This window comes from Dromiciops gliroides, chromosome X, assembly GCF_019393635.1.
Source record: "Dromiciops gliroides isolate mDroGli1 chromosome X, mDroGli1.pri, whole genome shotgun sequence".
In the NCBI taxonomy this organism is placed as follows: Eukaryota; Metazoa; Chordata; class Mammalia; order Microbiotheria; family Microbiotheriidae; genus Dromiciops; species Dromiciops gliroides.
In genome coordinates, this window is record NC_057867.1 from 47,331,568 (window position 1) to 47,475,746 (window position 144,179).

The 144,179-nt window shown below is 42.4% G+C and overlaps 1 protein-coding gene and 1 long non-coding RNA gene across 2 annotated transcripts; both read right to left on the reverse strand.

Moving 5' to 3' along the window:
• Positions 1-12,209: 12,209 nt before the first annotated feature.
• On the reverse strand, positions 12,210-31,540 carry RAP2C (RAP2C, member of RAS oncogene family). Its single transcript, XM_043974307.1, has 4 exons — positions 31,492-31,540; positions 30,384-31,350; positions 27,522-27,834; positions 12,210-15,010 (listed from the first exon to the last, which is right to left on the reverse strand). Exons 2-3 carry the CDS (start codon positions 30,654-30,656, stop codon positions 27,556-27,558), a joined length of 552 nt encoding a protein of 183 aa, XP_043830242.1. The 5' UTR covers positions 30,657-31,350; positions 31,492-31,540; the 3' UTR covers positions 12,210-15,010; positions 27,522-27,555.
• Positions 31,540-86,767, reverse strand: LOC122733696. The gene is made up of 7 exons (XR_006353944.1): positions 86,021-86,767; positions 83,532-83,642; positions 71,398-71,521; positions 70,229-70,346; positions 62,064-62,227; positions 35,661-35,744; positions 31,540-32,260 (listed from the first exon to the last, which is right to left on the reverse strand). It is a non-coding gene; the product is annotated as an uncharacterized LOC122733696 (long non-coding RNA).
• Between the last annotated feature and the right edge of the window lie 57,412 nt (positions 86,768-144,179).

Sequence of the window (144,179 nt, forward strand, 5' to 3'; positions counted from 1 at the left end):
CAATTTGGAACCATGCCCAAAAGGCTATAGAACTACATACCCTTTGACCCAGTAGTACCACTACTAGATCTGTATCCCAAAGAGATCATAAAAAAGGGAAAAGGACCCACATGTACAAAAATATTTCTAGCAGCTCTCTTAGTGGTGGCAAAAATTGGAAATTGAGGGGATGCCCATCAACTGGGGAATGGCTGAACAAGTTGTGTTATATGAATGTGATGGAATACTATTGTGCTTTAAGAAATGATGAGCAGGCAGATTTCAGAAAAACTTGGAAAGACTTAAATGGACTGATGCTGAGTGAAGGGAGCAGAACCAGAAGAACATTGTAGACAGTAACAGCAACACTGTGTGGTGATCAACTGTGATAGACTTAGCTCTTCTCAGCAATACAATAAACCAAGACAATTCCAAAGGACTCATGATGGAAAATACTCTCCACATCCAGAAAAAGAACTATGGAGTCTGGGGGCAGCTAGGTGGTACAATGGATAAAGCACCAGCCCTGGATGCAGGAGGACCTGAGTTCAAATCAAGCCTCAGACACTTGACACTTACTAGCTGTGTGACCCTGGGCAAGTCACTTAACCCCAATTGCCTCACCAAAAAAAAAGTGAATGTTGAAAACTATCTTTACATGTAATTGGAAAGGAATTTTAAAAATAAAGGTAAAAAAAATTCTTTGGAAGGAGAGAGGTCACAAATAGCCTGTGGTGCCCAAGCCAGGTCTTGAAGCAAAACAGGAATTCTAAGGGAAGCAAGTAAAGAAGTACATTCCAGGGGCAGCTGGGTGGTACAGTGGATAGAGCACCGGCCCTGGAGTCAGGAGTACCTGAGTTCAAATCCGACCTCAGACACTTAACACTTACCAGCTGTGTGACCCTGGGCAGGTCACTTAACCCCAATTGCCTCACTAAAAAAAAAAAAGTAGTACATTCCAGGCACAAGAGACAGTAAATATAAAGGCAAGGAGGTTGGAGATGGCTTGTAATCTGTAAAGAATCTGTAAGAAGGCCAATTTGCCCCTGAAGGGTAGCAATATATAACATTCCTGGTGGGGAACCAGGTAGTAAAGAGCCATATATATATAAAACAGTGGTGTTTATATTTGATCTGGAAGTGATAGGGAGACTCTGGCATTTATTAAGTTGGAGGGGAAGAAACGTAGTCATATCTGTTCTTTTTTTTGTTGTTTTTGTTTTTGGTGCAGGGCAATGGGGGTTAAGTGACTTGCCCAGGGTCACACAGCTAGTAAGGGTCAAGTGTCTGAGGCTGGATTTGAACTCAGGTACTCCTGAATCCAGGGTCAGTGCTCCATCCACTGCGCCACCTAGCCGCCCCCAATATCTGTTCTTTAAGAAGATCATTTTGGGGTGGCTAGGTGGCACAGTGGATAGAGCACCGGCCCTGGATTCAGGGGGACCTGAGTTCAAATCCGACCTCAGACAGTTGACCCTTACTAGCTGTGTGACCCTGGGCAAATCACTTAACCCTCACTGCCCTGACCAAAAAAAATCATTTTGGCAGCTGCAGGGGGTTGGGGATAGATCTGAGTGGGGAAAGATTTGAGGGAAGGTTACTTTAACAGGAGGTGACAAGGGACCCTAGCTAGGGTAGTGGCCACAGGAGTAGAGAGAAGGGGACATGTGAGAGGGGCCTCAATGACAGCAAAGATGATGTTTTACATGAGACCTGGGTGTAGTATCTTCCAAAGCTACCGACTCCTGGTCAACTTTCTGGAGTGAGCCCAAGTTCCTAGCCCCAAACAGAAGTCCCCTCTGCTCCTCATTTGCTGTGGAAGCCAAGAAGACTTAGTGGAAGGCCAAGCCTTGTGTTGATATTGGCACCACTGGCCATGTAGATCATAGCAAGAGTCCAGTGATAGCAGCCATCATTCAAGATTATGACAGAGGGTAGTGGGGCTAAGTTTAAGGCATACATCAACCAGGCACCAGAGGACCAAGTAGCCAGTGTATAATATAGCACAGTCACTGCCTTGGGTACACCGACTACATCAAGAACATGACCCCTGGGGCAGCTAGGTGGCCCAGTAGATAGAGAACTGGCCCTGGATTCAGGAGCACCTGAGTTCAAATCCAGCCTCTGACACTTAACACTTACTAGCTGTGTGACCCTGGGCAAGTCACTTAACCCCAATTGCCGCACCAAAAAAAATCATGAACCCAGGCCAACGATGGTAATCTGGTCACCAACACTTTGTTGGGCTTTGGTCCTATGTGCAGCCCTTCTTCCAGGCAGGGTTTCTCCCAGAGATCTGGGCTGCTGTCTCATGGTGTCCAGTGAGAGATGATGTAAGAGGGCCTTAGGGCCTTCACCCCTCAGAGGCCACGCTGCTTCCCTCTGTAGAGGGCGTGATCATGACATCTAGTCACAAGAACTGAGGGAGTCAGAATGGAACCCCAAGAAATGAGAACAGGTTTGGGGAGTGACCTTTGGGACCTCAATCCATCAGGACTCAATGGTCACATGGCATCTGGACACAAACTTGGTAGGATTATTACTAAGCAGGACCTGGGCTAAGTTAAGAGTCTACTTTCCTCAGAGAGGAACCATTATGGGGAGGAGAGAAGGGGAGGGAGAGGATGTGTGTGTGTGTGTGTGTGTGTGTGTGTGTGTGTGTGTGTGTGTGCTCGTGCGCGCACAAGTGTTTTAGTTAAACCCAAACACACATACTATATAGAGGCTAAATGTATTCATTAAAGCTGATGATGATTCTGGACAGCTCCAGGTGGCTGCTCTCTGGCCACAGTCATTTTAAAAGCTGAGGTTTAAGCCATACTTGAAGCATTTTTTTTGGGGGGGGGGCAGGTAAGGGTAAACATCAAGCTGGAGGAACTCAAGGTTTATGGAGGTGTTTGAGACTAACAATTGCTCTTGTCACAGCTCTTCTGTAGAAGATCTGGACTATGGAGACAATCAGCATGAAGGCCAGAGACTCCGGAGACTCTAGCCCAGCGCCAAAGAGGCTGGCAACTGAGTGAGGCCAACAAAAACAAAGGCCTCACAGTGAAGTCAGGAAACCATTAAATTGGAATCACTTGTGAGTGGAGGCAAGACAGAGGTTTAGGGCATTGCAGAAGCTTCCAGGAATGAGGGCCATGATGGGGGGGGGTGTTTGGGGGGGGGGTGGAGTGAACTCGAATCCTGCTAAGAATTGTATTTTCTTTTGTCTTCAGCTTTGAAAAGGGGATATTTACTTCTGAAGCTTTAGGAAGGACAAAGGTGCAGACATCTCCCTAATGATTCAGGAACATATCCTGCCCCACCCCACCCCCAATACCATCTCTTCTCTGGGGAAGGCAGACTCATAGTTGGTGGCCTTTGATGAGGTCACGCTCTGGCCCTTAAGAAGCACACAAGGCCAGCTTTCCGTCTTTTCCCCTCCATTAGATTGAGTTTCTGGAAGGCAGAGCCTGTCTTTTGCTACATTTTGTATCCCCATCGCTTACCACACAGTAGGCACTTAAATGTAAAATCCATCTGGGCCTTTGCCCTGCTGGTAGCTATTGTCCTCTGAGCGTTTCCTGGGAGGATCACGGTGCAGAATCGAGGCTGGATTTGAGCTTGTTCCTCCAATGCTTTGGGAGGGACAGGGGCACACAAGGCAGCTCAGGATAGAGCCCCATTTGAAGGTGAGAAGGTGGAAGGGAGATTCTGAAGCCATTCCCTGCAGGTATACACCTGGGATAGGAAGAGTAACACATTTGCCATCTTTGGTCTTCAGGAGGCATGGCTTCTGGCTGACACAGAGAGGCCTCTGAGACCACACAGAGGAGCAATGATTGGGCCATATTTGGGGAATAAAGGCCTCGGGCTCTGCAGGTACGTAGCCCAAAGACCCCCCAAACCCAGACCTGGAGGGTGGGGGTGGAGGTGGGGGGACAGGTGCTATTTGGCCTCCTTCCCTTTAAGCCTAAGGCTGCCCTGCCTCTTTTGTGACTTTTTTAAAGTTGTTTTTTATTTATTTTTTTTAATCATAAAAGTATTTTATTATTTTTCCAGTTACATGTAAAGATAGTTTTCAACATTTCTTTTCATAAGATTTTGAGTTCTGAATTTTTCTCCCTCCCTCCCTTCCCTACCCCAGACAGAAGGCAATCTGATATAGGTTATTATTTATGTACAATCACATTAAACATATTTCTGCATTAGTCATGTTGTGAAAGAAGAATCAGAACAAAAGGGAAAAACCTCAAAAAAGAAAAAACAAAAACAAAAGTAGAAACAGTGTGGTTCAATCTGTATCCAGAATCCACAGCTCTTTTTTTCTGGATGCGGAGAGCATTTTCCATCCTGAGTTCTTTGGAATTGTCTTGGATCACTGTATTGCTGAGAAGAATGAAGTCTATCACAGTTATCACTGTGACTTGTTTTTGAAAAGCCTGCAACAACTCCCAGGAACACTCACAATGCTGTGCCCTTCTTGCCACCTGTGTCTCTTTACTCTATTCCTGATTGTGGCACAGTGGGAAAGGGGATCCTGGAGAGAGGAACTGTAGAATGGGTCCCACCAAGAATATATGCTTAGGGGCAGCTAGGTGGTATAGTGGATGGAACACCAGCCCTGGATTCAGGAGGACCTGAGTTCAAGTCTGACCTCAAACACTTAACACTTGCTGGCTGTGTGACCCTGGGCAAGTCACTTAACCCCAATTGCCTCACCAAAAAAAAAAAAAAAAAAGAATACGTGCTTAGTGGTCACAGGCCCTGAGATGATTCCCCGGAGCTTGGCTTGAACTGAGGCCCAAAGAAGGAGGACATTCAGTAGGGCACAGTGATGAGGGTATAACCAGCTGAGAGAAGCAGCAAAGAGGAAGGGGGCTACCACAAGTCACTGGTGGCGGGGGCAGCTAGGTGGCACAGTGATTAAAGCACTGGCCCTGGATTCAGGAGGACCTGAGTTCACATCCGGCCTCAGACACTTGACACTTACTAGCTGTGTGACCCTGGGCAAGTCACTTAACCCTCATTGCCCCACAATAAATAAATAAGTAAATAAATGAATAAATAAATGAATAAAAGTCACTTGTGGTACACTCTATTCCAGACCTGTTCTCTTTCAGATAGGAATGTTACCTCTTGGGTCATGCTGCCCCCAGAGAAGATGCCACAAGATAACTGATGTTCTTAGAGAAAGGTCAGCACTGTATCCTGAGGAATGGGGCCAGAGCCATTGGTCCTAGCCTGGTCACTAACATATTAGCTGGGACTGAAGATGACAACAACATTAAGTGAAGCTGAGCTCAGCTCTGCCCATCTTTCCCTCATTAGTATCTTACTGGCTTAAAAAAGAGAAAAGCTTAAGATGAAGAAATGAAAAGTAGCTCTCAAGCCCAGCCATCTCAGATAGGATGTGCTGGGCCTGCAAGTCCTATGGGACAACAGAGTGGATGTGAATGAGAGAGCAGAACTGGGAGCAACCTGCTGTTGTTCAGTCAGACTGGGTCCTGGCATGTGCACCTAGAGATGTGGGAGTCAGGGGAAGAGAGGGAGAGACAGACAGGAAGGGGGGAAGAGGGAAAGAGAGGAGGGAGAAGTGAGGGGAGCAGGGGGAGAGGAGGGAAGACAGAAGGGAGAGTGAAAGGAGGAAGGAGAGAAGGAAAGAGGGGAGATAGAGAAAGGGAAAGAGGAGAGGGAAAGGAAGGGGGAGACAGAGGGAGAGAAACAGTCTGAGGGAAAGTGACAGGGAGCAAGGAAGAGATAGCAAAATGGAAGACAGAAGGAGAGGAGGGAGAGGGAGGTGGAGGAAGGCATCTGGGAAAGAGAGAGGAAGAGATGGGAAGGGAGAGAGAGAAGGAGGAGAAGGGGCAAGAGACAGAGGGAGAAAGAGTGAGGGGGAGAGAGAGACCGCAGGGGGAACGTTTGAAGGGGAGGGAGAAAAGGAAAAAGAGAAGGGAGACAGGGAGGTGATGGGCAGGGAGAGAGGGGAGAGGAAGGAAAGGAGGAGAGAAGAGAGAAGTGAAGGGGAGAAGGGAGAGGGAGACAGTGAAAGAGACAGTGTGAGAGGGGGTAGGAGAGAAGTGGAGAAGCAGAGGAGAGTGAGCGAGAAAAAGAGGGGGTGAGAGAGAGAGAGGGAGAAGTGAAAGGGAGGAAGCAAGAAGGGAGTGGGTCGGAGAATGGGCTAGCAGATGAGTGCACTGCTCTTAGATCTGAGTGATCTGAGAGGACTCTCTTTGCAGAGAGGTGGGGGTGGGGATGGGGCAGGAGGATCATTAAGGTCCCCGGCAGCCTTCAAATTCCCAAGATGTGCATGTTGAAGGGAGAGTTCTCGAATCTCAAGCCCAGAATTGGCAAACAGGGCCCTGGCTTCCAAGAAAAGAAAAGGCCCGTGTCTAACATGGACAGCAGAGCCAGCCCAAGGTTGATCAGTGGTGGCAGGTGGAACTGTTTTTCTCCAAGGGCCTCTTTGTAACCACACTGCCCCCCCCCCCAGCAACCTGCCGACTTCTGCAGCTATTTGGAACAATGCCCTCACAGGCTTGCCCCCCAAGAAGGCGCCCAAGAGTTTGCCCATGACTAGTTTAGGGGCAAGGAGGATGTGAGAGGAAACTTGCATGACTAATTCAGATTCTAAATGCTAATTACCTTGGTGCTTTAAGTGGCGAACAATTTGACAAGTACAAGTGCAGAAAATTTTCCAAGAATCTGCTAAGAGACTCAACCCCATTAGGGAGGCTGAGCTGAACTGAATTCTCCCCAGCAATATACAAATCAAGTATGCACTGCAATACACAACATTATCAGCCAATCAAAACCCCCTCCAGCCATTTCCGGAGCCTTTATGGAGAAGGTGGTCAATTACCTGCAATTCTTGACAAACCACACCTTTCAAAAGGGGAAGAAAAGACAACTGGATGTTTTAAGATGTGGTTTTTTCTCAGCCTAGACAATCTGAACCCCCCCCCCCAGATCTGGAGGTAGGCTGAGTGGGGTGGGAGGACAACAATGATGTAAGTTTGGGGACCAGGGGGATCGATGAGATAGGGAGGGTGGGAGACCAAAATAAGCATATGAGGAAATAGTCTCCCCCCTCCCCCCCCCCAAGCCCTTGCTACTCTAGGGTCATTATATTCTAGCTAATTCTCCAAGCAGCCACTGGGGCTCCAACCATCCTCAAGCTTCCAAAGCCTTGAGGAGACAGCCATAACCTCAGAGACCACCCAGACCAATCCCTTCATTTTACAGAGGGGCTGAGTGACTTGCCCAAACGCCATCCAGGCAGGAAGTGGCTGAGCTGGGATTCTACCCCAAATTCTTTAACCAGCAAGTACAAAATGAGCAATTTCTGGCCTGTCTCAGCTCCAATCCTAGGAAAAATCCTTCAAAGATCCTTAAGAGTAGGCTAGGTGTCTTCTCTGGACTATGAAATGAGTAAACTCTTGGGAGTTCAATCAGTTGCCCATGGACTCCTGTGAGCATATATAGTAATCCTCCATTTTGGAAAATGATGTTGGTGATCTCCACCTGATTTTTTTTTAAGTGAGGCAATTGGGGTTAAGTGACTTGCCCAGGGTCACACAGCTAGTAAGTGTTAAGTGTCTGAGGCCGGATTTGAACCCAGGTCCGGTGCTCTATCCGCTACGCCACCTAGCTGCCCCTCTCCACCTGATTTTAAAGACCACTGGGAAGCCACCAGGCTATTTCTTCCTGGGTATATACAGGCACACAAGGGGGAGGTGGGAGGGAAGAGGGAGAATATGTGTGTGTATGTGACTGTTGCTGCTAGCTCTAAAAGGACAGCCCTCAAGAGCACTTTTGGGGGGACTAGACCAAGCTAAGGGACTTTCTCCCTATATGACCTCACCAACAAATAGCTGGGCAAGCCACAGGGCCTCTACCCTCTATCATGTGACCCAAGCCTCAAGGGAAAGTAGTTTCAGTATCACACACACACATACACACGTGTGTGTATATATGTATGTATATATATACATATTTACACACACACACACACATATGTATGTTGTGACTTCTGCATAACATTTTATCCCAAAAAAAGATCACTCTGATAAACATAAAATCAGAACGTGATTTTTAAAATCTAGGAGTCAAATATTTTCTTATGGGGACATATCTGCCATTTTCCAAAGTCAGCCAAAGGGAAAGTGAATCAATCACCTGAAATAAGCATCCAGAGCCAACTTTTCAGGAAATCCCAGTAATATTAGCCTGGAATCATGGGTGTGTCACTTCTGTCATCCAGGGTTCCAGAAACACTTTCTGGCCTTGTTGAGGCTCCACAAGATAAATATGTGAGAGAGACATGTGTCTTTCCTTCCTAGTTTGACTCCTGGAGCCCCTTTCTGGGTCAGTCTTTAGCATGAGTCCTGAAAATGGCTTTGTCCTCTTAGGGCAAGTGACATATCAGAGGGGGTGACCTAATCCTTGGTGACAGTCAGTTACTAAAACACAGATCACTCCCCAAAGTACTAAAAATCATAGGTTACACAAAAGGAGAGAGTCAAGGGACTGCCTCTGGTGTACGAGAGATGGTATAAATGGTATCATCCAGGAAATGTCTGAGCAGAAAAAGAAGTAGGTTGGCCATGTAGCAAGAGCCAGGGAGAAGAGCTGTCCAGTCTCATGCTCACATGGTGAAAGGTCTTGAGGAAGGTCAATCACACCTTGCCTATAGGGATTAATGGGAAGGAACAGATGAGGAGGTGTGAATGAGTCATGATTTTATGGATTGGTGGATGAGCTCAAAAATCCACCCAAGGGGCAGCTAGGTGGCGCAGTGGATAAAGCACTGGCCCTGGATTCAGGAGGATCTGAGTTCAAATCCAACCTCAGACACTTGTGTGACCCTGGGCAAGTCACTTAACCCTCATTGCCCTGCTCCCCCGCCAAAAAAATCTATCCAAGCCCCCAAGTACCAGAAGGGGGAAAAAATCATGGAATCTCAGGGCAGAAAAGAATTCTGAGGCCATTTTATCCCATCATCCTGAAGACAAGTATCTCTTAGGACACATGATGTGGCCTTTCCTGGGAGACCTACAGTGTGGCCTCCCTTCTGTCAACTTTGGGACAATTCTCACTATTAGAAAGCTTTTCTTGCCCTCAAGCCTAAATCAGCCTCTGCCACTTACTTCCACTCAATGCACCCAGTTCTGCCCTCCAGGGACAAAGGAACAAGCCTCATCCTTTTCATTTCTGTCTGTGGCACCACCCAGCAGTTCCCACATACAAAATCAGAGTCCTCTCATCTCTTCCTTTCGCCTCACACGTCCGAGCCAAGTAGTTCCAAAGTCCCACTGATTAGACTTCCCTAACATCTCTGGCCACCCTTCTTCCCACAGTCACTACCACCGTCCCAGGACAAGAACTTCTAAGATGGTCCCTGCCCTCAAGTTCACAATCAAGTTGAGGAAACAAGAATAACACCAATAAAACAGGATAATCATATAAATTACAAGCTCTCCATACAGCTAAGTGCCAAAGAAGAGTCTTGACAAGGGAGACGATTACCACCTTCATTCTGCACCTCTGCCATGTATTTTTCCCAACATCTCCTCCCACCCCCCACCCCCCAAGGCACCTAAGAATATACATTCTTTGCCCAAATTACCAAACACCTGTGTTCGTAAAACCTTCACAAAACCATTAGCATGAAGTTGAAAACATTTGTCAATCCCGTACACATAAATGGGAGTATGGGTCGGCATCATGCAATTATGGGCACAGACATCAAGACACAATAATAGAGCCCTACACATAATGGGCGCTAACTTACAAAGTAGGGAGTACAGGTATCGCCAGTGCTTCCGTGGGTGTGGGAACTCCCTCCACTGAGCAGATCCTAACTTGTCAGATCACAAGCCATCTATAACTTGGTGTCTGAAGAGAGCTGCCTGAGAAGCAGGGAAGTTAAGTAACAACAAAGTCCCAAAGGGTCAAAGCGGGGATTTGAACCCCAAACTTCCTAACTCAAAATCAGCACCATACCCACTACCCATTCAAGTACAACTAATTCTTTTTTAGATGAGGAAACCTGAGGACTCGAGAGGTGAAGGGACTTGCTTGTTGGTCACATGGCCAGTAAATAATGGAGTTGTAACTCTAGGGTTTTAGATTTACATACCCATGACAGAACAAATCTCCATAAGGGGACCTCAAATTTTGAGGGAGGAAACGGACTTTGATGATATTTGGGTGGAAGGGGAGAGAAGGGAGAGGCAACTAGTGAGCCTGATGAGGTGCCTGTATCTTTGACAATGGACAAATATCCACATGCCAGTGGTGATAACATACCAACAATGGAGGGATGTTAAATGAATTAAGCTAGGTGGATTATTCACTCCATTACTTCGAGGGTCTATCAGGGGGAACCTCAGGCCTATTCTTGGTCAACTGGGTCCTGCCTCCTTAGCACATTGAGGCCTTGGTGGACTTAATCCTGGGGTTGGGACCTGGTGATCTCCTATTCCCAACATTATCTAAGAAAGTATCATTTAATAGGAGTTGTTATTACCATAGAGGAAATCTTCCCAGGTAAGAAGTCTGCTACGTATCTCTTTTTGTTTTTTAATTTTGCAAGTGTGCCAGAAGCTGTCATTTATTTCACCATCACAATTCTAGATTGTCATGCGTTATCAGAAAATATAGAGAAAAAAGCACTATTAGCCACTTCTAGGCCTTAGAGCTTTTCTTGAAATAAGTTTCCACTTTTTGGGCTAAATTGCCTTATCATGTTTCTGATCAACTTTGATTAGTGAGTGGCTTCAAGGAAGGCCCTGAGTTGTGCCTTGGCCTTCTGGTCTAGATGAGTAAGTGCTGCTTTCAGTGTTGTTTTCTTTCAGGATTTCAATGTGGTTGCTTTCAAACTCCTGCTTTTTATTCCTTCTTAAAAAGTTCTTTGCTGGATTCTTTATACTGCATCATTATCTCAACAGTGAAACCAGCATCCTAAAAGTTCCCAAAATAAATCCTCCTAATACAACTTTCACAAGACCTCTTAACTTTAATTTTAAAGTGTCCAAGACCAGCCACAGCAGATGCCAATGAAGCAGAGTACCAAGTCTCAAGCCCTGAGCACATTTTGGCCATCTCAGAGCCCAAGAAGCTTAAAAGGGCAGGTTCCCCAGGCTTAGTATCAGTTGCCATCATGATGGGCCCAATGACTATTCTGGGTCACCAAGGAAAAAGGATAGAAGGGAACACAGTATGGCAGAAAGAAAACCTGGGTTCAAATCTCCCCTCTGATACTAAGACCTTGGGCAAGTCACTTCCTCTCCTTTGGGCCCCAGTTTCCTTATCTGTAAAATGAGAGGGGTTGGATTGGAGTTGCCTTACAGCTTCATATCAATGACACTACGATGAATAACAATGAAAGATGTGAGGGTGAGTGGACCAAAATACCTCTCACTCCATTCTTCACCAGCGTTGATCTGGCTGGAATCCCCTTCTCTCTTTGCTCCACATGCATCCTTCTCCAAGATGGGTAGGATGACCTTCCCTGATCGAGTACCTTCTTCAGCAGAAGAGAGTACCTCACAACCAGGAGCAACCAAACTCTGAAGCCTGAGGTTGGAAAGTGGAAAAGAACAAAACATTCAATCCCTCAGGACTCTACTTCATATGGGAAGATGGGCTAGGCAATGAAAAGCTAATGGATGACATTCAAACCCAAAGCAAAATGTTATTCATATGTTAAGGCCCATGTACAGAAAAAAAAAAACCCAACAACCCAGGTTATCTGAAAATTGGCCAGTCCCTACACAGAAATATTTTTTTTCAAGGTCAGAATGAAAGGGAGCAAATGAATAAAAACTTACTGGCTTCAAACAAAGCAAGGCTATTAATTTAATTGTTTTAACTCACTGTTCTTCGACTCTTTAACTGCCTTGAATCCCATTTTCCACTGAATACTGCACAGGTCCCACCTGCCAAATTTGCTGCATATGGGCCATATCACAGACATTACTATTCTTCACTTGCCTATAATTTCTAAGTATAGCCATCCAACTGAAATGCCAAGGCCCACTTTTAGCTCATCTCTCATTTCCACACGTGCCCATGTACAGTCAAAAACTGAGGATTATAATGAAGGCCACTTAAACAAAGGCACAAAGAATTGTTCACCAGAGAGAAACATTTCAACAGGTTAATTACTCAAATGGGACTTGAGTTATCTAGTACAACAAATAATTCCCCAAATAAGACAAGGAACCGACCTCAAGTAATACAGATGTCTATTTTATTAAAAAAAAAAGTTACAAACAGGTGGACTGTAAGGTTGTTTTTTTGTTTGTTTTTGTTTTTGGTTTTTTTTTTTACAAAATGACGAGAATGAAGTCTATTGGAAAAACTTTATTTTACAAATCTTTATAGATCATTGTTCAAATTTTGCACTTGGTATTCCAGATTTCACTGTTCACTGATAAAGCTACAGTACATGAGATACACAATGCTAGGTTCTGTTGGTTTCAGAGCCCCCCCTGCAATGATCTGAACATCTGGCAAAGACAATACCTATATTGCATTTAATAGCAGTTTCTTAACCTAATAAGCAACTTTACATGCAATCTATTGAGGAAGCCTAAAATCACTTTTGGTCCCTTTGATTTTTTAAAACTGTGCTGGAGAAACCATTTTTTACTTCCTATTTCCCCTATTCCTGTCATCCTAAGGTAATTCAAGTCAAATTTGCTGCTGAGGTCAATGATGATGAATACTGTGTTATGTATGTGTGTGTGCGTGTGTACAAACACACACATACATACACACACACACACACACACACACACATACACACACACACCCCTGTATAAAATGCTGCTTTTTTTTGAGAAAGAGAGTAAGGAGGAAGAGAGGGATAAAGAACAACTGGAAAGACAGGAGAAATTGGGTGAGAGAGGAAGGGGAAGGAAGAAGGATCGAGGATGGAGGAGAGGGAGAAAGAAAGGAAAAGTAAGGAGAGAGGGAAGGGGAAGGGGAAGAGGAGGGAGAAGTAGGGAAAGGGAAGGGGAGAGAAAAGAGAGGGAAGGAAAGGGGGAGGAAAGAGAGAAAAGTATCCAAAGGAAAGAACCCACAATTTTCAGAAAACTAAAATCTTCATGAATTATTTGAATCTCCTATTATTTAGTATAGCTAATAAAGATTAACCACCAGCACCTAACCTACTTTGAATACAGGGTTTGGTTTTAAGTGTGGTATTAAAGTGCAAACCGAAATGATCAGGTTTCAAGCAGTTTATAAATAGGGAAAAGTATTCCAATCATCCCTAGCCCTCCATTCTCACCATAAAATTACATATCTAAGAGCAGGAGGTTTAACTTTAGAGAATTTCATGGGGAACCAAAGTTCGCCACCATGGAGAATCAAACAGTTCAGTCAGAATTTTTGTTCCAGAAAAACTGGTCACAAAGACCACTGATGGCATCGTAGTAGGCCCTGATGATAACTTGCTGATGTACTTGAATATCGCACACAATGAAATACTCAATTGCCCCACCTCCCATAACCATCATTGCATATACTAGAGCTTTCTTGGCCACCGGTCTTTAGCTATTACAAGTCAAAAGAGTCCTTTTGGTTTTCTTTTCATTAGAAGCATGTTCAAATGACTAAAGCTGGGCCCCTAAGATCTACAACTTTGGTGCAGTAGGTGAGCTGCAGTTCATCACTTCTGCAAAACATACGCACACACACACCCCCAAACACACACAGGCACACACAAAACTAAAACTGAAGACAAAGCAAAATATTGGAAAACTTACAAAACTTTAAACCACTGCTAGAAAAAGCTCGCTTGTACACATGTTAAAACGGAAGAAAAAGCATCATTTATTCTTTATACATTTTTTTTTCTGTTTTAATACCTGTGTTACTGTTAAAATGTTCAAGTATTCAGACAAAATGTGTTGATCAGGTAAACAACAGGGAAGTCAATGGCTGTTCAGAGCGCATTTGCAATTCAGAGCACTAGAAAAAAAATGGGTGCTTTCCCCCCCTTACCTTACACTGATTTTTGTCTCTGTTGCTAACCTGTTTACTGGGAAATAACAAAAAAAAGCAATTGTGACAGTGCAAGAAAATGTTAACAAATATTGCTTTAAAACACTGTTCAGAAAGACAAATATTAACTATAAAATGTAAAATCATTTTATTTGCATTCACTTTACATGTGCAGAAACTGACTAGATGTAAATGACTAACCTGCCAGGCAAAGCTGAAATATCTGAGTGCAGGTATACGAAATTAATTTACCTAGAATACAATATCCCTTTTCAAAGGCATTGTTAAAAGTAGGTCATAACTAAATTTAGAACTTCACAGAAAGGAAAATGCTTCAGCTGCAACTGAATGTTGCAAATGACATAAAAAAAATCACAAAAAACCCCCTTCAAACTAAATATTAAAGTCAATTTCAAATCGCAATTTCCACTTTCTGAACATGTCAATTACAGGACCCCATCACGGAGTACATCAGATGAGAAAAGGGATATTACATCCATACAAGTAATATGGGATCTTTAGTTTCTTACAACACTGTCACACGTAAACATAAAGTCTCAAAATATCGACCAACCATTTCAGGAAACATATTTTCGCAAATAGATTGAAGCACTGGAGCGAGGTAATATACAGAAGTAACCACTTGTTTAAGGCTCAATTTATTCTCCATTAAAACTTTTAAAAGGCATTGAGTAGGTAATACTGAGTTTAAGTATTTAATAAATACAAGTTCAGAAATTGATTAAAGAAATCAATTAAAATATTAAAAATGAACCCTTGCATATTAACCATTAATAAGAACTTAGAAAGCTACAAAAGGACTGATTGATAAAGAATCTATTTTAACTTATGGTAAACGTGCTAAGCATTCTTGGTTAAGGTCTATGGATCTTGAAGGCTGTGGACCTTATGCACTTAATTAGGTGTATGGCAACATGCTGTTATCGAGACAGGTTTACCAAGGCTCAGTTCTGCAACCCAGGCTGTCAAGTTGTCCAAAGCAGCATCTGTGCAAATTCCCTCTGAGTTTTATCTGCAATAAAGACAAAAAGATTAATGCAAATAGAGGAAATGTGCAAACATACATGTTTTCAACATTGAGCCTCTTTCATTGGACATTATTTTTTCTCTTTCCAAGATATTGCATGTAGCAGTGAGGGCTATGTGGATATAAGAGGGACAGAAGGAGGATCTTAAGCTAGCACACCTCATTATGTTCACTACTCACAAAGAAGAAAAAGTCATTTTAAAAAGAAGTGTAAACAAGATAATGGCACTGGAAAACAATTCTGCCCTCAGTATTATACTAAAACATGATAACAGGATGTATTTCACATTGTATATCTTGAAAAGTCCTAAGTTTAAACATCCCTGCTAACAGCAGATCCCAATGGATCCCAATGTATTTTATTGGGTGCCTTCATGTTTTAGGATGAAAATTATTAGCACTAGATGCATTCTTATCGGGGTTTTTTGTTTTGTTTTGAAGGCATGATGCTTTTGAAATTGAGTGTTCTGGAGAATTTGCAAGCTAAGAAATTACATTTTCAGTTCTAGAACACATAATCCCATTCAACAAGAAAACATTGTGCATCCATTTTGTAACCAGAGCCCATCTAAGGCCAATTGCAAAATAAAGGCTTCACTCACTGCCTTACCAGGATCTTATCATTTAAATAGCACGAAAAGGGGAGGGCCAGACAGCAAGACTAATAGATAATCACACACTGGGAGAGCTGGAAGGAACTTGAGAGGACACAGAGTGAAACTCTTCTGAGGCCCAAAGGGGAAAAGTGACTAATCTGTGGTGCTATGGCTAGTGGGAGAATGATGTGTAGAACCAAAGGGCAGAAAATGAGAGAACTTGAAGTTCTAGGGTGAAAAGTACCTCCAGAGAATGAACTAAACAATACTCAACAGTAAAGAATCATGTACTATGCTAAAGTACTAAAGAGTGCCCTCTCCAAGACAGATGCTCTCGACTGCATTTTTCACAATGGTCCAAAGTATTCTAATATCTTTTTAATTTACCACTGGAAAAGAATTCAACATTTTTTAGCCCAAATCACTAAATGTGACCTTTTTATAAAGCTTTCATGAAAATAGCAAAAAGACAAAGTTTTCTAAATTGTACACAAGGGGAAAACAGGTTTAGCTTTTAGTGAAAACACTGTTACTGCTAATTGCAAGGTTTTAATAAAAGCAGTACAAAACCTGAAATCTTAGGTATAACAATGCAGGGGGGCAAAGTGTTATAATGAATTAGGCGGGTTTTTTGACGTCAATCAGCCTAAAAGTTGTACTTTGTGAACAGAGAATATCCACCCCACTATCATCAGCAGGTTCACGAAATATGACACTGGCTCTAATCCTCTCTGTACCATTAGGCATATGTGTGACCTTGGAAACAAGTCCCAACTCTGCGTTTCAATTTGCCCATCTGTAAAAGGTCAGTGTGTTAATTAGATTAGACGAGAGGTTCTTAGTCGTTTTCTAAAAGATATATGGATTACTGTATTTCAGTATAAGCGATTTCTTTTGTAACCATACATATTTTATGCATTTAAAGTTGTTATTCTGAAAAGGGGCAAAATATAGACTTCACCAGACTGTCAGAGGGGCAGAGAACACACAGAAAGGGTTAAGAACCCCCATATTAAATGATCTCTTAATTCCTTCCCAAACCTAAAATTCCATGATTTTATTTTAGCTTTATCTGCAATACAGATAAAGTTCACTAATAAAAAATGGGGGGGGGGGAGCTAGGTGGTGCAGTGGATAAAGCACAGGCCCTGGATTCAGGAGGAGCTGAGTTCAAATCCAACCTCAGACACTTGACACTTACTAGCTGTGTGACCCTGGGCAAGTCACTTAACCCTCATTGCCCTGCTCCCCCTCCCCCCCAAAAAGAGAGAGAAATGTGTTGCTTCACTTCTTTATTAAACCTAGCCCATCCTGTGGACACTCACAGAATCACAGAACTTGAGAAATAGAAGGGACCACTACACAACTGCTTAGTCAGCTACAGTTATCTATCAATGCCAAACAGTCCACAGAAAAATATGTACATTAATAAGGATAGAAAAAAAGGGGGAAGGAATATAAAGGTTAAGTAGAAAACTATCAGGACTATGGCAAGGATTACTATTTGAATGAGCACCATTTTCCATGATTCATTAATGCCAGCTCTGGGCAACACTATTCTAGAATGGCTAATAACAAACCTGTGAGCTGAAGTTTAATGCCCATCAAGGTCATATTTACTGCATACCAATATGTAATAACGTAATGCTAAGAAAGCCAAGACCACACTATGTTTGCAGGAAAGTTCACTCTTGAACAAAGGTAGAACTTTATTCAATGGGTATACTGCAACCGAGTTGCCTCTAACATGAATTTCAAAAGGGAAAATTTAATTTTTCAATCACCCCCATTATAAAACTTGGGAGATCTGTTCCCATAGGAAAAATTCCCAATGGAACGAGTTTCCAACTTTTGGTGATAAAGAGCCTAAGATGGCAGCTGGACTTTTGGTAAGTGGAGAATTATAGTTCCCACTTGGTAATTAATTCCCTTTCCCATATCTCAAGTACCCCAAGTCAGTCAACAAGCATTTATTACTTACTACATGCCAGGCACAATGCTAAGCCCATGGGATACAAAGAGGCAAAAACAAACAAAAAGCCAAACAAAGCCCCCAAACTGACTTGTTTTTCTAAGCTCTGGGATCCCCCAGACTCCAACCTCACAGCTGCTGGAGTTTCCTCCCCTCTGCCTCTGCCTGGGTATTTATAACATGGCTGGATATCACACTTTTCCAGCTGCTACCCCCACTGCACACACAAAGCACAAATGAAAACCACCTTCGTTTTAGGACTGGCCGTCTCGTAACGTTTCAAGGAGTCACAATCTCCGCCATGTAGGTGCTACTGCCTCCTCCACCGTTACCGTTAGAAAACCCTCTCCACATCTTGAGTCAACAGTTGAATGAGTGGCCAAGGCAAATCAAATAAAGAAATTACCTGGCAGATTTAGCTGCTCTGGTCCTCTATGGACAGACAGTCTGACGCCAGGCTGGTCACTTAAGCCTTTTCAGCTTGGTAGGACCTGCCAGGCCTTCCACACCACTAGCAAAGTTTTAGAGAACTCAGTGTCATACCATGCAATGGTGTCATACCACTGGAGGAGGACTTCCAGAAGGCAAAAGGAATGCTTTCAGGAAAATGTTCACTTTCCTACTTTCGAGGTCCAAACGTATGGAAGTCCACATGCTGATTTTGCTTATAACAAAGGATATCTGGTAGCAACTCTACAAGGACTGGACTACAGAAAGCATATTTTTTGAGGTATTTCAATAACCACTATACCCATTAGAGTCCCAAACAGTACAATTATATTCTCCCCCCTTCCCTGCCCCAATATGAATCTGCATTCTTATGCCAATCAATATAATTATAGATCAAGTCTAATGAGGGTCATTCCTTTGATAAAATAACATCTACCCACTGGTCAAGAGGATTATCATCATGTGACAGGAAGTGATAAAGTAGAGGAGATAGAGACCTTGGGGCCAGGGAGACCTGGGTTCACATTCTGAGACTCTATCTTTGTGACCCAGGGCAACTCACTTCATCTCTCTTGACCTCAGTTTCCTCATCTGGATGAGGGGGTGGAATTCAGTGGCGTCTAAGGTCTCCTCAAGCTCTAAAATCCATGATCTTGTAAGCTTGGTCAAGGTTCCCTTCTCCGTAAAATGAATAAAACTCAGCGGGCTCAAAGGTCCCTTTCAGCTCTAGATGTGTGACCTCAGGGTCTGGACTTCTTCATCTGTCCAATAAGAAGGTTGGGTATAATAAATACCCTCTCGTGTCCCTTCTAGCCCTAAATCTACCGAGCTCTGATTACTGATGGCCCTGCCACATCTCGACCAATAAGCACATGTAGGAGTCAGTCAAGTCATCTTATTCTCTTTTCCCCTAAAATGATACCCTATTACACTGGGACATTGGGCTCTGCAGGCCATGTTATTGAAGCCCAAACTCTGTCAAGTCCTACTGTATGGCACAAGGATGAAACATTCATGTTGTCAGAGGACTCATATGGCTAAATGTGGAGCATCTTCATCTACCTCCCGTCTACTCTGCATGTATCTGCCTAGTTATCTGTAGGTAGTCTCTCCCCTAAGAATATGAACACCTTGAGATCAGGGGTCATGTTTTTGCCTTTGGGCTTAGCAAAGCACCTTGGCACACAGGGGGTGCCTAATAAATGCTTATTGACTAACAGCTCCTCGCTATGAGCCTGGCTACCAAGTGGTAATCTTCTTTCTTTTTTTGATTACAGCAGCTCATAAAGAGTGACTAGGGCAGGGAGGGGTCAGGATCTGCACAGTTTAGGAAAGTACCCATTCTGATGAAACTGTAGATCCCTACACAAAGTCTTATATCCCACCTTCTTCTCATTTACTTTGTAAAATAAGCCACTACCTATACTTGAATATTACACAAGTAACCATTTAATGCTAAAAATACAGTATTTGTAAAACCATCAGCCTACGGAGCACTCATTCTATACTCAAGCAGCCAAAACCCTCGATCAATGAGTACTTGGGACATACAAGGGAAAGCCTTGAAGATCTGACTCAAAAGTCACCTGTCAGGAGACACCAGGAAAAAATTAAAGAAAAGAAAAAGTTCAGCAATCACTCTGAAAGACATTTTCCATGTTAATTATGGTCACTGGGAAGCAAGAGGATGGAGGGGGGTGAGAAGAGACAGGAACCTCTGGTTTGACCAAATTTGGATCTCTGCCTAAGCCTCAGGAGATGGTTTTCTAGAGCTGCTGGAACTGAAAAATGCATGCCCCCGAAGCTAACCTCATGATGAGACTCTCCAAATTTAGCAAGGCGGGTCCTCAGATGACAGACATGGAGTCTGCTGCTAGGCTGTCCACATAACCAACCACAAATATCTCTTTGGAATTTCCAAAATCATCATGTCTCCCCAAAGCTAAAAACTTCTTCTAATTCAAGCCTACTACGTGCAAGGCAATGTCACTGGGGATTACTTTACATTTTGTGTATTCTCTAGGCCCAAATCCCCCCCAAAAGTCCTATTCGTTCCCTCTAAGACAAACGGCTAGAATACAAGTCACTTAATTACCCACACCACTAAAGATAATAAATACACCAATGAGGCTGTTGGGTTTTTTTTAAGCTGACTTATTTACTACTCCATACACCCCAAATATTCTCATCAGACCATATGGTCCCAGCAAGAATCTGCAGGGTAGAAAATCTTCCAGTTAAATCTGGAAGCCGAGATCAATCTTCATGTCAGCCCTAAAACAGTACTGGCATTATGGCCTCTTCAACATACAGAAAGTATTCACACAGGCTACTTGGCAAGTCAGTAATGAATTTTAATTCTTGACAGTAATAAATCCTGGAGCAAAAGTTTACACAAAGCAAAAAAGACCAACAGAGTCTCTTGTGTCAAATTTGAATTTCACAGAATAAGAAAGGTAAATGTTATTGCTGCACACCATGACAGCAAAATTTCCATTACACTAACATTCTCATTCATTTTCAAAGTATCCCAGAAGTCCTGGCGGCATAGGTATAGAGCAAGTCTTAAAGAAACTCTCAGTTTCCATTCAGTCCACATCTGGAATCACGCTGCAAAGACACCACTTGCTGTGTCCAAGACATAACATAAGTCGTCCTTGTCCTCAACTCTCAAGTTTCCATCATGCCACCAAAGCACATCTTTATTTCACACACCTCCACCCCAAAGCTTAAATATTTAGCTTTGCTAACAAAAACCTTACTACAGAGGTAGTAACAGGATAGTGTGCAAAGCATATATTGGCCACCGCCAGAACCCCTGGGCTCTGGGCCCAGTTCTGTCCTAACTAGCTGTCTGCATCACAGTACAAGGGGCAAGAATGCCAACTCCAGAATCAAAGGTCCTGGGTTCAAATCCTTTCTGTTGCTTACTACCTGCATGACCTCGGGCAAGTTATTTCACTTTCCTGAGCCTGTTTCTTGATCTTTAAAATGGGGGCGGGGGCGCCAGTATTAGACTATATAGCCTCTGAGGTCTTCAGACCTTGAACAACTCATTTAACACCTCTGGGTGTCCTCACCTGTAGAATGAAGGGACTGAATGAACTGTCTGTAAGAGTGCCTTCTAAGTCTTAAAATTTGGGGATTCTGTGCAAACACGAATTTAGGTCGACTAAAAGACTAAATTTCGTTACACGGCTTCGATTTAGAGATCTCAAGTCACATCATCCATCAACAGACCCAATTACAACACAAAGATCGGTTCTTCTTAGTTGTGTAGCCAATCAGGGAGTCGGCCTCTACTCAGTCAGTCAGTTCTAAATGATCTGTTCTGTACTGTAGCGTTCTAAGCCTGGGAATGAACAAAGGATGTTGGAGTGGACTTTGGATTGTAGGAGGATGGATTTCCCCCAATAGTAGACAAGATCTTCCTAGATGTGGGAATCCTAGCGAGAAGTAATTCCATCAGGAGAACTTTTGCTGTAATAGAGTTCAAGAACACTGCAGGGGACAGTTTTTGTTTATTTTGCCCTAAGCTAGTAGGGAGGTAATAGAGTAAAACTGAAGAGTTCAAGTACATCGCATCCTATAACAAGGCCCAAAGGAAGCAATTCAGAGTCAGAAGACATGGGTTCAAATTCAAGTGCTACCACTTACTAATTGTGTGACCTTGGACAAGTTATTTCATCTCTTTAGGGCTCTCAGTTCCTACAGCTGTAAAATTAAGGGGGGGGGATTGGACCACACCAGGGCTTCTTGAACTTTTCCCACTCTTTTTTGGTTTGGTTTGGTTTTTTGGTGGGGAAATGAGGGTTAAGTGACTTGCCCAGGGTTACACAGCTAGTAAGTGTCAAACGTCGGAGGCTAGATTTGAATTCGGGTCCTCCTAAATCCAGGGCCAATGCTTTATCTACTGCGCCACCTGAACTTTTTCCACTTGTGACCACTTTTCACCTGAGAAATTTTTACAACCCCAGATATACAGGTATATAAGATAGGCATACATAAGTTTTTACTGCTGCCAAATTTTTCATGACCACCATACTGAGTTATGTGACCCCATATGGGTTTGGGACCCACAGTTTAAGAAGCTAGGGACTAGATGACCATGAAGGTCCCTTCTGTCTCTAAAGCTGTGATTATAAATCAGAAACAGATAGGGTAAGAGACAAGCTATCACAACGGATGTATATATCCAGGAGCCTCCCCACTAAATGAAAGCACTACATTCAATAAACACTAGTTAAGTTGTGGGGGGGGACTAGAGAAGGAGTCATGAAATATTTCTATTCTTTCCCCTCCAAGCCAGGTTCCTCTAGAGACCTTTAAAAGTATATAATTGTCACTTCAACTTCCTCCACTCTAGCCATGGGCCTCTTAACTTTTATTCACAGTGCACAATGAGATGGCAGGTATGTGTTTTTAATGAGCACCCTCCCCCCCTTTAAGTTTCCAGACTATCTGCAAATTAAGGGCTGGGGAGTGAGAACAAGATATTTAACCAAAAGAGATCTTCTGTCAACAGAATCCCAGCTTGGCTCAGTAACAGCTGATGTAACTAATAATAAACTTGGCTATTAAAATGTCAGCATTACCAGTGCAAAATGCAACTTACGTCTGACTAATCCCCCCCCCTCCGACCCCCACAACACCCATTTACAAATCTCCAGAATAACGTGTCTAATTAAAAGCTGGAAAAAAATAGAAACAATTCTGTTTCTAGGTTTTATTAGCTACTGAAAATAACTTTAGAATGCCAGTAAGTTCCATTATATTTAGAAAGAGTATGCTAGATTAGGATGAAAAAATAGAGAATTACTCTATCGACCACTGCACCAGGCAACAGGCTTTGGTATTATCATCACTGATGTCTGCTTGCCCTACATGGTCTTGGATGAGGGGTTTGCTTCCTCTCTTAGGAAAAAGCCACAGTGACAAGGAACAGACCTGAGAGGTAGCATAAAAAGTCTCCCATTCCATCAGCTTGATTTCTGGTGTTTGGGATTCCCACCAATTTATCCCAGCTGGAACAGGTCAATCCTGCCCCACCCCGGCCACTCTGTTAAAATTTCTTACACTGCTTTATTTAATGCTAAACTAGTCTACAAAAAGGAATCTTTTAAAATCTGGTACCTGTCCAATAATCCTAGGGGCCAAAAAAAAAATCAAGACAAGTAATTTAAAGAGCAATGAGACAGATCAATGTAGGTAGCAGGCTGCAGCATATTAGCAAAAATGACGTGTGTGTGAGAAATAGAGAAAGGTGTGGAGGACATGTGTGGTCTCACCTTGGAAAATGGAGTGAAGACAGAGATGTGGCAAGACAGAGAGACAACAGAGAGGTGCCTAGTGTAGTACTTGCCAGCAGATCTTGAAAGAATCAGAAGAAGAATCACATGAATTTGGGAGAAAGTGTGGATAGAATTGACCCAGGATCAGAAGAATTGTAACCCTTATTAATGGGTGGGGGGAAAATCATAATGCCCATATTGAACAAGTCAGGGATTCTCCAAACTAAGAAGAATGGAAGTTCTTCATTTAGAAGGTCAAATTGTGATTTTTCAAGGCTTTGTTGGCTATGTTGTCCCCCTTTGAGGAATGGCTACAGAATACCTGACTAGGATATTCTTCTGGCACAGAAGGGGGTGGAGGGACAAGGAATCCAACGCATGACTTCCACTATAGTCTTATCAACACATCTCTAGCTCACATAATTATAACCAAACATGTATCCTCCTCAACAAACAATAGTATGTCAGCACAGCCAACTGTCAATTATTCACACTGATGGAAGACATAATGTGGTTAAACAAAAGCTTAGACAATACAAATATATTAAAAAACAAAACCCAAGATCTGTCGGTAGTGAGAGGCTGTGACACTGACCCCTTGCTACAGGGTCAATGGCGGGGATTTCTGAAGCTGGAGTCCATGGATCCCCAAGGGGCTCCTCTGGTAAGTTTTCAGAGGGTTCCATGAAATTGGATGGGGGGTAAAAAAGAAAAAAATCACACCTTGATTTTCAATAACCTTAACTGAAATGTAGCATTTCCTTCGATTTGTGAATGTAGGCTACAAAGCATCATTCTTCGTGGGCCATAGGTTTCGCCAGACTGCTAAAGAGTGCCCAGGACACAAAAATGCTTCAGAACCCCTGCTCTATGGGATGCTCGGCTGCCTCAGACAGGATATGCAGGCATTGCTGAATTTGGCTCTAAGTCTACATATATGCTCAGAAAAGCAAACACTGGCCTGCCCAATAAGTCTGCCAGCCCAGGAAAGTGGTGGCAGAGTCAACAGTTCTAGGAGCCACGTATATAGTTCCCCAAAGCAGACAAAAAGCTGTTGAGTGTCTTAGAAAAACATTCTCTTGGGCAAAAGAGAGATGAAGCCAATTCAAAAGGCGGGAAGAAATAAAAAAGGGTGAGTTATCAGAAGCAGTCCTCAGAACATTAATGAAATTTTCATCTCAATTAGGAGGGGAACCTATCAATTACAAGGGGATGATACTATGCTTGGCAGATTTCTCCCAATCAGGGCTATCTAGCTAAACTCAATGAGCCCTTCCCTTAAACCTATTGAAGGTTTTCTATCACTTCCGTATAACAAAGTTTGACCTTTCTTCTTCTGCCATGGATTATTTGACACTTCCAAGTCCCCTAAATGATGCTGTATGTCTCAAAATACATCAGTTACACAGTAGATAAAAGTAGGAACAAACATAGCTATCATCTCATGCCCATAGATGGCTTGAGTTTCCTTGACCGTGTATATCAGTTGACTCTATCCCAGGCCCGAAAATGAATGAGGCACAAAGTGCTTTGGTTTGGAGGCCCCTGTGCTCATAGGCTCTGCCTTCAGTACTTCCAAAAGCTCACTTTACTCAGGAATTTATTTCAAGACCCACTTCTTCCTTTGGGCATTCACATGTGACAAAATCATGGACCAAATAGGCAATCATTACTAATAAAGTAAGCCATCTGGGGCAATGCTCACATTTACTGCTATCTACATATATTTCTATGTTTTATGCAGCCTTGCATATGGTCCATGCCCAACTTTTTCACCATCTAGAGAATAACAATGAAGAGACATACTTATTCCCAGAAAAGGCAATAAAGGGTTGTACCAAAAAGAATACTGGATCTGAAATGAGGGGACCCAGGTTCCAATCCCACCTGTGTGACCAGCCATGGGCAAAAGTGCCTCCCCTCCCCCAGGCTTCCATTTCTCCTTCTGTAAACCAAGAGAGTTGGATTAGATGCCCCCCTAGGTCCTTTCCAACTCTAAAGCTACAATCTGCCAACTCACATATTAGACAAAGCACAAGACAAAGTTCGTAAGACCTGAGTTCCAGGTCAAGATTTGTCACTGATGAGCTGAGTGGTCTTTGCTAAATAAGCCCCATGGGGCCTTAGGCTATCTGTGACCACAGTACGATGTGAAGAACTCTTAGATCACACGAATATTTATTGAAAGAAAAATAACCTCCGGAACAATTTTTAATATGAACCTTGGAAATGATTCACTTATTAAACTTACCCAAGCCTTTGAAAACTATGCTGGAGGTGTCAAATTTCCCACCTTTTCCTAAGGGACAGTGCACCTTTAATGGGGTAAGGCAGACTGGTGAAATGTTTGCACGTAGGAGTCGCCAAATCATTTTTTGTATTCCTTTACAAAGCTGATAAATCTTTATATGATGTGATGGGAAAAAACTTGATTTAGTGGAAGTGGCCCTGGTTCTAAATCTTTGTCTACCTGACTTTGTTGGACATGTCATTTCCTCTCTTTACAGGCCTCAGTTTTCTCCTCTGTTAAATAATGAGGTTGCATTAGATGGCTTCTAAGGTCCTTTTTTTTTTTCCAGCCCTAACTCTATCGTCTTATGATAAAAAGCAGCTAAAGAGAAACCCGGATACTTAAGTCATTTGCTACAGTTAGTTCAGGGTCAGATGGAGCCCATGATACGAAGGGAAAGGTGTGCTCGCTCAACTATGCCCCCAGAGCCTGTCTAAACTAAAGCTGGCAAGGACGTGGCAACCCCCTGCCTCTGCACGTGCCTGTTGTGCTGTCCTTTTGAGTTAGACACAGACCCGATGTTAACCAACGAGACACAGCTTTTGGTCCCAGATTTAAAAATGAATAGAAAATAAATGGGTTTTCATGACTGGTTATGTGGAAAAACCTGGACTTATGAGAGTACCTCATAAACGGCTACTTGGCTACAACAGTGATCTGTACAGAGGCCTGTGGCTTCAAGACTGACTTGTGGCCAGACGGTCCTAGGAGGGGGGGAGGGGAACGTGGGGGTGGGCCCACATGTGAAGCTTGTCCTCTGATTACAAGCACAGCCACTATCTGACACAGGCTGCAATCTGTAATATGGCTCTGGAGGCTTGGGGGTCACTGCTCCAAAGTGATCAATAACAGGGCTCTTCTCAGCTGCTTGCTAGCTTGTGGGGCTTAACACCCCTGTTCTCCATCATCTACACTTTAACGTCCAAGTGAGAACATGTGTCTAGCTGCCGCCAGCCTAGCCCCGGTGCCAATTCGGTGGCTGGGACCTGCAGGAGTCCAGAGAAAACATTCGGGGTGACTGAAACACAAAAGAGAGGGCTGGAAAAGCCTTGCTTGGATGTGCTATCTATTCAATTCACTTTTGAGAGCTCGCTTTCAAAAAGGACTCAGAGCTGTTTGCTTTGTAACTCCAAAGGATTTCTAAATTATTTACTTTGCTGTTTACTAAGTCCTGAACTGAGACATCTTCAGTGCCTGGGAAGGTTCCGGCTGCTGCCAAATAATTAATTGTCTGGCTGGACTACAACGGGATCCATATACTCATTTATACTGACGGGCATATTCCTATTTGAAGATGAGGTACTTGGTGGTACCCAATCATTATTATTATAAAAGATTAGATTGCTTATTCTTCAAGTAGGAGATACAAATGAATTTGATTACATAAGTACCCTATTAAATCATAAACACTTATGCTATAATTGAAATGTATTTAGTTATCATCTTTCTCCAGAGCGCAGGATATTAAAATCTGAAAAATATACACATCCCTTCTTCTGGAATTATATTAAAAAAAGGTTGGCTTGTGCAAGTTCAGCTAAGTCAAGGAAAAAATAGACTCTATTTCAACTCACATGGCATATTTTACCCATCATTTTTACCAATCACCCCATGTTATTGTGAAATGGTTCGTCTGAGGTACTACCTGAGGGGTACAGGGAGGACAGGACGGCCAAGTGGAAGCACGGATTTTTTAAAAATTGTGTTTCTTGAAAAATAAAAGATGTTCCGAGGTAGGGGCCATGGATGAGGTCAAGGACTTCATTAGCATAAGGAATTCCCAGCAGAGGAAACTCCTCTTCTCTGCAAACCTCTACTGGACTCTCTAGTTGGCTTGGCTAGATGTGGTCAAGGAATACCATACTTACGTGGGTCAAACGCGTGAGTGTTAACTAACCTGCTCTGTATGGCCATGAATGAGGTTAGCTTCTTCACTGGATGATGCAAGTTGTGCAACACTGATCTTGTTTTTCAGGCAGAGATGCATAGTTCATTTGCCTGACGATTTCTGCAAACAGTTCATCCACCATTGTTTTACTTTTAGCTGAAGTCTCCATGAACGGGCAGCCCCACTCCTGAGCCAAAGCTCTGCCTTCTGCAGTCAGAACCTCCCTTTCTGATTCCAGATCCACTTTATTCCCCACTAGGATGAGTGGGACTTTTTCATATCTCTTCACCCTGACAATCTGGTCCCTCATCGGCTTGATATCCTATTTAAATAATCAAAGTCGTTAGTCACCTTGCCACAGAAAGCAGCATTCACTACACCAAATCTTGCATGGTCGAACCCCATGTGATTGTGAAATGGCTGGTTTGAGGTACTACTGAGTGAATGTCAGTCACCAGGGAAGTTATGAAGTCAAGTACAAAACCAGGGCCATAAGAAAAAGCTTGAAAACATTTTGTTCTAAATAGGAACACTCGGGAGCAACGCCTCAATTTCAGAACCTTATAATCACTCTTTCCCAGACTGCACTGATTAAAAACAAGTTCTCCAGACATTTATGTGTACAGGGAGAAGCTGCCTATCTCCCCTCAATCTGTCTGCTGCCATCATTCCTTGCAACACCTGTTATCCCAGTTCAGGCTTGTAGGCCCCATACGCTCCACTCCTAAACATTTAGTCAGAGTGCCTGGGAGAAGAAAATGTTTAAAGTAGAAATGAGAACACTTTTACTTTGGCCTTCTACATACACCAGACCCAAATTAACACACCTAAATATGTTCCGTTTTTAAAAGCCTACTGCATGCATTCCTTTATCCCAGGAAAAGCAAACATCTGAAAATATCTTAGAAAAGTCCCCCAAAGCCATCCTTTTGGGGAGGGGAGGAGTGTGGTTAAGGCAAGCCTTAATCTGAACATTCCAAAGGTCTTGACTGTCCATAATTCAAAAAGTTGTAACTTAAAAAGAAAATTTCCCTTGACTGGGAATCAGGCTAAAAATGGAGTCAATATCAAAGAATATCAAGAATTTAAAAGTCTGAGCAGGAAAATGTGTAGATGATTTTTTATAACACTATCAACTGAATTACTTTTCTCTCCCGTGGCGAGCCTTTTTTACCCACGCCAAGGAGAATGCTAGCTATAGGAAGAATATAGATTTGTCCTTTACACAGTAGATGCAATAAATCTATTAAAATGATGGGGCGATTCTCTACCATTTTTTCATTCAAACATTTATTAAGCCCCTGCTAAGTACAAGGTATGGTCTCCTGCCTCTAGTAGGCTGAAATGCAAATGGATATGATGGAAATAATAGCAACAATAATAACAAAAACAATTCCCCACCTCAAGAAACTCAGCTAATGACTATATCTTGAAGGTTCCCCTCTCCAAAGTACATTTAAATGGAACCTTTGGTACCCTTTGAAAAGAATTCATCTGATACTAGAGTTTTGATTACAACAGGTCTGATTCAATTACTTACTGAATAAGCATTGGTCTTTCACCAATACTTAATTTCTCTAAGACAAAGTAAATTACGTTTATAAAGCTGCGACTATTGGAAAAGTTCAACCAGACATTACAGTACTAATAAAAAAAGAAATAAGCAAACTCCTCTGGGATAAAGCACTTAATGCCCCTTGAATAAACAGCATTAACTCAATACTTTAAATGCAGGGGGAAAAAAAAAAACAATTCCATCTCCTCTGTCCCTGCAGGTCAATACCACTATTCTGCATTCTCAAACAATAGTTACATCTCTGTAGATCTTCTAAAATAATAGTAAGCCCTGGTCAGTCCCACCAGTAGGGATGTGAGGGCTTGGCCTACACCCAGCCCAGTATCCCAACTACAGTCAAGGCAAGAAATCTGCATTTATGTCCACTATTTTCCAAATCTATTTAATTCCCACCACTTAAGTACATTTGTTATCAAAAGCAGTTTAGGTTTTAGCATCCTTTTGACTGGTTAGTAATTTTCTCTGCTAGGCTACTCCACTTTCATTCACACCCTCCCACCACCATGAGTTTTACTACACTACAGACTTGTGCAATTTCTGGGTAAGAATTCAAGCAAGAAAAAGGCCTGGAGCCTGGGTAGAGGCTACCACTAATCCAGGGGTTAGATCTCTTCTTGATCGGGGATTTGAGACTTAAGTGGTCTCAGAGAATGGAAAATTCAAAGGTCTGCTTGCACAATTAGTAATGGGTTCAAAAATTGTTACCAACCCCCCCCCAAATTACTTATTAAATCTCAGGTTTGCCAAGCCCCCAAATACCTACTTAATAAACACGTGTTAAAATTACAAGGATTTCATCAGGTACTGTTTCCCTCCAATCTTCCGTGCAATATCGTGCCCAAAGTAGCCTACTTCTTATTTCCAATTGCTTTTCCAGAAACTATGCAAAACTTGTCTGGGCAACTTTTTTACTTTTACAGTATATAAAAAGGCAATTTAGGGAGCAGCTCTCTAGGCAAGCAGGAATCTCAAGAGCTTCAAAAATAAAATGCAGGCAACAAAATAGTGTTATGATCAATACACTCCACTTAAATCCAACTCAAGAGCACCTTGGGCTAGTGGATAGAAGGCTAGCTTTGGAGTTAGGAGACATGGAGGAGATCCAACTCCAGACACTTACTGGCTGTGTGACCCTGGGCAAGTCATCTCACCTCTATGATCTTCCGTTTCCTTCTCTGTAAAATCAAGATAATCAACACCTGCTCTACCCACCTCACCAGGCAAGTCCTGGAGAAAGCCCTGAGAAAACCTCTGAGCCCTAAGGAAATGTGGGCCATTGTTGTCATCATTATTACCTGGAAAGACTGCTGGTTAACCAGGCTATAAACTAGGATGAAACCTTGGCCGTTTTTGATGTAGAGATCTCTCATGGAAGCAAACTGCTCAGTCCCTGCGGTGTCCAGGATTTCCAGTACAGAGGGAGAAGAGTCCACTTCGATCTCCTTGCGGTAAAAATCCTCAATGGTGGGGTCATATTTCTCAATGAAGGTGCCCGTGACAAACTGCACAGTCAGGGCAGACTTACCCACCCCTCCGCTCCCTAACACCACCACCTTGTATTCCCTCATCAGTCTTCCCTTCAGCAGCTCCCTCTCAGCAGCATAAAAAGGGGCTCCACCAGCTATGGAGGCCGTGGGGGCGGTGGGCGGAAATCTGCCAACTCAAGTTGGGGTTTGAGAGGCAGAGGGCCTAGCCTAGCAGGGGAAGATGAGGAAGTTCAAGACAGGCGGCGGCAGCCCAGCAGGGGGAAAGAGAGCGAGAGGCAGGGCAGGAGCAGGCAGACTGAGCAAGGAGGAGGAGGAGCAGGAGGGGTGGGGGTGGGTGCGGCTGGCTGCCTGCCGGGGGGGCTGGAAATGCCCTTCCTAGGAGCGGCGGTTAGACGGGACGGGACGGGACGGGACGGGACGCACGGGAGAGGGGGGGGAGGGGGAGGAGAAGGAGGAGGAGGAGGGGGAGGGAGGAGGAGCCCAGTGGTCCCCACTCCCGAAAGCGAGGGCTGCGGGGTGGGGGCGGGGAGCTGGAGAGGCAGCAGGGGGGCTCACTCAGCTGCTGCTGGGGGGGGGCATGGGCATGGTCACGGTCACTGCTGCCGCCTCCACACAAAGGGGCCCGAGCCCGGGTCGGCTTCCTGCCGCCGCCGCGGGATTGCCGCCGGCCGGGCGCCCGGCCTTCCTTTCCCGCCGCCCCCTCCGAGGCCGGCGAGGCTGGAGGGACGGGGCTGGCTGCTGGCTCGCTGGCTGGCTCCTCCCGTCCGGCCCCGGCCTGCGAGGGGGGAGAAGGACCCGGGTTAGGCCGCCTCCCCCTCCCCCTCTCCCCGGGGCCCTGCCCGCGCCCGCCCCCGCTCCCCCCAGGGCCTGCCGGGGGTGGGGGGGGGGGGAGTAGAAAAGGGCCGCAGCCACTTACCCTAGGGTCCGCGCTCCTCGTCCGCCCCGTCTACGTCGCCGCCGCCGCCGCCGCCGCCTAGGGTCCGGTCAGGTCTGGCAGAGGGGCAGGGTGAAAAAGAGTGAGAGAGGAAGGCAGGGAAGGAGGGAGAGGAGGGGCGGGCAGGGGGAGGGGGTGGGGAGGGGGCCGACCGGCGGCGGCAGAGACGGCCCCGGCCCCAGCCCCGGGCGGCGCGGTGCGGCGGCTCTAGCGCTCAGTCGCTCGGGCCGAGCCCACCTGCCTCAGCTCCGTCGTGGCTCCGCCGGCCCTGCCCTAGCCCGGCCAGTCCTCCCCCACGCCCGGAAGGGTTTCCCTGACACACAGACAGAGGGGTCCCAGTTCCCCTGATGCTCCGGGATCACTTCCGGGAGGGGAAGTTCCGCCTCCTTCGGCGGGGCGGGTCGACGGGAAGTCAGGGCGACGCCCTGTTGGGCGGGGTCTGTCTGACTTTGGGGTCACGGTCATGGCCCCGGCCAGGCGGTAGATGCCGGGGCCGGGGCTGCCGCGGCCTTGCCGTCCAGCGCCGGTTAAAGGGCTGTTGTCCCGGACCCGCTGAGCCACCCCCCTCCCCCAAGACAGCTAATGGAAAGAGAACCGTTAGCTGGAGCCTTCCCAAAGAGCTGCCCTCCTCACCTCTCACCTGGATGGCGGCCTCCTGACTGCTCTTCCCGGCCTCAGATCTCAGATCGGGCCTTACAGGTCCTAGGGCCTCTAGTTCGAAACTAAAGCCCAGTGGCCATAAGTCACTTGCCTAGGGTCACAAAGTTAGTAAGCAACAGAGGTGAATTTGAACCCAGGTCATCTGATCATAGATGAAGGGCAGTAAGGAGACTGTCTTTGGTATAAACTGCCCTCTGTCCTTGGATTGTCTTTCCTCCACCTTTTAAACTCACTGCCATCTGTTAAAGGACCTCTCCAGTACCACCTCCTCCATGAGGCCTTTCTTGCCCCCCCTTAGAGGCATATACTCTTTTCTCTATTATTCTGTGTGTATAATAATAAATAGTGAATAATGATGATGATTATAATAATAATGAGAAGCAGCATGTGTAGTGTAGGAGTTCCCAAACTTTTTCCATCTCCATACTCCTTGTCTTTCTGTGAACCTTCCATTAAGTATGACAAGAAATAAATCCTAGAGTTTATCACATGCACATAAGAAATGAGACTAAATTTCAGTACAATATGCTTATTTACCAAACATTTCTTGAACCCCTTTGACAAGCTTCCCTTAGCCCCTAGAAGTATATGTATTCCAAGTTAAGAACCCCTGACTACAAGTCAAGTATGTGTGACTTAATAGATTCAGGTCTCCCTGACTTGCAGTCGGGGTTCCTAGTTTGGAATGCGTATCTTACTGGTTTTATGAGCCTAATTGAGTCTCTTAACTTCTCAGAGTCCCACTATAAATTATAAAACAGTTGGCCTGCATTTGTAGAAGAAGCCCTTTGCCTTAGTAAAATGTGATCCTAGTAAATATCTATTGAACAAAAATGAAGCTGAGAAAAGGCATAGGACTGTGATGATATCCAAAAAGAAGCAAGCAAGCTCCAACCTTCAAACTACTTTCCCTTGTAGCCCACGGACTGGGACCTAGAAGGGACCAGAGGCCTACTAGTCCAACTTCCTCTCTTAAGAAAGGAGGACATGAGGCCCAGCGAAGGGGAGCCATTTGAACTCACCTCCTCTGCTTTCAAATCCAATGGTCTTTCCACTACACAAAGTGTCTGCTATATGGCTGCTCTCTGCAGCCTTTCTAAGGAGCTATACTGAGTCAATCAGAGCTTCATTATTGTTCTTCCTGCCATCATTCTCCATGTGCATGCAAGGAAGAGATAGTGAAAGGAAGCCTGGAGAGTGGGCTTTCGAGTCCCCTGCCTACCAGTGTGACCTCAGACAAACCACAACCTCTGTGAGCATCCGTTTTCTCCTCCTCTGTAAAATGAAGAAGATCACTCAGGCTGCTTCAGCCAATTTGGACTCCCCACTGATCCCCAAACAAGCACGGCCCTTTCCAGCCTCCCTGCCTTGGCTCAGGACCTTCTATTCTGTGGTCATGCACCCCCTTCATTTTTTCTTGTCCAATTTCTACCCACCGCCATGCTACCTCATCTATTTGCCCCACTATGCATGAAGCCCTGCCTCTGATTCCCTGCCACATTGTTTCTCATATTGAATTCTCACTTTCTGTCTTTTGTTTTAGTGCTTTGTCTGTGTTTCATCTCATTTATGAGACTTCAAGGGGAGGGACAGTGATGCTATCATATTTATCCATCTCAACCAATGCTTATGTAGTGAATGCTCAATAAATGTTTGGTGAATGAATGAATAAATACCTGTGTCTCTTGTTGTAAGGATCAAATGAGATAACATGTGAAATCACTTTGTAGACTTTAAAGGACGGTACACATGAAAGGGGTTAGTGTGTTTTTACTAAAAAAAAAAAAAAAATCTGGCGCACTAAAGAAAGTCAGGCCAGCAAATGTCATCATCAGATATCCCATCAGTATTGATAAATTACTATTATATGTAGATATATATCAACTCTATTGTTGACTTATTCCTCTTCTAATCAGAAGACACCAGGAAAGCAGTGACCCTCCCTTAATCTATCAGCCCACAAGTATTTATGGAGATCTCACCATGCTAACACTGTGCTAGACTCAGAAAATACTTCTCCTTGGCTAGACTCAGGAAATACTTCTCCTTGTTGTTGGTGGTCCTTCGTTCTCAAAGAGGGCCATGACATCGGAGTGATGTCATGACTTGCAGTGAATTGGATTTAAGTAAGGGAGGACTGTGCAAAGTCACCAGCCTCACTCTCTCCTCCAGAGCCATCTGGGTCCAATGGCAAGATATAGATCAGGACAACTGGAGATGGCCCCGGATATTTGAGGCAATTGGGGTTAAGTGGCTTGCCCAGGGTCACACAGCTAGTAAGTGTCTGAGGTGACATTTGAACTCAGATCCTCCCAACTTCAGGGCCAATGCTCTATCCACAGCGCCACCTAGCGGCCTGGCTCAGGGAATACAGACAAAGAATGAAATACCTCCTGGAATTTACATTCTGAACTCAAAGTTCTGAATGAACCGAAAGAACTGAAATCTAAACTTTCTCCTTATGCCTCTGCTTTAGGCACCATAGACATTAAAATTCCTCACAATTGAACTTCTTTTTACCTATCCCTTTTACTCCTGGGCTAGAAGACAAGGATTTTCAACCCTGCTCTGGTCCTCAACTTACTCCCTGACCTTGGCCTCCTTCTCCTTTACCCTACCTCAGCCACACAGAAAGCTCATCATAATCTTAATCTTGCCAACACCCACAAATGCGCCACCTCCATGTTCAAGAATTCCGAAATCCCCTTCTCTGACCATAATTGGCTTTCCATTTCTCACTCTGCATTCTCGTACCAAACTCTGCTCTTTTTTTTTTGGGGGGGGGGGGGGAATGAGGGTTAAGTGACTTGCACAGGGTCACACAGCCAAACCCTGTTCTTTACCCACACCCTGACCTCTAATCCCTTTACCCCTCAGTTCTCTTCCAGACCATCAATTCTCTCCTTCTTCCTCATCTTGACCCCTTTGGTGAACCAGTTAAACTCCTCTGTCTTCCCCTCTTCAGTCTTTAGTCCCTTTATCACATTACTGATTGATGCTGTCAGTTGTGAGGGCTTGTGGAAGATGATGGCAAAGTTTGGTTGCCCAGACCGTGGCATGCTTGCACTGGTTCTGGATAAAGCATGATGCTCTTGTGCTGGAGTGAAGCAGGGGTGTATGAGAAGCATGGTTTTTTTTTAGCATGATGTTTTCAGAGATATTGCTGGTTACCTTCAACGAGGGTAAAAAAGGCATCAAGGTCAGCTACCACACTGACAGTAAATTATTTAACTTGAAAAGGCTACAAGCCAAGACTAAAATGGAGGGAGAGTTGGTGTGTGACTTTTTCTTCCTAGATGACTGTGCACTCAATGCAGCCTCTGAGGCTGAAGGGTATGGATAGATTCTCTGCTGCTTGTGCTAATTTTGGCCTAACGATTAGCACCAAGAAAACACTGGTTTTCCACCAGCCAGCACTGCACTGCCCATATGTGGAACTAACGGTTACAGCAAATGGAGAAAATTTGAATGTTGTGGATAATTTCACTTACCTCGACAGTATACTTTCCAACGATGTATACATAGATGATATTGTTGATGCACTCATTATCAGAGCTAGCTCAGTGTTTGGGAGGCTTCAAGGGAAAATGTGGGAGAGAAGAGGTATTAGATTGCCTACCAAACTGAAGGTCTACAGAGCTATTGTGCTGACCTCATTGTTGTCTGCCCATAAAACCTGGACAGTCAACCCATGCCATGCCAGGAAACTGAATCGCTTCCATTTGAATTGTCTCAGGAAGATTCTGAAGATCACCTGGAAAGATAAGTTACCGGATACTGAGGTCCTTTCTTAATCTGAACTGCCAAGCATCCAAACTATACTACAGAAAGGGCAATTCGGATGGGCTGGTCATGTTGTTTGAATGCCAAACCTATGTTTGCCTAAAAAACTATTTTACAGAGAATTCACACAAGGCAAACGCTCACACAGAGGTTAGAAGAAGTGATATGAGGACGCTCAAAGGTCTCTCTGAAGAACTTGGGAACATTGAAAGACATGGGAGGCATTGGCATGGGGCTAGCCAGCATGATGTGCCTGCATCAAAGAAGGTGCTGTGCTCTATGAGTAAAATCAAATTATAGTAACTCGAAAGAAACCTGAGATGCACAAATTTAGAGCCATCTCCACCCCAAATGTTCATATGGACTATTTGTGCCTGACCTGTGGTAGGGTATTCTGAGCTTGTATTGGTCTGATCAGCCACAGTAGGACACAACGTACCTTGACCCCAACATAGTGATGTCATTTTTGTCCTCTCTGAGAACAAAGGACAACAACTACCACTGATTATGCCCTGCTAAGCCTCAACCTTGGATCACTCCCACCATCTGCCACGTTCAATCCTTCACACTTGCTGCTGAACAAAGGTGGAGAAAATCATACAACCGTCCTCAGTAGATCTATTACAAATTTATGTTACACAACCTCAAAGGGCCCTCATTGCTACCAGAAATTCCTACTATGCCTCCCTTATCAACTCACTATTGCACCTTTCACAGCGGCTCTTCCAAACCTTTTAATCCCTCCTCAAACCTCCCATGGTTCTCCTCCCCTTTCAGCTGAGAACCTTGTCTCATATTTTGCAAAAAAAAAATTGTGGCCACTCACTACCAACTCCCTTTTCTCCCCTCTTTCTCATTTCATCTCATCTGGATGATTTCTGCCACTGTTTGCTCCTTCACCCCATCTCATATGAAGAAGTGGCTTTCCTCCTTAGCAAGGGCAATCGTCTACCTACCCAAGCAATCCCATTCCATTCTTTTTTTTGTTTTGTTTTTGTTTTTTGGTGAGGCGATTGGGGTTAAGTGACTTGCCCAGGGTCACACAGCTAGTAAGTGTTAAGTGTCTGAGGCCGGATTTGAATTCAGGTCTTCCTGACTCCAGGGCCAGTGCTCTATCCACTGTGCCACCTAGCTGCCCCAATCCCATTCCATTCTGTCTCCTCCTCTATCATCCCCACTCAATCGATTATTTTTGATCACTCCCTGTTTACTGGCTCCTTTCCTGCTGCCTACAAACATGCCCAGGTCTTCCCCATCTTCAAGAAAACCTCCATTGGATCCTTCCAGCCCTGCTATCATCCTCTCTCTCTTCTGCCCTTTGTGGTTAAACTCCTCAAAAAGGCCAGAGTTGCTTCTGCTTTCTCCCCTCACTCTCTTATAGTTTGACATCCCCCCTCATCATTCCACTGAAATTGTTTTCTCCAAAGTAACTAATGTCCAATGAATGGCCTTTTCCCAAACCTCATCCTCCTTGACCTCTCTGCAGCCTTTAGCCCTGCTGGTCACCCTCTCTTTCCTTTAGACTTTCAGGATACCACTCTTGCCTGCTTCTCCTCTTCCCTCTCTGACTGCTCCCTCTCAGTCTCCTTTGCTGGATCCTCCTCCAGAACCCTTCCCCTAACCATGGGTGTTCCTCAGGGTCCTGTCCTGGGCCCCTCTTCTCCCTCTGTACTACTTCACTTGGTGATTTCATCAGCTTCCAGGGATTTAATGACCATCTCTATGCTGACAATTCTCAAATCTACTCCTGCCCTAACCTTTCTGTTGTGGTGGTGGTGGTGGCTCAGTTGTTTTTCGGTCATGTCCAACTCTTTTGTGATCCTGTTTGGGGTTTTCTTAGCAAAGATACTGGAGTGACTTGTTATTTTCTTCTCCAGCTCATTTTACAGATGAGGAAACTGAGGTAAACAGGGTTAAGTGACTTGCCCAGAGTGACAGTTTGAGGTCACATTTGAGCTCAGGATTCTTCCTGACTCCAGGCCCAGCACTTTACCCACTGCACCACCTAGTTGCCCCTAGCTCGCCTCTCTGCTGATATCCAATTTCAGACATTTCAAACTGGCTGTCCAGTAGATATCTTAAATGCAACATGTCCAAAACACAACTTGTCATCTTTCCTGCTAAACCCTCCCCATTTCCTACTTTCCCTTTTACTACAGAGGGCAACACTACTCTCCCAGTCCCTTACCCTCAAAATCTGGATGTCATCCTTAACTCCTCACTGTCTCTAACCCCTCCCCCCCCCAGCCAATCTATTGTCAAGGTCATCTGCACAACATCTCTTGAGTATGCCCCCTTCTCTCATCTGACACTGCCACCACCCTGGGGCAGACCCCCATCACCTCACACCTGGACCAGTGAAAAAGAATGCTGGTGGGTCTGCTTGCCTTAAGTCTCTCCCTACTCCAATCCATCCCTTCCATTCAGCAATCAAAGTGATTTTGCTAAAGCCTAGGTCTTACCATGTCATTCCCCTATTCAATAAACTCCAGTAGTTCCTTATTGCCCTTAGGATCACATACAACGTCCTCTGTTTGGCATTCAGTGCCCTTTATAACCTAGCCCCTTCCTACCTTTCTGTCTTATACCTTACTCTCTGCCCCGCTGCTGTTCCATGAACAAGATCCTTCATCTTTCTGCTCTGGCATTTTGTCTACCTGTCCCCTAAACCTGGAATGATCTTCCTCCTCATCTCCACCTCCTGGATTCCTTTAAGTCCCAACTAAAAACCAATCTGCTATAGGAAGCCTTTCCCAAACCCTGTTTATTCTGGTGTCTTCCCTCTCATTTATTTCCTATTTATCATGTATATAGCTTGTTTGTACATATTTGTTTGCTCCCCGTCTCCATTAGATTGTGAGCTCCATGAGGACAGGAATGATCTTTTGCCTCTTTTTGTATCTGCAGCACTTAGCAGAGTATCTGATACATAGTAGGTGCTTAATAAATGTTTATCGACTGACTGACTAATGCAGCATGATACATAGTCGGATTTCCCTTAGTTTCCAAGGAAGAATTTAGTGAATATTTTAAAGGATGGAGTTTTGTATGTGCGTATGTTGTTCTTTTTGAGTTTTCCTGCAGCCTGTGCTTATCAGCCTGGCTGGCTTTCCTCTCTAAAGTTGATTTAATGGCTGTCGTTAAAATTCACAGGTAAATAATGAAGTCCCTACTGTTAAACAATGAACTTCCTATTTTTAGAGATAACCGTCACTTCATGAATTTTTAACTGTCCCCATTGTCTCTGGGTTACCCTGATGTCACCGAAGGGGAAGGGCCAGGTTATCTTTTCGGGGTGTCAAAATCCTATCACTCAAGCCCCAACCAAGAAGCTGGGACAAAGAATCTACTCCTAGACTTGGGAGCCTGGATATTCAGGCTGCATTCAAAAGGTACTTAGTTATCAAAATGAAATTATTAGGCATAGTACAGACAAACAGCACAAAGGGCCTCCTTCAGGAGTCCTTTCCTGGTGCTTCTAGTTGTTATAACTCACATACACACATCATTGTATATGTGTGCATATATTATATATGTGTATAGATGTAAATATAGATGTATGTGGCTGTGTATATATGTGGCTGTATATACATACATACACACACGTACACATACACATGTGCATATATGTATATACACACATATATTCTAGCACTCTGGTCAATAATTTGAGACTTAAATTGTAAAGAAGGTGCCAACCTGCTTGGTACAAGGAACTACCTTACCAGGGAGTTCTCTACAGAGGCAACTGGGTATTACAGTGGATAGAGCACTGGGCTTAGAGTCAGGAAACCATGAATTTAAATCCAGCCTCAGACACTTACTGGCTTTGTGACCCTGGGCAAGTCACTTAACCTCTGTCTGCCTCAGCTTTCTCAACTGTAAAATGGGGTTAATACTAGCATCTACTTTTTAGAGTTATTGTGAGGATATTTGTAATGTGCTTAGCATCGTGCCAGGCATAATAAGCACTTAAAAAGTGCTTATTTCCCTCCTTCCTTCCTTCCTTCCTTCCTTCCTTCCTTCCTTCCTTCCTTCCTTCCTTCCTTCCTTCCTTCCTTCCTTCTTTCTCTCCTTCCCTATAATGATAAAATAACAGATCCATCCTATCTCTATCCTTATCCCATATCCTGTATTTACCTCTCTGTGAACATGTTATAGGAGGGTAAGGGTTGTCTCACTTTTGTATTTGTGTTCCCAACATAAATCATAGTGCCTGGCACTTTGCAGGCACCTTAGAAATCTTGTTGATTAATTGTGGGAAGCCCCATCATTCTGAGCATTCCCCATTGTCCGGATCCCTGGAGGTGGGGGTGAGAATGGTTTAATACATACATTTAAGCTGAAAAAAGAGTGGCACGATGGAATGTAGGCAAATAAAGCTACAGCCTCCCAAGGACACCAGAGTGCCGCCAAAAACCTATGTGGCCTGCAAGGCTCTGTGTGGAGACAGCAAGAGCAGGCAGCTGTACTGAAAAAACCCTCTACCGAAAAGGAAAGACATCCCCAGCAGAAACCTTGGAAGCTAAGAGAGAGCCAGAGCTAAGCACGAGGCAGGCAGAGCTCAGAGGGGGCACCCCAGGCCCTTCACCCAGTGATCTCTAGCTTTCTGACCATAGGCACTATAGGGGGCCCTGAAGACCCAGAACATTGAACCTCAAAGATCTAGGTGGGGCCTAACCTGGAAGGGAAAAATCAGCACAGCAAATGATATGAGCCTGGGCACCCTTACACCCAAAAGGTCAGCAAGGGGCAGAGATTGAGCCTAGCAAAAGCCACAGTTCAAGAACTAAAGCTAGAGAAACAAGGAAACTGAAGAAGACACTGATGACTATAAAAAATTATTATATGACTTAACTATTCTCAACAATACAATGATCTAAGACAATCCCAAAGGACTAATGATGAAGCATACTATCTACCTCCAAAGAAGGAACTGATATTGATGGAACACAGACTGAAGCAGGCTATTTTTCACTCTTTCATTTTTTCTTTTATTCAAGTTTTCTTGTACAAAATTACTAATATGGCAATATTTTACATAATTGCATATGTATAACCCACATCTGATTGCTTACTGCCTCAGGGAGGAAGGAGGGAGGGAAGTAGGGATAAAATTTGGAACTAAAACTTTAAATAAAAATGTTTGTTATTTTTTTTTTTGCAGGGCAATGAGGGTTAAGTGACTTGCCCAAGGTCACACAGCTAGTAAGTGTCAACTGTCTGAGGCCAGATTTGAACTCAGGTCTTTCTGAATCCAGGGCCAGTGCTTTATCCACTGCGCCACCTAGCTGCCCCTATTTTTTAAAAAAGAATTATTATAGAATGAACAAATACCTCTCAAAAGAATTGTAAAACTATTATCAGTCATATAAAAGAATACTCCAAATGATTAATAGTAAGATAAAAGTAAACCAAAACAATCATGAAGTTGTTCCCAGCAAACTGGGGATGATGACAAAAGTTGAGAATAATCAGTGTTGGAAGAGCTATGGGAAGATAGGCATACTACTGCATGGTTGGTAGAGCTGTGAATCAGTATAACCATCTTGGAAGGTGGTGTGGGGCTCAGGATGACCAGATAACAGGACGGAAATATCAAGGAATCAAGGGACTATTAAAGTTTAGCTTGGCCAACTAGATATCAGGACAAACACACCTAAGAAGTAAAGGGAGATAAAATTATATAGCAGGAAAGTCAGTTAGGTGTGGCTACTACCTGACCAGATCTAGAAGACAGATAACTCGAGGTCAGGACTATCATTACTAAGAAAAAAAAAATAATCCCCCTCTCAGGAATTATAAGCATCCAAGCTTTCCCCACCCCCAAAAGGAACTTTCCATTGTCAGGTAGTCACCCCATCTATCCTCTATAAAAGCTTTTGCCTTCCTTCTGTTTGGGAAGGAAGATGTTTCTAAGCTATCTCCTTCCCAGGGGTGAAATCTTTTTTTTTTTTTTTTTGGTGAGGCATTTGGGGTTAAGTGACTTGCCTAGGGTCACACAGCTAGTAAGTGTTAAGTGTCTGAGGCTGGATTTGAACTCAGGTCCTCCTGACTCCAGGGCCAGTGCTCCATCCACTGTACCACCTAGCTGCTCCTGGGGTGAAATCTTTGACTTACCCCTTCAGTCACTTTCTCTAGCGACAAATAAAAGACCATTTTAATTCCAATTGGACTGTGTGTGAAAGTGTAATTCTTTACAGAGGAATACCAAAGGAACCCCCCCCCCCCCCACCGCCTATTTTCCCCAGGACAGAAGGCAATTTAAAAAGAAAGTAACTAAAACAGCCATACCCTTTGACCCAGGGAGTCCTCTCCTAAGCATATATTCCAAGGAAGCCATTAATAAGAAATCCCCAATATACACAAAATATTGATAGAAGCTTTTTTTTTTCTTGTGGTAACAAAGTACTAGAACAAAGTAGGTATTTGTACATGAATGCAGTGGATATGACTGAAGTGTAAGAAATTATAAAAGTGAGGAAAACAGAGAAACATGGAAAGATCTATATGAACTAATGTGGAATGAAGTAAGCAGAACCAAGAAAACAGTCTACACAATGACTACAACAGTGTAAATGGAAAGATCGACCACAAAACAATAGAAAGTAAATGTTGCGAAAATTACAAAATACAAGCAGAACCCCCAAAAGGAGATACGAAACTTCCCCCCCTAATCATACACTTTGGCTGAGGTAAGAGTTCCATAGGTATGGAATTCTGGATATACTTTCAGACTTTTTTTGCTGATTTAGTTTTCTCTACTTCCTTTTTATTTTTATTTATTTTTTTTTGGTGAGGCAATTGGGGTTAAGTGACTTGCCCAGGGTCACACAGCTAGTAAGTGATAATTGTCTGAGGCCGGATTTGAACTCAGGTCCTCCTGACTCCAGGGCCAGTGCTCTATCCACTGCATCACCTAGCTGCCCCTCCTTTTTATTTTTTAAAAAATATTCTTTGGTAAATTGGCTACCTCTCTGGGAGGGGATAGGGGAGGCATACTGGGAGTAATTCTGGTAAAATAAAATACCAGAGAGATCAATAAAAATGTACTTTTTAACAAACATAGTTCCAAAGAAGAAATATAAGATACCTTCCCCACCTCCCACCCCTTTGCAGAGATGGGAGGTCTATGAATATGGACTACTGCATATATTTTCAGATCCCCCCCCCAGGAATTAATTTCTGCTCCCTTCTTCCTTCCTCCCCCCCTCCCCCTTCTATTTCCTCTGATTGGTGAGTTTCTCCCCTGAACTTCCATATGAAAACCTGCTGAGGGCTACCATGCTCTCTTTTCTCTTGGTTCTGCTCAGGACTGTGCACTTTCCCCACCTCTCTCTCAGTAGCCTTCTGACCCTGGAGATGCCTCCCCAATGGCCAATCTTATCTCTTTGAGGGTTAGGGAGAAGCAAAGCATGTTACCAACCTCCTGACACAGAAGTGATAGACTCAAGGTCAGGAAGAAACAGGCATTCTTGGATACAGTCACTATGTATTTAACTTGACTGCTTACTTGTTTACAAGTGTTTTTTTTCCCATCTCAGGGTGGGGAGTCAGGAAGAGTGGGCGGCATTGCAGTGATAATACAAAAAAAAAAAAGAAACATTTTTAAATGCACAAAGGAGAAGAAATTTTAGAGGGAAGCACAGGCAAGGACAGTCTTAAAACAAATTCTGAAATTCACTACACAGATTTTTTTTAACCTTTGTGAATATTTTATTTTCTTGAAGCTTCGAATTTAATTATATTTTGATCCCTTAAGATTTCACATTGGTCCAGTGTACAATATTTCCTGTCACTTAGCGTTTCAAAAACTGAAATGTTTTTCTTTATGCTTATAAAAGATTTAAAGACGTGGGTTTTTTATTTTTCATTTTTACTTCTGAAAATTCATTTATTTATTTCCAATCTTAATAGTATTTTATTTTTCCAGTTATATGTAAAGATAGTTTTCAACATTTGTTTTCATAAGATTCTAAGTTCCAAATTTTTCTCCTTCCCCACCCCTCCCCAAGACAAAAAGAAATCTGATATATATTATATAAGACATGTTGTTTTGTTTTTTAAAGAAAATGGTATAAAATGGAGATATACCATTTCATATAGAATGTTTCCTATGGAACTCCTGCTGTTCTGCTGTACATATGTAATTAATTTTAGAATAAAAAATTAAATTAAAAGAGAGAGAGGTATGGTATTCAAGACATCACTTTTGGACGTGTCTCTCCTGAAGCTAGAAGAGTGCCCCCCATGTATAGGAGACATCATAAAGTGAAGACAATCCAGAGAACCACCAGAATGGGGAAGGGTCTCAAGTTCTTCCCATATGAGGCTAAATGGAAGAAAACTTAAGAGAGACGGGCAAGCTCCCTTTTGGTATTTGAAAAGGCTGTCACATGCAAGAGAGATGAGATATGTTCTGCTAGGCCCCAGAGAGTGGAACTCCTAGTCACCAAGAGGAACATTTAGCCTTAAATATCAGCAAAGTGGCCGAGGCTTCCTGAAAAGAGTGTGATTGGGCATAACCAATATCTGACTTAGTCCTGATGTTCTTCCAATATACATAAAAGGTTTTGATGGGCCCTTTGGCAAGAGTGAGGCGGGATGAGGAGGAGGGAAGGGAGGCTGGGGACTGACAAATGTTCCCAGCTGATAATAGTACCTTACCAGTTTATAACACAAATGATTCTTTTGAAATCACTTTCACAGCCTGTGTCAGGCAAGCTTCCCGACACCCCATCACCCCAAGGCCGATCAACATGAATTTCTTGCCATCAAGGGCTGTACTGAGACCTAGGGCGCTGCCTTACTTGGTGGACCTCCCTCCGGTCCTCTGATACTCAGCCTGGACTCATTGCCTATTGGTTAGCCTACTCCCACTCCTTGTTATTCTTTCCATGTTAATGAAACTGAACCCTTCCACTGCTGAGGAAAGAACCACTCATCCTCAAACCAAGCTGCACTCTCACTCCCATACACTTCAACCATAACAACCCCACTCCCAAGCCTATTTCCACTCCAGATCTGCTTGCCTCCTCCACTGTGTCCTTTAGAAATTCTGCTCCATAGTTAGCAAACTTCCTTTCATGTCTTTTTTTTTTTTTGTGGGGCAATGAGGGTTAAGTGACTTGCCCAGGGTCACACAGCTAGTAAGTGTCAAGGGTCTGAGGCCGGATTTGAACTCAGGTCCTCCTGACTCCAGGGCCGGTGCTCTATCCACTGCGCCACCTAGCTGCCCCACTTCCTTTCATTTCAAACCTCTTCCTCTCTATCTCCTTCCACCTCCTGGCTCTCCCCAAGGCTGGATTCCCTCCAGATGACTCTTCGTCCCTGATAGTCCTATCCTTTTCAGGACTGCTTGTACTTTTCCTCATGGTCCTTAACTCAGTGGTCTCTTCCATTGCTACTTCCAGACTCTCCCTGTACTCCATCATCACCTACTCAGCAGCTCTTCCTCCTCTGAGGTTCACACTATGCAAATTTATTATTTACTCCAGATCCTCAAGGCTGATACTTACCAATCCCCGGGACATTCTTCTTTCTATCTCAATGACTTCAGTGCCTAGTTCAGAGACTCTTTTGTACCCCAATTCCTGTGTTCCTTTTTTTTGGGGGGGTGAAGCAATTGGGGTTAAGTGACTTGCCCAGGGTCACACAGCTAGTGTCAAGTATAAGGCCAGATTTGAACTCAGGTCCTCCTGACTCCAGGGCTGGTGCTTTATCCACTGCACTACCTAGCTGCCTCTCCTGTGTTCTTTCTAGGAGACATGAACATGCATGCTCATGATGATATTCCGTCAAATATACTAAGTTTTCAGTTCCTCAATCTACTTAACTCCCATGACCTACTCTACTGCATTTCAGCTGCACATGGGGCCTTTCATGTTCAAAAATTCCAGAAAGCGCTTTATCTGATTATAAGCTCTTATGACATCTTTCCCTTTGGCTTCCCTATTTTCAGCCTATTCTTCTCACTATGACCTCCAATCCCTCTACCCCCTCCGTAGTCTCCAAACCTCGGCTATGATTACACCCTCCTATCTTCCCAGTATACACCAATGGTTATCCCATTCAATGCCACACTATAGTCTTGAATCATTTGTTCTCTTGTCCTATTGCTGATCACTCTTTGTTCCAAACCCCAAATCTGGATTACTCCCACGATTGGCCTCCTTGGCTCCTATTCACATGCTGCTCAAAGGAGCTAGAGGAAATCACAAAACCACACTGACTAGGTCCTCTACCAATTTATTCTATGTAATTTCAACTGGGCTCTCAGTGTATGATCGCCCCCTCAGTGGATTCTCTGTACTGCTCACCACAGAGCTTGTTTCAGATCTTTTCTTCTCTCCTCCAGACTTCTACAACTCCCCTATGAAATGAAGATCATACTTCCTACTTTACTCAAAAAAAATTTAGGCTACTCACTGAGATCCCCCTCTTCACTCCTTCTTCTAGATTCATATCCCTCTGACTTCACTCTCACTATTTTCTACTTCACTCCACTCTTGGATGAAGAGGTAGCCCTTCTCCCTGCCAAGGCCAATTTCTTTGATCCCATCCCTTCCCATCTTCTCCAGCAGATTGTCCCTACTATCCTCCCCACTCTCACGCTCTCTTCTTCAATCTCTCCCTGTCTACTGACTCCTTCCCTGCTGCCTACAAACATTCCTGAGTTTCCCTATCACTTAAAAAAAATCTGGGGCAGCTAGGTGGCACAGTGGATAAAGCACTGGCCTTGGATTCAGGAGTACCTGAGTTCAAATCCAGCCTCAGACACTTGACACTTAACTAGCTGTGTGACCCTGGGCAAGTCACTTAACCCTCATTGCCCTGCAAAAAAAAATCTTACTGGGTCCCACCATCTTGTCTTGTTATCCTATCTCTATTTCTCTTCTAATCTAAGCTTCTTAAAAATAGGCTCAGGACATCTACTTTTTCTTTTAACCCTCTGCAATATGGTTTCAGAAATTATCAATGTCTGAAATCACCAACTCCCTTGTGGACTATCTCAAACTGTTGAATTCCTGTTGGCATCTTAAACTTGGCATGTCCAAAGCAGAACTCATTCTCTTTCCCTCAAGATATTGTGCTCTGCTGAACTCTTCTGTTACTGTCAAGGGTACTATCACTCCCCTGGTTACCCACCTTCACAGCCCCAAGATCATATTCAATCCCTCGATTGTATTACCCCCACAGAGCCAATCTTTTGCCAAGTCTCATTCACTCTGCCTTTATGACACCTCTCCTATGTGTTTCCTTTTCTGGATTTACACAGCCACCAGCACTGCGATCATACAGGCCCTCATCACTTCAGGCCTAGACAGTTACAATAACCTTTGGCTTGGTCTCCCTGCCTCGAGTCTCTTTCTTCCCTCACTACAAACCATCACTCAGCTGCCAAAGTGATTTTCTTAAGTTACAGGACTGACCATGTTCCCATACCCCCACTCAAGAAAGTATAGTGACTCCCTATTACTTCTAGGATCAAATATATGTAGTGTGTCACATGCTCTAAGATAACTATATTGACTCCACTTGAAGGTCTGCAGAGGGTAGCTACTATGTCCCCTCAAGGCTCTAACATTAGGCTTGAAGACTTAGGGGGTTATCTTTCTAGTAGTATCTGCTTGAGCCCCCATCATAGTGTGTTTCCCTTTGCCATTATCAAATGAGAATGGATTTATTCAGCCAGATTTAAGTAGCTTTTTAGAAAGGGCCATTACCCAATGCAGTACAGGAAGAATAATTGGCACAAAAGTCTATAGCACACTCTCCGATCAGTACACACAAAGCATTTGGCAGAAAGGTAACTCATAGATCCTTTTCTCCCCTTTGGGAGGTGCTTGTGAAGTTTCCCTTAAGCATGGCTTAGTTTCCTTGCTGGGCTCTTTACAGAGCTATGAATCTATAGCTAGTCTGTCCCTGACCCCTGATGCTGATACTGCTGTCCTGGGGGGACAATGCTAGGATGCAAATGAGAAGATGGAGATGGAAAATTTGGGCCTTTTGACACTTGGAAGGTCCTCTTCCATCCAAGGAGAGAAGGAGATTGAGGGCAAGCCCAAAGCTAAAGCCTCTACTCCTCCCTCATGCGGTTCCTTTTTAGAGGTTGTCACTGGGACACCACAGTTGTTCCAGCCTGTGGAATAACTGTGGTAGATAGCTTGATATTTTTCTCCAGCTATCTGAACATGATTCTTGAGCAATATCTCCTGCCTACCTCCTGTGTGACTACTCTTTATCTCCCCGATGCATCTTCATCTGGTCATTCCCACTAAGCATGGGCATCATCCGAGGCTCGATCCCAGGATCCCTTTTCTTCTTCCCCTCCTCTGATCATCTCTATGCAGATGATTACCCAATCTATATACTTGACTTAAGTCTCTTTCTGGAGCTCCAGTCTCACATTACAATTCGTCTAGTGGACATCTCAGCCTGGTTGTCCTGTAGGTATCTTGAACTCAACATGTCCAAGACAGAAATTATTTCTTTTCCCTAACTTTATCCCTCTTTCAAATTTATCCATCACTGTGGAGGGTATAAACATTCTTCAAGTGCTCCAGTTCACAGCCTTGGTGCCATCCTCGACTTACCACTTAGCCTACATATCTACAGAGGTGCTAGTTTTTTAGATACACAGCATCTCTCAAATCTCTTTAATATACAGCATCTTCTTCTCTCCACTCATACAGCTAATGCCTTTTTGGTCAGTCAACAAGCATCTATTAACTCTATCTAACCAGGCCCTGTGATAAGCACTGGGAATATTAAAGGCAAAAACACTGTCTAGTATTTTGGGGGAGGTCGAGGGAGAGAACGTGCAAATAACAATCCACATTCAAAGCACATTCAGAGGTGGCGGAAGGTAATCTCAGAAGGTAGGGTTGTTGCTATTTATCTGGTTTTTTTGTTTTGGTTTGTTTTGGTTTTTAGTGAGGCAATTGGGGTTAAGTGACTCGCCCAGGGTCACACAGCTAGTAAGTGTTAAGTGTCTGAGGCCAGATTTGAACTCAGGTACTCCTGACTCCAGGGCCGGTGCTCTATTCAATGCGCCACCTAGCTGCCCCTATCCTTCGTTCTTGAAGAGGAACATGACAGATGTCATGACTTGCTGTGAATTGGATTTAAGTGAGGAAGGGCTGTGCAAAGTCACCAGCCTTACCCTCTCCTCCAGAGCACTCTGGGTCAGTTCTATATCTTATATACATACACACATGCATGCACACATGCACACACACACATATACACAACATACATATACACACATATGTGTACATATATACATAAATACACATGTATGTATATATTATATACACATACAACTGGATATAGCCCCGAATGTTTTTAAGGCTATTGGGGTTAAGCGACTTGCCTAGGGTCACACAGTAAGTGTCTGGGATCAAATTTGAACTCAAGTCCTCCCAACTTCAGGGCCAGTGTGCTATCCATTGCGCCACCTAGCTGTCCCTCAGAAGGTAGGGAGAGATTAGCAGGATGGAGGGATGATAAGCCTTCCCAAAGAAGATGCCTTTGAGCTGAGTTTTGACACAAGACAAAGAAGCTAAGGGGCTAAGGTTAAGAGCAGAGTTCAGGTGTGGAGACCAGCTTTTTTAAAAGCATGGAGTCAGGAGATGGAAGACCATTAATTATCATATTAAGGAAGACTCCATTTATTCAATTCAATTCAATAAACATTTATTAAACACTTACTATGCACCAGGCACTGTGCTAAGTATAGGGAATATAAATTTTATTTATCTTGTGTTTTTAACTGTAATGGTGAATCAAGTATTGTGTCAAGAAAAATTTCTGCATCTATTGATATATAATCATACTGTTTTGTCATTTTTGTTATGTTGATATTATATTGATAGTTTTCTTAATATTGAACTAACTACATTCCTGGTATAAATCCAACCTGGTCATTCTGTATAATCTCTGTGATATATTGTTGTAGTCTCTTTGTTAATATTCAAAAGCTATTGACATTCATTAGGGATATCATTCTATAGTTTTTTGCCCTACATTTTTGACTCTCCCTGGCTTAAGCATCAAGACAATAGTTGTATCATAGAAGGAATTTGGTAGGACTCATTTTCCTTTTTTTTCCCAAACAGTTCATGTAGTAATTGAATTAATCTTTCTTTGAAGGTTTGATAGAATTCACTTGTAAATCCATCTGGTCCCAGGGTTTTTTCCTTTGGGAGTTCATTTATGGCTTGTTCATTTTCTTTTTCTTAGATTGGGTTATTTATCTGGGAATTTTATATTTTTAAATATTCACCCATTTTATTTAGGTTGTCAGTTTAATTAGCATATAATTGGACAAAATGTTTCTATTAATTTCCTTTGTTTCTTCTTCATTTGTTATGAATTTTCCCTTTTTCATTTTTGATACTGTTAATTTGGTTTTCTCTTTCATCTTTGGAATCAAATTAGCTAATGGTTTATGTAGTTCATTGTTTTATTTTGTTCTCAAAAAAATTAGTTCCTAATGGGTTGGGGGTTTTTCCCCCATTTATTATTATTTTTTTAATCACTTTGATTTTCAAAATTGCCATTTTAGTGTTCAATTGAGGTTTAAAAATTTTATTGGTTTTCGAGGGGTTTTGTTTCATGTCCATTCATTGAAGTGTCTTTTCTCTCTTTTGCTGATGAAAGAGTTTAGAGAGATAAATTTTCCCTGAGGATCGCTTTGGCTCCATGAATTCCGAAGATTTTGGCATGGAATCGCATTGTTTTCATTATCTTTAATGAAATTATTTATTGTGTCTCTGATTTGCTTTTTTACTCACCAGTTCTTTAGAATTAAGTTATTTAGTCTCCAATTAATTTTTAATCCTTTTTTTTCCAAGAACCTTTATTGGATATATTTTATAGCATTATGGTCAGCAAATGACATGCTTGATATTTCTACTTTTCTTTGTTTGTAAGGTTTTTCTGTCCTAATACGCTGTCAGTTTTGTATAAGGATGTCATGCACAGCTAAGAGATGTATATTCCTTTCTATTCCCATTTTTAAATTGCCAGAGGTCTAGCATATCTAATATTTTAAAAATTCTATTCAGTTTCTCCACTTCTTTCTTGTCTAAGTCTGAAAGGATACACTGAGGCCCCCAACTGTGATAATTTTACTGCATAATTCTCCCTGTAATTCATTTACCTTTTCCTTTAAGTATTTAAATACTATGTCATTAGGAGCATATATGTTAAGTATGTATATTAATGCATTGTCTACAGTACGCTTCAGAATAATGTAGTTTCCCCACTTATCTCTTTTAATCAAGAGTAGTTTTGCTATTGCCTTGTCTGAGATCATAATTACTACTGCTGCTTTTGAAAGTTCACTTGAAGCATAATAAATTTTATTCCAGGCTTTTATTTTAACTCTTTGTGAATCTTTAGGGACAGCTAGGTAAGTACAGTGGATTAAGTGCTGGGCCTGGAGTCAGGAAGACCTAAGTTCATATCCAGCCTCAGGGGCTTCCTAGCGATATGACCCTGAGCAAGTCACTTAACTGCAATTTGCCTCAGTTTCTTCATTTGTAAGATGGGAAAAATAACAGCACCCACCTCCTAGGGTTGTTGTGAGGATCAAATGAGATGACTGTAAAGTTCTTAGCAGAGTACCAGGTGCAGAGTAAGTCCTATATAAACATTAGCTATTATTGTGTGTATTTTTTGTTTTTTTTGTTTTGTTTTTTAGTGAGGCAATTGGGGTTAAGTGACTTGCCCAGGGTCACACAGCTAGTAAGTGTTAAGTGTCTGAGGCCAGATTTGAACTCAGGTACTCCTGACTCCAGGGCTGGTGCTCTATCCACTGCGCCACCTAGCCGCCCCTATTGTGTGTATTTTTAAAGACAACATACTGTTGGATTCTATTTTCTAATCCTTTCTTCATCCATTTTGTGTTTGAATTCATCTCACTGGCGTTCAGAGTCATCATTATTAATTGTGTGTTTCCCTTCACTCTATTCTTTTATCTTTTTCTTCCCTTTGTTTCCCATGTCTCTTCTTTAGAAAGAGGTTGAGGGGCAGCTAGGTGGCGCAGTGGATAGAGCACCGGCCCTGGAGTCAGGAGGACCTGAGTTCAAATCCAGCCTCAGACAGTTGACACTTACTAGCTGTGTGACCCTGGGCAAGTCACTTAACCCCCATTGCCTCACCAAAAAAAAAAAAAAAAGAAAGAGGTTGAGCAGGGAAGTGTGTTCAGCACCAGTCTTCTTTGTTTGGTCCAGTCTGGTTCTGCCCTCTTAATCCTCATCCTCTTTGATCTCCTTCATCCAGAGCCCTTTCCTTCCTTCTTTTAAACACTAACTCAAGATCCACCCTCCAAAGTTAGAGTTGTAAGTATGTCCTAGCAGATTGGATGCTTTGCAAATGCTCCAGCTGAGAGAAACGCAGCAAAGGTCAATAAAATGCAGCTACAAAGGAAAGCACAAATAACACACTCAAGGGGAAAAACAAGAAAGGGAAAGATGACCACGGGATTAAAAACAATAACAACATCAAAATAACAAGAGAGGGACAATTACAAGATTTTTTTGTCCTAAATGAATATGGGGAAATCAACATCTTAAATAGAAATGAGGATAAAAATGGGCTAAAACATCATGGACCAAACTTCATGACACCAGGTCTGCAGGTGAATTTATTTTTTGGGAAGGGACTAAACTGAAGAATGAGAGGGTGCATAAGAGAGAGGGGAGGCAGAAGACAAAGGGGAAAGTAAAATGTACTCTAAACAATGAAGGGAAAAAACCCTGTAATCTCTCAGGAAGAATACAAGAGAAGAGGTAGGCAGAAAGAAAGAGGAAAATCTTGATTAAGTTGTGGGAGAGGGTCATACTGGGGAGAGAATGAAATTCTGTGATGGAATATGTCCTTAGAATGGGTATAGTCTGGAGGGATTTGATGCTTGGAGAGACCACTCCCTCTAAGAGTGTTAGACTTACATGGACAGCATCCCACCTCAGGAGAAGGGGTATAGGGGCATCAGAGATTCAGAGGGAAGCAACAACTAGAAAGGTGAGACAGGGTATAGGCCCAGAGAGGAGACTTCATGTCAAATGGGAAAAAAAAATTATCGCAGTGGGGACGGGGGGGGGGCAGAGGATAGAAATGGATCATATAACCAGGTACTAAGGCAAACTTCAGACATGGGGGCAATAATTCTACCCTCTCTATCTCTTGTAAGAAATGATCCAGGGGGCGGCTAGGTGGTGCAGTGGATAAAGCACCAGCCCTGGGTTCAGGAGTACCTGAGTTCAAATCTGGCCTCGGACACTTGACACTTACCAGCTGTGTGACCCTGGGCAAGTGACTTAACCCCCATTGCCCTGCAAAAAAAAAAAAAAAAAGAATTGATCCATCTAAGAGTGAAGTATAGCAGAAAAGGGGGCTAGGGGGCACAATATACAAGGCAATATCATAGAAACTATTTAGAAGAAAGAATTCAAAATTGGTATTTTAGAGGCTTTGATTTCATAAGGAACGAAAAGACTGAAGACGATAAATAAGTCTAAAGACCACGAATCAAAGAATAAAAGTTCCGAATAAACAGGAAGGGAAGAGAATAAGGTAATGACGTCCTTTTTAGAAAAAGGCTCAGAAAAAAGGGGGAAAAACCCTAACAAATAAAGGAAGGTGAGGGGGAGGAGAAGAAGGGAGATTTTTACTTAACTATTTAAGTGGGAGAAAAAGGAGCAGAAGAATTAGATAATTAGATAAAGGGAAGAAAGAAAACAGAATAAGTTCAGTAAAACTTCAAAAGTCATAAATATGGTGATGAATGGCTGAGAAGGGTGCTTACTGGCTGTACTGAAGACAACATCAACTCAACAACTGCAAAACTGGACTCACCTTTGTTTCTCCAAACCCTCCCCTTCCTGATGTCCCTATTACTGTTAAGAGTAGTACCATCGTCCCAATCATTCAGGCTCCCAATTTAGACATCACCCTTGACTCTTCCCTTTCTCTCACTGCCCCCCCCCATTCAATTTCTTGGCAAGGCCTGTGTATTTTACCTTGGCAACAGCTCTTCCATAGGCCTCTTCTCTCCTCTGACACAGGTCTAGGGCCTAATCACCTCACACTGAAGTTACTGAACTAGCCCACTGATGGGTCTCTCGACGTCGAGTCTTTCTACACTGGAGGTCACGCTCCACTTAGCTTGTCAAAATGATCTTCCTAAAATGTCGGTCTATGTTACCCCTCCATTCAATAAACTCCAGTGGCTCTCTGTTACCTCCAGCATCCAATGGAAAATCATCAGTTTGGCTTTTTAAAGTCTTTCATAACTTGTCCCCTTTCTGCCTTTCCAGTCTTCCTATGCTTCACTCTCCTCTACATTCTCTGCAATCCAGTGACTCTGGCCTCCTTCCTGTTTCTTGCATGTGACACTCAATGCATTTTCCCCTGGCTGTCCCCCATCTCTTCCTCCTGCCTTTCCTGGCTTGCTTTAAGTCTCGGCTAAAATCCTACTTCCTGCAAGAAGCCTTTCCCAGTTCTCCTTAAACTTAGTGTCTTCTCTCTGAGATTATCTCTAATTGATCCTCTGTATGGCTTGTTTGTATATAGCTGTTTCCAAGTAGTCTCCCCTATGAGACTGCGAGCTCCTTCAGAATGTGGACTATCTTTTTGCCTCTCTTTGTATCTCTAGCACTTAGCACAATGCCTGGTACATAGTAGGAGCTTACTCAATGCTAGCTGAATGAATGACTTTCTGAGGGGAAAGCAGCCTGTGGAAAACAGTTGCCTCAAGGTATACTAAGTAAAAAATAACTTAAAAGATAAAGGACTGTCTTTAGAGAGGAAGAGAAAATTTTTTTAAATCCTACTTCAGGGAAAAAAAAACCCAATATTCAAAACAAATGGAGGAAAATATAAGCCAACTCTCATAACTTTAAATGTAAATAGATTAATTCAAGAAAATGAGAGTGACAAATCAGAAAAGAAAAACCCTGACAATCTGTTGCTTACAAGAAACACATCTAAAAATCAAAGACATACACAGAATAAAAATGAGGGGCTAGAGCAAAATTCCTCATGCATCATGCAAATCTAAAAAAAGCAACAGTAGCAATCATGCTATCAGACAAAGTGAAAACAAAAAATTCACAACATAAATAAACAAGGAAGCTGCATTATGCTGAAAGGAAACAGACAACTAACAAATCTGAACACTGAGCCTTTGGGCTCTCAATTCTTTAGTGAAAATTTAGAATTTAAATTAATTATCTTTTTTTTTGGCAGGGCAATGGGCATTAAGTGACTTGCCCAAGGTCACACAACTAGTAAGTGTCAAGTGTCTAAGGTTGGATTTGAACTCAGGTCCTCCTGAATCCAGGGATGGTGCTTTATCCACTATAGCGCCACCTAGATGCCCCCTAAATTCATTATCTTTTGCCATTCCACCTCTCCCTCTGCCCTGCAACCCCAAACTGGTCTTGATCCTGACCGTGACCCATAATCCCTCCTCCCTGCCGTTCTTTCCCAGGCCATGACTCATGCGGTCTTCCCCATCTTGATACCTTGGTGAACCAGTTCCACTCTACAGCGGCCTCTTCTCAAAGTGCCTTCAGATCTTGGCCTTGGATTACTCCTATTCTGAAGAGAGCTAGAGAAAACCACCAAGCCATGCTTAGGGGTTCCACTACAAATTTCTGTTTATATAATCTCATCTGGGCCCTCATGGCAACAGGGCTATTATCTTTTTGTGCCTTTCTAATTGACTCAGTAACTTACCACAGGGGCTTTCCAAACCTTTCCTTCACTCCTCCCACCCGGCCATGGCTCCCCCTCCCTCCACCCTCTCAGCTGAGAAGCTTGCTTCCTTTTTCACTGAAAACATTGAGGTCATTCACCTTGAGCTTCCTCTTCTCCCCTCCTCCCCAACTCACATCACTCAAATACCTTCTGCCACTATCTCCACCTTCACCCCTGTCTCACATGAAGAGGTGGCTCTTTTCCTTACTACACGTGCAAGTGATCCCATTCCATCCTGTCTTCTCCGGCAGATGGCCCCCTCCATCATCCCCACTCTTTCACTTATTTTCTATTTCTCCTTGTCTACTAGCTACTTCACTATATAACCTGTCCACGTCTCTCCCATCCTCAAAAAAAAAAAATCACTTGATCCGTTCATCCTGGCTAGCTATCATCCATCCCACATCTCTCCTCCATTTTGTGGGTCAACTCCTTAAGAAGTCTGTCTGCACATGTTTATACTTCCTTTCTTCTCATTCTCTCTTAACACTCTATAGTTTCGGGGGCAGCTAGGTGGCACAGTGGATAAAGCACCAGCCCTGGATGCAGGAGGAACTGAGTTCAAATCCGGCCTCAGACACTTGACACTAGCTGTGTGACCCTGGGCAAGTCACTTAACCCTCGTTGCCCCGAAAAAAAAAAAAAGTAAAATAAAACACTCTATAGTTTGGCATCTGACCTCATCACTCAACCAAAACTCCTCTCAAAGGTACCAGTGAGCTCTGAATCACCAAATCCAATGGCCTTTTCTCATTCCTCCTCCTTGATAACCTCTCTGTAGCCTTGGATTCTGTCAGTCACCCTCCTCTCCTTGATCCTCTCTTCTCTCTAGGTTTTCATTACACTATATTTTGGTTCTCTTCCTACCTATCTGACCACTTCTCAGTCTCCTTTGCTAGATCTTCATCCAGGTCATTCCCACTAACCGTGGGTATCCCCTGAGCCTCTGTCCTGGGTCCTCTTCTCTTTTTCCTCCATGCTATTTCTTTCTTTTTTTTTTTAAGTGAGGAAATTGGGGTTAAGTGACTTGCCCAGGGTCACACAGCTAGTAAGTGTTAAGTGTCTGAGGCCAGATTTGAACTCAGGTACTCCTGACTCTCCAGGGCCAGTGCTCTATCCACTGCGCCACCTAGCTGCCCCCCCTCCATGCTATTTCATTTGATGATCTCATCAGTATGGATTCAATTATAAGCTCTATGCTGATGATTCACAAATTTACTTATTCACCTAATTTACAAACACGCATCTTCAACTGCCTATTAGACATCTTAAACTGCTTGTCTTATAGACATCTCAAACTAAACACATTCAAAACTAAACTCATTATTCCCTCCCCCCCCAAAAAAAATCTCTCCCCTCCTCTTAACTTTCCTATAGCCATAGAGGGCACCACTCTCTTCTCAGTCCCCCAGGCTTGCAATATAGGTGTCATCCTTGACTCCTCATTCTCACCTACATATCTAATCAGTTGCCAAGTCCTGTCCATTTTATATCTCTCACATACGCTCCCTTCTTTCCTCTAACACTGCTACCACCTTGATGCAGGCCATCATCTCCTCATACCTGGGCTACTGAAATAGCTGGTGCATGGTCCTGTTGCCTCAAGTCTCTCCCGACTCCAGGCAATATTCTACCGCGCTGTCAAAGTGATTTTCCTAAAGCAACAGATATGACCATGTCACCTCCTCTCCCATTCAATATACCCTAGTGGCTCCTGAAAATCCCAAAATCAAGTATAAAATTCTCTGCTTATATTTATATAACCTGGCCTCTTCCAACCTTTCTGGTCTTCTTCAATTTAACTCAACCTCATGTGCTCTTCAATCTATTAAAATGAGCCTCCTTGCTGTTGCACAAGTCATTCCATCTCCTGACTCGGGGCATTCCCACTAACTGGGAATTTTCTTCCTCCTCATCTCTGCCTCCTGACTCCCTTGGCTTCCTTCAGATCTCAGATAAAACTCCCCTTCTATAAGAAGGTTTTTCTGGTCCACCTTAATACCAGTACTGATTATCTCCAATTGAACCTGCACATCAGAGATGTCAAACCTGAGGCCTACAGGCTGCAAGTTGTCCAAAACTCAATGTGACCCAAACTAGATTAAAATGCAATTGGAAAATGTTTAACAAAATAAATTAAAATACAATGGAGATACAAAGAAAGCTTTCCTAATAAATGCAAGAATAAAGCAAAGATGCTCACTATCCCTGATATTATTTGATATAGTTCTATAAATGCTTGTGTAACCCCTGTCCCCAAGGTCCAATGGTATGGGATTCCCTCCATATTGGTGAAGGCGAAGGCCCTGTCCTATGAGAGAGGCAGGCAGGTCAGCTTTCATCAAGCCCCCCTTTGGGGACTCTTCAAGCAGAAATCCCTCTTCAGGACTTTTTAGCACCCTGCCCCACTCCAACCTGCCTTGGACAATGGTCAAGCTTCAAGTTTTCTTCAAGCATCAAGTTCAATTTTGGCTTTAAGAGGGAAGGTGGACAATGACAATCCCACTTCAGGTTGCTGAACGAAAAGGCTCTGGGAAGGAGCTGACATGAACGGAGCTGTCAGTCTCTATCATGTCCTTATTCCCAGCTTACTACTCTAGAGACTTTGTGGAGTTTCCCTTTGGGGGTGAGCTTGGTGCCCCCTTTCTCTGAGATCAGAGTGGTGGCCTCTGGCCCCAATCTTCTGCTTCTCTTCCTGACAGAAATGAAAGTCTTCCTTGGTGAGGGTTTGGGGAGAGAAGAGGCTAAAAGTACATCTCTCTGATCCCTTAAATCATTTGTCTAGGGGATACAATCAGTTTCCATCTAACCGCTGATTACTTTGTCATTCCGGTAGTAAGGAAGAACCCCAAGCAGTATATGGAATGCTTGACTCCTCCCTCACCTAATCGCAGTTCTACAATGAACAAAAATAGCAAATAGTAAAGAAACCCACTTATTCAAATCATAGTAAGACAGAAATAAGAGAAGCGATACATAGGAAAATATATGCCGGATAATAGAGAGTTGTTGTTTATCCTTCATTCTTGAAGAGGTCCATGACATCGTGGTGATGTCATGACTTGCACTGAAGTGGATTTAAGTGAGGGAGGGCTGTGCAAGGTCACCAGCCTCACTCTCTCCTCCAGAGCCATCGGGATCCAGTGGCAAGATAAACATCAGGAAGACTAGAGATGGTCCCAGATATCTTAAGGCAAGTGGGGTTAAGTGACTTGCCCGGGGTCACACAGCTAGTAAGTGTCTGAGGTGAGATTTGAACTTGGGCTGTCTTGACTCCAGGGCCAGTGCTTTATCCACTGCACCACCTAGCTGCCTCGATAGAGAGTGATGGATCTCTCCCATTGGAAGAGAAGTAGTTCTCAAAGGAGGACTCACAGAGAGCTGAAGCTCTTCTTCTCACCAACTCTACCCGGCCACTCATGTAGTGACCTTCATATCCACCAATAAGAAGAGAGTCCCATGCCACTGAATGGGTTTTGGATCGGGGTTACAAGAGCAATAGCAACAAGAAAAGAGAAAGAAAGGGCAGCTAAGTGGTGTAGTGGATAAAGCACCATCCCTGGATTCAGGAGGACCTGAGTTCAAATCCAGCCTCAGACACTTGACACTTACTAGCTGTGTGACCCTGGGCAAATCACTTAACCCTCATTTCCCCACCAAAAATAAAGAAAGAAATGAACTGTATAAAGCCAAGCGAAGAGGAGAAAGAATTATCTTTTGATAATTTGATGACATGATGATTTACTTAGAAAATCCTAGGGAATCAGCAAAGATACTAATTGAGAAAATGATTAGCTTCAGAAAAGTTGTAGGCTACAAAAAGAAACAGCATTTCATGTAATAATAGTAAAATCCAAGAGGCAATAATAGAAAGGAAAATTCAATTCAAAATAACTACAAAGTATATAAATTATTTGGGAATTAATCTATCAAAACACACAAAATATGTGTAGAGATTCAATTTCCAAGAGCTCCCTAAAAAATAAAGAGCTTAAATTGCTGTAGGAATATTCAGTGCTCATGGCTGAGGCAAGTCAATGTAATAAAAATGTCAATGCTATCAAAGTTAATTTTTTTTCTTGCTCAGGATGTTTATTAGATATCAGCCAAGGCATAAGGGACTAAGACAAGCTGCTAACCCTCTCCCAAGCCATTGCCATGAATCAAGGTTTAGGATGTTAAGGGGATCAGAAGTCATAAAACTGTTAAAAGAATAGCTAAAGAGAGAAATGCTTTATCCCCTCCCCAACTCTTTTCCATTTCCTACCCTGGCTAACATTTCTTCCCTGTCCTGAGGGATCAGATACCCAAGAACGGTTGTTCAAAGCCAAGGATCTCTACCTGCTCCATGCCCAGGGCTAGTACAGCACTCAGACCCTAGAAGGAAAAGCTAACAAGGTACACAGACCCCTGGAGTCAGAGAGGGGAGTGTCAAAGTATGGGTAAGTGAGGGAGGAGAACAAGAGAACGTGGTCCAGAAAGTGTACCCTCCTGCATTTTTTTTTTAGTGAGGCAATTGGGGTTAAGTGACTTGCCCAGGGTCACACAGCTAGTAAGTGTTAAGTGTCTGAGGCTGGATTTGAACTCAGGCCCTCCTGACTCCTGGGCCAGTGCTCTATCCACTGTGCCACCTAGCTGCCCCACCCTCCTGCATCTTAAGCAGGTAGAGATAAGCACTTTCCCTAGCAACAGAGAACAGTGAGGACAGGGAGATGGAGCAAGTAAAAGGTTCAATGAGAGGGATTTGAATAATAGGTCCCACTCCCAGAAACAAAAGCCTCAATGGCTACAGAGAGACCCATGCCAGTGTGCAGTAGTGAGGAAATTGAGGGAATTAGGACAGGAATTGTGGGAACTGAATGAACCATAGTGACTCCATCTTGTGATTCAATTCTGGATCTAGCTCAGTTCTACTCAATTATGGGTCTAGTCCAACTTACGTCTTGTGAGAGAACTTTATTCAAGGAAATTGAGGGAAAAAACCCTTATTGCATTATTTGAACCGAGCCCAGAATGGCTGGGAAGCTGGACCACCCCTACCTGCTGCTTAGAGACCCTTAATTAAGGAGCTAAGTTATGTTGACCAGAAACTCAGTCCGATCTAAGGACTGATGCAAAGAGTTTTCTCACAATTATACATCTCAAGCAACTCATCTGTCTTACCTGAAAACTGGCCCTATACTGATCAATCATGTTCCTTTGATTGTTCACCGACACTTGGGGGGGAGTAAGGCACCTCTTTTTCTGATTTAAGGGAACTGTACCTGTTCACTCTCACCCACCCAACTTGGAAAGTCCCTAATCTTTCCTCCAATTAGAAATCAGATTACCTAAAGTTGTATCCTGGTTGTTTCCTTTTAATTAATTGGACTTATTTGATTAATTGTTGTTAATGTATAAAAGTCTGTCTCCCCCTATATTTGGGGTCCAGACCTAAGCTGAAGAGGTCTGGAACCAGTTTGTTGGGCAATTGCCCCAAATTGCTTAATAAATCCATGTGCTTGGAAGATTGTCCTGGAGAGAAATTTGGAGCTATGCCCAAAGGGCTATAAAACTGTGCAAACCTTTTAACCCAGCAATACCACACTAGGTCTCTACCCCCAAAGAGATCAAAGGAAAAGGACATATTGTCCAAAAATATTTATAGTAGCTCTTTTTTGTGGTGGCAAAGAATTGGAAATGGAGGGGATGCCCATCAATTAAGGAATGGTTAAACAAATTATGGTATATGATTGTGATGGAATACTATTGTTATATGAATGATGACCAGGATGCTTTCAGAAAAACCTGGGACAACTTATATGAACTGATGTAAAGTGAAGTGAACAGAACCAAGAGAACACTGTGCAGCTCCAGCAACATTGTATAATGTTGTATAATGACTGTGAATGATTTAGCAATTCTCAAAAATACAATGATCCAAGACAATTCCAAAAGACTTATGATGAAAAATGCTATTCATCTCCAGAAAAAGAACTGATGGAGTCTGAATGCAGGTCAAATCATATTTTTAAAACTTTCTTTACTTTTCTTGGGTTTTGGGTCTGTTTTCTTTTACAACACACTTTATATAGAAATATGTTTTGCATGGCCTCACATGTATAATCTATATCAAATTGCTTGCCTTTTCAACGAGGAGGTAGGGAAGGAAGGGAGAGAATGTGGAAGTCAAAATTTAAGAAAAAAGAATGCTAAAAATTGTTTTACATTTAATTGAGAAAAAATAAAATTAAAAAAAACCCAACCAAACAAAAAGAAGCTAATCTAGGTTTAACATAAGGAAAGACTTACTAACAATGAGAACTATACAAAAGTAACACCTCAGAAGATGATTTTCTCACCTTTAGAGATCTTCAAGCTCAGGTTGGAACATGCCTTGTTGGGTTCGATGTAGAAGGATTCTTGGTCAGGTCAAAGTAGGGAAAGAGGTCTACGTAGCCTCTGAGGTGCCTGCTAACTGAGCTTCTGTGACTTCTCTGCCTTAGACTTTCATCATCTTCTTCATCTGTAAAAAGACAGATATAGACTTACTACGGAGCCACCTAAAACCCTCCAGGTCTAAAAGCTATACCGCTATAGTCCCAGTGAAGTAATCTAATGCACACAGGACTTCCCCCTGCTGACAAAAGTTTAGGCATCACCCTATTTCTCTCTGTATAGGTCATAGGTTGTTGCTTTGGCGAACACCTGCTACCCAGTTTGGAATCTTGCTGCCCATCTTCTGGTCAGAGACAATGTTCTCATTTTGCTTGTGGTGTCTCAGGGTCCCCACAGACATGATTTGCTATTCGAGAGAGGAAATGGGAATTAGATGGCGATGATCAGTCTTAGCAGTCTCTTTACTTAATCATAGCAAGTTTTCAGAGTAATAAGTTTAGCTTCTTGAGACCGCTGGGCCTTAGTTACCACCTCTAGTACCTCTGATTTTGCTAGAATCACTCAAGAACATATTATTTGTATTATTTGTCTCCACTTAGAGAGAAGTAGTCCTCTGGACAGAGTATTATTAGGCATAAGTAATACCTGACCCAGCTCTGATATCCTTCTAACGTACCTAAAAATTGCTATGGTCCCATTCACAAGTGTGTGTGAAGGGGAGAGGGGGGTTGGCTGACAAAATTTCCCAGTTAATTATGATGTCTTCCTATTAATATAAAACCTCGATACTTTCAAAATCACTTCCATAGCCTCTGTGAGGTCAGCTTCTGGACACCCTCGTCCCCTAGGACATAATACCACTGACTACTTGCCACAAGGCCTCTGAGGACTGCGCTGAGACCTAGAGAACTGACATCTAGCCACCTGCCTTTGTCTATGGACCAATCCTTTGATGCTGAGCCTGGATTCATCACTGATGGTTAGTCTATTATCACCCACCCTGTTAATCTCTCCATGCCAGTGATACTAAATCCCACCATTCCCCACTGCCGGGGAGAAAACCCTCCTCAAATCTGCTCTTTCACTCCCATCTCCCTCAACCTTGCCCTCCCACCCCTATGTTCCACTCCAGATCTGCCTTCTCTTTCCACTGTGTTCTATGGAAATCTTATTCTGTAATTATCAAGATTCCTTTCATTATATTTCTTTATAAATACATTTCTACTGATTTTTTAACATTACCAGAGTTTTCCACAGTATCCCTTGTGTTCTCCCTCCCACTCCCAGAGAGCCAATCCATATAACAAATAGTATTTTTTAAAAGACAAAAAGGGAAACAAATAAGCATAACTGATTAATAATAGAATAAAACACTGAAAGTATGTGCAATGTGCAACATTTATGGGCCTCCCACTTCTGCAAAGAGGTGAGGTGTTAGTGTCTTCTCATTTCTCCTTTCAAATTATGCTTGTTTGCCACATTATTGTTTTAGTCATTGCATATATTGTTTTCTTGGCTCAGCTCACTTTATTCTGCATCAATTTATGGAGGTCTTTCTTTGTGTCACTATATGCATCACTTTTGTCATTTCTTACAGCATAGTAATATTCCATTACATTCCTGCACCACAATTTGTTTAGCTGTCCCCCAATCAATGGGCCTCTACTTTGTTTCCAGTTCTTTGCTACCACAAAAAGTGTGCTATAAATATTTTGTGCATATGGGGACTTTCTTCTTATGAGTGGTTTCCTTGGGGTATATGCCTAGGAATGGAATCTCTGCAGCTGGGGGTCACTTTATTTACTTAATTCCAAATTGCTTTCCATAACAGTCATACTGATTCGCAACTCTGCCAACCATATACCAAGGTTCCTATCTTCCCACAATCCTTCCAACACTGTCTATTGCCATCCTTTTTCATCTTTGCCAATTTTCAGTACATGAGGTGAAAAGTTAGGATTATTTTGATTTTCATTTCTTTTGTTATTAGTGATTTGGAGCATTTATGTGGTTAATACTTTGCAATTCTTTTGAGAACTATTTATTCATATTCTTTGACCACTTATCTATTGGAGAATAGCTTGTGGTCTTATATGTTAATTGTTTATGTATCTTGGATACCAAACCTTTAAAGAGATTTGATACAAAGATTTTTTTTCCATTTGACCACTTCCCTTCTTATCCTAGATGCGATAGTTTTTATCTCTGCTGAAGCTTTTCAGTTTCATGCGATCATAGTTATCTATTTTATCTTTTGTAATTGCCTCTATCTCTTTTGTTTGGTTAAGAATACAGATTCTACCCATAGATGTGAGAGAGATATAAGATCTGCTTCTTTTCTAATTGTTTTATAGTATGATCTTTAATATTAAGGCCACTTAGCCATTTGGAAGGTATTGTGGGATATGGTATAAAGCCCAATTTCTGCCAAACTGCTTTCCAGTTTTCCCATCAGTTTTTCTCCAAGAGGAAGTTCTTTTCTAAGTAATTTGTGTTTTCCAGTTTATCAAAAACTGCATGATTTAATTCCATTGTTTCTGATTCTCCCCTTTTTAGTTTGTTCCACTGATCTGCCTCTCTTTTTAAGTAAAGCCAGATGATTTTGAGGATGACTGCTGCTTCGTACATATAGTTTGAGGTCTAGAAGTACTATTCCCTCTTTATCCTTTTCCCTTGTTATTCTTTTTTTTTTTTTTTTTAGTGAGGCAATTGGGGTTAAGTGACTTGCCCAGGGTCACACAGCTAGTAAGTGTTAAGTGTCTGAGGCCGGATTTGAACTCAGGTACTCCTGACTCCAGGGCTGGTGCTCTATCCACTGTGCCATCTAGCTGCCCCCTCCCTTGTTATTCTAAATCTTGTTTTTCCAAATGAATTTTGTAATTATTTTCAGTATAGCACTAAAACTATAAATTAAAGTTGATGGTATTGTCATGTTTGTTATATTCACCTCGCTAAGCTGTGAGCCCTAAATATTCCTCTAGCTATTTAATGTGTGCTTTATTTCTTTAGGGAACACTTTACAATTAAGTCTATTTAAGTCTTTTGTGTGCTTTGGCATCTTGAGTCTCAAATATTTTATGCATTCCATAGTAATTTAGAATGGGATTTTCCTTTCTATTTTTGCCTCTTGGATTTTGTTATTATTGTATAGAAAACCTGTTGCTTTTTGTAGGTTTATTCTGTAGCCTTTAACTTTTCTGAACCTACTGTCTTGATTGGTATCTCTGCTAATTCCCTAGGAGTTTCCAAGTAAACTAGCAAATCATCAGGAAATAGAGATAGTTTTTACCTCCTATTTGCCAGTCTTTACAACTTTCCATTTCTTTCTTTTGTCCTAATGCTATTGCTATCATTTTCAAAACTGATAATAGTGAGGAGAATGAGCATCCTTGCATTATTCCCATATTGATTGGAAAAAGTTCTAATGTATCCCTACTGCATATGATCCTTGCTTTTGGATACTTTTTTGTGATATTAAGAAAAGGTCCATCTATTGCCTATACTGTGTAGGATTTTAGCATAAATGAGTGTTGTACTTTTAAAAGGCTTTTCCCATATCTATTGAGATAATCATGTGGTTTTAGGTATTTTTGTTTTTAATATTACAACTTGGACTCACTTCTATCAGGTAGATTTATGCCTGAATTCTTAGTCATTCTGCACTTAGAAGGGTAGTTACAAAATGGTTCATGCTTATGCCCCCAGTAAGAGAACAAAACTCTCTAACAATGGATCTGGGGTTGAACTCCCAGCCTTGTAGTAGGAAAGGCTTCTCTCTCCTGTGCAATATCCACTGCATTCTCATGCTGCAAACCAAGGGAAACCCAACAATCACAGGTGGACTAAAAATAATATAAAATTTGGCAAATGTATTATTAAACAGGATAAATTTAAGAAAAACACAAATGGAAGTAAGACTGGGTTAGGGTAGGGCCTGCTCATTGTTCCTCTCTCCAAGGGCTTATTTCTCTCTTTAATCTTGTTCCTGGGTGAGTAGGAAACTGAAATGAAACATATCCAGTCACACACACACACCTCCAAGCTTGTTCATTCAGATGGAGGTCATTTCTCATGGTCTTACAAAAGAGAGATGTGGCCAGGACCAAGTACTAATCCTTTGAAAAGCTCAGCACTGCCTCCCTTCTTTGGCTCTGCAGGTGCCACACACACCCCGCCCCCCACACCCCCCCCACACACACCCCTTGAGAGCTGGTTTTACATTTGTTTCTTCTCTTCCCAAACTGGGAAGAATTACTACAAATGCCATAGGGTTTTGTGGCCAGCCAGACTTTTGATAGGGGTTGTTACAATATGTTATGTTGATTATTTCCCTAATGTTGAATTATCCTTGCCTTCTCAGTATTAATCCAACATGATCATAATGGATCATTCCTTGGATAAATCAATGAAGTATTATATAATATTATTTTAAAATTCTTGAATTATATATTAACTGATGATATTGGTCTATAGTTCTGTGCTATATGTTCTTTTATGATTTAGGTGTTAGGAGCATATTTGTCTCATAAAAGGAATCTGATGGGGTGCTTTCTTTCTCAATTTTGAAAATAATTTGTTTAGTATGGCTACTAATAGTTCTTTAAAAGTCTGAAATGGGGCAGCTAGGTGGCACAGTAGATAGAGCACTGGCCCTGGAGTCGGGAGAGCCTGAGTTCAAATGTGACCTCAAATTGCCTGCAAAAAAAAGTTTGATAGAATGAACCTGTGAATCTGTTAGGACAAGGAGTTTCTTCCCCTTTGTTGTTGTTCAGTTGTTTTCAGTTGTGTTTGACTCCTTGTGACTCCATTTGGGGTTTTCTTGGCAAAGAAACTGCAGTGGTTTGTCATTGCCTTCGCCAGCTCATTTTACAGAAGAGGAAACTGAGGCAAACAGGGTGAAGTGATTTGTCCAGGCTCACACAAAAGGTGTATTCTTGACTCCAAGCCCAGCCCTTTATCCACTGCACCTTAGCTGCTATGGTCAAGAATATATTTATTATTTCTGCTTTTTTATATTTGTTTACACTACCTCTATGACATCATATATGGTCATTTTTTTGGTAAAAGTTCCATGTGGTCCTGAGATATAAATACAGATGTGTGTGTGTGTGTGTGTGTGTGTGTGTGTGTCCTAGTTAGAAAATGCCATAAGTCTTTTAGCTCTGGTTTCTCCAGTGATTTGTTTGGGTATGTATTATCCCTTTTGTTGACCTTTCTGTTGCCTCTTTCCAAAACCAAGACAGGGACATTGAAATTTCTTTTCTTTTTTTTTTGCAGGGCAATGAGGGTCAAGTGACTTGCCCAGGGTCACACAGCTTGTAAGCTCAAGTGTCTGTGGCCGGATTTGAACTCAGGTCCTCATGAATCCAGAGCTGGTGCGTTATCCACTGCACCACCTAGCTGCCCCCGACATTGAAATTTCTTGTCATTGTTATGTGACTGTCTATGTCTTCTTAATATTTCCTTTATGAGTTTGGATACGAACACATTTGGAGCTTATTATTTTAATATTGATATTGTTTTGTTTGTGAATTCTTTTTAGCATAATGTAGTTTCCTTGTTTTGAATGTTTTTGATTGGTCTGATGCCATGATTGGAACTCCTACTTTTTTGGATTCCCTTGATGCCTGGTAAATTTCTTTCCTCAGCCCTTTATTTTTTTTTTTATTATTTTTTTTTTAGTGAGGCAATTGGGGTTAAGTGACTTGCCCAGGGTCACACAGCTAGTAAGTGTTAAGTGTCTGAGGCTGGATTTGAACTCAGGTCCTCCTGACTCCAGGGCCGGTGCTCTATCCACTGCACCACCTAGTTGCCCCAGCCCTTTATTTTTATTATGTATTTTTTTGGTAAGCAATAGACTGTAGAGTTTTGTTTTCTTATTCAGTCTGTCACTTTTTTGTTTTATTGAATTGTCTAATCCAGTCACATTTAAAGTTATGAAAGTTAGGTTTTTATTTTCTTCCATTTGTCTTTAATACTTTTTTCTGAATTCTTAATAGGAATTTTTTTTTTGTTTTTCATCCATAAAGACAGTGCTATTCTCTTCAGTTATTTTAGTTCAATATTTTTTAAAGAAACCTTACTCCCACCAGCTCTCTTCCATTCAACCTTAAGCCTTTCCTCCCATTTGTTATTCCTTTTCCTACTTTGGGGGTTTTGTTTCATTTTTGCTTTTATCTAGTTATTTAATTCTTTCCGTATTTTTCCCCTCAGTCAAGTAGTCAAGTAGAATGTCCCTTCTTGGTTCAATCATTTTGAAAATTTCATTTTCTACATCTTGTTTTTTTTTTCTAAAAAAAGATTTATTTCCTTCATTCTCTTTATTATTTATCTTCCTGTTCTATCTATTCTGGAATTGTATTCTTTGGTTCATGACTCTTATAATTATTTAGTTCTTCTTTAATCTGTGTATTTATCATGGAATTAAAGCTTACAAGGCACCTATTTGGGGTTCCTTCTTGTAAACAGTTTCTGTGTAACTGTGTTGTAGATTTTTGTCCCTGGCCTCTTTTTTCTTTTGTGCCTCATTCTTAGAAATACCATTTCCTGCCAGTGATAGCGAGAATATTGCCCCCAGGTAGAATTTTTTTCCTATGTCCCTGATTGTGCTGTTCATTATTCATTTTGGCCTCCCCTTGGTCTTGATGGAAGGATGGGAAGTCTACCATCCTAAGGGCTCTTTTAAGTTTAAATGTCCTCCTCCACCAAGATAGTTGTTGTTGGTCCTTCCTACTGGAAGATCATGACATCAGAGTGATTTCATGACTTGCAGTGAATTGAATTTAAGTGAGGCAGGGCTGTGCAAAGTCACCGGCCTCACTTTCTCCTCCAGAGCCATCTGGGTCCACCGGCAAGATATGTATCAGGATGACTGACTGGAGATGGCCCTGGATATTTAAGACAGTCGGGGTTAAGTGACTTGTCCAGAGTCACACAGTTAGTAAGTGTCTGGGTTCAAATTTGAACTCAGGTCCTCCCAACTTTAGAGCCAGTGCTCTATCCACTGAGCCATCTAGCTGCCCCTACCAAGAAAGCAAGGAGGAAACATAGGTCAAGACCAAAGCCAAGGCCTCTACTTCTCTCCCAAGTGGTTCCTCCTTAGGAGTTTTACCTGAGACACTAAAGAGCTTTCAATCTATGAAATAACTGTGGCCCCCAAATAGCTTGATATTTTATAGACATCACCTAGGGTCTGACCAAGTTTGCTCAGGCTATCTGAACATCACCCCAGTTACAAGAACTTTTCTCACTCAGACCAAAAGCCACGATTGATTGTTTCATTAAAATGTTAGCCTCTTAGGGGCAGCTAGGTGGTGCAGTGGATAGAGCACCAGACCTGGATTCAGGAGTACCTGAGTTCAAATCCGGCCTCAGACACTTGACACTTATTAGCTGTGTGACCCTGGGCAAGTCACTTAACCCCAATTGCCTCACCAAAAAAAAAAGTTAGCCTCTGTTTGAGACTGATTGATTGTTTTCACCTGATTAAGGTACTAGATCATCTTATCACTTACCTTATGTGGGATAGAGTGATTTCACTGATTTACTCAATCAACACCCCACCCCTATATATGAACTCCTCTGTTTGGCATTTCAAGCCCTTTCCACATTTCCATTCTTCTCATGTATTCAACAATCCAAAGACCCTGGCCAGCTTACTCTTTCTTGCTCACAGCTCTATGCCTTTTCAGTGGCTGCTTCGTGGGGTAGAGGTGCTTCTCCTCCTCACTTTTGCCTTGTAGCATCCTTAGCTTCCTTCCAGATTCTGTTTAAATCCTGCCTTCTGCAGGAGGCCCGTCCTCTTCCCCTCCCCCCACTACAGACTGCTAGTGCTTTCCCTCTGAGATTATTTCCATCATACTGCATATATATTATGTGGAGAGTGTTTTGCATGTTATCCATTAGAATGTGAGCTCCTTGAGCCTACAGACATTACTTGTGCAGCTTGGTTTGACTCACCATGCAACTGAAACTGATCCTTCCAAAATTACCAATTGATCTCTTAATTACCAAAACTAATAGCCTCTTCTTAAGGCTCATCCTTTTTGACTTGCAGCCTTTGACACTGTCAATCATTCTCTTCTCTTTAAGTTTTCATGACTTTGCTCCTTCCCGCTTTTCCTCCTACCTGGGTGACCCCCTCCTTCGCGGTCTCCTTGGCTGTATCTTCTTCATCCAGGTCAGGTCCATGCCATTTCCCATTCAGCTGCTCTCCTAAATTTCACGATTTCCTGAAACTCATCAATCTGCAAGATAAAATCAACTATATAATTCATACCTCTTCAGATGATTTCCCAAGCTGACTACAGGTATCACTCTGCCCCTCTCTTTCTAGCTTCTTTTTTGTGTTGTCTCCCCGATTAGACTGTGAGCTCCTTGAGGGCAGGGACTGTCTTTTACCTTTCTTTTTATCCCCAGAACTTAGCACAGTGCCTGACACATAGTTTTAGAAGAGGACCAATGACATCACAGAGTAATGTCTTGACTTGCTCATGAATTGGATTTAGGTGAGGCAGAGTTGCTCAAAGTCATCAGCCTCATTCTCTCTTCCAGAGTCAGGAACAAAAGTCAGGATGACAGGCAATGTCCCAGGATGCAGTAGAGGACCTTGGTATTTTCTATGTCTGACCAAGCTCTAAGAGCTCCATAGTGTCTGCTTCAGCCACCTCCATGGCTGCTGGAACAAACTGTGCCAGAGGGATGTCTTCACATGCTTGGGGTTGACACCCCCCCCCAACTCACCAAAGGGTTTGAGGCCTGTTGGTTACCCCTCAACCTGGTTTTGCCTGTCTGCTGAGATGGTTTTACTGGAGTGTGGACACTGTGCATGCTATAGCTTCTTGGAGTCACAGGTGCCAGTTGGGTGACAGGTGGACACCAAAGGTGGACAAGCAGTCCTGAAAAGGGCTGGGAAAGCCCTCACACCAGAGGTGTTAGTCCTTCCTGAACATCCCATACACCCCATGTGGAAGAATAAGACACAGTGAGAGAATCCACTAATCACCTTCTGAGAATGACCTCAAGGGGAAAAGTCCCAGAAATGTCATATCGAAATCCAGAGCTCTTAATTTCAATGAAATAATACTGTAGACTTACTAGCTGTGTGACCCTGGGCAAGTCACTTAACCGCCATTGCCTGCCCCTCCCCCAAAAGAAATAATACTGTGAATATCCAAAAAGTACCAAGGAACAACAGTCAGCATCATTCAAGGCTCAGAAGCTTCTAGTCTAGAATAACAGAGATCTTTCCCCCCCTTAGGCAATGTGGTATCCCCACTCCCTCTCACCAGGACTTACCATATTGATGCCCTTTCTTATAGATATTTGATAATCTAAGAAGGGCCCACTGCGGCTTGGAACTCCCCAGATGAAGACATCTACCAGCCTCAGCCTTCCTGGAAACAGGTGTGCACCACCATGCCTGGCAAATATATTTCAAAAAGGAATATATATATAGATTGACAATGAATAATAACATCCTGTAAAGTTGAATATAATCCTACAGGAGGAAAAATGAATCTTTAATAGAATAGAGGACTTTCAAGCACTGTTGATGAAAAAACCACAATTGAGTAGGAACTTTGAAATGCAAAAGAGTCCAAGTAAACAGAGAAAGGTAATTGTATTTATGCAACTGTAAGGGGCAGTTATGATATAGTGCTAACATTTTATTTACTTTTTTTTTTGTGCGGGGCAATGGGGGTTAAGTGACTTGCCCAGAGTCACACAGCTAGTAAGTGTCAAGTGTCTGAGGCCGGATTTGAACTCAGGTCCTCCTGAATCCAGGGTCACTGAACAAGCCCCCAGTGCTAACATTTTAATAGGAGAAAAACAAATACAGGTGTCCCTTTAGAAGCTTAAAGTCTTCAATGGGTATCAAGGCAATAAATAAGAAAATCAGAGGTTCTAGGAGTAGATTGGTTCTATTGTGAGGGTTTGAAGTGAAAAGAGAAGGAAGGATGAAAGAAAGAATACACTAGTATAGAAAGGAGGAAGAAGCAGGAGGAAATTAGGTTTTTAAAAATAATTTGTTTATGTGAAATAAAGAATATAAAAAGGTGGTGAAAAGGGGATGAATTTCACTCTTATCCATACTGGACAAAGGAGGGTTGAACACACACAATTTACAGTAGCAATATATCAAATTCAAAAGGTAAAGAAGGGGGACAGCTAGGTGGCACAGTGGATAGAGCACCGGCCCTGGAGTCAGGAGGACCTGAGTTCAAATCTGACCTCAGACACTTAACACTTACTAGCTGTGTGACCCTGGGCAAGTCACTTAACCCCAATTGCCTCACTAAAAACAAACAAACAAACAAACAAACAAAGGTAAAGAAGCAGGGGTAGATATTGTGGGTGGGGGAATAAGAGGGAGGGGGAATACTGGAGAGGGAAGTCACAAGAAATATCAACTTCTTGCTCTTGAAGGGAATGGGGGAGAGATAGAGGGAAGGAAGGAAGGAAGAAAGGAAGGAAGGAAGGAAGGAAGGAAGGAAGGAAGGAAGGAAGGAAGGAAGGAAGGAAGGAAGGAAGGAAGGAAGGAAAGGAGAAAAGAAAAGAAACCGAATCTTAGGAAGTGCTCATCAATTGGAGAATGTTGTTACATTACACTAATTAGTTCATTTAAGCCTAGGGGAAATATAATGGCTCCTAAGGTCTACACGGTTTCCTCATCTTCAACTTTAGGGAATTCATTTTAAGCAAAATGTCTAAGTTCAATCAGTCTCTCTGAGCCTCCAGTTAGGAGAACTATTAACATTTAGGTAGAAGTTTGGACTCTATCTTTAAATTTCTATCTATCTCTAGATAGTCCTTGGTCTTTTTGTAGTTGAAGCAAAAATCAGTTTGCTGAAAATGCTTGGGTAATGAACCAGCATATTATAATTTCTGTAGAGAAATAGGCATTGAGAAGGGAAGTTGGCTAAGGAGCTGCCCTTTTCCTAGGATGTCCCTCAGCCCATGTGTGCTCCAAGATGCTGATAAGGCTCTATGACCTCTCCTTGATGTTCTTCCTTCTTTGCCACAGCTCAGTCTAACCTTTACTCTTGAGAAATATATTGGGACTCCATGCTTGTTCTATACTCAATGCTTCTAGACCTTCAGAATATTTATCTGGTTCTGAGATTTGCTCCTTCTTTTTCTTCATATTCCTTAGGAAGTGACCAAGTCTTTCTGACAATGACTTCGATTGACTCAAGTAGGTTTATAGGCAGTCCCTATTCAAAGAAGTGTTCTTACTACCCAAGGCACTAAAATGATTTCTTAGGAGTTGGGATATTCATAAATAAAAACTTCCCCAAACTATTAGAACCACCCTTATACTGATCCCCCAAGTCAATTTAATATTTGCTATCCTCAGCCAATATACTGGACTGTGTTTGGCAAAATCCATGGTCTCAAATCCTGGATAGCTCTTTTGTCCCACAGAGAGGTTTTACATTAGGTTTTTTGAATGCCCTTGCCAATTCTTTGTACTGTGTAAAGAGTCTTGGGAAAAGTCTGGGTGGCACAGTTCATAATCAAATCTGGTAATTAACATTCCTCTCGATCCAGAGGGTTTAAACTCCTGCTCCAGCAGGAAAATAACTTCATCTGGAAAAAAATAACAACTCTGCCCTCCAATTGCAAGATGGCTTCTTCTTGTATAAAAAAATAGATACAAGTTTTCCTCTAAAAATTCTAATGTGATCAGGAATCATAGACGGAGTTAAACAGGAAAGAGGACCTAGGAATGATTTTGTTATGTTCTGACAATCTCAAAAAAGGAATGAAAGAAAAGAAAGGGCAGGGGGGGGGAGGGGGAAGAATATTCTAGGGAGATAGGAGGAGGAAATGTGGGAGAATTTATCTCACATATTTGGGATGCTCCAAGTAGATGGCTACACTAACAAGGGGGGAAAACGGTAGGGGGCACCTTCAAATTTCACTTTCATCCAAATTAAAGTGGGGGAGATTGTACACATACACACACACACACACACACACACACACACAAAGTGTTTGGTGTCGAAATATTTTCAACTCAATAATGAAGCAGTAGGGTGTAGGGAAGAAAAGAAAGGGTCAATTCTGGTAGGGATTAACCATAAAGAAAACAAACTAACCTTGGAGAATGAATTGTGAAAAGGGGTTTAAAATGAAGGAATGGAACAAAACCCCGTGATTTTGGTCTGGGCAAAGTAGAAGAGAAGAGGTATAGAAGATTAGAAGCAGAATACAATCAAGCAAAAAAGCACTGGTACTGAGCACACTCTTCTCTCACTACCTTCTTTTTTGTAAATAGGGGGCCAAGGGCAAAGAGAGGGAAAAATATTAAAAAGAAAAGAATAGATGGCAATACATGGTTAATGAGAATAACTGAATGTGAAAGGACAAGAAGAATTCACTCAGAAAATGAAAGGCAAGACAATAGCAGAATGGAATAGAAAGTAGACTCCAACAACATGTTGTTTACAAGAAACACCTGAAATGAAGATTCATCTAGAGTTAAAATAATGGACAAAAGTAAAGGTGTTTTTATGTATCAAATGAATTGTTCAATGGAGAAGCAATTGTGATCTCAGACAAAGCAACAGCAAAATCAGAATTAATAAAAAAGAGAGAAACAGAAACTGCATTATGCATAACTGTTTTATAGACAAGCATAGCATATAAATACTTAAAATAAAAGCTGAGTTAGAAGGAGAAATATACAGTACAACACAATACTTGGGGGGCCTCAGCATATCCCTTTCAGACTCATACAAAGCTAGTGGGGAAAAAAATAAAATTTTTGAAAGTTAGATATGATATACCTCTGTCATTAAATGAGAATACAAAGGAGTATACCCATTTCTGAGCTGTGCATGGTATCTTTACACAAGTTGCCATTTTGGGGCATAAAAACCTCAAAAACAAATGCAGAAAAGCAAAAATATTAAACACTTCCTTAATGACCATAAGGCAATGAAAATTGTATTCAATAAAAAGCTAGTGAAAGGATTAAAAATAATTGGAGACTAAATAACTTAATTCTTTTTATTTTATTTATTTTTTAAAGGGGCAATGGGGGTTAAGTGACTTGCCCAGGGTCACACAACTAGTCGAGTGTCTGAGGCTGGATTTGAACTCAGGTCCTCCTGAATCCAGGGCTGATGCTTTATCCACTGTGCCGCCTAGCTGCCCCCAAATAACTTAATTCTAAAGAATTGATGGGTCAACAACAAACCTTAGAAAAAAGATAATTTCATTAAAAATTATAACGAGACAAAATATCAAAAGCTTTGGGTTGCAATTAAAGTAGTTCTTAGGGGAGAGTTTATATCTCTAAGTACTTTCATCAATAAAAAAAGGAATAGATCAATGAACTGGGACTTCAATTTTTTAAAAATCCTTGAAAACCAACAAATTTTAAAATCCAAAGTAAACAGCAAAATAGAATTTCTTAAAATCAAAGAAGGGATTGACAAAACTAAGAATAAGAAAAAATCCTATTGCATTAATAAATAAAATTAGGAGATTAAATAGAAAGAACCCAATAAAATAGATAAACCTTTAGCTAATTGGATTTTTTTTAAAAAAGAGGAGACTAAAATACCAGTATCAAAGATGAAAAAAAGGGAAGCCACAAAAAATAAAAAAGAAATAAAGGAAATTATTAGAACCAGTTTTATCTACCATATGCCAATAAAACTGAAAAAAAAAGAAATAGATGAATATTTACAAATCCATAGATTACTCAAATTAACAGGAGAAATAGAGAATTTAACTAACTTAATCTCAGAAATGGAAATTGAACAGGCCATAAAGTTCCCATGGGGGAGGAGGGGACTGAGACTAGATGGATTTGCAAATTAATTCTATCAAACATTCAAAGAACAATTTATTCCAATGTTATATAAACTATTTGCAAAAATAGGAAAAGAGATGCTACCAAATCCTTTCTATGACACAAATATGGTCCTAATACCTAAACCAATGAGAGTCAAAAGAAAACTAAAGACCAATATCCCTAATGAACACTGATACAAACATTTTAAAGAAAATATCAGCAAAAGATCTACAGCAATCATCAAAAAGCTGATAAACTATGGCCTGGTCAGTTTATAGCAGGAAAATAGGTTTCATTCAATATTACAAAAACTATAAACAGACCATATTAAAAAAGGATAACGAAATCATATGATTACAGCAACATATATAGAATTTTAATTTTTTTTTTTTACAAAATACAACACTCATTTCTCTTAAAAAAACCCCAACAACTCAGGAATAAATGTAAATGGACCTTTTCATATATGATAAGTACTATTTACTTAAAACCAAGAGTTTGCATAATATGTAGTGGGGATAAACTGAAGCCTTTCTAATAATATCAGGGGTAAAGCAAGGAGTAAAGCATTATCAACCCTACTATTTGACACAGTGCTAGTATGTTAGCTATAGCAATGAGATAAGAAAAAGAAATCAAGTGAATAAGCACCCACAAAGAGGAAACACAACTATTGCTTTTGCAGATAATGTGATGGTTTGCTTAAAGATCCCCAGAGAGTCAACTAAAAAATAACTGAGGGGGGCAGCTAGGTGGCACAGTGGATAAAGCACCGGCCTTGGATTCAGGAGTACCTGAGTTCAAATCCAGCCTCAGACACTTGACACTTACTAGCTGTGTGACCCTGGGCAAGTCACTTAACCCCCATTGCCCAGCAAAAAAACCAAAAACAAACAAAAAAAAAACAACAAAAAAATAACTGAAACAATAATAACTTCAACAAATTTGCAAGATATAAAATAAATCCACACAAATCATCAGAATTTCTGTATACTACTAATAAAAGCCAGCAGGGAATAATAAATTCCATTTATAATAACTACAAAATATATAAAATAACTTGGAGTCTACATATGAAGACACAGAAACTCTGTGAATACAACTACAAGACATACTTTATGGAAACAGACCTAAAGAAATAAAGAAATATTAATTGCTCATAGGTAGTTTGAGCCAATATAATAAGAATAACAATACTATCAAAAGTCATTTACATATTTAGTGCCATACCAATCGATTTACCAAAAGATTAATTTAGAGTTAGAAATCCAGTCATTTGGATACCTCCCAGAAAGGAAGGAAGAGGAATGATATATTAAGCACCTACCTGTGCTTTTTTGATCAAATGTGCCATTTGATCCTCACAACAATGCTGGGAGTAGGTACTATTATTATCCCCATTATAGTGGAGGAAACTGAGGCAGACAGAGGTGAAGTGATTTGCCCAGGATCACATAGCTAGTAAGTATCTGAGGTTGGATTTGAGCTCAGGTCTTCTTGACTCCAGGCTCAGTGTTTTATTCATTACACTACCTTTGTTAAGTCATTGTTCAGTAGTGTCTGACTCTTGATGACCCCATTTAGGGTTTTCTTGGAATCTTGAACTCTTGGAATAGCATTTTGTTTCATTTTGGTTCTTTTGTTCATGGTACAGTAGTCATTATACATATATATCTTTTCTCTTCAGTGGTACCTCTTCGGTACCACTCCTATGGGCATCACATATATGGTACCATATGGGGTCACCACCCCACCTGTGGAGATGCTACTCACTGACATGTTTTTGAGATGTTCTGTAAAGTCATTTATACCAAAAGAATTTTTCTATCACTTTCCTAGGAGTCAGGGACCTTAAGAGTTTCTCTTTAGACACATCCCACATTCCACATCTCACTCATTCGCTCAGAACTTGTTTGTCCTCTTGCTAAGCTCATGTTGCAACCACTGTTTCTCTTCTCTGGTACCTGGGCAGCTTCCAACTCAAATGTCTATGGATCTCCGTCAAAGCTTGAAAGGCTGGGGCAGGCTGTGGGACCTTGACTCTGTCCTTGTGCATGCATCTGGACAAGCTTCGTGGATGGCCACTGTGCAGGTACTGACTCCCAGACTGTTGTTTGCAGTATTTTAATAGTATCTTAAATAGACTGGAAAGGGCAATTGAAGGTACCTAGTCCAGTATTTGTCATATTGGACATTTCTTGAGTTGTCATTTACATACACAAACGATCTGTCAGTTTGTCACAGATTAATATTTGTTTTGGTGCCAAAATAGTCTTTATAGACCCTTTTAGGTCAGGGCAGTCCACAGCTCTGGCTTACTTAGGTCTTTCTGGCTAAGCCTATGTCCTCAGTGAATACCGGGGTATGCTGGTAAATGTTTAACAACTCTCTCTGTGGAGGGAGGGGAGTACAGCAGACACCTTTTTCAAGTTTAATTTGCATTACTAACACTTTCTTAAGCCTAGACGATCACTGAAACAATAAATCAAGCCCTGATTTGTAGTTCGATTTCTGAGGTGTAAATGTTCACACTGAAAATTGAACAATTCGGCTCTCCAGCTGGTTTGAGTTGGCTCCAGCATGCCTCTGGGTACCATCTTTCTTAGACAAGTCTGAAAAAGTGCTTGTCAACCCAGAATAGGAACTGGGGTGGAAGCTGTTTCTCCCCCACCCCAAACCTAATCAATGTCATTGCTACTGTTTGACTGGGGACATAAAATAATTCAGGTTTATGTACGGATTCCAAGTGCGTGAGTCCAGGGTTTCACCTCACGTGCCCAAAGAGGTCAAAGCCAGGATCCTTAAGATCAATCATGTCACTGTCAGAGGCTGGCCAGTCCTGAAACTCCTTTGCTACCTATCCAGTCCAATCATCTTCCTCAGAGAGACTATCTTCCTGGAAAACGTTCCTAGACTGGGCTTATCTTTGCTCTTTGCAATGTATACATTATGTAATCTGTCTCCAGGGAAAGTTTCTCAGGAGAACTGGTCACCATTTGACAGACTGGTGAGATGGTTCTGTTTCTGGGTCTTCTCTCTGAGTCATACCACCATTAGAGTGGGGGAAATTTACCTTCCATGGACAAGTGGTAGGCAAGTGGGAGGGGAAACATCTTTGGCCTGTAGGGTGTAGACTCAGCATCACTCAAGCATATTTCTTCCAGGAAAAGTCTTTCTGTACCAGCCTATGTAGGGTGAAAGCCCAAACAATTTCTGTGCAGAGTTATCATTTCCATTCGTTAACTCTGCAAGTGTATTATCTCCAATGAAAGACTGTGAACTATTTCCAAGTACTGTAGCTTACTTGTTCTTTGTTTGTTTTTGGTTTTGTGGGGCAATGAGGGTTAAATGACTTGTCCAGGGTCACACAGCTAGTGTGAAGTGTCTGAGGTCGCATTTGAACTCAGGTTCTCCTGATTCCAGGGCTAGTGCTTTATCCACTGCGCCACCTAGCTGCCCTCAGCTTACTTGTTTTTTAAGTATTCTGAATATTCCAATGACTTTGTTCTTTCAAAGAGCATATCTTAAGTGGATGCTCCTGATCCCCCTCCCAAATATACTTGTATTTACAGTCCTCCCACATTCTCTACCTCTGATCTTCCTCCTTGTACTCATATATCAGTAGTCCCTCAGGAATTGTTGCTGTTGGTGTTGGTGTTGTTCAGTAATTTCATCGTTGTCTAGCTCTTTGTCACCCCATTTGGGGTTTTCTTGGCAAAGATACTGGAGTGGTTTGCCCTTTCCTTCTCCTGCTCATTTTACATATGAGGACACTGAGGCAAACAGGGTTGCCCAGAGTCACACAGCTAGTAAGTGTCTAAAGCTGGATTTGAACTCAGGAAGATGAGTCTTCCTGACTCCAGGCCCAATGTTCTGCCTACTGCAGAGCCACCTAGCTGCCCTACCCTTATGAATATTCACCTTCACAAATTGAAAATATTTTTCAAATACCATCTCCTTACCTTCACAGCAATGCTCCATGATTCGAGTATTTGCCAATAAAAAACAATACCATAATATACCAAGTAAAGGAATGAATTCTAACTGTGAAAATTAGAAACACTAATATATCATTTTCCTGCCATGGCAATCATTTATGATTAACTCTCTGACCATCACTACCCAATAGAAACTGGAACTGTTCACTCTTGGCTCCTCTCAGCTCTGGGAGGTGAACTTTTTGCCTTAACTAGCAACATTTCCTGTAATCTTGTCACTTTGCTTCCATGGGGGTACCCTTCTACTCCCACTCTTATAGCACCTTCTTTTTTTTTTTTTTAGTGAGGCAGTTGGGGTTAAGTGACTTGCCCAGGGTCACACAGCTAGTAAGTGTCAAGTGTCTGAGCCTGGATTTGAACTCAGGTACTCCTGACTCCAGGGCCGGTGCTCTATCCACTGTGCCACCTAGCTGCCCCTTATAGCACCTTCTTAATGTGTCTTCTGCCATTAGAATATAAACTCTTTGAAGACAGGGACCATTCTATTTGCCTTTCTAAGCATCCTCAGTGCTTAGCATATAACCTAACTCAAAGTAAGCACTCAATAAATGTGCAGCTTGTGCTCACTCTCACTTTCTTGCTCTCTCTCTCTCTCTCTCTCTCTCTCTCTCTCTCCCTCCCTCCCTCTCTCTCTGTCTCTCTGTCTCCCTCCCTCTGTCTCTGTCTCTCTTTCTCTCTCTCTCTCTCTCTCTCTCTTCCTCCCTCCCTCCCTCTCTCTCTCTGTATCAGTCTCTGTCTTTGTCTCTGTCTCTCTCTCAACTCCAGTTCCCAGCAGATTATGCCAATTATAAAACAAGTGGTGTTCTCTTAGGCATACATCAGAGCTAAAAATTCTTATAATAAAAATGCTTAACATGAATAATGCTTAAAATATAATGCTTGAACAACAATTCAGGAAATTCTGCTGAAAAGGAAGCCAAAACAACAACAACAACAACAAAAATAAAAATTTAACACAGTATTTAAACTCCCAAACAAAAAAAAAAGGAAAGAAAGATAAATTTCCCCTGACAAGATTCCCAACTTGTAACACAGTTCCACTAATTAGTTCATTTAAGCTTAGGGGGAATATAATGGCCCCTCAGGTCCACATGGCTCCTTCCTCTTTGGCTTTAGGGGCTTAATTCCAGATGAACAGTTATGAGTTCAATCACCATCACTGAGCCCCTAGTTAGGAAAATTCCTAATATTTAGGCAGAAGTTAATCTCTCTGCCTAACTTTACATTTATATCCTTCTCTACCATTTGAGGGAGAGACAAAATTCAGTTTACCGGAAATGTTTGGGTAACGAAACAGCAGACTATATTATAGTGTCTGTGGGTATATTACAGGCCCTGAGAGGGGAAATGGGGAAAGAGCTGACCTTTTCTCTGGCCTTCTTTTGCTTGAATTGTTTGCTCTGAGATTTCCATCGAATCCAAAGACTCTCCTCAATATCTTCCTTTTCTACCCCAGCTCAGCCTGCCTTTGCTGCTCTGTTGTGTGCTTCCTTTAACTCCACTTCCAGACCCTTGGAATTTCTATCTTATTCTAAGATAACTCCTTCCTTTTATCCAAATTCCTTTGTTGTCATTCAGTCATTCAGTCATCCGACTCTTCTTTACCCCATTTGGTTTTGGAGTGGTTTTTTGTTTTGTTTTGTTTTGTTTTTTTGCAAAGATACTGGAGTGGTTTGCCCTTTCCTTCTCCAGCTCATTTTTACAGATGAAGACATTGGGGCAAATAGGGTGAAGTGACTTGGCCAGGGTCACACAGCTAGCGTCTGAGGCCTGATTTGAACTTAGGTCTTCCTGACTCCAAGGACGGCTAGGTGGTACAATGGATAGAGCACTGGGCCTGGAGTCAGGAAGACCTGAATTCAAATCCACTTCAGACACTTACTAGCTGTGTGACCCTGGACAAGTCACTTCACCCTGTTTGCTTCAGTGTCCTCATGTGTAAATTGAGCTGGAGGAGGAAATAGCAAACCACTCCAGTATCTTGGCCAAGAAAACACCAAATGGGATCACAAAGAGACAGGACTGGACAACAAAGTTTCTCACTCCAGGCCCTGTGCTCTATCTACTGGAACGCAGCTTAGGGAGTGCTCAAGTGTTTCAGATAATGGCTCTGATGGATTCACAAAGGTTTACAAACCTGTTCACAGTTGGTTCTGATTGATTCCATCAAGAAGTATTCTTACCCAACCAAATAGTTGTGATAATCAATGGATCCCCAACCTTACAATGTAATAAAATGTCATGGTACTATAAGAAATTATTAAAGAGATAACTGTAGAGAATCCTGAGCAATATGAGCAGATATAGAGTAAAGTGAGCAGAAACAGAACATTTTTTCCATGACAACTTTGTAAAGAAGAATGACTTCAAAAGACTTAAGAACTCTGATCAATGCAGTAACCAACCATGTCTCCAGAGAATCCATTATTGAATCATGGTACCCACCTTCTGGCAGAGGAGTGATACATACAAAATGAAAAAAGGGCCAGACATTTTTGGACGTGACTTCTGCATGGATTCATTTTGCTTGACTATGGTTATTCGTTACAAGGAGTTTCTCTCAGTTTTTTATTGGGAGTGTGTGTGTGTGGGGGGGGGAGTGGAGTTAACAATAGAACAGAAGGAAGTTTAAAAGGATGCACAGATAAGCAGAACAGTTTTGAAAAGGTTTGAAATTTGTTGCTTAACTTTTTAAATATAAAAAGCAAGGGGTAGGGGCGGCTAGGTGGCGCAGTGGATAAAGCACCGGCTCTGGATTCAGGAGTTCCTGAGTTCAAATCCGGCCTCAGGCACTTAACACTTACTAGCTGTGTAACCCTGGGCAAGTCACTTAACCCCACTGCCCTGTAAAAAAAAAAAAAAAAAAAAAAAGCAAGGGGCAGCTAGGTGGTGCAGTGAATAAAGCACTGGTCCTGAATTCAGGAGGACCTGAGTTCAAATCTGACCTCAAACACTTGACAGGTACTAATTGTGTGACCCTGAGCAAGTCACTTAACCCTCATTGCCCTACCATAAATAAATGAATGAACGAATGGATAAATAAATAATAAATGAATGAATGAGTAAATAAATATAAAAGCAACAATATGAAATAGATTCATAGTTTCATATGTATTTAGTATTCTGCTCTGGAAATGCTCTTTTTTGGTGTCTAAGGTCAAAAACCTATGGGCAAAAAAAATGTCTACTATGTGTGGAGCACTGGATAGGCACTGGAGGAGATGTGTTTTGAAGACAATCTCTATCATAGGCGTGTACAGAGTATGGTATAGGTGAGTCACCCTGGGGTGAGTTCATTGATCCTAAGGAGCTTACTTTCTCATGGGGAAGGGGAGAGGTTGTAATACAACAGGTACACAGGCATGCAGAATCTCAACTAGCATAAGGAAGAATATAAGTAACTTGGGGGGGGGGAGACAAGACTTACATATGCAAAACAATGAAAGACCAACATTAGTCAATATATAATTGAGTGCATATAATAAGTATCAGCTTTCTTTTTTGTGAGTGAATTTTTACTAGAAATAGTTTAAATATAATATATACTGTAGCATAAATAGATAACTTATTTCTAGCCAAGCATTTGACAAATTTTCTTATCATATCTCGGTGGATAAGCTCACCATTGAGTTGCCTCTGGTGCAGATCGCTTCTACATATATTCCGTCCAAATCTCAAAGTGATACAGTCAGTCCTTCAAGACTACAAGATCCAGATAACTTGCCATTCTGCATCTGTAGCAAAATATATAAATCGGGGGCTTTATTGCTGAAGACACAACTTGTTTCAAAGGTACTGGGAAGGGAAGAGTCCCTAGTTAGAACAGAACAGAAGGTATGACTGGGAAGCAGAGTTCAGGTCTCTTCAATTAATACCCCCAACTCCCTAGCTACTTTGGGGTCTCTTGGCTAGATGTTGTGAGGGTCCAAGAGACTGCTCACTCACAAGAATTTAGAAAGTAATTTCAAGAGGAAGAGAATGCTAATAAATGGAAGAGGTATATGCTTGGAAGGGGGGAGGGGATCAGGAAAAGCCTTATGGAGAAGGTAAACTGTATTGTGAAGATAGTATACAAGTATAAGAGTGCAAGTATAGACCACAAAGGGCTGGGGGGGGGCAATGTTATGAATCAACAGTAGGACTTGCAAGTGGAAAAAGAGCTAATGCAATCTTTTTTTTTTTTTTTTGGCGGGGCAATAAGGGTTAAGTGACTTGACTTGCCCAGGGTCACACAGCTAGTGTCAAGTGTCTGAGGCTGGATTTGAACTCAGGCCCTCCTGAATCCAGGGCCGGTGCTCTATCCACTGCACCACCTAGCTGCCCTGAGCTAATGTAATCTTGGGCTGCATTAAGAATAACACAGTCGGGGCAGCTAGATGGCTGGGAGGACCTGAGTTCAGATCTCATCTCAGACACTTATTAGCTGTGTTTCTGATGTGGGGTTGGATTTAATTGATCAAATTGATCATGAGGTGTCCCAAAGAATTACAAGACTCAGTGACTCAGTTTCCCAAGTTTTATTGAAAGACTGCTGACCACAGAGAGATTACCATGGAGCTAGGTGTCTCAAATAAAGGGATGAAAATGGTTATGTTTATAGTACGAAAAAGTTATCTCCTCATTATCTTAATCTCCTCCTTGTGGGAGGTACAGGGGAGGCCCTATCCTCATTTGGAGTTCCTGGGGGCTTAAGCCAACCCCCGAGGAGGCGGCTACCTTTTTCCTTGGAGGTGTGTTTTTGGGGTTTACACTTCATAAGGTGACCCTAAGGATACATTTGGCCTTCTCTGTGCATGTTAATAAAGAATTGCTTAAACTTGTCAGACCCAGAGGGTCTCTGTGTTTATGATATCTCTATACTTAAGATCTTGTTTCTATCTTTCTTTTTTTTTTGTGAGGCAATTGGGGTTAAGTGACTTGTCCAGGGTCACACAGCTAGTAAGTGTTAAGTGTCTGAGGCCGGATTTGAACTCAGGTCCTCTTGAATCCAGGGCCGGTGCTCTATCCACTGCGCCACCTAGCTGCCCCAAGATCTGGTTTCTAGATGTCCTGTCAACTAGGAATATTAATGGCTATTCATGGTCAATGGTCCCTAGTTACTGTCTCTGTTGATGGTGTTGGTTGATAGGGACTTGAATCCTCTAGGTTACTGTAAGAACACAAACCTTAGTTTCTCTGTTAACCCTTTTAGGTACTATGAATAAGGACTCAAGCCTCAGTTTATCTGTTAACCTTTTTTACCTCCACCATCAATTCTGGGCAAGTCACTTAACCCCAAATGCCTTAAATATCCAGGGCCATCTCCAGTTGTCCTGATATCCATCTTGCCACTGAACCCAGATGGCTTTGGAGGAGAGAGTGAGGTTGGTAACTTTGCACAGCCCTCCCTCATTTAAATCCAATTCATCGAAAGTCATGACATCATGGTCTTCCTCTTCCTATATTTGAAGGGATGTCATGTCAAGGAGTATCTAGGTCTTTTCTATTTGGCTCCAGGGGGTTGAACCAAGAGCAATGGGTAGAAGGTGAAGGGGCAAATTTAAGCTTTAATGTGAGGGAAAACTTCCTACTAATTAGATCTGTCTCAGGAGATGGGAGTGGAGAGGGGGTGTGTAAAGGGGTTCTTCCTTGGAGGTTGGACAACCATTTATCAAGTATTTCACAGTTGGGGGTTCCTTTTGTTTTCTGAGTTGGACAAGATGGCTGCCAAAGTCCCTTCCAAATTGCAAATTGTGAATTCTAAGAGGAGGTGCAAAGACAAAGGACTGTGGACCGTGTATCTTATCAGGGACAATAGGTTTACCCCATTCCCTGGATTTATTCCATTCTGTATTTTAGGTTGTGGTCCAGAGATCCAAATCCCATCTCCTGCACCATCTTCTTAACCAGTTTTTAATTTCCCCAATCTGCCTCTTTGCTGAAGGCCTCGCCTTTAGGAGAACTCAGTGATGAAAATACCACTCCTGACATTTTCAATGTCTTACCTAAGATTCTGTATTCTTAAGCCATGCTTTCTGGATCCCTGGTGACAGTATCATTTATGCCCCATCCCTCAGGATGTTTCTCCTCCAATTTAATAAACTCAGCAAACATTTATTAAGTAAGCACTTACCTTGTTCTGGTCCCCGTGGAAACAAAGATAAACATGAAAGTAGCCTGGGACAAGACTTAGGAGAAATTGTGGGAAGATGGCGGAATAAGTCGGGAAGTTGCCCGTCTCTCCCCAATTCCTGCCCAATAACTTTAGATAACACCCCCCGAAATGAATCTTAGTGTGGCAGAAATAATGTAAAGTCGGGGTAAAGCAGGAGTTGAATCTGAGAGAATTTGGGAGGACGTTGGGAAAGCTCTGACTTCTCCAGGAGGAGGTCTGACGCTTGGGGGCAGATTCCACCAAATGAACAAACAGGGAGGCCTGGGGGCAGCTGTGTGGGATGCAGCCTCAGCTTCCAGAGCTTTCACCCCAGGGATTGGGGGGGGCGTGGCGATGGATGGGGGAGGCCCCTCAAACTGACCAGACACGGTTCTAAGCTGCAGGGAGGAGGAGTGAGCATGCGCTGGGAGTGTGTAGGCGGGGGCGCAGGCTGCTCTCCCAGGAGAGCAGAATCCCTGGTTTTCGTTCTGGGGCAAAGGGCGAGCTGACGCTTTCCAGTAGGACCACAGGGAGCAAAAGTACTTGAGGTGGTGGCCCCGGGCTACTCAGGGGCAGAGAGGAGTACCTAAAGTCACTCAGTTATTAAGGCATGAGCCAGAAGAGCAGTACTCACACTGGGCCTTGAATTTTAAGGGCACTGGAACCCCCCCCCCAAAAAAACCCTTAGAAAACAACAGCACGGGAAAAATCTGAAACCTGAGACGTTATCTCCCACAGCCCAGGAGCAGACCCCAACCCTAACATATAGCCAACAGCCACAAAATGGGCCATTAAATAAAGTAAAAAGATGAGTCAACTACAGAGCAAGAACCCTCCCCTTAGCAGCCCACAGCCACTACCACCACCACCATAGATAGCTACTCTGTTGATAGAGAAGATCAGGGTTCAAACTCAGAAGAAGACAATGTAGTCACAGTAACTACTTATAAAGCTTCAAAGAAAAATGTAAAATGGTCAAAGCCCAAAAAACAGTTCTTAGAGGAGCTTAAAAAGGACTTTAAAAATCAAATATGAGAGGTTGAGGAAAAATTAGGGGGAAAATAGGAGTAATGTAAGAAAATCATGAAAAGAAAGGGAAGCTAATGAATTCATAAGACATAAAACAAAATCAAATGAATGACAAAATAGAAGAGAATATGAAATATCTCATTAGAAAAATAACTAACCTGGAAAACATCAAGAAGAGACAATATAAGAACTGTTGGACTACCTGGAAGTTATGATCAAAAAGAGTCTAGACACTAAACTTCAAGAAAATATTAAGGAAAATTGCCCTGAAGTTTTAGAACTAGAGGGAAAAATAGAAATTGAAAAAAAAAATCCATAGAAAGAGATCCCAAAATGAAAACTCACAGACACATTATGGCTTAGTTTCAAAGGTCCCAGGTCAAGAAGAAAATGTTACAAGCAACTAAAAAGAAACAATATAAATGTTGTGGAGCTGCAGTCAGGATAACACAAAATTTAGCAGCTTCAACTTTAAAAGATGGAAGGACATGGGATAGGATATTCCAAAGAGCAAAGGAGCTGGATTTGTAACCAAAAATAATTTACCCCTCAAAAGCTGAGTGTAATCCAAGGGAAGAATGGATATTTAATGAATTAAAGGACTTTCAGGTATTCTTGAGGAAAAGACCAGAACTGAACAGAAAATTTGACCTACAAGATTCGGGAGAAACATAAGAAGGTAAACATGAAAGACTAATGATAAGGGATTTAATAAGGTTAAACTGTGTACTTCTTAGGTGGGAAAATGTTATTTATAATTCTTAAGAATGTTATCATTTCTAGGGTAGTTTGAAAGAGCATACATAGAGAGACTTGGAGTTGAGTTGATTATGATGGTATGATTCTAAAAATTAAATTGGAAAAAAATTTTAATGAAATTAGGTAGGGAGATGTAAAATGGAGCAAATGATCTCATATGAAAGAATTGTAAACAGAAGAACTGTTACAGTGGAGGGGAGGAGGGGGTGTAGGGCTGGTAATGCTAGAACCTTATTCTCATCAGAACTGGGTTAAAAAGGGAATAACATACATCTAGCAGGGTATAAAAGTCTTCTTAGTTTACAGAGAAATAAGAGGGCAAGGAGATAGGATAAGGGAGGGACTTTCAGAAGGGTGTGCAATTAAATTAAGGAGGCAGTGGTCAGAAGTAACAGATTTCTGAGGAAGGATAGGGTAAGAAGAGAGAGAAGAATAAACAGTGAGAAAAATAGGATAGAGGGAAATATACAATGAATAATTATAACTTTTAGTGTGAATCAGATGACCTCTCCAATAAAACAGAGGCAGATAACAGAATGGATCAAAAACTAGAACCTGACAATACGTTGTTTATAAAAAATATATTTAAAAATGAGAGATGCATAGAATAAAAATAAAGGGCTGGAATAGAATTTATTTTACTCCAGCAATGTAAAAAAAAGCAAATTTTATACAAATAAAACCAATGTAGCCAAGATTAGAAGGAAAGCAGAAAATTGGGGGGAAATTTATAGACAGTTTATTGGATAAAGGCCTCATCTCAAATATATAGATCACTTTGTCAAATTTATAAGAATATGAGTCATTCCCCAATTGATGATAAATGGGAAAAGGGTATGAACAGGTGGTTTTTGGAAGAAAAACAAAAACAAAAACAAAGATATAGACACACACATGTACATGTATGCATATATGTGCACATGTATGTGAATGCACACATATATTTATACACATACATTTGTGTGCGTGTATATATAGTCATATGAAAATGTCCTAAATCATTGTTGATTGAAGAGCTGCAAATTAAAACAATACCATCTAACGCCTATCAGATTGACTAAAATAAAAGAAGAGGAAAATGACAAATGTTGGAGGGGATGTGAAAAAATTGGGACGCTAATACACTGTTGGCGGGACTCTGAACTGATTCAACCATTTTGAAGAGCAATCTGGAATTATGTCTAAAGAATTATAAAATCGTGTATATACCCTTCGACCCAGCAATACTACTATTGGGTCTGTTTCCCAAGGTGATCAAGGAAAAAGGAAAAAAAAACCATCCCTTTATGTTTTAAATATTTGTAGCAGCTTTCTTTGTGGTGACAAAGAACTGGAAATTGAGGAGATGCCCATCAACTGGGGAATCATGGAACAAGTTGCGGGTATATGATGGTGATGGAATACTACAGTGTTCTAAGAATTGATGAGCAGGTGGATTTTAGGGAAACATGGAAAGGCTTGCACGAAATAATGCAGAGTGAAATGAGCAGAGAACCAAGAGAATGTTGTGTATGGTAACAGCAATATTGTTTGAAGAGTAAATGTGAATGACTAAGAGTATATGAAATATCTCATTAGAAAAATAATTAACCTGGAAAACAGATCAAGGAGAGACAATATAAAAACTGTTGGACTACCTAGAAGTTATGATCAAAAAGAGTCTAGACACTAAACACACACACACACACACACACACACACACATCTGTCAAATGTTGGCCTTCTCTAGTGCAGGATTGGGAGGGAAAGAGGGAGACACTGCTTGTAACTCCAACTGTAACAAAACTTTTTTTAAAAAAGAAAGAAACAAGTCTAGTTCTGGAGGAGTAAGCTTTACAATATAATTGGAGGAGGGAGCAGTACAGAAATAACAATTGTAATGGGACTAGCTCCTTCTCACTTTATGTCAACAAGGAGCCTGGGGTACATGGTGGGAGACTGGCTAACAAGCCCAGTCCTTAGAAGCGTGGGCAGAATACTCAGCTAGTGCAATTCCCACGTGGACTTTGGTCCATGTAAGTGGTTCTAGTCTGCTAATGAATAGAAACCCCTTTGATTGGCTACAGCTGTATCGCTGGCTCTAGGGGGTGCATTCAAAAGGCACTGGTGCACCTTATCTCTCTCTCTGCTTTTGATCTGGGTGAGAGACAGTGACCCCAGAGGAGAGGCCCGGGACCATCCCCATGTGAAGTTCTTGGACAAGGTATTTGTCCTTTTGTTTTAGGTGAAGGAGATGAGAGGTTATAAACCTTGTGAGTTTCAAGAGATCAGTAGAAAAAAGCCACTTGGAAGCCTTGGAGTCGAGACTATGCCTGTATTTGCAGGCAGTAGGTCTGATGTTGAGGAGATCCATGCTATGTGGAAAGTTCATGGAGGTGAGTTCATTCTCCCAAGAGAGGGAGAAAGGACCCCCTCTCCCAAGGCATGAGGGACAAATGTTTGAACTTCTGCTTTGCTAAATCTTTGAAATAAATGGTCTTTTGCCAAAGCGAACGCTGCTAATTGGCTAAATAGAGGTAGGGCAATGGTCACTAGTGGCTAACTTGGGGGGAAACACATTAAATGGAGTCTAGAGCTGATAACATTAGCAAAAGACACCCCAACACCTCAGGGACACCCATAGAATCCTGAGGGGAGACAGAGCAAGCTTTGCTCTGGAAAAGTGAGTCCAGAGCACTTGATACATGATGGTACAATGAAGGGTGACAAAGAGAAAAGGAGAAGGCCAAGCAAAGTGCTAGGACCAGCTGGAGGAGATGGGGAAAGTTCCTCTGTCCATGTCCTCCCCAAAGAGGCAGCTAGGTGGCACAGTGCTGGACTTGGAGCCAGGAATACTACAATTCAAATCCTGCCTCAGACACAACCAGCTCACGGCCCCTCTCAGCCTCAGTTTCCTCACCTGGAAAATGGGCATAATATTTGCTCAAAGCCATTCTTTTTTTTCTTCTCATTTTATCTAAATTTAGGGGTTTGGGGTGGGGAGGCAATGAGGGTTAAGTGACTTGGCCAGGGTCACACAACTGGTAAGTTTCAAGTGTCTGAGGTCACATTTGAACTCAGGTCCTCCTGAATCCAGGGCTGGTACTTCATCCACTGCACCACCTAGCTGCCCCAAAATGGGCACAAGAATAACCCCTTCACTGTGTTGTGATGAGGATCCAATAAGATAATGTACAAGGATGGTGCTTTTGCAGACCTTCAAGCAGTATTTAGTCACCCCTTCCACATTGTGGGTGTAGGGGCACAGTGCCCTTGCCATCTGCAAAATCCATGGAAAAGTTTTTGGGTCTCCCATCATACCAGAGAAGAAGCCTGAATTATGATGGTATTAAAAGATAAAATATGTTGATATTATATAATACTATACATATATTTTATGCATTTCTGAGTTTCTAAACTTCTTCTGTGTTGTCTGTGGCTTGTGCAAAACCAAAAAAATTCCCATTTAATTTCTTACGCCAACATGAGATATAGCAAAACCCCAATAGGGAAAGTCTCAATGTAGAAAGGATAACTGTGGCTAGGCCTAGACAGCCTGTGGCTTAATCGGCACAGGAAACTCCAGGGTGAAGAAACTCCCTCTACCAACTCAGGCTTGTACCTTCTCGGGGAACTTACAGTCTTACGGAGTTGTCTGGAGCACTGAGAGAGGTTAAGCAACTTGCCCAGGGTCTCACAGCCAGTATGTGTCAAAGATCAGGATTTGAACCCAGGGCTTCCTGACTTGAAGGTCAGTTCTCTATCCACTACTCCATAATACCTATCATAAATATATGCTACCGGGGCAGCTAGGTGGTACAGTGGATAAAGTACTGGTCCTGGATTCAGGAGGACCTGAGTTCAAATCCAGCTTCAGACACTTGACACTAGCTGTGTGACCCTGGGCAAGTCACTTAACCCTCATTGCCCCCCCCCCAAAAAAAAGAACTATATTTTTAAAAATAAGTTTATGCTACCTAAGTCATAGCATAATTTAATGATAGCAAAACATTTGCCAGATTTTCTCTTAATGTCCTCATGTAGATTCCCTCACAGTGTTGCCTCCAGCCCTTATTTCCTCTATGTACGCTTGGTCCAATCCAAGGCTTTGGGTTTTAATCTTTCCTTTCTTTGGTATCATGTCTCCCTTCTCTATAAGATAATATGTTAGAGGACATATAATTATGATGAGGCAGCTAGTTGACATGGTACACAGAGTGCTAGACTTAGAGTCAGAAAGACCAGAGTTCAAATTCAGCCTCAGGCATTTCCTAGCTGTGTGACCTTGGACAAATCACTTAACCTCAGTTGGCCTCAGTTTCCTTAACTATAAGATTGGGAGTTGTTGTGAGGATTAAATGAGATGCTATTTATAAAGCACTTAGCACAAGGGCCTGGTACATAGTAGGTACCTCATAAATGCTTATTTTCCCTAGCTAGCATTTACATAGTTCCTACTATGTGCCAGACCCTGTGCTAAGTTCTTTACAAACATTATCTCATTTAATCTTCATAGCAACCTGCAAAGTAGGTGCTGTTATCATCCAAATTTTATAGTTAAGGAAACTGAGGCCAACTGAGGGTAAGTGACCAGTCCAAGGTCATACAGCTAACAAAATACCTGAGGCTGAATTTGAACTCAGGTCTTTCTGACACCAAGTCCAGGGCTCTATCCACTTCAATGCCACCTTGTTGTCTCTCTGCGTCTCAATCTTCTCATCTATAAAATGAGGGTAACAATACCTCCCTCTCCCCGCCCTCCCCTTGTTGTGAGATGACATAACATATGCCAAGTGCTTTACAGACCTTAAATAAAGCTGCTCTTATTATGTTAGAGCTCATATGTTAGTGAGGACTCAGAAAGGCTGTGACCTCTGTCATTGAAGGGCACATCTCCATTGAGACCATGTAGTCACTTGGATATTTGCATATTCTGCTGGTCAAGATGGGAAAATGTAGGCTGTGCAACAGTACAGGTAGGTCTATTTATATCCAGTTGAACAGCCAAACACTGAATTAATAGGCCAATGTCAGCCTGGAGGGAGGTGGTAGCAGTGTGACCCAAGGCTCTGTACTTGGCCCTGTTTCACTGGGACGTTGTTAGGGATAAATTGGATAAAGACACAGAAGATAGCCTGTGATGGAATGCTTGCTTCCCTGGGTTTGGAGGTAGAGTATAGGTCCAGGGTGGCTTCAGAAAGAAGTTCTCCAGCCTGCTGATGTCTAAGGGAATCATTAGCAGGCTCATACCACTCTCATCAGCATCCCTCACCAGGAGGGCTGAGCCAGCAGGTTCCCAGCTCACCCCTTGCTCACAAATGTTCCTTGGCTAGAGGTGTCCTGACCCCTGCCAGGATATAGAGAGGGGGCAATCAATCCTAAAATCCCAACCAAGTATCATAAGACAACAAGGAGATGTGCAAAACTCAAACCAATGAACAGGATTTCCCTAGGGCTGAAGTTCTGAACAACTTTCACACTGCTTAATTGTGTTGAACATGTTGGAAATGCCACCTCACCCCCATGCTACAGGGAATGGCCTGGATCAAGCAATATATCACCAATGAAAGAATTGTGTCTGTACCCTGACCTGTAATTGGGTGCCCAGGAGAGGAGGGAACGAAAATGACAACAGCCAGGTTGCTATGGAGAACTCCTGCACCAACTATGTGCCCAATGGCCACATAGTTGGGATGGCTCCATGAAGTTTGGTTTTTTCTGCCTCTCCCACTTCTTGTATCTGCTTTCCCCCCAGGGAAGGGGAGAGGTCTAAAGGGTGGGGGGTGGGGGGAGAAGCAGGACTGATGTGATATGACAACATTCTGCCCATCCAAATATCAATCAAAATAGTTTGATGGGGAGATAACCCAACTGCTAAGTTGACTGAATATATTGCCTTGGACACACAGCCTCTGCATTTGAAGCCTCTTGCTTGGTCCTGGCAATTAGAATGTATCCAAAGCCAGGTGGTGGGCCAGCCTCTCAAAGCAAGTCATTGCCAAAACAAATTCTGTGACTCAGGATATACCCTAACGGTCCCATCAAATACATTTCCCCAGCCTTGTGTATATATAACTGAATCATGAGCTTATTGAAGAGACTTAGAAACCAGAAATCATCATTCTTTCTTTTCACTTGGAGCTAGTTGTGGTGCAACTGAATGAACAAATAGATTGGGATCAAGGAGCCCTGGATTTGAGTCCTACTTCTGCCACTTACTAGCTGTATGACTTTGGAGAAGTCCCCTCAGAGCCTCAGTTTCCCCCTCTTTAAAATGAAAGGGGTAGGAGACAGGGGGATGACATCAACGTCAGGAAGCCTTGAGATCGTCTTATACCTGACCACTACGGTCTATGTACCTCCCCTTCTCCTCACTCACACAGCTGTCAACCTAGTCAGGGACCCCATCATCCCTTGCCTGCGCTACCAAAGTAGCTTCCTAACTGGTCTCCCTGCCTCAAGTTTCTCCCTACTCTAATCCATCCTCTCCATTCAGTTGCCAAAGTGATCTTCCTAAAGTGTAGGCCTGACTATGGCAACTCTGCTCAATTAATCTCAGTGGCTCCCCATTACCTCCAGGAAAAAAAAATAGAAAGTCCCCCAGCACTTGCCAAAAGATCTTTCTTCTTTTTGTTGTTGTTTTTTGTTTGTTTGTTTTTGTGGGGCATTGGGGGTTAAGTAACTTGCCCAGGGTCACACAGCTAGTAAGTACAGATTTGAACTCAGGTACTCCTGAATCCAGGGCCGGTGCTTTATCCACTGTGCCACCTAGCTGCCCCAAAAGATCTTTGTAACCAGGACCCTTTGTCCCTTCTACACACTCTAATCCCTTGTGCCTCCTTGCACACGATGCTCCATTTCCCATCTCTGTGCCTTTGCCCCAAGTCTAGGATGTTGTCCCTCCTCACCTTCCCCTTCTTGGTTGCCCTGGCTTCTTTCAAGTCTCAGCTCAAAACCCACCTGCTGCTGGAAGCCTTTGTGGGTCTTCCCAGCAGCTAGTGCCTTCCCCTCTGAGGTTACCTTCCATTTACCCTGTATCTATCCTGGATATGCCTAGTTAATGACATGTTGTCTCCCCCATTCCAACGAGAGCTCCTTGAGGCACAGAGTGGAACTGATTTGCCTAGGGTCACAGCCAGTGTCCACCTCCTTCATTTTATAGATAAAGAAACCGAGGCACAAATTGGGGGACTGACTTACGCAGGGTCACACAGCCAGTGTCTACTTTCCTCATTTTATAGATGAAACTGAGTCCCAGATCAGTTAAATAACTTTCCAAAGGTCACAGGACTCCCAAGTTTTCCTAGTTTTTCCTAGTGGTTTCTAATAATGCCAGGCTTTGTGTGAAAAGCAGAGAAATATCATGGGCAGAACCTGAAAGGTGGTTTTTTAAAAATTGTGTTGTGGTGGTGGTGGTTGTTTCTTTAGATTTGCAAACAGGCCTATTTTGAACTGGTGCTTCGTCCTGGGCAGTTTGAGGAGGGAGAAGGATGAGGAGGTGGGATAAGAAGGAGGAGGAGGAGGAGGAGGGATGGGAGGGAAGAGGAGGGATCGAGGGGGTTCCTAAATCCGCCTCCCCTTACAGGCCTTCCCCTAGCCTGAGCTGCAAATTGGTTCCCAGCGTGTGCCCTCCCTCGGTGCCCCGGGGAAGGGGCTCTCGGGACCTCCTCAGTAGATGATAGAATGAAAAAGCATCTGAGACTTTCCCCCCACCAGGTCTGCTCTTTAGAGGGGCCCCCTCCATTGGGCCACACTGCTGCTCTTTGTTGCCTTGGGTAACAGACCCCCTACACACAGGGAGAGGCTGGCCAGGTACATTTCTGCCGCCCCCTCCCTCAAACCCTCCTCTCCCCCCCCCCAATACTCATCCCTGCGCGCCCCCTCTTTCTGCGTCCGAGGCTGGAAATTGCGGCAGCCTCTTTTCTCTTTCCGGCATTTCCCGACGTAGTGTAGGCCCGGGTGTCACTAGATGTCAGCAAAGCGCCAGGCTCGGGGGGGGGGGGGGGGTGAGCTCTGCGGCGGCGCCGCAGCCCCCCCTCCCCCCAAGTCCGCAGCCCCCTCGAACAGATGCGGCTGTTCACTCATTAGACTTCCTCTGCCTAGTAATTTCCCCGTCGCATTTTGGAGGTCACCCGGATTGTTTTTTTCTTAATGCGGCATTTAAAAATAAATAATAAAAAGCCCAGACCCCCTCTTGCTTGCAATTGATCAGGTTCGCACGTTGTCCTGGGAAGGCTTTTTAGCATTGCAGTCACTGCAGTCAGTGGGCGAAATAACTTCCCCCAACAAGACATACTTCCTTTTGCCAGGCATCAACATCCCTCCTTCCACTTTCACCGGTTAATTTGGAAATTCTACTCCCACAGCTTGCGCCAATGATTTTTAACTGTTCAATTGTATGATTTGTTGGAAGACTGGGAATACACCCGAGGCCAAAAGACCTGGCTGTGGATTTCACAATACACAATTGCTGCAGCCCCAGATTTACAGCCATTCACCCCTGTTTGGCTGGGCCAATTACCGCCCCCCCCTCCCCGTGATTTTTTCTTTTGGTGGGCACACTGGGCAGAATCCTCCAGGCCTGGGCTGGCTGCAGAGAAGTGATGCTCAAAGACCCTTGGGTCAAAATCTCCTCTTTCCTCCTCTCTTCTCCCCACCCCACCCCCATCTCTCCTGGCCTGCTGTTTGTAAGGATTCCCTCACTTCCTGATTCACTGCAGCAAAAGAAAGGTAGGAATTAGCCAGAGAGAGAGCTGAACTAGCCACCTGAGCCAAATAATGTAGGATTAGTCATTGGGCTCAGGGCATGTCTGTCATCTGTCTGGACTGTGTGAATAAGAACAGGACTAGATGCAGCCCTCTAACTGGAAACTAATTTAGTGGGAGATCAGTATAAGGGATACGGGCTTTGAAACAGAAAGAGGAACCACTGGGTCCTGGAAAATGGGAGGATATGATGTGATGCAGAGAGGGTACTGGGACTAAGAGTGCCTAGCCCTGAGCTCACATGTCCACATTAGGGTAAAAGATCTTTAAGTGCCATAGATATATCAGCTATGTTGATGGAGGTACAGTGGGAAGAGCCCTGGATTTGGAGCGAGAAGAAGAGGGTTCGAATGCCAGTTCTGTTTGGTCAGTTTTCTGTGTGGCATCTGAAAAATGGGGGGCTTGGACCAGATCACCCCTCAGAATTTTTCAAATCTAAAATGCCGTGAGAGGCCTGGTTGAAGGAACTGGAGAACAGCAGTCTTCAGGTTACCATGATGGCTATCTTCTACTACTGTCATGTGAAAGAGGGGAACAAGAAGGGGCAGCTGGGGGGGCAGTGGATAGAGCACCAGCCCTGGAGTCAGGAGGACCTGAGTTCAAATCCGGCCTCAGACACTTAACACTTACTAGCTGTGTGACCCTGGGCAAGTCACAACCCCAATTGCCTCACACCAAAAAAAAAAAAAAAAAAAGAGGGGAACAAGAGCAAGGTCTTAGAAGTTGCAAACAAGCAAAATTTAAGCCTGTTAGGGAAGGTGGGCATGGCTGGAGGCTGGATGATCTCTTGTCAGGGCTGTCATAATGGAGCTTGTTTAGGGGGAGCAGTTGGACCAGGTGGCCTGGGGGTACCTTCTAGCTGGGAGACAATGTGATTCTGAACAATCAGCTGGTTTGGAAGTCCAAGCTCTGTGAGCCCAACAGAGGTGACCCCTTACCTTCTGGTCTGCTGCAGTAAAAACAAAGAATAAGGAAGAACTTGCCATTTTAATGCATTCAAGAAAGCTTTCTACTGGAAAGGACTTCAGAGGCCATCTAGGCTAACTCTTTCCTTTTACAAAGGGGGAGACTGAGGCCCAGAGATATCATTAAATGACTTGTCCAATGTTACACATAGGATCAGAGATTCAGGGCTGAAAGGGACCTCAGAAGTAATTTGGTCCAGTTCCCTCATTTTACAGAGAAGGAAACTGAGGCCCAGGGAGGGAAAGGGACTTACTAAAGGTCAAACATATCAGATTCATATCAATATTGGTGTTTGTGGTCATTTCCATAAAAAAAAATTGGCATCAGGCTTTTAGTCAGAAAGGCAACCTCCTGTAACATTGTTTCTATGGGAAAATTTGATTCATCTTCCATCATTTCTGTTCGTAGGAACTGCGCCAGAAATATAACTCACCATAAGTCAGAGGTCCACTTGTAAATAAATTGGGTGTCCCCTGGAGGGAATCTGTACCCCAAACAATCTCCAAGATAATGAGATCAGCACATTCCATCTCTTAAACTCTCCAAATGAACAGCAAGGGGGGGAAAGCTCCTTAATGTGAAATATATGGCAGAGAAAGGAGAGCAACTGTACTTGCTTCTGATCATATTGATTTCAGGGTTAAGGACATTCTTTTTTTTTCTTTTTTCCTCTTTCTTCCTTTCTTTTCTTTTCTTTTCTTTTTTTTTTTTTTTTGTAGTGCAATGAGGGTTAAGTGACTTGCCCAGGGTCACACAGCTAGTAAGTGTCAAGTGTCTGAGGCCGGATTTGAACTCAGGTCCTCCTGAATCTAGGGCCGGGGCTTTATCCACTGTGCCACCTAGCTGCCCCCCCCTCGCCCAGGACATTCTTAACAGATATATAGTTAACTTGAAGCAGTCACCCATATACAATTCATTCTAATGGAGGGGGGTGGAGCATGTATAGTCAGTCCAAAATAAAATCATTTCACTTTGTTCTATCCCAGTAAACTTCTTGGATTTAGGGATTTATCACCCACAGTACCCAGTATAGTGCTATATCAAGCAATCAATCAATAAACATTTATTGAGTGCCTACTATGTGCCAGTCACTGTGCTAAGTGTTGGGGTTACAAAAAGAGGCAAAAGACAGTCTCTGCCCTTAAGAAGTCTACAATCTAATGGGGGAGGCAACATGTAAACACACACACACACACATATACACAAAGCAAGCTATTTATGGGATAAATAGAAAATAATCAACAGAGGGAAGACACTGGAATCAAGAGGAGATGGGGAAGAAGGTTGAATTTTAGTTGGGACTTAAAAGAAGCCAGGGCGCACAAACATGATGCTAACATTCCTGGGTTTAAGTACTTGCCCTGACACTTGCTACTTTGTGATTTGTGATTTGGGGGCAAGTCACTTTGTCTTTTTGAGCCTGTTTTATCATGTAAAATGGGAATCAAAACCTACCTACCTCATCACAGTGTTACGAGGACCAAGTGAGGGAATGTCTGTCATAGGCTCCAGAAGTTGTAAAGCACCAGCTTTGATAAATGCTGTGGAAAAGTGTGTTGTTTTTTTAAAATAAACGCCAGCCATTATTTATAATGGCATTAATAAAAACTGATAATCAGGAGAGAATAACAGCATAAATCATAATAGCTAAGGTTAACACAATGCTTTCTTCTGGTAATAACAAAGGTTTATCCATTACCAGCTGTAAGTAGGGCATTATGTTAGGGTTAGGGGATACAGATTTGTATCGCTTGATCTCTGCCCTCAAGGGGTTTATAATCTTGTTGTGGAGATAAGTCCTATAGATAACAAGATAAATAATTAGACAAGGCAGCAAAGGCCCTGGGAGTGATGCTCGAAATAAATCGATGCAGCACAGAGCATTCATAGGTATTGAGGAAGGCAATATCCCTGGAACATGGGGGTCAGGGGCATGGCATCTCCCAAGGCTTTGTGAAAGGAATGGAATCTGAGCTGGGCTTTAAGGAAGGGTAGGCTGAAGACAAACAGAGAGGAGGGGTCAGGGCATTCTGGCCAAGCAGTCCAAGCAGTCCAAGCCAAGCCAGTTCAACATAACACCCTATTACCATCACCATCATCAGTATTATTAATAGTTGCTTTTCTTTATTTATTTTAATAGTATTTTATTGTTCCAGTTACATGTAAAGATAGTTTTCAACATTCATTTTTTTTCTTTCTTTCTTTTTTTTGGGGTTAAGCGACTTGCCCAGGGTCACACAGCTAGTAAGTGTTAAGTATCTGAGGCCGGATTTGAACTCAGGTACTCCTGACTCCAGGGCCGGTGCTCTACCCACTGCGCCACCTAGCTGCCCCTCAACATTCATTTTTATAAGATTTTGAATTCCAAATTTTCTCCCTCTCTCTCTTCTCTCCCCCGTCCCCAAGACAGAAAGCAATCTGATATAGGTTATATATGTACAGTCATATTAAACATATTTTCACATTAGTCATGTTGTGAAAGAAGAATCAGAACCAAAGGGAAAAACTTCAAAAAAGAAAAAAAAACACAAAAAGTAAAAATATTATGGTTCAATCTTCCTTCAGATACCACAGTTCTTTTTCTGGATATAGAGAGAATTTTCCCTGATGAGTCCTTTGGAATTGTCTTGCATCATTGTATTTCTGAGAAGTTACTGTGTACAATGGTCTCCTGGTTCTGCTCACTTCACTCAGCATCAGTCCATTTAAGTCTTTCCAGGTTTTTCTGAATCCTTTCTGCCCATCATTTCTTACAGCACAATAGTATTCCATTACATTACATCCAACTGTTCATCCATTCCCATATTGATGGGCATCCCCTCAGTTTCCAATTCTTTGCCACCACAAAGAGAGCTGCTAGAAATATTTTTGGACATGTGGGTCCTTTTCCCTTTTTATGATCTCTTTGGGATACAGACCTAATAGTAACACTTCTTTATTATAAGCAAAGGTGAAGAAGGGGCTATTTGCTTGCATCCTTGAGGAAACAATGATATGGGTAGTTTGCTGAGATTGGATGGTTCATAAAAGATCAAGTTGGAGAGGTACAAGGGGCCAGATTATGGAGCACCTTGTGTGTCTGTATGTAAGCAATGGAAAACCATTGCAGGAATATGAAGATCAGGGTGATAACTTTCAGTTCCTCACTCCTTAGGAAGGGGAGACCTGCTAGTTAACAAGATTCTAAGGCTTAGACTTTCCTGGGAGCAAGAGGGCATGGTTCAGGTCTCTAAGAAGATTATTCCTCCAGCATAGAAAGAATGGGTACAAGGGAGAGAGAGACTTGGAGCAAAGAGACTAGTTGGGAGACTACTATAATAGTCTAGGATATCAGAAATAATGAACACAAGGAATTAAGAAAAATATGAGACTTATAATAATAGTTAACATTTATATAGCACTTACTAAGTGCCAGACACTAGGCTAAGCACTTTACAAATATTATCTAATTTGATCCTCACAATAACCCTGGGATGTAGGTGCTATTATTATTCCCATTTTACAGATAAGGAAACTAAGCCAGAGGTTAAGTGACTTGCCCAGGGTCACACAGCTAGGACATGGCTGAGGTTGGATTTGACCTCAGATCTTCTTGACTCCTGGTCCAGTGCTCTATCCACAGTACCACTAGCTGCCTTTAAGGCAGGGAGAAGGAGGAGTAATAATGTTCAGTCAATGAATAATTGTTGCTCATATTGACCTTTCAAAGGAATTCAACTCCACAAACATTTATTCAACACCCGTCATATGCAAGGCACTAGAGGTAAGGGAGAGAGTATTTACAGATGATGACATGGTACCCACCTACTCTCATTTGTTCATTTATTAAGTACCTGCTGTATGCTGTATGGGTATAAAGATTAAAACCTACATAGTCCCTGTCTTTGAGGAACTTATCATTTAATTTTCTGGGGGAGGAGATACGATGTTCACAAATAAATATGATACGAGAATTGAACATAGGAGGAAAATTTTTGAGGGAGTGATCACATTGAGTTGGAAGAATAATTGAGGACTTCATGGAAGAAATGATAACTGAGTTGGACCTTATAGGAAGAGATGGGTTTCTTTTTTTAAAAAAGAGTTTATTTATTTTTACATGAACTCATGATCTGTTCCTCCCACTGCCCTTCCCATTTGAACAGCAACAACAAAAAAACCCTCATCCTAAATATGCATAGTCCAGCAAAACAAATTCCCACATTGGCCATGGCCCAAAATGTGTGTCCTGGCATTTTTGTTTCATCACCTCTCTGTTGAGAAGATGATATTTTATCTGAGAGGCACTAGGGAGCCACTTAAGGTTTTACAGTGGAATCTGACATGGTTGGATCTTTGTATGGAGAGAATAATTTTGATAGGTATGTGAACAATGATTTAGAGAGGGAAGAATTTAGAGGCAGGAGACTAGATGAGAGCTTATGGTGTAATGGAGAGGGGAAGACACAGATAAATAACACTGACCTAAAGTTAAATGTAAAAATGAAGTCCAGGTAAAGTGCTATGGGAAATTAAAGTCTTTAATATTATGCTAAAACTAAATTTTAAGGGGCAACTAGGTGGCGCAGTGGATAGAGCACAGGCCCTGGAGTCAGGAGTACCTGAGTTCAAATCCGGCCTCAGATACTTAATCCTTACTAGCTGTGTGACCCTGGGCAAGTCACTTAACCCCAATTGCCTCGCCAAAAAGAAGAAGAAGAAGAAGAAGAAGAAGAAGAAGAAGAAGAAGAAGAAGAAGGAGGAGGAGGAGGAGGAGGAGGAGGAGGAGGAGGAGGAGGAGGAGGAGGAGGAGGAGGAGGAGGAGGAGGAGGAGGAGGAGGAGGAGAAGGAGGAGGAGGAGGAGGAGGAGAAGAAGAAGAAGAAGAAGAAGAAGAAGAAGAAGAAGAAGCAGAAGCAGCAGCAAATGTTAAAATTAACTTTTATTCCCTAAACACACACTGCTTGGGTGATGAGCAGTGGAAAGTCATAGGATTGAGGATTGTAGACTTAAGGCTGGAAGAAATTTCTAAGGAAATTTTAGTTCCCTCATTAGATAGATGAGGAACTGAGACTCAGGAAGGCTTAATTGATTTACCCAAGTTCAGATAGATATTAAGTGTGAGAGGCAAGATTTGAACTTGATTTCTGACTCAAGAGCCAGTATTCTTTCCATTGAGAACCATGGATAATCTATAAAGTGGCAAAGCTGCATGGAAATAATAGAGAGTTAATGGCATAGGCAAATTCTTGTCATCTTTTACTCATGAAATTTACTTAGGTATACAGCAAGCAAGAGCATAAATGGGAAGCACTTTGTTCTATTTCAAAGCTGGTGGTTGTGATCATATTGTTCTGTGTCATTGATTTTTTTTTTTTTGTGGGGCAATGAGGGTTAAGTGATTTGCCCAAGGTCATACAGCCAGTAAGTGTCTGAGGCTGAATTTGAACTGAAGTCCTCCTGACTCCAGGGCCAGTGCTTTATCCACTATGCCACCTAGCTGCCCCTGTGTCATTGAATTTTAAATACCAAGAAGTTCTCATGTTTTCAAGTCCTATGGAGCACATTTTCATTTTGATGTCAAAATGCTTGAGCTTGGTATTAACTCCTAGTCGCTATTGACAGCCAGAGGTAATTACATTGTACACCCTGATTAATTTTGGAGTTCACTTGCGAAATAGCATGCAAAGTAGTAAAACACATAATTAGCTGGATGACAGGAAATGATTTCCAGCACACACAGATAATCAGTTGACTGTCCTTCAAAAACAAATATAATTCATCCAGCATGATAAATTGGATACTCAGCCAGCAAGGAAATCTCTGTAATACTTTAGGCAAATAGTTAACTGAACTCCCCCACAGTATTACCATTTCCCCTTCATATTGTACATGTTTAAAAAATATAATAATCTCTTTGCTAAAATTAAAAAATAATCTTGCCCCTATAAGCCGAGATCTATGCTTCTCTTTCTCCATTTATCCCTCCCTAGTTTGGGTATCAGGATCATATTTGTCTCATAAAAGATAGTATAGGTATTAATTGCTTTTAAAATGTTTGGTAGAATTGGTATAAATCCATCTGGACTACTTCCCCCTTTAATTATGCATTTATGATTTTCTTAACTTCTCTTTCTAAGACTGGGTTGTTTTAGATGCCTGTTAATTCGAATATTTTGCATTTTTGTAGATAATCACCCATTTCCTTGTTATTCTCAGTTTTGCTGGTATATAATGGTATATAAAAGTTTTAGATAATTATTTTTATTTCTTCTCTATTTGTTGTGACTTCACTGTGTTCATTTTTTACTTTGGAAAAGTAATTTTCTTTTTTTGATCCAGCTATTTAGTGTTTTATCAATGTTATCAGCCTTTTAAAAACAACAATTTGCTTTAGTCTTTTTTGATTTATCTAGTTCTCTGATTTTCATAAAATCTATGTGTTTTGGGGTTGTTAATTTATTAGATTTTTGAATTTAATAGATTTTTTCCTATTTCTATTATTTCTATCCCTTTCTGTTTCAATAATATATGTTTTCGGGGGCAGCTATATGGCGCAGTGGATAAAGCACCGGCCCTGAATTCAGGAGGTCCTGAGTTCAAATCCAGCCTCAGACACTTGACACTTACTAGCTGTGTGACCCTGGGCAAGTCATTTAACCCTCATTGCCCTGCAAAATATATATATGTGTGTGTGTGTGTGTGTGTGTGTTTTCAAAAGAAATGCATTTTCCTCTGAGAACTCTTTTAGCTGTATACCACAAATGTTGGAATGTTATCTAGTTATTATGATTCTTTTTTAAATGGTTATGTCACTTACCCTTTATTTATGGTGTCATGGCTTAGTCTCCGTTTAGGTTTATAACTTTGGCTCATATTTCTTTTATTGCTTACTGTCTTTATTACATTATGATCTACAAAGGATATATTTAATAGTTCTGCTTTTAGCACTTATGTTTTCTTCATGCGAAGATGAACTGGTCATGTAGTGAGAGTGAGATATATAGCTGACGAACAGCTCACATAGATACAAAGAAGAGCCTTCCCCCAGCATGTTTGTGGCCCCAGTAGGGCAAATTTATAGATGAGAGTCATAGAGGATGAGAAGACATACTTGGGTTATGGTTAGAGAGTAGCTAAATCAATGAGATGATAGATCTATTAGAGCATTGGATTATCATTCTTTATGCCTTAGTACATGATCAGTTTTATAAAGTAGTATGTGATATTGAGAAATATATCTATTCTGTCATAATGCCATTCAGAAATGATGATCATTATTTCAATTCTAATTTTCCCAATAACCTGCTTAGCTTTGTATTTTCCTTATTGTTTATCTGTTAAAGTGATCCAACTCTGAAAGAAGAATAATTTCTTTTGCAATTATTGACATTATTGTCAATGACTTTTTTATCAGTGTTCTGAGATCCAAATTCCTGTCCTGAGAAGCATGACTGGCTGTTATATATCTCCTTAAGTGCTCCTTCTCCTACAAAAGAAATTGTCACAAGGCCACTGATTTTTTTTGTTGTTGTTTTTTGTTTTTTTTAGTGAGGCAATTGGGGTTAAGTGACTTGCCCAGGGTCACACAGCTAGTAAGTGTTAAGTGTCTGAGGCCGGATTTGAACTCAGGTACTCCTGACTCCAGGGCCGGTGCTCTATCCACACAAGGCCACTGTTAAACAGTACTCCCCTCACCTCTGGGAAACATTGTTACTACCCATAGAATATTCCCTCTCCATGGGAAGAACCCAACTCCTATTCTTCTCATTCTTACCTAAGTGTTCTTTTCCTGATCTCACAGAGCTGCCCAGGCAGGATAAAACATTGAAAGAGCACAGTCTCCTCTCTGTTTGAAGCCAGCCCAGGAAAAAGGGTGTTTCTGGATCACCACTGGCTCTCCACTCTCCCCACCTAAAAGACCTTTCTCTTTGACTTCCCACTCTTCAAAATATTGATTCATTAATGAGTAAACATGAGTCTTAGTCTGAGAAATATTAATTTAGTCCTCCCCTCCCTTCCCTTCTTCTGATTCTTTTGACCTCCCTTGAAGTTTGCCCATAGATGTTCTTTGTTGTCTCAACGGCCCTCAAAGAATGTGAGTTTTTAAAAAATAGCCTTGTCTAGCCTTAGAAGAATGAAAACATTGACTTAATTGCTAACTGTACTTGTTTACCTTTCCTATGGTTCCTTTGTTTGATGAGTTTACATGCCAAATGCTGTTCTCACTTCTGATTTCTTTTGAAGGGATGACTTAAATTCCTCCCATTTGCTGAAAATCAGTCTTTTCTCCTTGTTAATGAAGCTGAGCTTAGGCTATATTATTTTGGGTGTGCAAATCAATCTACTTTGATTTTTGGAATACTACATTCCAAATTTTCTTTTGATTTCTTATAAAAGAAGATTAGTGTTAAGTATTTCAAAAATGATTTTCTTTCATACAGGGTGTCCCAAAAGTCTTAGTACAGTTTTAAGCTTTAATGACTTTGGGACATGCTAAATTTGAAGGGCCTTTTCCTGACTGTGTACATTATTTCATGAGAGATATTGAGGTTCTGAAGTTTCACAATGATCTTCTTGATAAGCAAAACTTAAGGTTTCTGTCTAGGCACACTGAGGATTCTATCAACTTCTACTTTTCCCTTTGTTTGGGGCAATTTTCTTATATGATTCTCTGAGGTATGATAATTAGTTTTTGTTATTCATGGTTTTCTAGAAGACCCACAACCCCTACATTATCCCTTTCCATCCTCTCTTCAAGCTTCTTTTTGTTGGCTTGTAGAGACCTTATGTACTCTTGAAATCTTGTTGTTTTTTAAAAAATTGTTGGATTGGGGGCAGCTAGGTGGCGCAGTGGATAAAGCACTGGCCTTGGATTCAGGAGGACCTGAGTTCAAATCCAGCTTCAGACACTTAACACTTACTAGCTGTGTGACTCTGGGAAAGTCACTTAACCTTCCTTCATTGCCCTGAAAAAAATTTCTTTTTGTTTTTTGTTTGGTTTTGGTTTTGGTCAGGGCAATGAGAGTTAAGTGACTTGCCCAGGGTCACACAGCTAGTAAGTGTTAAGTGTCTGAGGCCAGATTTGAACTCAGGTCCTCCTGAATCCAGGGCCACCTAGTTACCCCCAAGTCTACTTTTTTTGAGAGATTCTTTGCCCATTTGCTCTTAATTCTTTACTCTCTCATTTGTCTTTTAAAATTTCATCTTCAAGTATTCTACTTTCCCCTTTTCCATTCTTATTTACTAATAATAATAGTTAGCATTTTAAGGTTTGCAAGGTGTGTATTTTAAAATTCTAAATGTGGGTTCTAATCTGTCCCCCCAGTTTTGGGGGAAAACTGGCTAAAATCACTGATAAATGAGTTTAGTTTTTTAAAGGGTTTATTAAAAGATATAAGATAGTAAAAGAAAGAGAAAGATTAAGAACAGATTTCTTATAGCATGGAAATCCTAGCTTTCCTACCAGCCCACATGAAGTCCTCCCACCACACTGATGTCTTGAACCAAAAGAGGAGGAAGTCCTCTGCCAGGGTCAACTTCCTCCTTCATGGTATCCTCCCAGAAATGGGAGGTTCTTCAAGCTGATTGGCTATAGTCATTCAAATTCATTGGTTCACTGGACCCAAAGGTGGTCTCCAGTTAAGTTCAAAGTTTTTAGCTTCTGAGAACAATACCCTCTTAAGGGCCAGCCAGATGTGCTTACAGTCTAGTTAACTGGAAGTAGGCTAATCAGCAGTCAATCACACTCACTTAATTCAGTCAGTTTAGATTAATTTCCAGGTGGCCCTTTGAGTATCTGATAAATCCCCTTATCTACCACATTCCATTATCTTGACACAAAGGTGTTTTATAAATATTATCTCATCCTCTGGGTGGTAGGTATTATTATTATTCCCATTTTACAAATGAGAAAACTGAGACAGAGAGGAGTTAAGCTACTCACCCAGGGTCACATAGCCTTTAAGTGTCAGGGGCTCAATTTGAATTCAGGTCTTCCTGACTCCAAATCTAGTGCTCTATCCACTGCACCATCTAGAGCTGTAGGTTCTTATAGTTGTTCCACTAAAATTAACAAGGACCTCATAGAATTTATTGTGATATTTTCCCAGGAATTTGTGGATTGATTTCCTTTATTCAATAGTATTTATCCACTGTTATGTTTTTCTTATATATTTGCTCATTTTACATATTTATTAGTCACTCTGATTTTTTCCCCTGTGATGAGTTCTTTACTTCTCCTATTTGTGGTTTGCTCTTATTCCTTTATACTGTTTGTCTCATTTCTCGGCACTTTGAGGTGAGGGAGGGGAGATTTGTTTGGACATGACCTCTCACTCAGCCATCTTGCTAGAAGTTTCCCTCTGAACCAGACTTGACATACTCCTGAAACCCATGATGACTTCAGGGAGGGCATTTTTTTTGCCACACTTGTTGATAAGTGATGCTTTGGAGGAGAGCTAATTGTAATGTGTAGAGAGCAGTCAACTTGATATCATAAGATTTGGGTTCCAGTTCTGAATCTGCTACTAATTCTTTGTGAGACTTTGGGCAACTTTGGGTGACTTTCCCTCTCTGGACTCAGCTTCCTCCTCTTTATAATGAAGGGGTTAGACTAAAGCCCTTTAAGTTACCTTTCATTTATAAATCCCATAATAGCCATAATTATATAGTCTCTTAGCCCCTTTTTTTTGTTTCCCCCATCCTTTGTGACAATACTAGGCTTAAAATGTGCATGTATTAACATGAAAAAGAATAGACATTGGCTGTTATGATTGGGAAAGTATTTGGAGATACATTAGGCTCTACAGTTCATGTGGCCTAGATGGATACCCTTCTATCTCTTTAAGTCTTCTCTCTTCTGACTATGAATCATCTCATCTTTGTGTGCTTCCATTTCTTCATCTGGAAAATGGAACTTCTACTTTCTATGGTACCCTCTCCCTCATAAGGCTGTTGCAAGCATCAAATAAGTTCACGTACACAAAAGCAACATGTAAACTTCAACATGGGGGGCAGCATGGAACACCAGAAAGGGCACTGGATTTTAGGTCAGAGGATGTGGGTTAAAATCTTGTTTCTGTCACTTATTAGCTGTGTGACAAGTCACTTACCTCTCTGAACCTCAAGTTTCCTTAGAGGCCTACCTAGCTTGGATCTATAATCCTATAAATGTCAGCTGTTCAGTAATCAATTAATTGATGGCCTCAGACACATAGCTAATAAGTGACAGGGCTGCATGCTATTTCAGCCAGGTTGTATGACTCCAAGTCCAGTGTTGTTTCTATCGTGCCATGATCTTCTCCCCCTCCTCCATCAGAATTAGCGAACTGATTATGTCCTGATTTTTTCCAAGGAAGAGAAAAGGGTGGATTCTACAAAGTAAAATGGATATAATCCCAACAAAATTCTAGGACAGATTATTCAACAAATGATGTGTAGAAAGAATGACTGACTGACTACTAGGAATCAATGTGGATTCACTAAGGCAAGTTACTATAAAAGTTCTTCCTTACTTTCCTCTTTTATGTGAGAAAAATTTCTCCATTCTACATCTCCCTTTCCCCTTCTCCCAATACATCCCTCTTTTCACCCCTTTATTTTTTTAAGATTATTTCAACATATTCAACTCACACCCATGACTTCTTTGTAAATTCCTTTTAGCTGCCCTGATAATGATACAATTCTTAGGATTTACATGAATTATCTTCCCATTATAGAAATGTAAACAGTTTAACCTTATTGAGTTTCTTATGATTTCTCTTTGATGTGTTTTATGCAACTCTTAAGTATTATGTTTGAATGTAAAATTTTCCATTCTGCTCTGGTCTTTTCATCAGGAGTGCTTGAAAGTCTTCTATTTCATTAAATTTCCATTTTTCCCTGAAGGATTATTCTTGGTTGTAGTCTTAGACTCTATTCTGCCATCTTGGCTTCTCCCTTCTATCTTTTTTTTTTTTTTAGTGAGGCAATGGGGGTTAAGTGACTTGCCCAGGGTCACACAGCTAGTAAGTGTTAAGTGTCTGAGGCTGGATTTGAACTCAGGTACTCCTGACTCCAGGGCCGGTGCTCTATCCACTGCGCCACCTAGCTGCCGCCCTTTCTATCTTTCTTAACATGCTATGAGGGGGGAAGGCCTATTTCATGATCCATTTTCCAAAACTGTTACTGGTTTATTAGTTGCTCTTACTTCAGGTTTTTTTCATGATCTTTTCATGTACATTGTTGTAGTTGTTGTATACTTATTCTTTGGGTTCTGCTTATTTCATTCTTCATCAGTTCATTCAAAGTCTTCCACAAATTTCTCTGATCTCCTCATCTATGACATTTCTCACTGCACAATACTATTCTACTACATTTATTTCCCATACTTTGGTTAGCCCTATCCCAACTGATGAATGCTCTTTTGTTTCCAGTTCATTGCAACTTTAAGACTAAAATTGGGGGTTTTGAAAAGAAAAATTTGCCTCTAAGTGAAAGAGGCTAAAAGCAAACTCCCAGAGCCCAGGCTTCTCCAGTTCCAGAGCTTAACAAATCTGATCCTCAGAGACTCCCTGCTCTGGCCTCACCGACTGGCACAGTTTCCCAGCCAAGCAGCCTCCTCCCATCTGGTGTACATCTGGGTTGGCCAGCACATGGCTCCACCTTCTGGAGAAAATCCCTGACATGTCCTCTCCCTGGAAGCACCAACAACCCAGGTTTCTCTTATTGCTCAAAGCCTAACTTCACCTCCTGACCTAGGGGACAAGTCTCATAGCAAAACTTCACTCAGATTGATGGTGTCAGCTTGCTATTCATGTGGATCATAGTCTCAAAGGATCAGACTTAGAAGGGACCCTCAGATTAATCTAATTCAACCATATCATTTGATGGTGGAGGAAACTGTGGCTCAAAGAAGTAGGGGACTCACTAAGAAGAGTCAGAGCAGGGACTCTCATCCCAGGTCTTCCAACTATAAGAGTGGTGTTCTTTCTCCTATAGTATATCCAAGAAAGAAGTATTCCTTCACAGAACTAGTCCTGCTACCACACCTGATACACACCTTTAGGATTTATCTGCTTGATAGGATGGCATAGGACTTGAAGACTGACTTCATGTCCCCAGGTACAGCTCCTTAATATGGTATAGGTTACAGTAATACCACTACTAGGTCTGTATCCCAAAGAGATCATAAAAAAGGGAAAAGGACCCACATGGACAAAAGTATTTCTAGCAGCTTTCTTTGTGGTGGCAAAGAATTGGAAATCAAGGGGATGTCCATCAGTTGGGGAATGGCTGAACAAGTTTTGGTATATGAATGTAATGGAATACTATTTATTATACTATAAGAAATTAAAGTATGCAGAATGCAGAAAAACCTTGAAAGACTTAAGTGGACTGATGCCAAGCGAAGTGACCAGAACCAGGAGAACATTGTACACAGTAACAACAACACTGGGTGATGATCACCTATGATAGACTTAGCTCTTCTCAGCAATACGATGATCCAAGACAATGCCAAAAGACTTATGGTGGAAAATGCTCTCCACATTCAGGAAAAGAACTACGGAGTCTGAACGTAGATTGAAGCATACTACTTCTATTTTTTGTGTTGTTATTTTTTTTCTTCTTTGAGGTTTTTCTCTTTTGTTCTGATTCTTTTTTTTCACATGACTAATGCGGAAATATGTTTAATGTGATTGTAGATATATAACCTATATCAGATTGCTTTCTGTCTTGGGGAGGGGGGAGGGAGAAAAATTTGGAACTCAAAATCTCATAAAAACAAATGTTGAAAACTATCTTTACATGTAACTGAAAAAAGAAAATACTTTTAATATTGAAAAAAAAATGGTATAGATCAAAGACCCAAAGATCTGGGTTCAAACCCTACCTCTGATCCTGGGGGAAGTCTCTTCTCCTCCCTGGGCTTCAGTTTCCTCTTCTGTAAAATGAAGGAGTTGGACTAGGTGGCCTCTGAAGGCCCTTCCAGCTCTAGATCTAAGATCCCATGATCCTGTGCACAGAATAACTTTTGCCTAAAAAGGGAGAATCAGGCTTGCAGGCAGCAAGACAGTAGATGAAACCATAGGATTCTTTTCTTTCTTTCTTTCTTTCTTTCTTTCTTTCTTTCTTTCTTTCTTTCTTTCTTTCTTTCTTTCTTTCTTTCTTTCCTTCCTTCCTTCCTTCCTTCCTTCCTTCCTTCCTTCCTTCCTTCCTTCCTTCCTTCCTTCCTTCCTTCCTTCCTTCCTTCCTTCCTTCCTTCTTTCTTTCTTTCTTTCTTTCTTTCTTTCTTTCTTTCTTTTTGTTTTTGGTGAGGCAATTGGGGTTAAGTGACTTGCCCAGGGTCACACAGCTAGTAAGTGTTAAGTGTCTGAGGCTGGATTTGAACTCAGGTGCTCCTGAATCCAGGGATGATGCTCTATCCACTGCACCACCTAGCTGCCCCCATAGGATTCTTTTCAATGGAAGAGAGCCGAGAGGTCATCCAGATGACACAACTTGTAGTTTCTAGGAAGTGTACAGGGCATAGAGTTAGGAAACCTAGGTTTGAGAGTCACCTCTCTGGAGCTCAGTTTCTTCTTGTGTAAAAATGAATAATCATCTTTATTCCATCTCCCCCATAAGGCTGTCTGGTAACCTTCAAGCCCCAGAGACATAGTATATTGTTATGATCCAGTCCCAGCTCTTCATTGATGATTAGGGACAGGAAATAGTTCTGTCTTCCAGAAATTTATGCTCTTGGTCAACTCCTTTGCTGAGTATTTTGGCGGATTCCAAAGTGGTCCTGCCAGTCCAGCAAATTCAGAGAGAAGCCACAGTATTTTTTTGGACCCTGAGTGACTCCTTCTGGTGGGCCGTCTGCCCAAAGTAACAACAACATTTGCATCACTGATATCAACACCGTGACTTAATCCCACTCTAGGATTTTAAGTGCTGCTGACAATCAAACAATATTTACTTATTCCTCCAAATGAGTTGAAAGTAAACCAACTGTGTTTTTCAAGTTTGGCTGATATTGATCCAAACAGAAATGGTATCAGTTCTTTCGATGTTACTATTCAAATGGAGATAATGAGTGTATATGTCCTCCTGTGTTTGAGGGTATTCTGGGCCACCCCCATATCCCTCCATGAGCTGACATGGGTAAAATAAATTCATTTGCTGGTCATCAGCCTTTGGGGGAAGAGGTTAGTCTGGTCCTACTCTTAGTTTATTGCCAACTTTTCAGCTTGGCAGGCTCTGCTGGATATTATACTGAGCTGGCATTGTCTTGGAGAGCCCGGTGTCACCTCTCCTCCACATCAAGGCATCAGAGAACATGAGTGGGAGATTGCTATGAATAATAGTTAAAAATGATTAGGGCCTGGCTGTTCATGATTATAGAAGGGATTCAGTGGGTTTTTGCATGTGAGTCTGTAGACATTGTCCCTTGGGTAATAAGCAAGGCACAGTTAAAATGTAAAGTTAACCACAGATGAGGCAGTTATCCTCTCTGGGCCTCAGTTACGTCTTCTGGAAAATGGATATAATAAACCTTATGCTACCTCCCTCATAGGACTGTTTAGATGAAAGCAGACGGCGATGAGTCAGAGGCAAGGTGAACGATAGAAACCAAGAAGATGTCAATACTGGTAGACTGAGACAGATGGGGAAATCTAAAGTCCATACCACTGGGAAATCTACATTTATTCATTTGTTCATTCGACAAACATGCCCTGAGTGTCTCTGACATGCAAAGGGCCATGAGGGATACGAAGTTGTATAAGATGTGATCTTTGCCAGGCATGAGTTTAAAGTCTACAGGAACTGTAAGCAAATCAGCAGCAGCCAGGAAAGCCAAGAGCCGAGGCAGCTGGGAGTACAAACCAAAAGTCACATAAGATGGCAGAACTGGAAGCCATGTAGTATTAACCTTCTCTTTGATGAGGAAAGTGAGGCCTAGGAAAGGGAAGGAAATTACCCAAGGTCATACCTAGGAGCATAGATTTAGGGCTAGAAGAGACCTCGGAGTCCATCTAGTCTCTCCCTGCCCCCATTTTCCAGACAAGAAAACTGAGGTCCAGGGAACATAAAGATTTGCTCAAAACCATACCTGGAATACAGGATCTAAATCTAGAAGGCACTTTAATTTAATTTAATTTAATTAATTTATTTTTTAAGTGAGGCAATTGGGGTTAAGTGACTTGCCCAGGGTCACACAGCTAGTAAGTATTAAGTGTCTGAGGTCAGATTTGAACTCAGGTACTCCTGAATCCAGGGCCGGTGCTCTATCCACTGCGCCATCTAGTTGCCCTAGAAGGCACTTTAGAGGTCATTTAGTACAACTCCCTCCTTTTACAGAAAGAGAAACTGAGGACCAGGGATAGTAAGAGACTTGCTCAAGGCCACACAGCTTATAAGCAGCATAGATGGGGCTCAAATCGAGGCCTCCAAATTGAAGTCAATTTTTATTTCCACAACACTCTCCTTGATTCCTGAATCAGGACCTTGCTATGAGCTACCGTTATGCTCATATAGAATTTGAGGCAGTTAGGTGGCGCTGCAGTGGGTAGAGTGCCAGGCCTGGAGTCAGGAAGACTCATCTTCCTTAGTTCAAATCCAACCTCAGACACTTACTAGATGTGTGACCTTGGGCAAGTCACTTTACTCTGTTTGCCTTTGTTTCCTCATCTGCAAAAGAGATGGCGAAGGAAATGACAACCCACTCCAATATCTTTGCCAAGAAAAGCTCTAAATGGGGTCATGAAGAGTCAGACATGACTGAAATGACTAAACAACAACAACAACAACAACAACAATAAAAGAATTAAAGGGGCCTTCAAAGTCATCTAGTTTAATCTCCTTCTGTGGCAGGAGGTGAAGATGAGGCCCAGAGACAGTATGTCACTTGCCCAAGGTCACACACTAGATGAATTAGTAGTTAGAACCCAGGAGTGCTGACCCCCAGTCTAATGTTCTTTCTCCTACATTTTGCTGCCTCTCTAGAGGAAATGTTTGATGATTAAGCCCAAGGAAGAATGAAGAACGGGAACATATTTCTCTTTTAAAAGAGCCAAATCTATTAGACAGAGTCCACAACAAAGTATATAAGTTGTTTTCTCAGTCAGACAGCCCTATTCTAAATATCCTATCCCTAACTTTTTTTCCCTGTGATTAAACATTTACCCAATATAGTAAATGTTTAAAAGGGAAGCCAATGTTCAAACATTTCGGCTCCTCACCCCTAACTGGAAGCCAAGTCTCTTGACCTCATTCTACTGATGCTTCTAGGATTGCATCTGTGGTCTGTAAATCTTTACTCAGTGTAGTAAATGTTTAAAAGGGAAAAAAAGCTCAGTGTAGTGGAAATAATCCTGGATTTAAAGTCAGAGGATCTGAGTTCAAATCCCTGCTTTGCCACTTGCAAGCTGAGTGACCATGAGCAAGAGCATTCCAATTTCTGAATCTCAGTTCCCTCCTCTGTAAAAATGAGAGGACTGGACCAGCCAGGCTCTAGGGCTCCTCCCAGTGCTTGAGCCTAAGAGCTAATGTTCAAACCTTTCAGCTACTCTCTGGTAACCAGGAAGCGACTCTCTTAACCCCGACGCTACTTCTCTCCATTTTTGTTGTGTTCTTCCAGCTGAGAGGTTGGCTTTCCAAATGCAACACCTCCAATGTCACTTTAGTGGGAGGCTCAAGGAAGAAGTGCAGAGAGGACTTGGAAATCTATAGGCTCTGTATGCAGTTAACTAGCCACATCCACAATGCCCGCCCTTCCCTCAGAAGGGGAAAAAGAGACAGATAATATATGATATAAGTATGCTAACACGTCACTCATCTGTCAGCTCCTTGGGAGGTGACTGGCCCAACAGATTTTTTTTTCAGGGAATTAAAAACGTAGCTCTTAAAACAGGAAAACTTTGATTTTAGCTATTTTACATAGAAATCTTATTAATTATAACAGGAAACACCCTTCCCTCAGGCAGCATGGCATAGAGGATAGGGCACTGGACTTGCAAGACCTGGGTTCAAATCCTGCCTCAGACACTTCCCAGCTGGGTGATCCTGGGCAACTCATGGAACCTTGCCTTAGTTTCATCATTTCTAAAATGTCAGGGCTGGACTTGACGGCCCTGTGAGGCCCCTTTTCAATCTATGATCCTAATTTCTTCTTTTATTTTCCTTTTTGGCCCGTCACCAAACTTAATTTCTTTCAACGAACATTTAGTTTTTCTCCCTCCCACTCTTCCTGCTCCCACACTGAAGAAAAAAAAAAAACCTACAAACTCCCTTATTGGCCACGTCCCAAAATGCAGATCTTTCTTTATTACTGCTCTGTAAAATTATGGAATATGAATGCAATAGAATAGTATTATGCTATAAGAAATAAGAAAGGAGATGGTTTTAAAATAACCTGGGAAAACTTGTATGAACTGATAGAGTGAAGTAAGCAGAATTTATACAATAACAACATTGCTTTGTATTGGTTTTTTTTGGTGAGGCAACAGGGGTTAAGTGACTTGCCCAGGGTCACACAGCTAGTAAGTGTTAAGTGTCTGAGGCCGGATTTGAACCCAGGTACTCCTGAATCCAGGGCCGGTGCTTTATCCACTACACCACCTAGCTGTCCCCTATTCTATTTATTTTGCTCTCTACTGATTCATGTTAATCTTCCCATGTTTCTCTGAATCCTTCTGATTCCTCTTTTATTATGGCAAGAATATTCACATACCCCTAGCCTTTTCAGTTATTTCCCTCTTACTGGGACATATCTTTTTTTTCTTTGCAAGGCAATGAGGGTTAAGTGACTTGCCCAGAGTCACACAGCTAGTAAGTGTCATGTGTCTTAATCCAGATTTGAACTCAGGTCCTCCTGACTCCAGGGTCGGTGCTCTATCCACTGCGCCACCTAGCTGCCCCACAACGTTATAAAAACAAACAACTCTGAAAGACTTAGAAACTTTGATTAAAGCAATGACTAGCCATGATTCCAGAGGAGTGAGGATAACGAATGTTAGCCTGCCTTACAATTCCAATTTCTTAAATAAGCATAGGAAACTCGATCTCCCAACTGATCTATGACAAGTCCTGGGGTGATAGTTAAGGCACAAAGGGGTTAAATGATTTTCCAGTTAAGTGTCATGAGACAGGATTTGAACCCTGGTTTTCTTAACTCCAAGTTCAGGGCTCTGTTCTTTATGCCATATTATATCTGGAAATAGATTCTCCTGAAAACAATTTACCCTTTCCTTGAAAACTTGGGCTCATTACAGTGCAGTGGAAAGAGCGCTGGCTTGGGAGTGCCAGAAACACACTATTTCAAAGTTGGAAGGGCCCTCAGTGGACATCTAGTCTGACAAAACTTCTTTAGAATATAACAAATGAATGGTCATCCCACTCTTGCCCAAGAGGCACCTAGGTGACACAGTGGGGTAGCTAGTTGGCGCTGCAGTGGCTAGAGCACTCGGCATGTAATAAAAAAGACTTGAGTTCAAATCCAGCCTCAGCCACTTCCTAGCTGTGTGACCCTGGGCAAGTCACTGAACCTCCATCTGTCTCAGGTTCCTCAACTATAAAATGAGGATAATAATAGCATCTACTTATGTTGTAAGAACCAAATAAGATAATATCTGTAAGATTCTTAACATACAGAAGGCAGTTAATACATGCTTGTTTCCTTATTAATTACCTGGAGGTGGAGTGGGGAAGGGAGGAAACCAATGGCCTAAGGCAGCCATTCTACTTCTCATCATTGGGAAGTTCTTACATCAATCAACACTAACTTTGTCTCTTCGCAGGTTCCTCTCATTGCTTTCTGTCCCCTTCATTCAGTCACAAGACTAGGATTTAACTATTAGATTCACCAACCTGACAAATGTCCATTAGGCACCTGTTGTGTATGCAGGCCTTTTCTGTCCAGCAGGCCTGGGCCTTGGTTTCCCCCTCTGTCAATTTCTAAGGTCCCTTAGAGTTCTGACATTATTTGGTCTTAGAATTAATGGGTTAGTCTTCAAGAGAAAAATAGTGATCCCCTCAGGGCCTGTGGAAGTCGTGAGGGGTTGTTGGCCTAGATTTTAAGAGACCCTAGGCACCTAAGCTTCACCAGTCCTCTTCCTTTAGATTTTATTGGCTTCCATCCCTGTGTTATGAGCTGCCAATTCTTGTTAGCATTCTCCCTTACCTCCAAGCAGCATCCAGGGTGTCCCAAAAGTCTTAGTGCGGTTTTAAGCTTGAATCGCTTAGCTACCCATCCTTCAATACCTTTGTATTATGTATCTCCTTCTAATTTGTTGTTAAGAAACCAGGTGATGAAGCTCCTAAGAGTGTAGCATCTTTGGGGATTTGTGTCCTGCCTCTCCCAATCGCAAACCCTTGGAAATCATGGAACAAATCTCATCCCATTTTGTATCCCTGAGCGTCCAACACGGTGAATTACTAAGTGGTTGCTTCTACTGATCACAACCAATCAACCAATAAGTCAACAATAGTCAATAAGCATTTATTAAGGGCCTACTGCATACTAAACACTGGCTATACAAAGGAGAGTTCTTGAGGAGCTCATTACGTGCCAGGCTCTGTGCTAGATGATGAAGATATAAAACCAAAAATGACACAGGCCCTGGCCTCCAGAAGCTTACATTCTGTAGGGAGAGATGACATGTATACACATACAAGTGTATACAAAACGAATAATTGGAGTTTGGGGACAAAAAGCACTAGCTAGACTTGGCAAAGATTTCACTTAGGAGCTAGTATTTGAGCTAAGCTTTGTTGTTTTTTAATGTAACTGTTGCTTTGCTTTCTTCAGTTAACAAGCATTTCTTTTCTCTCCCTCTCCCTCTCTGCCCACCCCTCCAACCATGGAAAAATGAATCCTTGTAACAAATATGCATAGTCAAGTAAAACAAATCCTCACATTGGCCATGGTCAGAAATGTGTGTCTTATTTGACATCTTGTGTCTATCACTTCTCCGTCAGGAAGTGGGTGGCCTGCTTCATCACGGGGCCTCTGGAATCATGGTTGCTCATGCCATCAATCAGAATTCTCGTTTTTCAACGTTGTTGTTGTTTTTCCTCAATGGTGTTGTTACTGTGTAAATTGTTCTCCTGCTTCTGCTCACTTCATTCTGCAGCAGCCATACAAGGTTTTCTCTGAAGGTTTCTCTGAAACTGTCCCTTTCACCATTTCCTTACAGTATAATATTATCCCATTACATTAATATATCATAGTTTGTTCAGTGAGTGAGCTCAGTTTTTTTCATATAAATATTTTATTATTTTCCAGTTACATGTAGAGATAGTTTTCAACATTTGTTTTTATAAGATTTCTAGTTTCAAATTTTTCTCCCTCTCTCCCCCCTCCCCAAGACAACAAGTAATCTGATATAGGTTATATATGTACAATCACATTAAACATATTTCTGCATTAGTTTTGTTATGAGAGAAGAATCAGATCAAAAAGGAAAAACCTCAAAAAAGAAAAACAACAACAAAAAATAGAGATGGTATGGTTCAATCTGCATCTAGATTCCACAGTTCTTTTTTTTCTGGATGTGGAGAGCATTTTCCATGAGTCCTTTGGAATTATCTTGGACCATTGTATTGCTGAGAAGAATCAAATCTATCACAGGTGGTCAACACATAATGTTGTTGATACTGTGCACAATATTCTCCTGGTTTTGCTCATCTCACTCAGCATCAGTTCATGCAAGTCCTTCCAGGTTTCTCTGAAATCTGTCTGGCTCATCATTTCTTATGGCACAATATTATTCCATTACATTCATATACCACAACTTGTTCAGCCATTCCCCAACCCCTCAGTTTCCAATTTCTTGCCACCACAAAAAGAGCAGCTATAAATATTTTTGTACATGTGGGTTCTTTTCCCTTTTTACGATCTCTTTGGGGAAAAGACCTAATAGTGATATTGCTAGGTCAAAGGGTATGCACAGCTTTATAGCCCCTTGGGCATAGTTCCAAACTGCTCCCCAGAATGGTTGGATTAGTTCACAGCTCCACCAACAATGCATTAGTGTTCCAATTTTTCCACAACTTTTTCAACATTTATTATTTCCTTTTTTGTCATATTAGCCAATCTGATAGTTGTCAGGTGGTACCTCAGAGTTGTTTTAATTTGCATCTCTCTAATCAATAGTGATTCAGAGCATTTTTTCATATGGCAATAGATAGCTTTGATTTCTTCATCAGAAAACTGCCTGTTCATATCCTTTGACCATTTCTCAATTGGGGAATGACTTGTATTCTTATAAATTTGATTTAGTTCCCGGTATATTTTAGAAATGAGGCCTTTATCAGAAGTACTGGCTATAAAAATTGTTTCCCAGCTTTCTGTCTCCCTTCTAATTTTGGATGCATTGCTTCTGTTTGTACAAAACCTTTTTAATTTAATGTAATCAAAATCATCCCTTTTGCATTTCATAATATTCTCTATCTCTTGTTTGGTCATAAACTGTTCTCCTTCCCAAAGATCTGAGAGGTAAACTATTCCTTCCTCTCCTGTGGTATCACTTATATCTAAAACATGTACCCATTTTGACCTTATTTTAGTATATGGTCTAAGATGTTGGTCTATGCCTAGTTTCTGCCATACTATCTTCCAGTTTTCCCAGCAGTTTTTGTCAAATACTGAGTTCCTATCCCAGAAGCTGGAGTCTTTGGGTTTATCAAACAGTAGATTACTAAAGTAATTTACTACTGTGCCTAACCTATTCCATTGATCGTCCACTCTATTTCTTAGCCAGTACCAAATAGTTTTGATGACTGCCACTTTATAGTAAAGCTTCAGATTTGGTACAACTCACCCACCTTCCTGTGCATTTTTTTATTAGTTCCCTTGATATTCTTGAACTTTTGCTTTTCCAGATGAATTTTGTTATTATTTTTTCTAGAGTGAGCTCAGTTTTGAAGGAAGCTAGGGTTTCTCAGGGAGAAAAGAAGGGTGTATACCCCAGTCCCATGCAAAAGATCCCTTGTCGTGCCAGCCCAGGACCCTCTCTCTGGAATAACGTTGTAGAAGCTATTTTGAGTTCTTGACTTTCTTGGCCTTCTAGGTTCTTGGCTGTGTTCTGAACACTTGAGTTTGCCAGAGGTTTGGAGCTTTCTATCTGTTAGGTGGTAGTGGGTATGGGTGAGCCTAGATGGCTGATGAGGTCAAATTCAGCCTTGGATGCTTCCGTAGCTGTGTGTGACCCTCAGCAAGTCACTTAACCTATGTGCCTGCCTCAGTTTCCTCAAGTATAAAAGGGAGTAATAATAGATGCACCTATCTCTGAAGGTTGTTGTGCAGACCAAATGAGATAATATTTGTGAAGGGCCTGGTATACAGTAGGCACTTAACAAATATTTGCTCCTTTTCCCTTCCCCACCATTCAACAGAGATACCATCAGCCTAAATGTGACAGTTTCTTAAACCTTACGATACCATATGAGCTCCAATATAGCTTTCTAGCACCACATGGGCAACATACTGGTTTTAGCTCATAGATCATATTATAGAGTTAAGAGATAGAAGGGACCTTGAAGGCCATATGGCCCAACCCCTTCATTTTTTTTTTGGTGGGGCAATTGGGGTTAAGTGACTTGCCCAGGATCACACAGCTAGTAAGTGTCAAGTGTCGGAGGTCGGATTTGAACTCAGGTCCTCCTGAATCCAGGGCCAGTGCTCTATCCACTGCACCACTTAGCTGCCCCCCAACCCCCTTCATTTAAAAAAAAAAGATATTGTTCAATTTTGTATTTATACTGTGAGTAGCTCCCTCTTCCCCCCCCAAGCTCCCTCTCCCAATTTAAAAAAAAGCAAAAAAAGCAATCATTGTAACATAGTTGAGCAAAGCAAACCCACACATTTGTCATATCCAAAAGTACATTCTGAATCCTGAGTCCATGACCCCTTTGCCAGGAAATCCAACCCTTCATTTGGGGGGGGGGTTGTGAGGCAATTGGGGTTAAATGACTTGCCCAGGGTCACACAGCTAGTAAGTGTCAAGTGTCTGAGGCCAAATTCGAACTCAGGTCCTCCTGACTCCAGGGCCAGTGCTTTATCCACTGCGCCACCTAGCTGCCCCCCAACCCTTCTTTTTTTTGGTGAGGCAATTGGGGTTAAGTGACTTGCCCAGGGTCACACAGCTAGTAAGTGTCAAGTGTCCGAGGCCATATTTGAACTCAGGTCCTCCTGACTCCAGGGCCAGTGCTCTATCCACTGCACCACCTAGCCGCCCCCCAATCCTTCATTTTTACAGAGAAACTGAGGCCCAGCATAAATAACAGAGCTGGGATTCAAATCCAGGTCCTTAGGCCACAAATCCAGTATACTTTTCACAGCATCGTCTAGCCTCCCTATGCTGTAATAGAGAGATTTGGGGGGGGGTGTCTATGTATTTGGGAGTCTAAGATAAGTGTGTTTGTTACTTCCAATATAAAAAATCTCAATAAAAGTCAACAAATGCAGATTAGATGAGCTCCAACAACCTTTCCAAATTTAACTTGTTGGTCTACATTTCTTTTAGTCCTCCTATTAGAGGAGAAACAGTTTGAAGGCAGACGCTGAAGATCTCCTTTATCTTTGTCTCTGTCACTGTGTTTTCTTGGTGTTCAGTAATTCAGTCATGTCTGACTCTTTGTGACCTCATGGATTGTAGCATACCAGGCCCTTGTGTCGTCCAGTATCTCCTGTAGTCCTCCCAAGCTCATGTTTGTTGCTTCTATGATACCATCTATCCATCTCATCCTCTGCCATCCCCTTCTCCTTTGGCCTTCAATCTTTCCCAACATTGGGGTCCTTTCCAATGAGTCCTGTCTTCACATCATGTGGCCAAAGTATTTACCCTTCAGCTTCAGTATTTTTCCTTCCAGTGAGTAGTCTGAATTAATTTCTTTTAAGTATTGACTGATTTGATCTCCTTGCTGTCCAAGGCACTCTCGAAAGTTTCCAGAAAAACAATCTGAAAGTGTTGATTCTGCAGCTTTCCTTACAGTTCAACTCTCACAGCCATACGCTGCTACTGGAAAAAACCATAGTTTTGACTATACAGACCTTTGTTGGTGAGGTGATGTCTTTGCTTTTTAGTCTGCTGTCCAGATTTGCCCTAGCTTTCCTTCCAAGGAGCAAACGTCTTTTAATTTCATGGCTACAGTTGCCATCTGCAGTGATCTTTGAGCCCAAGAATAGAAAATCTAACACTGCTTCCATTTCTTCTCCCTCTGTTTGCCAGGAAGTGATGGGACCAGTTGCCAAGATTTTAGTTTTTTGATGTTAAGCTTCAAGCTTGTAGCACCCCCCTTAACTCCTGTGAGGTTAATACTGATATGTTCCACCTTCTGGTAAAGGTGTAAATGTCCAGCTGGGAATCTTGGAGCCATCCCCAAAGCAAATATTTCTATTTCACTGTGCAGGGCCATATGATCATAGCAACTACTAATACTAAGGCATAACTGAAAACACAGAGAGCCACCTTCTCCCAGCTCTAGCCCCAGGCCCCCTCAGCTGGGGCCATAGTACCCCAATAGTAGTAACTCTCATTTCTTGGGCACCTTTCTACGAGCAGGACTATGATGTAGGGCCTCAGGTGGTATAGTAGAAAGTGTGCTGAATCTGGAGTCAGTAATCTTTCTCTGAAAAAACTTTTTTTAAAGTAATAAACATTTTTATTTATAGTTTTGAGTTCCAATTTTTAGCCCTCCTTCTCTCCCTCCCCTTACCCCTCTCTGAGATGGTAAGCAGAAATGGGTTATATATGTACAGTTATATAAAACATGACCATATTAGTCATTTTGTACAGGAAAGCTTGAATACAAGAAAAAAAATGAAAGAAAGTGAAAAATAGCCTGCTTCAGTCTGTGTTCCATCAATACCACTTCTTTCTTTGGAAGTGGATGGTATGCTTCATCAATAGTCCTTTGGGATTGTCTTGGATTATTGTACTGTTGAGAATAGTTAAGCCACTCACAGTTCTTCATCAAACAGTATTGCTGTCTCTGTGCACAATGTTCTCTTGGTTCTGCTCACTTCACTATACATCAGTTCATACAAGTCTTTCCAGGCCTTTCTGAAATCCTCCTGCTTGTCATTTTTTATAGCACAATAATAGTCCATCACCACCATATACCACAGCTTGTTTATCCATTCCCCAATTGATGGGCATTCCTTTGGTTTCCAATTCTTAGCCACCACAAAAAGAGCCACTAGAAATAGTTTTGTACAAATTGGTCTTTGAAAAAAACTTTTAAACAATTGCTATCTTTTGTTTTTGTTACCTTTGTTTTTAAGTAAATTCTTCCTCCTTCCTCTCCCAGTATGCTATCCTTTATAACAGAGGGTAAAAAAGAAAGGGAAAAAGAAAAGCAGTTCTGCAAAACTAATCTACATATCAACCAAGTCTGACAGTATATGCAGTATCCCACACCCATAGTCCCCCACCTCTGCAAAGAAGAAGAGTTTTCTCCTCTCTTCTTTGGGGGCCAAGATCAGTCATCATAATAACAGCATGCTTCATTTTGTTGCTAGTTTTGTTCTTTTATGTTATTCCAGTCATTTTGTATATTGTTTTCCTGGTTCTATTTACTTCCGTCTTCGTCAGTTCATATAAGTCTTCCCAAACTTCTCTGTCTTCATCCATTCATTGGGTTTTATGGTGCATCAATGAATGAATGAAGGAAGGAAGGAATGAAAAGTGTTTATTAAGCACTTAGTATATGTCAAGCATTATGTCTTTTTTTTTTTAACAGGGCAATGGGGGTTAAGTGACTTGCCCAAGGTCACTAAGCTAGTAAGTGTCAAGTGTCTGAGTCCGAATTTGAACTCAGGTCCTACTCAATCCAGGGTAGGTGCTTTATCCACTATGCCACCTAGCTGCCCCCTTGTCTAGCATTATGCTAATCACTGGGGATACAAAGACAAAAGTGAAAGCCCCTGACCTCGGGGTGCTTATATTCTAATCAGAAGAGACAACACACATACATAGGGGATTGGTGGCCAAGCAAGGGTAGAGTAACCAGGATGTTGAATGGAGCCACGGGGCAGTCAGCTGTCACCCAGAAGCAATGGTCATATTGAGTTGATTTGATTACTGTTTGCAGAGCAAGAGATAGAAAGTAGGAAGAGGAACATATTCGTCAGGATGTAGTTGTCTATCACATTCATATTCCACAATGTATGGTTTAGCCATTTCCTACAGACAGCTTCTTTTCAAATCCTAGCTTTGATACTTCTTAGCTGTGTGACCCTGAGCAAGTCACTTTACCAATGAACTTCAATTTCTTCATCTGTAAAACAGATATAATAATGTGTGTGTGTGTGGGGGGGGGCAATTGGGGTTAAGTGATTTGCCCAGAGTCACACAGCTAGTAAGTGTTAAGTGTCTGAGGCCAGATTTAAACTCAGGTCCTCCTGAATCCAGGGCCAGTGCTCTATCCACAGCGCCACCTAGCTGCCCCCAAAGTGCATTTTTTTTCTTCTTTTTCTTTCTTTTTTTTTTTTTTTGGTGGGGCAATGAGGGTTAAGTGACTTGTCCAGGGTCACACAGCTAGTAAGTGTAACGTGTCTGAGGCCAGATTTAAACTCAGGTCCTCCTGAATCCAGGGCCAGTGCTCTATCCACAGCGCCACCTAGCTGCCCCCAAAGTGCATTTTTTTTCTTCTTTTTCTTTTTTTTTTTTTTTTTTTTTGTTGGGGCAATGAGGGTTAAGTGACTTGTCCAGGGTCACACAGCTAGTAAGTGTCAAGTGTCTGAGGCCAGATTTGAACTCAGGTCCTCCTGACTCCAGGGCCGGTGCTTTATCCACTGTACCATCTAGCTGCCCCTTATAATAATCTTTGAACTCCTCAACTCATGGATTTATGGTGAGCAAAATTCTTTGTGAATCTTAAAGCAGTAGGGAAATTTGAGCTAGTATCATGGTCACCGTAGCATCATAAAACCCTAGATTTAGAGTTAGAAGGGACCTTAGAGACCATTTGGCCTAGCCCCTTTATTTTACATATAATAAAACTGAGCCTCAGAAAAGAGCAATGACTTACTCAGGGTCACACAGCTAGAAGCCACAATTGTCCTAGAAATGGCTTTAAATAAATTCTTAGAATTTTATGTACCTATGATCCCCTTTGTCCAATATTTGCCCATCTAATTTTTAAAAATTATTATTATTATTATTATTATTTTTGCGGGGCAGTGGGGGTTATTTGACTTGCCCAGGGTCACACAGCTAGTAAGTGTCAAGTGTCTGAGGCTGGATTTGATCTCAGGTCCTCCTGAATCCAGGGCCAGTGCTTTATCCACTGCACCACCTAGCTGCCCCTGCCCATCTAAATTCTCATTTGATCTTCACATCTACAAAGTACATAAGGAAGAGATTATTATCCCCATTTTGCACATGAGGAAACTGAGGCCCAGAAAGGCACAGTGATTTCCCCCCAAGATCATAGAGCCAGTGAGGCACAAAACTGAGGATATATTCCAGAGCCCCTGATTCTTAGACCTGGGCTATTTCCTCCAAACTATTTCACCAAGGTCCCTGTCCTAATAACTAGAGTGGGGTGGGTGTAGGGGGTGGGGGAAGAGATTGATATTGAGCAACCTTTGTTGAAAAGAACAATAATTCCATTCCTGTGCATGGGAAAGGTGGGATGGGAAGAGAATAGAAAGGAATAAATATTTATGTAGTGGCTACTATGTGCCAGGCACTGTGCTGATAATGGCTTTTAAAAAACACACAAATAGGGGAAGCTAGGTGCTAGTCAGGAGGACCTGAGTTCAAATCTGACCTCAGACACTTGACACTTACTATCTGTGTGACATTGGGCTAGTCACTTAACCCCAATTGCCTCACTAAAACAAAAAAAAATTCTTAAAAAAACACACAGATATTAACTCATTTGGTCCCCATAGCAACCCCACAAGGTAAGGGAAAAGAAATAAGCATTTGATATTTCCAAATATTTGATCCTTACAACAACCCTGAGGTGGGTACCTTTAATATCCCTACTTTACAAATAAGGAAACTGAGGCTAAGCATCACATAGCTAATAAGTATCGGAGGCCAGATTTCAAGTGAGGTCTTCCTGCCTCCAGGCTCTGTGTACTGCACCACCAGCCGCCTCTGTCTGCCTGGAGACAGAAGGTTAAAAACTCTGCCTGGAAAAGGCTCACGCAGAACACAATGTGGCCAGCTTGGAATGAATATGTAGGAGTATGAGGTGAGGAAGAAAGAGAACAATGTTTGTTAAGAGAAAGGGATTAAAATGAACAGCCTTGGAATGGAGCAGCAGAACAGTGGGGAGATGTTCTTTTGGACTCATCTGACCTGCAGCTCTTCCTGGAATGGGGAGGGATGGATGGTCTTCTCCAAAAACAGCTGGGCTTGAGAAATTAACTCATTTGGAGACTCCAGCTCATGGAAAATTCGAATTTGCTGAGAGCCAGAGGTTTGGATGGAATAAACTCATGGAAGGATTATAAGAACATACCAGGTTGTCCACTGGGACTTGGTCCCATTGCTCAGACCACTCTATAGCAAGGACACACTTCCTGACCTTGGGTGGAGAGTGCTTAGTCACTTAAAGGGGCCGTTCCAATGGCTTAAGAAACAAGCATAAGGGTAGTGCTCAATGGATAAAGCACTGGCCTTGGATTCAGGAGGACCTGAGTTCAAATCCAGCCTCAGACACTTGACACTACCTGTGTGACCCTGGGCAAGTCACTTAACCCTCATTGCCCCACAAAAATTAAAAATTTAAAAAAATTAAAAAAAAAGAAACAACCATAAGATTAGAAAGCTAGAGCCAAAAAAGACTCCAGAGGCCATTTAATCCAACTTGCTCATTTATACAGAGAAGGAAACTGAGGTTCAGGGAGGTTAAATTACTTGACCAAGGTCACACGCTGGATCTTAGATCTAGAGCTGGAATGGATTTGAGAGACCATTTTGTCCAGCCCCCTCATTATACAGATGGAAAAAAATTAGGCCTTGAGAAGGGAAAAGACTTAGCTATGGCTACCCATTCAGGCCTCAGAGCAAAATCTGCACCCATATCCTTTCACTCCCAGGGCAGTACTCTTTCCACTGTACTGTGGCTACATTTCCGAGCTGTTTAAACTCTCAGCTCAGATTCTCATCCAACTTGACTGCCCATGAGAGAGAAATAATGTCTTTCGTTTCTTTAGTGAAATAAGTTTGGGGAAAAAAACCCTCTCCAATACACTTCAGTGAGACAGAGAGCACAAGGTTTATTATGCTCATTGTAGAGAAGAGGAAGCCAGGCCTCAGAGAGGCTCAGTAATGTGCTGATGGTCACACAGTTAGGAAATGTCAGACTTGGAATGTGAGCCTGAGTCTCCACTGTCTCAGACTGTGCCTCTGCAGCAGAGCTTAGCAAAGCAGAATGGAGGAGACGAAGGAGAATATTCAATGCTCCAATGAATCTGGATTCTTACCAATTTGGGAGTTCCCTTCAACAATGCCAATGGTAACCCAGTGGTGTGACTCTTGTCCTTGTTCTCCCAGCAGGTCACCATGAGGGTGCCCATTGAGCCCTCAGGATATCCACTTGTCACCCCTTGACCTTGTCCATTTTTGCTCTTGCCCTTCCTGTCTTCGTTCCTAGATGATGTCCTTTCCTCCTGTCCTTTGGATCCCCTTGTTGGTTACCTTCTGTGGCCTGCTCTTTCCTGAGCCAACAGTCTTTCAACCACACTTTGGCTTTTATTCTTTTCCATTGCACCTCAGTGTAGGAGACCTCTCATACTGCGATGGATCCCCAAATGGTTTCTGGTGGTCCCTGACAGGGACGTAGTCCAAGAGGAATAACACAGAGGAAATGTAGCCTTCAGGATATTTGCTGTGCATGAGCTTTATGACATGCTTTATTAGAGTAGGGTCACCTTTGTTTGACAAATATAGTCACCTCTCTAATATCTGGCCCAGTGGATGGATTCATGGGTGTGAATAACCTTAAAAGATGGGTGAGAGCATTTTTATTTGTTTTAGGAATGCAAACTCTTCTGTGTGTTTGTGTGTGTGTGTGTGTGTGTGTGTGTGTGTGTGTGTGTGTGTGTGTGTGTGTGTGTGTGTGTGTGTTTGTTGGCAGGGTGGGGTGGACTGTCAGCAGCAGCAGCAGGTGTTCCTAATTATGGCTCCGCTTAGGCTAATGTTAAAATTAGCTTGTATATCCCGAACATATATCTGGCAGGAGTGTGTTGGGTAGTATGGGGAAGCCAACTCGGGATTGAAGATCTGCCTGAGCTAGGGTGTGACTGAGAGAATGTGATTGATTGCCTGACAAATGTACCAGAACAGAGAACTCGGAATGAACGTTGTCCTTCAGCAGAGGCCCCTCGGGAGGCAGCCTGCTGATTCCAACGAGGCTGCCAGCACTCACAACATTTCTGGCCTCCTCCTGAGGAATCAATCGCTTTCTGAGTTTGCAGCACATTTTTCTTCTGCTCCTCTGTGACCACAAACCCAGCAATGCAATGGCGCCTGCTCCAAGGCTGGGGCCGGCATCTGGGTCCAGCATCCGCCCACAGAGGCCCTCTCCCAGCCATAGGCTCTGACCACATCAGAGCTGGAAGGGACCTTTGAAACTGTTCATTTGACCGAGGAAGAACCTGGGGCCCAGAGAGGGAAAACCAGCGCCATTGACTTAGTTGCACAATCAGGAGGTGAGTAGCAGAGCCAAAACTCGAACCCAGGTCTCTGTGGCCAGGAAAGTGGACTGAATTTGGAGTTAGAGGACCTGGGTTGGAATCATGAGCAGGACTGAGTAACCCTGGGCAAGTAAGTCTCTTCCTTTTCTTCTGGGTCTCAGTTTCCTCACTTGTAAAATAAGGTAGTGAAGGGGCAGCTAGGTGGTGTAGTGGATAAAGCACTGGCCCTGGATTCAGGAGGACCTGAGTTCAAATCCGGCCTCAGACACTTGACACTTACTAGCTGTATGACCCTGGGCAAGTCACTTAACCCTCATTGCCCCACCAAAAAAAAAAAAAAAAAGAAAGAAAGTCCATAAAATAAGGGCAGATAAACTACATGATGCCTGAGGTCTCTTCCAGCTCTGACATTTTGGGCTTTATGTCCCAAAGACCCCCGGGGGCCTATGGCTCCCAGAGAAGTACTCTTTCTTCTACCCTTGGCTTTCTGGGACCTTGCTGAAATGAGAAGGGTACAGTCTCTAGGGTAGCATGTGCTCAAGGTATCCCTGTTTGTTGATGCTTGGGAGTTTTGCTCTGGGCAATGGCAGGTGACCCCGACTGACTGATTCCCTCCCTGCACTGGCAGCTTGGGCCTCCAGGATGAATGCTGGTTACTCTGGTCTGGCCAAGTGTGCCAGAGATGGTGCTCCTGCCATACCCAGTGGGATGGCCAAGATGCACTGCCCAGCCCTGACACTGGCTAGCTGGGCGGCCCCAGGCAATGTCACATTGCAGCCATTTTGTATGTTTGAGAAGCCTTAGAATGAGAGCCACAGGACATGTGTTCAGATTCTCCTGACTCTGCCATTGACTACCTGTATGACCTTGGGAAAGTGATTTCTCCTTCTTGGGCCTCAGGTTTCCTCATCTGTGAAAATAAGGCGGGGCATGGGGGGGGAGGGTGTACTAGATAAGCAGGAAGGGCCCTTCCAGCTCTAGAGCTAGGATTCTAGGAATGACCTTGGACAAGTCACTTCCCCTCTCTTGGCCTCAGTTTCCTCTGCTCTAAAATGAGGGGGGGGTGGACTAGAGGGTATCTGAGATCCCTTCTAACTCTAGGTCTAGGATCCTGTGTACGTTACCTTGGACAGGTCACTTCCCCCTCCCTGGGCCTCAGTTTCTCCATCTATAAAATGAGAGGGTTGGACTAAATGGCCTTAGAGCTCTCTTCCAGTGCGCAATCTAGAGTCACTCTAATGACCTTTCTACTTTTTTTTTTGGGTGGGGCAATGAGGGTTAAGTGACTTGCCCACAGTCACACAGGTAGTAAGCGTCAAGTGTCTCAGGCTGGATTTGAACTCAGGTCCACCTGAATCCAGGGCTGGTGCTTTATCTACTATAGAGCCACCTATCTGCCACCTGGGCCCTTCTACTTTTTTTTTTTTGTGAGGCAGTTGGGGTTAAGTGACTTGCCCACAGTCACACAAGTAGTAAGCGTCAAGTGTCTCAGGCTGGATTTGAACTCAGGTCCACCTGAATCTAGGGCTGGTGCTTTATCCACTATAGAGCCACCTATCTGCCACCCGGGCCCATCTACTTTTTTTTGTGTGTGTGTGAGGCAATTGGGGTTAAGTGACTTGCCCAGGGTCACACAGCTAGTAAGTGTCAAATGTCTGACGCCAGATTTGAACTCAGGTCCTCCTGACTCCAGGGCTGGTGCTCTATCCACTGCGACACCTAGCTGCCCCACCCTTCTACTTTTTTTTTTTTTTTTAGTGAGGCAATGGGGGTTAAGTGACTTGCCCAGGGTCACACAGCTAGTAAGTGTTAAGTGTCTGAGGCCAGATTTGAACTCAGGTACTCCTGAATCCAGGGCCAATGCTTTAACCACTGCGCCATCTAGCTGCCCCACCCTTCTACTTTTAATGATATTTGTATAAAATATCTTTTGAACCTTTGCCTCCTATTACCAGATACATTCCTGAAGGCTCTGGTGCACCAATCCTTCAGTGTTAATCCTGGGTATTATCCCATAGGTTCCCTGGGCACTATCTTAGATGCTTGGACTAAGCTCCACCTTGCCCTGACTCCTGATACTGTCCAGTAACCCCACCTCAGCCCCTCCCTTCACTACCTCACTCCCACATGGCAATTTAGCTTTGCACTGTACCTTTCACCCCTTGACCCCTACACCTTTGACCTTGGGAAAGTGTCACCACCTACTCACTGGCCCAAATCACAAAGTGAGAATACTTGCTTCCCAATGGGCCAGGGCCAGGCCCTGGGAGGGATTTCTCCCAGTGTCTGCTCTTTAGCTTCCTGCTTCTAATTCATGGCACTTAGAGATTTTGCAGGAAAGGCTCTGCTGACAATGGACACCTCTGATTAATAGGACCAAGTCAGGAGCTGGGAGGTGGCTGGCTGCCAGCAGGATATACTCATTTGAACACAGTCACCCTGGTGGCTCCGAGATGGGCAGGTTTATCATTCTTGTCCCTGTCAGACAGAGGATAGTCTGAGGCTCTCCTTTTTTTTTAAGCAATCCAGTCTGGGTGTGGCTGTGATTAGACAGATACACGGGCACTGGAAACCAAGTGCTTCTCAGTGTACATTTGTCAATTCCTCAGCACATCCCTTGCTTAGCCCCGTGTTCTGTTAATCAAACTGAGCCTTCAACAGTGGAGAGGATCCTCGATTAGAAGTGAGAAGGTATGGATTCTAATCCCAGCTCTGATATTTGGGGGCCTTTGGGGAGTGGCTTCCCTCTCTGTCAAATTAAGGAGGCAGGCAAGGTGATTTCTAAGATTCCCAGATCAGAGGCCGTTATCCCCAAAGTGCAGTGTGAGAGCTAAAGGGCACCCCCAGAAGCCACCTCGTCTAGACCCAGAGGAGGAGAAGGGACTTAGCCAGGGCTGCACAGCTAGCTCTTCTGGTCTGGGAGCCTGGAGGATCTCAAAGCCAAAGTTCCTTGTGGACCACCCCCAGTCCCTGGCATGGAACAGGAGAGTGACAGCAAGCTGCTGCCGTCCTCAGGCCCAAAAGGCAGCATATAGCCCTTGGGGTCAGGAAGACTAGGGTTTGCACTTAGGATCATCAATTTTAGGGGACCAGAGAGGCATCATCATCATAATAACAACAACAACAACAATAATAATACATATTGTGAATGGAGGCCCAGGAGGTACAAGGTACCATGGATAATAAACATTAGAGGGAGGGGGCAGCTAGGTGGCACAGTGGATAAAGCACCGGCCCTGGATTCAGGAGACCCTGAGTTCAAATCTGGCCTCAAACACTTAACACTTACTAGCTATGTGACCCTGGGCAAGTCACTTAACCCTCATTGCCCCGCCCCTGAAAAAAAAAGCCAATGTGACAATTATTTGACAAAAACAACATTAGAGGGAGGATTTGATTCCAGGTCCTTTGACCCCAGAAACTGATTTCCCTTCCACCATACCACTACTTATATGTCCCTGGACAAATCACTTAGGCTCCCTAAGCCTCTGCTCCTTCTTCATCAAAATGGGGGAAATATCTCCTAACATTACTGGGAGATTTGAAAGAGATCATGGATGCGAAATGCTTCGCAAACCCTTGTTGTTCAGTCGTTTCAGTGATGTCTGACTTTTCATGACCCCATTGGGGGTTTTCTTGGCAGAGATACTAGAATGGTTTGCTATTTCCTTCTCTATCTCATTTTACAGGTGAGGAAACTGAGGCCAACAGGGTGAAGTGACTTGCCCCGGGTCACCCAGATAGTAAGTGTCCGAGGCTGGATTTGAATTCAGGAAGATGTCTTCCTGATTCCAAGCCCAGTGTTCTACCTACTGCAGTACCACTTAGCTGCACTTGCAAACCCTAGGGTACTAAAATCTCCATTGTTCATGCTATTGTTAATAAGGATTGGAACTGGACCTGTGTTTTCACTGGTCTAGGGAAGTCGCAGCTGAGGAAATTCTACCAATGTAGATTGGCACCTTCTCTACAACTTGGAGAGTTACCTCCCTGAAGTGACTTGCTTGGGGTCACACTGCCAGTAGGGGTCAGAGGTGAGACTAGATCCGAGGCCTTTTTGGGCTCTTGGGCTAGCTCTGTCTCCTCTATGCCACGCTTCCTCTCTAACAACAGTAAGAATATGTGGAAATATCGCACAAGGCTCCAACTGGGTTGCTGATTGTGTCCCCCAGGGGAAAAGGAACCAATCCTCACCCCAGAAGTCCAAGGAAAGAGGAAGTGAAAAAGGGAAAGGACTTTTGGAGGAGACCTGTGGGTTCAGAAGCCAATTGCCCCTCCTTGAGCAACAGACCTAGAAATTCTGCAAGTACACTCTCCAGTTACTTAGCTCTTGGCCTGTCTAGGTCAAGATAGGTCCACGTTTCTGCACCACAGACATAGAAACTAGGTTTAGTGAAAAAATCTTCCCCTCCTCCTTTTTCATAATCATAATCCTCTCCCAGCGCCAGATGTTTCTAGGAGTGGCTAGCAAAATCATTGACATCACTCTGCAGTGTTCCTTTCACTGATGATTAACAAGGGACAGGCAGGATGAGTCACACCTTGGCCTGGCCCAGCCCGGCCCAGCCCGGCCCAGGGCGGTGGGAATTACAAGCCAAAGGCTGGGACAACTTGTCTTCCAGACAGGGAGCCAGCTCTGCACAATGACATCCTTCCTTTTTTCCCATGGTCCCGGTTCCTCTGGGTAAGGGCCAGGCTCATCCTTTGGGATCCAGGAGGGTTTGAGGAAAAGGAGTAACAAGCAAAGCTGCACCACAGGACTTGGGCTGCAGAGACTGACCTGTTGCAGACTGGGTAACTCCTCTTAGTGTTCAGGCAGTATCTGAGCTTTGGGGGATACAGGCTGTAGCTGTGGCCCGTGCATGCTAATGTACATTTCAGATTCCGACTGTTCAGCCTTTCCTGTTTGGTAAAGTGCTTTGCAACCAGTTCTTGGCAGTCAGTCACTCATTTATGCAGCAAACATTTGTTAAATTGCCACTATGTACAGAGCCTTGTGCTTGGGGAAGGGAGAGATGCAGAGTGTAATAAGCCATACTTCCTGCCCTCATGAAGCTTACGGACCATCTAGTGTGGCGAGAAAGGATTATGGGAAGATTTCAAGCAGCAAGTCTAATCCCCTTATTGTACAGACTACAGAATCTCAGTGTGGGAAGGAAGATCAGAAGCCAGCTGGTCCAACCTCTACCTAAACAAAAAGCCCTAGAATAAGGCACCGGAGCGATCATCCAGTCTCCACATGAGACCTCCCCCCCCCCCAGACTGGAAGACCCCATTGCCACACAAGCCAGCTCATTCTACTTGTGGGCAGCTCTTTAGGCTTCGGAAACAGTTTGATTCGTGGACCCTTTGGGCAGTCTGGTGAAGCCTACAGACCCTGTTCAGAATCATGTTTGTGAAATGCATAAAATAAAATACTTATGATTGCAAAGAGAGCCAAATCATATATAATATTACTAATACTACATAATAAATTAATACCTGGTTATCAAGGTTTTAAAAAAAAGTTTGTGGACCCCAGATTAAGAACCACAGCAAATGTGGAGAAATTTCCTTTTCTCATTGGAAATTGGAAATTGGAAATCTGTCTCTCCATCTGGCATCCAGTGCTCTTGGTTCTGCCCTCTAGGGGCCAAGAAGAACAAGCCTGACCTCTCTTCCATAGGACAACCCTTCAGTAATACCTGAAGACAGCTGGCTACTACATCTCTCCCCCCCCTTCAGATTTTCTCTTCTCCAGACTAAAGAGTTGAGGATGAAGCCCACCACGGTAAATGACTTGCCCCAAGGCACTAGCTTAGCTGGGCTGAGAACCCAAGTTCTCTGGTTCTAGGTCCAGTGTTCTTTCCACTACAAGTGGTGCCTGGACTCGGCTGAAGATCTCCATAAGGCAAGAACTTTCTGATGGGCTTGGCTGGAAGGGGCAGGGCAGGTGCCGAGACACAAAATGTGGATGTTTGTCCCTGGCCTAGTGGAGCTCACAGTCTAGTAACAGGATAAAATGATGACCCAGATGACTTTAATGCGCATTGAATTTACATGCCGACTGTATTGGAAAGGGCCAAAGGACCTGCCAGGTGAGGTCTGAGCAGGGAAGACTGTTACTTCCTAGGGGGATCAGGGGAGAATCAGCCTTAGAGCGGAAAGGGACCTCAGAGTCCAACCCTTTCATTTTAGAGACAATGCCAAGGAGGCCCAGGCTAGGCAAGTGTTGTGCCCAAAGTCATGCAGGTGGTGAGCATTAGATGTGGACTTTGACCCCTCGTCCTTTGGTTCCAAAGCCTGTGCTCATTCCACTGTACCATGCTGTCTCTCATGGGGCAGGCACCATTTGCATTGGCTATGAAATCAAAAGTCAAAGTGTTTGTGTGTGTGTGTGAGTGGGGAGACATTCCAAGCATAGAGAACAGGGTGTGCCAAGGCACGGGGGGGGGGGGGGGCAGAAGACAGGGTGTGTTTGTGGGACAGAGCTGTAAAGTTTGGCAGAGTAAAATGCGACAATTCGATAATTCAAGAGACAGAAGGAGAGATAGAGAGATGGATAAAGGGAGATTGAGAGAAAGAGGGAGGGAGGGAGAGGGAAGAGAGGAGAAGAAATGGGAGAGAAAGGAGAGGAGACAGGAAGTTCCTAAGGGCATTAGCTCTGACATTCTAATACATTGTCCGGAGCATCTCTGTTTCCAGGCAGAGTGCTTTGGGGAGAAGAACCTGGCAGGGGTAGAGAGAGGGGGATGTGAGAGTGGGGAAGAATGGTGGAGAGAGAGAGAAAGAAAGGGGAAAAAATGCACATCTGGTGAATGAGAGGTCAGGACACCTCCCAGAATCCCAGAGTCTCAATAATGGAAAGTACCATAGGGGATGCAGTGAGTCCAACTCATATTCAGAGGCAATTTCCCCCTCCAGCCAGCATCCCTGCCAAGTGCTCATTGAGCCTTCGCCTGAACCCCTCGGCTTGTTATCTCCCACGACAGCTCAGCCCGTGCCACTTTGGGAAGTGTTTCCTGACACCAAGCCCATATTTACCTTCCTATAACTTTTAACCATTGCTACTAGTTCTGCCCGCAAGGGCTGAACTGATCAAGTCCAGACCCTCTTCTGAGTGACAGCCCTTCAGATATTCAAACATGTTGATCATGTTGTTCCTACATCTTCTCCTCCCCAGCCTAAACATCTCCTGTTCCTTCAATTGATTGTCTTGTGGCACAACCTCAAGACGCACACCATCCTGGTCCCTGTCGGTCATTTCTTTCTACCTCATCACAACACAGCACCCCAGCAGGGGAGAGGGGCAGAGGACAACAGAATGACACATTGTCAGGTTCTGCTTTCTTTCCACCCAAATATCCAGTGAAATGCCTTAGGAGCAGAGTAGTAGGTGTGGAGAGATTGATCACATACTCATAGTTTAATTCTCCATAGTTTTCTTCTTCTCTAAACAGCTGTAGGTCACACAGCTGCAAAAGCCTCACCCAGCATTATGAAAGACCCCAACATTTCCTCCCTCCCTTCTTCCTTTTCTGAGGACTTGTTTTTGTACATTAGCCCAATCTGTCATTTTGCTATGTAGCTCCCCCCCACCCCTAACCATTGAATGCCCTCCTCACTAGAGCCCCCTAGCTCTGGTTCTGTGCTGCCAACCAGAGGGCAGAGGCCAAGAATGTAGCTTGGCCTCTAGGTCTAGGCCTGGGATGTTGGGTAGTGAAGGTAAGCTGCCTAAGAAATAATTCTCCAAGATAATTTGGCAATGGAACACTTTGGGACTTAGAATATTTATGGGACCCATACTTGTTGATGCTGGAGATCTGAGGGAATAGAATGAAATAAAGGGGAGTCAGGGAAACGGGATTAAAACAAAATTATGTTACTGTGGTCAGGGAGATATGGCAATTGATTTCCAGAATCAGGAAGATAGCAGGTGGTAGAAATAGCCTTAAAGAGGGCACCAGTCTCTCTCCTGGCAGAAAAAAAAATCATGGTGATCTGCTATTTTTCACTTTCTTTCATTTTTTCCTTTTATTCAAGTTTTCCGATACAAAAGGACTAATATGGTAATGTTTTACGTAACTGTACATGTATAACCTAGATCTGATTGCTTACTGCCTCAGGGAGGGGAGAGAGGAGGGAGGGAAAGAGGGATAGAATTTGGAACTCAAAACTTTAAATAAAAATGTTTATTATCATTTAAAAAAAGAAAAACATGGAGATCTCAGGCTTTGGGGATGATCATCTTAAACTAGTATGCTGTAAAGTTGGCTATTTTGACATGGAGAGCAAGAGAAAAAGGTGAGACCTCTGTGTAGGTAGAGCAGTGCATTCACACCTGACTGCTGTTTTTGTGTTTGCTCCTCCCTTCATTTTGTGTGTGTGTGTGTGTGTGTGTGTGTGTGTATCTGAAAAAAGTTTTGTTCTCCACTCTGTGCTGTAAGCTGCCTGAGGACTTAGACCAAGTACACTAAGGGGCTAGGTGATTGTGACAGATTTGTGTCACAAATATGGCAACAGCTGCACTCTCAAAAACACCTTCTGAACTCATGCAAAGTGAAATCATGATCTCATGGAAAGTGAAATGAGCAGAACCAGGAGAACACTGAACACAGTAACAGCAATTTTGTAAGGATGATCAACTGTGAAAGACTTAGCTATTTTGATCAAGACAGTGACCTGAGACAATTCCAAAGGATCCATGATGAAAAATGCTATCTACCTCCAGAGAGAGGACTGATGAACTCTGAATGCAGATTGAAACAGCCTTTTTGAACTTCCTTTATTTTTCTTACTTTTTTGTCTGTGTTTTCTTTGGTAACATGGCTAATATGGAAATATGTTTTACATGACTTCTCATGTGCAATCAAATAGCTCACCTCAAGAAGGAGGGAGGGTAGGAGGAAAGGAGAGAATTTGGAAATCAAAATTTTTTAAAAAATGAATGTTAAAAATTTGTTCACATGTAAATGGGAAATATTGATCAAAATAAATAAAAATACATAAAAAGAAAACACTTTCTGAGGCATTGGGTATGCTCAGTTTGGAGGCAGCAGGACTCTTGCACTCAGTAGGCTGGGATCTTGACAACCTATATTTATGACCAAAATTACTGCACACAATATGTATTTTTGATACATGTAAAATTTTATATTTAACATCTTAGAAGGAAGGATGTTACTATCATTACTATACTTTCATATAGCTTGGAACGGGGGCTTATCTCCTGTTCATCTTCTTTGCAAATCCCAGTGAAGCAAGGAACTTCCCATTTTGGGCCAAATGCTCTTCTCTTCCTCCCAAACCCTACCACTGTCAGGCTTCCTAGAACTCGCAGCCCAGGACAGGATTCATTTTGTTACATCATGCTGCCTCTCTCTGGGTGATTGATTTTCTTTGGCCTAGGGAACCCGTGTAATTCCCAGCCAACCAATCAGACCAATCTTTATTGGTCATTTGCTATATACAGACCCCATGGAGGAGGTGAAGTATGAAAGCTGGTTGTTGCCCTTTCTAACTGGGGAGAAGAGCCTAACCCACATGGACAAAATATATCAAATGAGTAGGACAGAGACTAAATGCTGAGGACTTCCCAGGACAGCTAGTGGTGGTCAGGAAAACTTTGGAGAAGTGGCACTTAGAGGCATGAAGAAGCTTGAGAGTTTTGTAGAGGAGGGCTGATGGCAACCTAGGTGGGAGGAAGGGCATAGGGTAAGGTGCAGAGGTGGGAATTTACAAAGTAAACTCAATTCAAGAATTGTCCATTGAGCATGTGAAGCCTATTAGTTCAGTAGGAGAGGTGATCCCAAGATGAAAAATGAAAAGTGAACAGGGAAGTATAAGACAAGATCATAGAATAATTTATCTTGAACTGAAAGGAAAGGTTAAGTAACTTATCCAGGGTCATATAGCTAATAAGTGACTGGTGGGATTCAAAATCTCTCTCCATAATCACCGTGCTGATTCTACAAGTGATAAGGAAAAAATGTACTCTAGACAGGGGGCAGAGGAGATTGCAGGATAAGATTGGGAAATGGTTAGTCTTCCAGTTTTCCTGGAACATAGTGTTCATGAAAGAGAATCATGTGAAATAGAGCAAGTAAGGTAGGTTAGATCTAGGTTGGGGAGCATTTTAAATGCCAACCTAAGGAGTCTCTTGTGGGGTAGGGAGATGAGGGTGGGAAAGTGTGCACTGGGGAGAAGAAAAGAGTGGAAAGAGAGGTTGATACCAACTCATGGAGAGCTTTGAATGCCAGGCTAATTTCTTTTTAAGACCAAGAAGGGGGGCAGCTAGGTGGAGCAGTGGATAAAGCCCTGGCCCTAGATTCAGGAGGACCTGAGTTCAAATCCGGCCTCAGACACTTGACACTAGCTGTGTGACCCTGGGCAAGTCACTTAACCCTCATTGCCCTGCAAAAAACAAATAAAAACAAAACAAAACAAAACAGACCAAGAAGGCACTTTTCAAAACTGAGTCCTCTACCCCTGTGTTGGCAGCAATCACTTTTTTGTTATGTAGGGTTTGCTTATGATGATCCTATGCACAATGTCCACCCATCCCTGAGAAAGGCCTTCAGGGCTCCACTAGACCCCTGCCTCTGGACTGGCTCCAGGAAAGCCTAGACTACTTGGTTTTGGAAGCTTATCTCCATCGATCCACCTTGCCCCTTGTCAGAGTCTAAAGAAACACTTCTTATGCTACCATTACCAAATGAGACCTTCCCAAGATCTAGTCTTCCTGGACCCTCCTCCCCCAGGTGAAGAGCTTCTCACAAATAAGGGGAGGGCCCCTTCAAACAAAAAGAGTTTTTGAACTTGCCTCCCAGTTTAGATGGAGTCAATTGAAGGCCTTTCAGGAGATCAGGCTACAAAGCCCTGTCAAACACCAGTCCAGATCCCTAGCCCCACCCCAATCCCCAGGAGGGGTAACCTTCCCAGAAGACACCCCCTCCCTCCCCTCGCAGACCTGTTCATGTCCCAGTCTTGCCGCCTCCTGATGTTGTTCCTGTTGGCCCTCCCCTCCCCTCTTCACCCGGCCTATCTAAATCCTTCCAGGCTCACCTCCTCTAGAAAATGCTCCTGAATTACTCTAGCCAGCCTTTAAGGCCAGGGTCTCCCACCACCGCATCCAGGGCCATCGCCAGTCATCCTGAGCTATGTCTTGCCACTGGACTCTGATGGCTCTGGACGAGGCCTGCCTCACTTAAATCCAATTCATTTGCAAGTCAAGATATCACCCCCCGAATATTATCCATCCTCTTTGAGATTCAGGACCACTAACAATAACAATAACCAAGGCTTGCTGGAAGCAAATGCATTCTAACTATGACAACTGTCCCCAAATGGCATGGGCTACCTTGGGAGGTAGTGAGTTCCTCCTCATAAGAAGCCTTTCGAGGACATTGTAGCTTAGATTCTTTTTTAGGTATAAGTTGGACTACATAGATGCTGAGGTCTCTTCCAACCCTATGGTGATTCAGTGATGTATTGCTCTCCCCCTTCTCGGACTTCCTATAGTACATGGTTGGCCCCATAGCATCAGAGGTAGCTCCAAGCCCAGGATTGGTGTTCAGGAGCCTTGGGCCTCTAATCCAGGCTCCGCCACTCACTGGATGACCTTGGGCACATCCCTTCCCTGTCGTGGGCCTTGCTATCTCCGTCTGTAAAATGAAGAAATGGCATTTGAACAAGATGCTTTCTGAGCTCAGAAAATTCTGTGGGTGTACTTCTCATGGCTGGCTCCATCATCTCTGGATTTGATATGTATGGGCTATACCTAGAACACAAAATAATACAGGGGTCACAAAGTTCCACACAGAGATATGTCCCCCCTTCCTTTCACTCCCTCTGCCAGTAGGATGATTCATAAGCTTCTAGACCTAGAGTAAGAGGGGATTTCAGAAGCTATCTAGTCCAACCCCATCATTTTATAGAGGAAGAAACTGAGGCCTAGGAGGGGAAGTGACTTGCCTGGAGTCATACAACTAGAATGCTTCTGAGGTGGGACTTAAAGCTCATTACTGTCAATGCTGAAAGGAATTTCAGAGACAATCTAGTCCGATTCCCCTTCAATCATTATGAAGGGCTTTACTCATCCCAGATGTAACGGCCTCCCTCCACATACATATTTCTACCAACAGATGGTTGGCAGTCTACTGCTCTCAAGTCCCTTGCTTCCCAGAGGCCCTGTTCCTACTGAATATGGCCACAAGGAGACAGACACAAGCCCAGGGACATAGTTGATATCAATATTACTAGATGGCACAGTAGATAAAGCATTGGCCCTGGATTCAGGAGCACCTGAGTTCAAATCTGACCTCAGACACTTGGCACTTACTAGTTGTGTGACCCAGGGCAAGTCACTTAAACCTCATTGCTCTGCAAAAAAAAAAATACTCTCTTGAACTGTCTGAATGTGGAGGTAAAAGTCAAGGTCACATGTGAGAGGCAGCATGATATCATGGAATGAGTATGCTCTGGAGAATTGGAGGAACTGGCTTTGAATGCTGACTTCAACAATCTAGCAAATCTTTCCTTTTTTAAAAAAAATCTTTTTATTTATTTCATTAAATATTTCCCATTTACATATATTTTTTAAACATTCTTTTTCTTTTAAATTTTGAGTTCTAAATTCTCTCCTTCATGCCCTTCGCCCCCCTCTTGAGAAGGCAAGCAATTTGTTATAGATTATACATGTGAAGTCATGCAAAACATATTTCTATATTAGCCATGCTGCAAAAGAAAACACACACATACACAAAAAGAAAAAGGATAGAAAAAGTCTGCTTCAATCTGCAGTCAGAGTTCATTATTTCTCTCTCTGGAGGTGGATAGCATTTTTCATCATGGGTCCTTTGGAATTTTCTTAAGTCATTGTCTTAGAGTAGCTAAATCTTTCACAATTGATCATTGTTAACAGTTTTGCTGTTAATGAGTACAGTGTTCTCCTGGTTCTATTAACTTCACTTTGCATCAGTTCATTTAAATCTTCCTAGGTTTTTCTGAAACCATCCTGCTCATCATTTCTTATAGCACAGTAGTATTCCATGACAACTATATAACCTAACTTATTCAGCCATTCCCTAGTTGATGGACATCCTCTCAATTTCTAATTCTTCACCACTACAAAAAGAGCTGCTATAAATATTTTGTACAATATGTCCTTTTCCCTTTTCTTTGATCTCTTTGATCACTCAGTAGTGATATTACTGGGTCAAAAGGTGTGCACAGTTTTATAACCCTCTGGGCATAATTCCAAATTGTTCTTCAGAAAGGTTGGAAGGTTTACTACTCCACAAGCAATTTTCCCTTGTCCCCTCCAGCATTTGTTGTTTTCTTTTTTGGTCACGTTAGCCAATTTTACTGATGTGAGGTGGTATCTCAAGAGTTGTCTTAATTTCTAGCAAATGTTTCTTAGAAATCTACTAGTACAAAACCAAATCTACTAGTACAAGTGCAAGATACTGGTCCGGCCACTGGGAATACAAAATCTTTTTCTTAAATGACAAAGTATCTGCCCTTAGGGACCTTACTATTTACTGAGGTGATATAATATGTACTCAGGTAAGTATGATACCAAATAGGGAATGAGTAGAGCAAAGGAGAGACATAAAAAAATGAGGAACAGAAGAACACTTTTAGTCAAGGGACAGAAGTTGGCTTTGGAGGACAGGATCTGGGAAATCTGGGCAGCAAGGGTGTCACCTGAGCTGAGCCTTGAAGGATAAGAAAGAGTCTGAAAGCTGGAGGTAAGCTATGAGTGCATTCCAGGCCAGGGGACAGCTGAAGATTGCATGTCAAAACCTGGGAAAAGCTAGCTGTGTCCAGTTTGTCTAGAATGTAGAGTGTGGATGGGATACATGTGAAAGAGTACTGACAAAGTAGGTTGGAATTAGATTGGGAAGGGCTTTCAGTGCCAGGCTGAGGAGTTTGCAATTTATCCTAGAGGCAACAGGGAGCCACTAACAGCTTTTGAGCAGAGGACTAACATGATCAGACTCATGCTTTAGGAAAACTATGTTGGCATTCTTCATGCTGCATGCAGAAAGATGGGTTAGGAGGTAATTTCAATAATACAGGAGAGAAGTGATGAGCCTCTAAATTAGGGTGGTAGCTAGGTGAGTGGAGGGAAGGGGACAGATGTGGGAGCTATGAGGACAAAATTGCTGAGACTTGACAAATTATTAGCTGTAAGCATAGGGAAGAGGAAAGAGTCAAAGGTAATTCCACAGTTTTGAAACTGGGTAACTGAGAAGATCCGAAATCTTCACACAGAGAAATACATCCCACCCCTCACCCCCATGTCTTTACTCCATCTGCAGTAAAAGGATTCACAAAATTATAGGCTCATAGAACCAGAACTTTAGAACTGAAAGGGACCTTAGAAACCATTAGTTCTTTGATTATTCCATTTTCCTTATGTCTTATGACCCCTAATCCTGCTCTTCACAGTGGCCTCTATTCTCTTAACTTCTTAATTTTTTCCCCAGGCTTTTATCTCATACACTGGCTATACACTCCCTCTTTCCCTATTTAGACCCTTTAAATCAGGTCAACTCTATACTATTCCCTATACTCCAATTTCTTGCCCCCTTGATCACCAGTCATGACTTGCCAAATTCCAATCTTCAATTACTCCCATCATCTGATTCTTTCACTCCTATTTGCTTATTCATTTACAATGAGTAGTTAGAAGAAATCAGGAAACCATGCTGATTGTAGCCACTATAAATTTGTTATATAATCTCCATTGGGCCCTCACAACAGCAAGGCAATCCTTCTGCACTTCCCCAGTTGATCCCCACTTCCACGGCTTATACCTTTTCATCCTTTCTCCAGCCTTCTTCAGCAGTTCCTCCCTCCCACCTCTCAAATGAGGACTTCAACTTTTACTTGACTAAAAATTGATTCTCTGAGAGTTCTTTTTTCTTTCTTCCTCATTCCATATCACTCAGACATCTTCCTCCACTATCTTCTTCACGCCTGTCTAATTAATTAATAATAGCTGTCATTTTACATAGTACCTACAATGTGCCAGGCACTTTACAAATATTATCTCAT

Excerpts from the sequence above, each read along its gene's own strand:
- RAP2C (XM_043974307.1), bottom strand. The coding sequence starts at position 30,656 with ATGAGGGAATACAAGGTGGTGGTGTTAGGGAGCGGAGGGGTGGGTAAG. Across the intron at positions 27,835-30,383 it reads TTAACCAGCAGTCTTTCCAG|GATATCAAGCCGATGAGGGA; the intron begins GTAATAATGATG and ends TTATTTAAATAG.